The sequence below is a fragment of the Rhinolophus sinicus genome, chromosome 17 (genome assembly GCF_057876585.1).
Source record: "Rhinolophus sinicus isolate RSI-liver-muscle chromosome 17, RSI-T2T, whole genome shotgun sequence".
Taxonomy (NCBI): Eukaryota; Metazoa; Chordata; class Mammalia; order Chiroptera; family Rhinolophidae; genus Rhinolophus; species Rhinolophus sinicus.
Genome location: NC_142517.1, coordinates 172,033,920 through 172,178,098, shown reverse-complemented (window position 1 = coordinate 172,178,098; position 144,179 = coordinate 172,033,920). Strand labels below are relative to the sequence as shown.

The window sequence follows — 144,179 nt, the reverse complement described above, 5'->3', positions numbered from 1 at the left end:
AGAAGCAAGTAAATATGCTGTCATTGAGTTAAAACCTTCACAGTGGGGAAGGGGTTAAGAAAGAAAAGAAACCCTTTACTGACTCAGTATTACATGTAAGCTACCATGGCACTATGGCAGATCCTACAGGGCCTTCAAGAATGAAGTGTTTGTCAGGACTCTTTCAACTGCAAGTAATAATAATCCAACTCACATTAACTAAACCAAAAAGAGAATGGATTGTTTCATGTAACCAGGAAGCCCAGGGTTGGCTCTGGTTTCAAACACAACACAATTTCCAGGAAATGTAGCTGTCCCCCATCTCTGCTTCCCTCCCTCTTTTTCCCTCTCTTCTTTTTCCAGCTCTGCTTCTTTCTTTGTTTAGTCTTACCCTCTCCTACTGCTTCAGGCTCCCAGTTAACCAGGGAAAATACTTACCTACAATCTAAAGCTGTGTTCTTATTTAGCAATCCCATCCTAGCTGAAAAAGCTGCCCTCTTCCCAAATCAGTATTACCAACTCCAGGCAATGATTCTTATTGGCTATGTTTATAATAATTGCTCACCCCTGACCCAATCACTGTGTTCCGAGGAATGAGATATTATGATTGGCCATACCTAGATCAGGTGATCACTCTGTGATGAGGATGTGGCATAGCACTGCAGTAGATAGGATGTTCTTAACCATTCAGGATGGAGGAAGGGTGGTTCTGCAAAAAAGGGGATGCAGCAAGGCATACAACACACACACACACACACAGATATACACACACAGATATACACATGATATATGACCACTGTGGATTAATAAGTAACATGTCTTGTCCTCAAGTTTTTCCCATATAAATCTTAGTACACATGTACAGGGAGAAATATCCACATATGTGCCACAAATTTTAAGTCTCCGTGTTAATCTGTTACCTCAATTATAAAACATTTAAATGTCCTCCCATTGTTTCTTACTGTTATGTAAATCTAGTTTTGTTAGTTTTAAACTGTGAAAATTATTTAATCATTGTCATAATATTTTTGCAGTCAAAATGCAATGTTGGCTTAAAACTTGTTGTCTGTATAATAAATTATAAATTATCTTTAGATATTGTGAAAATTGTCAATCTAACAAGCCATTTCCTCAGTTAACATTAGTTTTTTGGCTGTGATGGTTTGAAAATTGTTTCTTGGTTTCAGCACACTTTGGTTGCTACTATATTTAGAGATCGTTTATTTTAGCTTGGTCATAAAAACTTATCACTATATTCATAGGAATTTTATTGGCTAGAAAGCATAATTTGTGTTATTTTCTATACATGTTGTCTTGGTATATAGAAATTGAAAAATCTGATGTTTGCATCACATTTTTTACTGTCTCATATGCAATAGAGTGAAATCCAAGCTTTTGTTGGGTTAAGCCACTGAGATTTGTGAGTTAATTTGATTCTGTAATATATCTTAGCCAATCCTGACAAATACAGATGTCTTAAATTACATAATTTATAAACAAAAAGATTCTCACCATAATTATGTAAATATCATATACTTTCCCTTATTACAATATGTATAATTTATATTCTAGGCAAAAGCACATATATTTGTGTGACTTTCCTAAGAGTAAGCCAATTCCACCTTTTTATCAAGAGAAAGGGGTGGGGGAAACATCATAATTTGGTGAATATCGAGAGTCTTCAAGTCCTAAAGGCCTGGGAGGATCTTCTCTGCCAACTATCTGTAGATACCTAGACTTTTTTTCTTACTCTTTATTTCAGAAACTAAAGTTTCACAAACAGCTCCTGAAAAGGGAGATTTCTCAGTAGAAGTTATGGTACTATACCAGAAATTGGGGTTTTTACCACAAGTGATTTCACTTTCACTGTGGCAAAGAAAATGCAAGTTGACCTCGCCTTTGAAAATGCAAGTTGGTCCTGGGAGATAGCAATTGTTGAGGGGCTTCTGGTTCCCATCATCTCCTGAGCGCAAAAGAGAACCACGTGAAGACTAAGTTTGACTTTTCATCTACCACCGAGAAGCAGCCATCTCTGAAACTAAAATAACACTTGTCTGGTAATTAATCTTTCTCTTCAATTAAATAACATTTCCTTCGTGCTTTTAACTCATTGGTTTTCAAATATTTCTTCACAGCGGAACTCTCTCTCTTCTGATGGCATGTTAGCAGAATTCACATATATAAGACAGATAAAAGCAAGACCCAGAAATTCCATGGGTCACCATCCAGCACAAACAAAGCTAAGGCTTTAAACTAGGGGTGCCAAAACTGTGGCCCGTGGGCCAACTGCGGCCCGTGCGCCAACTGCAGTCCGCAATCCATTGTTAATTGGCCTGCAGCAAATTCCAAAAATATATTTAGTTTACTTAAATAAACCAGGTGAGGCAATACGTACTTCACCTCGAGTGAGTGGGCCGGCTGTTTGTGTATTTTACTCCATATAGCCCTTGGTAAAAAACGTTGAAAAAAGTTTTGACACCCCTGCTTTAAACACTTCAAGCCAGCTTAGTTTTGTAATGTACCTGTCGTGGGGATAATGAGGGTGCACACGTAAGTAAGACTCCAAGACTCCTTGTTTCTCTCAAGCAGATTCACCTTCATCGTTCTCAGTGGTTCCAGAATATTTACTGGCAGGCAGTTCATGTTGTTCTACACGCCAATAAACCTCCCTGAGCATCTCCCTTCCCTAGTCTCCTGTCTCCTCCTTTCACAGTGCTCAAAAAGTCCACACTTTTTGCACCTGCCTCAACTCTGCTGCATTTTTTGTACCTAAACCTCTTCAAGAGTTTAGCCCACATCAAAGTCATTCAAAATCTCCCAGCAAATCTGGTTTCTCCAGGAGGTCTATGCTATTACTGCTCCCCCAATTTATATATATATATATATATATATATATATATATATATATATATATATATATAATCTTTTCACACAAACATTAAAAACAAAGCTTCTGTCTGTACCTGAATACTGCATGTGGGGATGCAGACATGAACTGCACAACTCCAGGAGCACCACTAGCAGGTATGATGCACTATTATTATGTGGCCACTTGCTCAGGCCTGCGCTGCACTGAAGGAAATCTCGCTAGGGTGTGTTCCTCAAAGGGTGGTCTGAGGACTACCTCCATCTGGAGTACTTGTGTGACGCCCAAGCCACACCTACTAAATCAGAATTTCTGGGGTGGGACCTGGGATCTTCTTTCTTAACTATTTCCTTTAGGGGAGTTTTAGTTACCTATTGCTACGTAAAATCCCTTTCCTGGTCCCCCAATCGTAGTGGCTTAAAGCAATGATTTATAATTTCTCATGATTCTATGTGGCTTGACTAGCAGTTTCTCCTGGGCTCACTCAGGCAGCATCATTCTGGTGAAGGTATGGCTAGACTGGAAGGTCCAAAATGACCTCATTCGTGTATTTGTCAGCCGGTGCTGGCTGTCTGTGGAGTGCTTCAGTTCTCCCTTTAGTGACTTCTCATCTTCTGCTCAGCTTCTGAAACCAGGAGTGACTTCCTTACATGGCATTCTCAAGGCAGTGTTCCAAGAAGGCAAAAGTGGACGTTGCAAGCTCTCCTGGGACCTAGGCTTTACTTGCACGTCATCATTTCTGCTACATTCTATTGGTCAAAGCAAGTTACAAGGTCAGGCCAGGTTCAAAGTATGGGAAAATAGACTCCATTTCTTGATAGACTCAGCTGTAAAGCATTTGTATGTAAACATACCATATAATACACACACCATAGTGTATTGCTAAGTATATATATTAGGTACTTAATACTTTGAGCTTTTATCATCATGTCTCAGGGATTGTAGTTAAGAAACTTCTGGAGTATGCTATTTGTGGGCTTTGCTTTTAAATAGAAGTTTCTTCCTATATTTGCTAGAAACAAGTTGGTTTGTTTTCAGGTCCTGAAACTAGGATTGTCAATATCATAACTCATTACATATAAGGATCCAACCTCAGCAGAAAAGATTCAGAAGCTGACAAAAAGACTGGGTAGCTACACCTCCATTTTCAATTTACTCAAAAGTAACTATGGAATTATTTAAGAAAAAATCATTTATATATATATGGTAGGATTGCATAGTTTTCACAACTATTTTATTCATATTTTTTCTGATCAAAATTTTTTCAAACTAAAAAAAAGTCAGAATTGGCAAATGTAAGTTTACTTTCCTCTTCCAACATAGCTGATCCTTTAGTGATTTGATAACAGCAAGAGGTCTTATTTAAAAAAAGTAAAACGGTGGGGTAGAATAAAGGGGGATTAAAAATCAATCTGAGGAGTTAGGTACAGATTAGAAAATTAAACAATCATTCCAGGAAGAAGGACTGAGATACCAGATTTGCCTATAGTTACAAAGCCTGTTGTGAGTCAGTGACAAAGGTAGGGTGGCCATTCAATCCACACCCATATCTCTGCTCCAAGAATTTCCCACTTTATTTGCAGACTACATGCAATATCTGAGAAAATAGATCTAAAATGTATACTTGGAAAGTGGCCTCTGAGGAGGCTTAAAACAGCAATAATACTTAAAAATAATAGGTTCTGAGTGCAATAGTGGAACAAACCATGAAAATGTCTTTGTAATCAACTAACAGAAAACATGTGATTACAAGCCCTTAAATTTGCCTGCTGCCTCAAGTTAGTGTTTTAAATATATTGTACTCTATTTAACATTTGCCTTGGAAATTTTTTTCTTTTGCTTTAGACGGAAGGAAATTTTTGCCAAGTTTTATGTCTTCCTTAGTCAGCAAGTAAATTTCCCATTACTCTCCCGTTGGGTGAGTCACCAGCACTGCTTAGGGGAGTCACAGAGTCCTGGTTGTCTGGACAGGATGAGAAACAACATTACAGTCAATCAGTCTAGACAACTTAGGGGGCAGAGACTTGGCCATTTATGGTATCATTTCCCCTTTTTTACTGGGAGAGCCTAGAGAGCAAAGAGACACTCCTGGGAATATACGTAAGATTACCAGATTTAGCAAATAAAAACACAGGATGCCCGGTTAAATTTGGATTTCAGATAAACAATGAATATTTTTTTTTTTAGTATATGTATGTTTCATGCAATATTTGTGACATACTTTTACTTAAAAAAAAATTATCATTTACCTGAAATTTACATTTAACTAGGCATTCTATATTATCTGGCAACACTACATGTACGGATCTCACTTCATATTATCCACCTTTGATTACGCCTCAGGATGTCAGAGATGAAAGTCAGTTTTCCTGAGGACAAAAGTGGAGCTATTTTTTTCATCTTGTATTAATCATGTAATTACTGCCTAACATCAGAGAAATAAAAAATTACCAATGACAAGAATTCTTTAGAGCAGTACTTCCCAGATTTTAATATGCATAGAAGCCACATGGGGATCTTGGCAAAATTCAGATTCTAATTCAGCAGCAGGAGGCAGGGCCTGACATTCTGCATTAGCTGACAGCAATGCTGTAGGTCCTGGACCACACTTTTCAGTAACAAGGCTTTCAATAGTTCTCAAACTTTGCTGCATATTCGAATCACCTGGGGAGCTTTTAAATTCCCTGATGCACAAGCTGCCATCCATCCAAATTAAATCTGAATTTGCTGGGGGTGGCAGCTAGGAGAGAGTCGTTTTAAAAGCTCCTCAGGTGCTCCCAGTGTGCGGTCTATGTTGAGAATCGCTGTCTTTGATGAATCCACTTTGGCGTTGGTTAATGTTTATTATCACCTGGCTTGGAGGCAAAATTCTTTAAAAAACAAACTTGGCATGGTGGTTATTACACATTAACTGTAATCTTGAGACACTGACTGTGAAGGATTGCCACCACAGTCTTTTCAATGTGTCCACTTTCAGTTATGCTTTCTAAGCAATCGAGAAAAGCAATAGGTTTTCTTATTTTAACTGTTAGATTACTAAATTAATTTTCCAAATTTGGAAAATTTTATATTTGTAACACACATTTTTTCCATGAGTCTAAAATAATTTACTTCTCCTAACGTTTCTAATGGAAACCAAACAGCCACCATCTCAGAGTCAGTCTGTCTTGGAAAAGACTGGAATTTATCATCTGTTACTCTTTTGTGAGGCTTGGCTAGAGTCAAGGAATGTGACTTAAGGAAAAAAATTAAATCTTTAAGTTTTTGTTGTTTTTCAAATAAAGACATGTCAACGAATAAAAGTATGCCTTCAAAGCTACTGGTAAGAATACAGCATGCATATTAACACATGCTTACACAAAACAGACAGATGCTAACATAAAATTAGCTGTGGGAAACTTCTACAAAAGACTTGTTTCTTAACTAAAAACTTTGCTCTTTTTTCTTCTAATTTTATTACTTTAGTGTCATCCATTTTTATGCCACCTTCCTTAAATCACAATATTTTCTGCAAAATTGTTTACCTTGAAGAATGGATTTTAGGTTTCTTATATTTTCCACTGGAGTGCTATCCCACAGAATTTTTTTCTTTCTTTCTATTTATCCTTTTTTTTTTTTTTGTCCACTTCATTCATCTCTCTCTCATTCATGCCAGCGTACACCCTCCATCACTACTCAATTCCCTACCTTGTGACCAAACATTCCAGAGTCTGTGACTAGATATTATACTTGACTTGCCTCCCTCACTAACTCCAGCAGTAGTTACCGTGCCCTGGGAAAGAACTTTAAGAAGCCCACACATGCCGCTGACACTGGGTGGCCCCATCAGCCAGTTGAAAGGCTGCTAACCTGTGGCTCAAGAGGTACAAGACCATTAAAGGGCAACAGAAATCTCCCATGATGACAAGGAAGTTAACCTGAGCTGTCCTGCATACAAAGCAGCCGCTTAATAATGTTTTGTTCTAAACAATGGTAGTTTATTCTTCCTGCCATGAAAGGCTTATACACATTTTCCTAAAACTTAGCCCAAACTATAGCAGTGCATTGTACAATATGATAACAAAGCAGTCGCTAAGCTAAGCTGTGTTTTTAGATGTAATAGACCATTAAATCTTTGCAACCACCCCAACAAGTATTATTGCTATTCACATTCTAAAGATGAAAATACTAGGCAGCCTGTTTGCTCAGTGGTTAGAGCAAGGTGCTCATAACACCAAGGTCAGTGGTTCAATTCCCACATGGGCTGGTAAGAAACAATGGCTTGAACTTGGATCTGAGCCACCAGTGGGAGGCTGGTTGTCTCAGTGGTTAGAGCTCAGTGCTCATAACACCAAGGTCACCAGTTCAATTCCCACATGGGCCAGTGAGCTGCGCCCTCCACAACTAGATTGAAAACAATGACTTGACCTGGAGCTGAGCTGCTCCCTCCACAACTAGATTGAAAACGACTTGACATGAAGCTGATGGGTCCTGGAAGAACACACTGTTCCCCAATATTCTCCAATAAAAAATAAATGAAAAAAAAAGATGAAAAAACTGAAGCTTAGAGAATAGTAACTTGCCCATGATAACACAGATAAATGGGTAGTCAAGTCAGGATATGAACCTCAACAAATCAAATCCAATTAGAGGCGAAACCCTGCATACAGCTTAACTACCACATGTTTGAATGTATCCAAGGCCTCTACTGCATAATACACTACCTCTTATAGTTCTTACAGGGAATAACAGGATCCTGAAGGACTTCAATTTTATATATTAATGATAGTAAATGCAATAAGAGTAGTAGTTTTCTACAAACAGAACCAGTGCTTAAATAGGTTATTTGAGGATTTCTGGTCAAGATGGTGGAGTAGGTAAATGCTGCGTTTATCTACTCTCAGACCGTATCAAAAATATAACTAAACTACAGAACAACCATCACGTAGAATGTCCTGAAGTCTAGCTGAACTGAAGCCCTACAACTACCGTGTTTCTCCGAAAATAAGACCTAGCCGGACCATCAGCTCTAATGCATCTTTTGGAGCAAAAATTAATATAAGACCCAGTTTTATATTATATTATGCTGGGTCTTTTATTAATTTTTGCTCCAAAAGATGCATTAGAGCTGATGGTCCGGATAGGTCTTATTTTCAGGGAAATACAGTAAAGACATACAGAAGAAACCACCTCAAGACAGGTAAAGGGGTGGAGACATGGAATGGGCTGGTCACACACCTGCAAGTGACCATTAAAAGTCAGGAGGGATGTGTTGGCTGCAGAGGTTCTCCCCCCACTCTGGAGAAGTGAGGGGTCCTAGCCTCACACCAGGCTCCCCAGAGCTGGAGAGAGAAGTCCCCATAACTTCTGGCTGTGGAAACCAGTGGAGATTGTGGCTGAGTGAGCCGGAGGAAGGCTACAATTCTAGGTATTCTTCTTAAAGGGTCCATGCATGGAGTTACTCTCTGAGGTACTCATTTGTTCTGAGCTCCAGCACTGCGACAGCAGCTCAAACGGCACCAGGTTCATACAGGGAGGAACTGAAGTATCTGGCTTAAATGCGAGGGCTAGAGGGGTAGCTTTCTCTTGGATGGAGGAGCAGGTGGAAACCATTGTTTCTTTGTTGAGCCCTCCCTCCTCTTGGCATGCAGACGCAGGCAGCCATATCTGAGTCTCCATCAACCTGGCTAACACCTTTCATCTGCCCTGCCCTACTGATTCCCTGAGATCCCACCCCACCCAACATTTGGGCACACTCAAGCTGCTTCCAGTGCCTCTTCCGTACAAACAGCCTGTATTGGCTCATGGTAGAGATTCCTAAAATCTCTCATTGAGAGATTCCTAAAATTTCTCAAAGGTTCACAAAACCCAAACTAGCAGCATCTGGCTTTGGCATGTCCCATACCTTTTGTGGAGCAGCTCTAAGCCTGGCATTAATGACAGTGGCACTAGCCACTGGTTTTGGTTGACGGCTGAGCCTCCTGAGGCACCTCTAAGCACAGCTCAAGTGGCAGCCATCTGTGGATTGCTTGGTGGCTCATGCCAGGTGGCCCAGGGCAGGACACAGGCTGTGGCTGAACTTGGCCTGTGGTGGGGCCCCTCCCAGGGAGCCCTGGGAACCGGCATACCCAGAGGCTAGCTTTGGACCAAGCCACAGCATCACCCAGCCACCTCCATAGATGACACATCTAAAGGGCATACTGGCCAGGCACCAGAGCCCTGCTAAAGCAAATTCTGCTCTGTAGGGTCAGCCCCTACACAACAGCTACTCCACTGTAGACAAAGCCAGTCCTCAAACCAATCAGCCCAAGGGTGAATCCCTCCTACTGACGTGCAAACAGCAACCAAGGCTCAACTACAATAGGACATACCTGGAGCACCCAGCTCTGGTGACAAGGGAGACAGTGCTACTAGGCCCCACAGGACACCTACTACATAAGGCCATTCTACTAAAAGTCAAGTTCAGATTGGGCTAATTTGTGTTAATATCTCCACTGATATTTGCTAATAATCCTTTTTAACAAAGGACAGGCCTTGGACTGGGGATCTTTAATAGACAACTGTACCTACTGACAATTTAGTAACATCGTGTTATATTCATTTCTAAGGCTACCTTCTATTTATGGCGAATGATTCTGTTTTGTATTGCTTTGTTTTCCATTTATGGCAGGACTATATATCCTCTTAAAACAAAATTTAAATACATTTTTTTAAAAAGTACATAGTAGAGTTGATATGCAGATTTGTCAAAAATCATGCACTTTAGAACTTCAGTGGCAAAAATCTAGAATACTTTAAATAAATCAACAAGAAAAAAACCCTGCTGTCTTATTTCCACTAGCTGCATGAAAATGTTCGAATTAAGGAAGAAATGTAAAGTCCAATTCTAAAGAAAACAGAATGTTTACTGCTTTTGAATTTCTCTAGGCTCTAGATTTGAGGGTTCTAGACTATGGGAAAATTAATTATTCCTCATTCCCTGACATGAGGCTGTACTGTATCGTAGAGCTCTTGACTTACTTTCAGAGGCTGAAGTTTGGATCCAAACTGTGTTACTTAACATGGTACTAACTAACCTTACGGAGGTCCTATTATCTTCCTTGAATTTAGTTTCTCCATCAATTAATGAAGGATTAAATTGTTTCTTATAGTCTGTTAGTCTATGGATCTACACTCAATGTACTCTCAGCGGTCTGTGCATTTGTCTTTCTTCCAAAGTGCTTATGTAGGTGAAGCTTTATATATAGGTCTGTACAGGTAACTTATGTTCTTTGAGAGAATATATGCAATGTTAATGCTTTATTTTGTACAGCGTCAGCTTTTCTTATCAAAAGTTGCTAGACTTAAAGGCTCAGCAGAGAGGGCACTATTACAAGTCAGCGGCCTGTTACAACCTGATATTATTCTGGGGTAAAAATGAGGCTTCCTCTTCCTTTACACCATTCAAAGAAAGTAGCCTGAATTCCAAGAATGCCTGTGGCGTTCACCAAACACTACACTTTCCTGTGTTTGTTTGTTTTTACACTGGGTGCAAAGTACAATTAGCTATCACTGGTCACTGGAATAGAATGTAATTATGGCCTGAATTGATGACTAAACTACCTTCTCTTGTTGAGTGACTAAGTGCAGGAAAACACCTTTTCAGAGGTGCTTATCTGCATGATCAACTCAGCACTGTTGCTAGAATGAACAGATGTACCGATTTCAGTTAGTGCCCTTAAATCTTGAAAGTTCTGGATGCCTGATAAAAATTAAAATCAAACTACACACTGAAAAGACAAAAGCAGACAACGTAAGACCAGTCCGTGTTAGCTGTATAACTTCACTTAAACCCCTACTTGCATGATTCAGATTTTAATCAACACCTTTCCAAAAGTTCTAGCATCTTTGCAGGAGAGGAGACACAATGTGCCCTGTAATCAGGCAGTCAGAAAGAAGGATATGTCATGTCCATTTCATTACAGCTTACCACCTGGCATCAACTACATAATTTATAATTTTAGTAATATGCTCCCTCTAAGGAGATTTTGCCCAATAAAAAGAGTGAGGTTTCCCTTTGGAATTCATTGGCTTAGATAATATCCTTCTTCGCATTCACTAACATTTTGAGCACTTTATGCAAGAGGTGGCCTGGAAAGTGTGGGAAGAACAGCATGAGACCTTAACAGCAGCGATGTCCTGGGAATGAAGAGATAAATGCCTGCAAAATCATGCTAATCTATGAGAAAGGCAAAATAATGAGTTTTTCATTAACAATAACCTTTATAGGCCCTTGTACTGGAAACTATATTACTTGAAAACAATGGTGTATTTGTTAAAGGTCCAGTACAACAAACCTCCTCCAAAAAGTCTGATATAACAAACCTAGCTCCAGTAGCTGGATGTGACACAGGGCAATCGTGTTTCTGTGATTTGGTTATTGCCAGTCCTCCAGAACAATACACGTGAACAAACTGCCATTTTTTGGGTTGGAGTAATTGTCTATAAATCGCTTGTTTGTCAGGATTGGTAGAATAGTTAGGAAGTAGAGAGATAAATGGAGCAGAATCTGAAATGTTCAAACCAATAAATACCCAACTCCCTTCTTAAATACCATGTCTGCGGCTCAATGTCCCATCTCCACTCAGAGATCTCACCCAGACTCCTCCCCAACTCATCCAAATAACCACATAAGACAAATGGCGAACAGTTCAGAAGCTAAAAGGAAAATAGATGAGTTGTGCTATTCATTGTTAAAGCCGCTGATGGATCTGTTCACGTGTGATTTCTAAAAATTGCCCCGTTGACCTTACCAATGTCAAGACCTTTTTTGTTGTAACTTGTTAATTCCCTAAGAAAAGCAAGGATTTACTTTTGTTTTACCTCAAGCCCCCATGTGATTTTTAGCAATATGCCTGCTCTAAAGAGATTTTGCCAAGTCAAAAGAGTGAGGTTTCCCTGTGGAATTCATTAGCTTAGATTTTGATCTGTAGGGAGCTAGTGTGTCTTGATGTTTAGAACATAGTGTGGGATAGATAAAGGCACATTTTGAGCTCCAGTTGTCATTTTTTAGCTGAGTGACATCAAGCAAGTTACTTAACCTCTCAATACATTTTTCTTTTCCAGTTATTCTATCTGGTCTTTTTTGAAATCTACCTGTTCCTTTTATTGTAATTTGCTTTCTTTTCTTATGTTTTCTCCTTTCATGTTATTTTGAAAATACTTATTTTGTAGCCTATTTCATATTATTCTGTTTTCTCAAGTTCATGGAGGTGTTAATCTCTCCACTTACAGTATCTGCTGAGTCCTGCTCATGACAAAATATTTCTTCATGTATCTTAGGATTCATCAGGGGTTTCTTTTGCTGTGGACATTTCCCGTGGCTTTATTTATGGAAGTACTCCTCTTACTGGTCTCTCATTTGTTCCTACCAGGCATCACTGACCATCACTGGACCAGAATCAAACTGTCCAGGCAGAGATAAGTTACCTTGAGTTCTGGGGGCCCATGGGCAGACTTTTTTCTAGATCTCCTTTAACTGAGGGTGGGGACCTTTGGGGGGGTGGTCTTGGATATCTGCATATGCAATACAGGGATGATGACAGCATGTGCCCCGTAGGGTTTTGGTAAAGATTAAATGAGATAAGATTTAAAGTGCTTAGGGATGTGCCAGGTGTAACTGCTGCTCTAGCTCCAGCCATCATGTGATACTGTGATTTATAGTAAGAAATACATGTTTGGTCTTCATCCTGGTTTCTGGCACAGAGCTCCTGAAACCCTTGGAATTTCCTAAGTGATCTGGGCAATAACGGTGTCTTTTGTTATTCATAGAAAGCACCTTTCAACCACACCTGAGTTTATATTAATGAGATGGCTTTTGGAAAGTACCTAATGATGGGGGCTGGTTGCCATTCAGTGCTGGGGGAGTGGCTCACCCGGGGAGGGTGTGGAAGCTCCTTCCCACATACTCCTACCTTGCCCTGTGCATCATTCAATCTGGCTGTTCCTGAGTTATAATAATCCTTTTATAATGAACTGGGAATCTAGTAAGTGCATTGTTTTCCGAGTTCTGTAAAGACACTCTAGCAAATTAATTGAACCCAAGGAGAGGGTTTTGGGAACCTCTGACTCATAGCTGTCTGTCAGAAGCACAGGTGCTGGTAACCTGGAATTGCAGACTGGTGTCTGAAGGGGGGTTAGGGGGGCAGTCTTGTGGGACTGAACGTTTAATCTGTAGGATCTGATGCTATGTCCAGGTAGATAGTGTCAGTTAACTTTTAGGACACCCAACTGGTATTGCAGAAGCTTGGTGTGTGGAAAACCCATGTATCTGGCGCGTCGGAAGTGTAGAGTGTTCTGAATGTAAGCAAAGTATTGAGCCTAGAGAGTCACCACAAAAGAGAAATAGGAATGTTTTTTTTTTTTTTTTTTTTCTCCTTTAGATACTGTATCTATAATCTAGCTAGCAGCAAAGAGAAGGAGATACGAAAGAAAAAGAGGCAACATCCCACACTAGTTAGCTTTTCAGGAAGTTTCCTGAAAGCGGCCATACAATATTCCGCATATATCTAATTTGTCAGAACTTAGTCACATGCCCACACCTAGCTTCCAAAGAGGCTGACAAATACAGTGTTTTTAGCTAGGCTCATTAATAAATAAAATCAAGATTCTAGTGTGAAAGAAGAAAGGACCAGTGGATACTGGCTAGGCAGGTGGCAGTTTTTGCCATATCTATACAGTGTGATCACAACTATATAATTTTAAAGTAGAATAAGGCCTGGGGAATGAGACAGACGTAAAGACATATACATTTTGATTGGGACCCCAGGTTGGAGAATGAGTCAGAGCTTGGGAAAGGGTGAGGAGGGGCTGGCTTAGACAGTATGTGTGGGTGGGCTGTGGTGGAGTGTAGAGGACTTAAAGGGTGGAGAGTGGAGAATAAAAAAGAGAATAATGGGGCCGGCCCGGTGGCTCAGGCGGTTGGAGCTCCATGCTCCTAACTCCGAAGGCTGCTGGTTCCATTCCCACATGGGCCAGTGGGCTCTCAACCACAAGGTTGCTGGTTCAACTCCTCGAATCCCCTAAGGGGTGGTGAGCTGTGCCTCCTGCAACTAGCAATGGCAACTGGACCTGGAGCTGAGCTGCGCCCTCCACAACTAAGACTGAAAGGACAACAACTTGAAGCTGAACGGCACCCTCCACATCTAAGATTGAAAGGACAACAACTTGACTTGGAAGAAAGTCTTAGAAGTACACACTGTTCCCCAATAAAAAAGAATAAAAATAAATAAAAAATTATAGGGAAAAAAAAAGAGAATAATGAAGGGGTGGGTCTCAAGCAAATGTGGGGACTAAAGGGCTGAAGAAATGTTTTCCAAATACATATCTTTTTTGTTTCTTTCTCTATTGCCTAGTCTCCCTCACTGGGCCACTTCTCCAAACATAGGCTCTCACAGATGTGATCACCCGTCTCTCTTTTGAAACACATACCTCAAGTGTAAATTAACAATTACTTGTGTAATATATAGATTGATAGTGCAAACTCCATTAAGGAAGGCACACTGACCTTTTTTGCAACGATTATATCCTCATGCCTGGCATGGTGCCTGGTACATAATAAACAAGCAACAAATATCTGTTTCATTAATGAAATGAATATGTAGGGGACACACTGATAGGAAAAGAATGCTGATGGAATACATAACAAGACAACATTTCTGGAATGGGTCTTGTCCAAGATAAAAGATACGTGAATTTGTGAGGCATCACTTCGTTGCAGGATAGTATTTGCTATGAGCCATTGCAAATTGTTAAGACATCAGTTTCCTTGTAATTGTACATCATCATTCTGTTCTTTACCGCCCTAAATAGATCTTACATATATTCTTTTATTTTATCTCTACATAACTGAATCATCTGGTTTCTGCCTGACCCCGGGCTCCTTTTCCCCTGCCCCTACCCAGTCCTGTGAAACAGAAATTATCAGTATCTGACCAGAGTACATCAAAGCATTGCCAAGATTCACAGGAATATGCAATATTCCTTTCCGCTTTGTGATACTGCTGCTTATTGGTTGTGTGACCTTGGGAAATTTATTCAACTGACCTATGCCTCCATTTCCTGATCTGGAAAGTGGAAATAATACTAAACCCACAGGTTGTTGAAAGGATTATATCAGGTAATCTACTTAAAGCTCTCAACAGTGACTGTCTCTTAATGTGTATTCAACACATGTCAACAATTATTACTTGCTTACAAGAACAGGGTGGCAGCAGATGATGCCCACATTTTCCATGGGTAGGCAAAACCCTTCCTCAAGGACGGCAGCACAAAAGAACTGCTGAGGAAGGACTGCGGCAATAGTGACAGTGAGAAAGGAGAGGGTGGAGGCTGGGAGAGGGTTTTTCAGGGCCCCACAGCCAGCAAGTTGCAGTACCATGAGGGGGAAAGGTGGGAGAGGGTGATACAGTTCCACCCAGACTGGCTCTTGGGACACGTCCAGGGTCAAGTAGGTGGCAGAGAAAATTTGACTTGAGAGGGAGCAACAGCTCTGGCTGCAGCCATGTGAGTCATGGGTTCTAGAGACAAAATAGTACTGACTCAATGGATTTGAGGGAAAGGGAGTTTCCTTCAGGACTAGCTCCAGAATCAGCCACTGTTTGTCTATATACCACTCTAACAAGTTGTGTTAGGCAAAAACAAAAGGCAACAAAACTCTCAAATGCAAACTCGCGCAAGGAAGGAATTGGCGGGATCCCAAAACTGAAAAATCCAAGGGCAGGAAGTCTGGCTTCTGTCTGTCCTCTAACTTGACTCTAATCTTCCTATGAGGATCCATGCACAGGCTTGACTCTAAGGCTCCTCGTGGTGACCAGAGAGCTGCAGCAGCCCTGGCTTCACAACCTTTTGGGTTTGAATCCAGTAGGAAAGAAGGAGTCTGCCACCTTGATGAGTCCACTAAAGTCTGAGAGTCTCATTAGCATGACTGACTTGCTTCTGAATTAGTAACAGACACCATGTAAAATGATGCTCTGGCGATGTCTGGGGCACATCTCACCGTCCAGAGCTGAACGTGGAACTACCTGCATAGGAACCACACGGATAGAGTGAGGGGGGGGCCAATCCCCAAACATAAATTGTGTGCTCTTACCAGAAGCAGCGTAATTAGATATTGGGCAGCAAGAAAAAATGTTTACTGCACTTCCCACTAATCTTGCCATGTGTTGTAGGCACTGTTGAGACGCTACTGTATTATACACAGTAGGAATCCCGAGAAAACATACCCTTGCCTTGGCATTAGGTGTGAAATTCCCTTGGGGGTAAAAGGTACCAGTAATTGTTCCATGCTCCAGTTTAGACAGCCTTGGCTTTACTGGGCTATCCTATTCATTAGCATATATAATTCAGGATATATATATATATATATATATATATATATATATATATATATGTGTGTGTGTGTGTGTGTGTGTATATTTCTTCTATATATATATCTTGTCTCCTCATTATATTTGCAAGCTGGTAGAAGGCAGGATTCTAGCTGGGTGCCCTACATAATGTCAGTATTAATAAATGACTTTGTTCAATGATTCATTCACATAAGGGCTCTGTTTCCAGTCAGATCTGACACAGTCAGAAGCATTTGAGCTTCTGTTGGCTTCAAAATAGGAATTATAATTCTTTTTGGCAAGTGTGAAATCATTGTAACTCATGTCCTTTAGAAACGCATTTTGAACAACATCCTGCTGACTGGAAAGATGTATACCATCCCTCAACAGAGCAATTACTCATTCAACACAGTGTTTTAAATGGAAACAAAAGTTCAAGTCATTAATTTTGATCATTTACTAGTCCTTTTGTAGCAGATAGGCCCACACTATTATTCTTTTAAACACAGACAATTTTTCTAGGGTAGAACAGTTAATTTCTTTCCATTTGTATTGTAACTAAGGTGTAAATTCATCAATTTAAGGGTTGAGAAGTATCCATTTAAATCTGAGGCTCTGAACTTGAACTCTGATCCTGGGGGTAGGAGTGCGTGTGTGTCTGAGACAGAGCGAGACAGAGGAAGACAGAGAATGATGGAAAAGACTAATTGTCTGGGGACATGGTGTTCAGGGAGATACAAGAAAGTGCCAAAAAGCAAAGTCAGAGTCCAACCAAGATATGAATCTAAGAGGAGTAAGAAATGAGGATGAAGTCAGGCAAGCAGTAGTAGGAAGTGATGATGATAATAACATCTGTATAGCACTTACCATGATGTAAGGTCTACTTAGTGCTTCACACAGGACTGTGTCCTCTCCTCTAGTCTGGGCTACAGGTTTTATGAGGGTAGGGACTATGTTTATTCTATGTAGGGCCCTTGCTTAGTAAATATTGTTGAACACTAATGACACTGGATTTGCCAAAACAAAGCAAGTGGGATAAGGCATGGAGGCTCACGGGACACAGACACGTTCCCTGAGCAGCTAAGTGAAATTGCTGACACCTCCTATGGGTTGTCCGAGGCCTTGGCTGTGGTTGAAGAGGGGCTGTTCAAATGTATTAAGTCATATCAGACTCGACGCAGATTTTGTCCACTTTCCAAAGATAAAATACTTTTCATTAAAATAGCCAACAACAGCCGAATGACAGTGGCACTATAAAAATCCATGTTTATTGCTCTCAGCACTTTATCCTGCTTTCCCTCCTTACTCTACCCTCAAGCATCCCAGGGTATTCTGGGACTTCTGAAGTGGATGCACTTATATCTCTGCTTGCAGTAATGCTGGCAGGAGTTAGTTATCTGATGTTAGGCTTGTGTGGGGGTATCTTTCTGGAGTTTGTATTGGTAGCAGCATAGGAGGCAGCTGTCCTCAGTAACTGAGTGCTGTGTATATTTACTTCTTTTCATAACATATTGCTCTTAACTAGTGCTAACTCAGCATGTCCCAAGAGGTTAATTATTTTAGTCTGCCAAGCCTGCATTTAATGGCAAGGAATTTTTTCATTCCCATTCTAATGCCTTTGTGCTACACAGCCTCTATCATATTTTCTTATGAAAGCAAAGTGTCTTAGTAGTACACTGAGCCTTTTAAAGGAAAAACAACAACACATGCATGGGTTGGAAAGTGGGAGTGAGGGAGGAGAGAAGGCATCTCTAGACAGGAGACTTTCTCACTTAAATATACATTTTACGGTAGAAAAACAAGTCAATGAAAAATAGAACTGGAGGATGCCTTTTGCTGTTTGCAGAAGACCATCTAGATTCTGGAAAGCAATCTGGGGTGTTATTAGTGATCCAAAACCATATAGTGGTTTGATCACACAGTAACACACAGTAACATTCTTCATTTCCAGCTGTCAAACCAATAATAACCTATTGTGACAAAGAGAAACTTTGAGTTATTAAATTGCTGGGGGTGGAGAAGTGGGGTGTGAGGGGGAGGTTTAAATGGCACAGCAATATGAAAAGGGTCATTAATATTTTTCACTTTATAAATAGTTGGTTTCTAGAGGGAGACTATTTGAATCCCAGCTCTACTATTTACTGGTTGTGTGAACTTGGATGGATTTTTAAATCTCTCTGTATCCTAGTTTCTTTATAAAGTGGAGATAATATTAGGAGATGTTCCATAGAGTTATTGAGAGGATAAGCCAGTTAATACAATGAAAAAGCTTGGAACAATGCCCTAACTTGTAAAATTTAGTATATATTGCCACCAGCGCTGTAATTATTATTGCATTCATGTACATTTCTAAATTCCTCTATATTAAATCACTTTTCTTCTATTCCTTGTTCTATGAATCCAGCTGAGTGTTAGTTGAAGACAGACTGTCCTTTTAGATTTCATCATCTATATCAAGGCTAACCCTCAGGTTTCCATGTGGAGGGACTTCAGGTACACTAATACCTCAGCTCTGCCCTGTTCCTCACTTCTCTGCCTGAAGGGTTTGGGAGAAGGACCTGGGCTGTGTGGTCAGAGGTGTTTGGGATTAAAGTATGGCTGTTAGGATGACATGCACAGAGAACCCTGAGGGGTTACAGGAATAAGGGTCAGCTGATGAACCTTCCTAGGTGTTTACTTATGGCAGATGGCAGGAAGGAGAGAGGGCAGAAAAGGACACATAAGGAAAGCTTAGTGACCCAGAAGTAAAATGATACTAGTCACCGTCCCAAGGAAGGAGAAAATTGCAGGAAGGAGGGGAATGTTCAACATTGCTAAATGGTACATAAAGGTTTGAGAAAAAATTGTAGGCTTTGCCAGTTATGGGGTTATCGGTGACCTTGAGAGAACAGTTTAGAAGGAGAATCAAGGGTGAAATCCAGATTCTGAGGAACTGAGGGTCAAGTGGGCGTAATGGAAGCAATGATGGTAGCCTACTTTTTAAAGATGTTTTCCAAAGAAGAGAAGAAAAAACAGGACAGTAGCCGAGGCTCAGTAGTAAGGTCAAGGGAAAGATCTTTATAAGGAGGTAGAATCTTTGTAGGAATTCAAACAGGGAAAGCAAATGAAAACACCATCAAGAGAGGTCCTTGGTGGAATAAAAAGCTGGAGGAAATAGGGAAGAACGGGAACAGAGAGGCTAGGTTGGGCTTTATACAGTCATAGATGTACACCTTTCTTGGAGGCAAGGGTAAAGCAAAGGAGTGGGCAAATTAAAATTATCAAGAGATATTGAAATAGAGCAAATAGAATTGCATGAAGTCTCCATCAGATATCATGAAGCTTACTGGTAAACAAGAAAAGTGACTACTATATTCTTAGAGATTTCCAGGAGTGGGGTGGGAACTGAAAACAAAAGGAACCATATGGAAGAGCTGCTGTAGAAAGTTGACTATAGCTGAATACAATAATTTCTGGGCAGTAAGGAGAGCTTAGCTGGAATTAGACACTGACAATAGATCTACTCTACTGACCTTCCCTAGAAATGTCGACGTCCAGGGACTAGGAGCAGAGAATGCATATTATGCATTATATGAAGCGTGATAATGCTGAAGCTGGAAGGAGAGAAGATAAAAACGGCAAGGGATGCGGTGTGGTGATTAATGTGTATTACTGACACGGTTTGGTATATTACTGACAAAATAAATGAACCCAGAAAAGAGAAGATACATTAAAAAAAGAGTTCAAGACACAAATGTATACCATTAGGATTAAAAACAAGTTAAGTGATCAGGAAGAAATAGATGAACTTGTAGTTGAGGTGAGAATGTGTATTTTCAGTGGTCAAGATCTTAGAAGTGGAACAACATCAAGTGAAACGAAGTCTAGGGCGGCCTTGTCAGGGGGCGGCCTAGTGAGTGGAGCTCTGCTTCGGGAAGTCCAGAAAGCACTGAGGAAAGGTTGTGTAGGAATCAGATCCAGCGGGCCCGTCAGAGTGGCCTGGCACCAAGCCCCAGTTCTATCGCTCTCCAATTAGGTGAGCCTGTGCAAGTTACTAAACCTTTCCACATATTTTCTCATCTGTAAAATGGAGGTCATATTAGTTCCCAACTTTTAGAGTTGTCGTGGGGACTAAAAATGTGATAATATGTGTAAAATATCTCACATTTGATACCTAATAAGGGCCAAAGTATAGTTTTTGTTAATATTTAGTGTTAGCTTTAAGTATTTTCATGAATCATACCTGTCTATCCTTGCAAGGATGACAGGGTTTAAGGTGGAGAGGAAGACTGTATGTAGATGGAGTACTGAAGTCAATGAAGATGAGATCAGGTTTTAGAGGTTAGTGGATGATTGGGTAAGGACGGTTAGAAAGCTTAACTAAAGATGCCTTCAATAATAGACATTGACTATCTCAAAACAAGAAACCCCCAGATAGAACGGCTCCAACGTTTAGTACCATTGGCTTAATGACGTTCTGAAAGACTCAAGATTCTTTCTTTGCTTGTTGGCTTGTTCTCTTAGGCTATTTCTCATCATGGCCTCAATATCGTGGCCGCAGTTTCAAGTATCCTTAAGCACTGAGTTTGAGGGATCCTTAGCAGATCTCTCTAGCATGTGAGGGGATTTGTACCTATTGATTTCAGTGTCAAAATCAAAATTTTGATAAAATCAAAATTTTAAATATTTGCTTATTTTGCAAATGAAAATGTATCTTATTGCTCTTTCAGTGTGCATTTTCCTGGTTACAAATTAAACTGACAATCTTTTCAAATGTTTGTGGATCATTTGCATTTAGTTTTCTATGAGTTGCTTGTTCATAACTTTTGATTGCTTTTCTATTGAATTGTTCAAGTTTCCTTTTTGTAGAAATTCTTCATATAGTCTGGATACTAATTTTTTCATTGCTATCTACGTCTATCCGTTGTCTTTTACCTTTCTTGAAGATGTCTATTGTAGGAAACAATTTTTCATTTTCACAGAACTTTTTACACTCTTTGGTTCTTAGGCTGTCTTACTGACAGTAACAAGTCGTTTGATCTCCAGGGTCAACTATAGGAAGCCCTTTACACAGTTCCATAAAGGATAAGGAGAGAAAGACTCAACTGCTCAGATACATTTCAAGTCCTAAGTCTGAAACCATGACTGAAATGTCCAGGAGCCATTCCTAAAAGACTTTCTGGCAACTTGGATTTTAACTGGGTGAAGGATCTTATTATCTTGCTGAGACAGGATAGTAACCTATTAACACATTAACAATGATTATGTTCTCTGATTAAATGTTTTTGCCATTCATTTTCATTGAAGAAAATGAGATGTACTGGTAAAGAATGTTGGAAACACAGCACATGGGCCCTGATTTTGAAGAACTTTTGCGGAGGTCTTTGGGTAGCAATGAAGGAAGGAGCTTCAGGGCAAATTTTCTCTTTGTCAGGAAGGAAGAAAGGAGAAAGACAAAAACAGAATACTCTCAAACATACTTTGGATTATTTTCTCCCCTTAGCCTAGAGTTTTCAGTCCGGTAATATTTGGGCTACTTGCTTAGCTCAATATCAAAATGTGATAGTTTTCCATTGAAATTACATGCTGCTTTGATTATTCCTTTATTAAAGCAAGCTTAAATAAGCAGTTCTATTGCTTTGAGTCAATAGATCTTTTCAAACACTCCTCAGCAGAGTCCTATGATAAAGTCATTTGAGATTGAAAATGAGGGGATTAAAAAGAAAGTGGCATAAAAGCCTCGTATTTTGCCATGTGTTAAGTTGGGAGAATTTGTTCAATCCTTGAAAGTAGTTTTTGGTCTTTGAGAGAAAAATATTTAAAGAAAGCCGATGTTGATGAGTCATATTTAAGCTCTTATATAGTTTGAAACACTTTTTATATGTATGTGACGTTGTTGTCTGGAAGGTGGCTGGCTAAAGTCCTTGAATAAAAAACCCTAATGGATGACTTTTCCTGTGTTGTCAATACCAAAGAAGTTGGAGTAAATAATCTGTAAGAACTCTCCCAACTTTTGTATTCTATACTTTTTTTATGAGCTTTGTGCTCTTTTTGCTTTTGCCCAGTCACGTAGCTACTAGATGATAAAGCCTCCAAACCCTTTTATCCTCTGGCTACTTCTTTAAGCCACTATCAGGCCATTCACAATGAAGGACTTACAAGAAGGCGAAAACTCTCAAAGTGTGAGAATGGGAGCCATATTTATTCATTGTTTAATAAATAGTTACAGATTGTTTACCATGTATTAGACTGACCACAAGTGGACAGACCAAATAATCATGAGCATGATTACAGCTCAAGATAAGTGCTGTGACGTTTCCCCAGTAACAAAGGATGGAAGACCTGACTGAGGCATCAAAAAGAAAGGCTTCTCTCTGGAAGAATCGACCGCTGAGCTGAGATCTGAAGGAGGAAGAAGGGTTACAAAGTGAAAGAGGAGGTAGGCTGACTGTAGTAAGAGCATTTCAGGCAGAACAACAAGCTCACAGGGGCCCTGCAGCAGGAAGGAGCAGTGTGTTCAGGAAACTTGGAGGAAAGGAGATGTATCCCTAAGGGAGTTAGGAGGAAACGGACTGCACTGGTAATGATTTGGAAAACTGGAGACAGTTCCCCTCAGATTCCTTGCTACTCCCTTCCTCTCTCACAGCAGATAACAAACACTTCAGGTAGGCATTGTTTTCAGCACTTTACACATACTAATAACTCTAATTCAATGATAACTCAATGAGTATGTAGTAGAATCTATAAACTCATGATCCTACCTGAAATCTCTGCTTTGCCTTTTTCTGCCCCTCATATACTGAGCTATCCGTAAGAGAGCAGGCAGCTTTGTAGGGACAAGCCCAGGATTATTTGAGAAAGAAAGGGGAACAAAAAGGAGAGGGGTATTCAAATGTGTTTTGGTCACGCTGAGTCTCAAATCCAATCATGTGTTGTTTATTTAATTATGGTATATAATATTTATCGAGTGCATATTATGTCAAGTACTGTTCTAAACATTTTATGTACTAGCTTACTGAATCTTCACACCTAACCCTATTATGAGGCCTATTTTACAAATGAGCAAAGCAAGAGACATCTTCAAGGATGTACATACAGATAATTGTAGTTAAGGGAGGTGGGAGCTGACCCCGGGCAATCTTTGCTCTCAGCAGCCACACTCTTAAGAACTAGACATCACTTGCTTATTGGTATGACTGCCAAATGCCTTGTTAACTCCTAAAACCATTCACTTCTTCTTTCTCTAACAGACTCACTTATGATACCTTAAGAAAGAAAAGCCCCCTCGTAACAAACATAATATATAGTCACTGAATTAACAGGAAAATAGAGAAACTCTGATGGAGCTCTCTAAGGACAACTACTGAAACTGCCTTTTATTAAAAAAATAAGAGTATAGAAGTAATTTTGCCGCCAACGGACACAGAACACTTAAGATATGCAGCAAGCTGCCGTGTAACTCTAGATTCCTGAAACTGGTAGTATGAAAAACAGCTCTCAGGCTGCTTTTGAGCAGGGATTATAATCAGTCCTAAACCACTAAAGTAATTATAGAAGAAAAAAGAAAGATTATTTTCAACGAAGTTGCAGAATTTCTCTGATTTGCATTAATTATTGTCACTTTCTTGGCATGCGTTTCTCCTTTCATGACTGAACTATATGAGAGATCATGTGTTTCAAGTTTGCCTCATTCTCATTTGGACTGAAATCAAATTCCAGTGTTCTTTTGGATGAAGGGGTTTCCCTGAAGTTCAACGGAGTTTCCTCCCCTTTTTGTGAGACCTAAAGAAACAGGATTTCAGTTCCTCACTCATCACTTTAATCACTCCGTTGTGTATACCTTCAGCTTTCTTGCTACTTTCTGCCTCCATCTCACTCTGTTAGCAGATAATAAAGCACTTCTACCATCTTTTCTATGTGTCAACCACTGTTCTAAGCCCTATATACCTATTTAATCAACTCCAGGCCCCTCCAGCTATCCTGTCCCACCTAGGGGGTAGGAGAAAAAAACTGAGAAGTATTTGTGAAGTTCACACCTCAGAGGCACAGGCTCACTAAAAGACTGAGACCTACTCAGAGAACTCAGAATGCTTTCCCTTCTCCCCCCACACCTCACCACCACCTTACTAATGGCCTATTTATGGAGTTCCTTTTACCCAGTATATCATATCCAGCTATCACAAAATAACTTAAAAAGCCTACTAAAATGCAAAAAATACAGTCTGAAGAGATAGCAAACATCAGAACTGGACTCAGATATCACAAGATGTTGGAATTATCAGATCAGGAATTTAAAACAACTATGATTAATATGCTAAGAGCTGTAATAAAGTAGATGGCATGCAAGAATAGTTGGGCAATGTCAGCAGAAATGTGGAAAGTCTAACAAAGAATGAAAAAGGAATACTAGAGTTTAAAAAGCACTGTAACAGAAATGAAGAATGTCTTTGATGGGCTTATTGCTAGACTGGGCACAGCTTAGAAAAGAATCTCTGAACTTGAGGACATCTTAGTAGAAACCACCAAAACTGAAAAGCAAACAAACAAACAAAAAAGTCTGAAAATCACAACAACAACCCAGAACAGAATATCCAAGAACCGTGGGACAACTATAAAAGCTGTAAAATACACATAATAGAAATACCTGCAGGACAAGAAAGAAAAATGAAAGCGGGAACATCATCACAACAAACCCCATGGACATTTAAAGGATAATCACACCCTTCACAAAATTTAACTCAGAATGGACCATAGACCAAAATGCAAAATTATAAAACTCTTTGAAGATAACATAGAATAAAACCTAGATGACCTTGGGTATGGAGATGACTTTTTACACCAAATCCATGAATGAAAGAATTTGATAAGGTAGGCTTCATTACAACTAAGGACTTATATTCTGCAAAAGACAATGTCAAGAGAGGTTGAAGACAAGCTTCAAAGTGGGAGAAAAATATTTGCAAAAAAAAAAACATGTGATAAAGGACTGTTCTCCAAAATATACAAAAAAACTCTTAAAACTCAACAATAAGAAAACCGAAAACTGCATTAAAAATGAGCCAAAGACCTCAACAGACACTCTATCAAAGAAAATATACAGAAGGCAAATAAGCATATGAAAAGATGTTCAACATCATATGTCACTAGGGAACTGCAAATTAAAATAACAGTGAGATACCACTACACACCTATTAGAATGGACAAAATCCAAAATAACAACAATACTAAATGCTGCTGAGGATGATGGAATGCTTAGGAACTGTCATTGCTAGTGAAAATGCAAAATGGTACAGCCACATTGGAAGACAGTTTAGCAACGTTTTATAAAACTAAACATAAGGTACAGCAATTGCAATACTTGGTATTTACTCAAATGAGTGTTCAAAAGTTATGGCCACACCAAAACTTGCACATAAAGATGTTTATAGCAGTTTTTATTCGTAATTGCCGAAACGTGGAAGGAACCAAAATGTCTTTCAGCAGGTGAATGGATAAAGTATGTTAATTCCAGACAACGGAATATTATTCAGTGCCCAAGAGAAATGAGTTATCAAGTCATGAGCCATGAAAAGACATTGAGGATCCTTAAATATTAAGTGAAAGAAGCCTGAAGAGGCTACTTACTATACGTTTCAAACTATATTTCATTCTAGAAAAGGCAAAACGAGGAAGACAATAAAAAGATCAGTTGTTGTGGGGGTGGGAATATGAATGGGCAGAGCACAGAGGATGTTTAGAGAATTGATTCTGGAGAAAGCAAAACTATAGAGAAAGTAAAAGTATCAGTAGTTGGGGAAGGAGGGGTTATAGGCAGAGCACAGAGAATTTCTAGAGCAGTGAAACTACTCTGTATGATACCATCATGGTGGATACAAGTCATTCATTATACACTTGTCAAAACCCATAGAATGTGCACCACCGAGAGTTAATTGTAATATAAACTATGGACTTTGGGTGATAATGGCATGTCAATACACTTTTATTGATTGTAATAAATGTACCACTCTGGTGTGGAATTTTGATACTAGGGGAGCTGTACCTATGTGTGTGCTCACAGGGGTACATGGGAAATCTCTATACCTTCTGCTGAAATTTTCTGTGAACTGAAACTGCTCTAAAATATAAAGTCCATTTAAAAACAAAACAAAAACAAAAAACAAAACCAAAGAACCTGCCTGGACCTCACATTCCCTTCCAGCTGCCACCTCATTTCTCTGTTCCCTTTTAGAGAAAAAAAATTCCTCAAAAGAATTGCCTGTGCTCACTATCTCTAGTTCCCCTCTTCTCATTTCTCTTGAATCCATTCCCACCAGCCTTCTGCCCTCACTGTTCCACTGAAATGTGGTCAATTCTCAGTCTTCACTATACATGAAATATGAGCAGCTTTTGACACAGTGATCACTTCATCTTTCTTGATATTTTCTTCACTTGGTTCTGGGACAACCCTTTTTAATGTTCTCCCCTGCCCTATGGACCACTCCTTCTTGATCTTTCGTGCTGGTTTCCCCTCATGTCTCTAAGTGCTAATCATGGCAGTGCACTGGGCTCAGTGTTTGGTCTTATTTTCTGTGTCTACACACTCCCCTTCTTGGTGATCTCATTCAGACTCAAGGTTTTACACACTATCGACAACTGGGGATGCATCCATTCAAAATACCCAGTTTATGGAGTTGCGGTAAGGATTAAATGAGAGAATACATACAAGGTACTTAAAACTGAGTCTGGAACAAAGTACACTATGTAACCAGTTGTAAACTTATTAGCTGTCTAATAGGCATCACAAACATCACATAGTCAACACCAAACTGTCAGTTTTTCTACTTTAGGTTCCCCTACCTGCAGCCTTGTCTAACATCCTTAACCCTTTGACTCCTATCATATTCCCCAGCTAGTCTGAGAAAATCCTGGTGGTCCTACCTTCAAAATAGATTCGGATTCTAAATCTTCATCACTATATCCTTGTTCAAGGTACAATCATCTTCCACCTGCTCTACTGCAGATTTGCTGATTACTCTCCCCTGCTTTCTCTAACTTCCCCTAGGTCTAGGTCAACACAGCAACCAGAGTGATCCTTTGGAAATCTAGTCAGATCGTATCACTCCTTTGTTTAAATCTGTCTTACTGAGGGCAAAAGCCAATACAAGCAGTGGCCTACAAGGCCCTAGATTAATTGGCCTTTGCTCTTTCTCTGATTCTCTCTGGTTCTCTGTGTGGTTCAATTTAGCACACTAGCCTCCTTGCTATTTCTTGAATATTCCAAATATACTCCTTCCTTCATTACTCTTGCATGTGATTTCTCTCTGCCTGGAATGTCCTTGCCCGGATGATGTGCTCACATGTCTCCGCTCACCCCTTCTTGCCTGCTTCAGTATCTCTTTCAAAGAATTTTCCTCTCCTGCATCATCAGAGCCACTAGGGGGAGGACCTCACCTGTAGATTAAGTCAAAACTTCAAAACCAGGTTCTTGATGACACCCTTTGAGCATCTAGGTTAAGGCTTGCTTAATGACAGATCTACCCTTAGACTGTTATATGAGGCAATCACGCCCGTTAGAGTTTATTACAGTATCTGGCAAATAAGTTGGAAGGCATGTACATGAAAAATATCATTAGCATATTTAATCATAATTTATTATTGTCCTTATTTCATAGAATTGTATAATGATGAGGATTAGCAGAAAAAAGTTGTAACTTGTGTAAATAAAGGATGGAGAAACGTATTGCTTAATGTTTTCTTCCAGAGACCTTATTAGTTGTAACACCATGAATTGGAGGGAAAGGGGAAGGCGCCAAAGGGAAGGTTGCTGACAGTGATAAACTGTCAGGCTTTGTGCTAAGAGCTTCACATGCATTTTCTTCAAAACTCAGCACCCCCAGGGCAAATCTTTTTCTCCACATTTTACAGATGAGGGGAAGATTCAGGATTTGTGACTAGGGCTGTGTTACTCCAAAACCTATCCTCTTGCCATTTTCACCATACTGAGTTTAGTCTTTAAATCTTTGTACAATAAATAAGTCCTGTTTATTGAGTCAGTGACTGAAGCCAGAAACCAAGTGGAAAAAAGGATTCTTTTCAGTCTGTAAATGTCAAGGGTGATAATATGTATTTGTGTTCCTACCACTGAACTTCATTACCATCAGCACTTTTATGGAATTAAAGAATAAAATGTTCCTGCACATAGAAACAATATTCTACCTATTTCCTGGACCTCATTCTATGACAGAGAATATGAATCAACTATAAGTATAATACATTAGCTCATCTGTTCTTACCAAATGCAGTGACACTTAATATCTAGGCTAAGTGTTGGTTTAGGAGTCCCCTGAACTTGCGTTTTAGTGAGCAAAGTAATTTTTAATAGTATGTCTCTAAGAAATGATGATTATTCATGTCTGCATTGTGATTTAAAATGTATCACATTAGAAACACGGCAAAAAATAATTTGATATTTCTCCTGAGAGAGATTAAACTACAGTAAATAATCTGGTTAATTCACTCAAGTGAACATTATTTATTAAGAGCCTATTGGTGCTTTGAACTCTGCTGGATACTATGTACAAAGAGAGCATGGTGTACTCAAACTAGCCCATAGCCTCAAGAAATCCTTGAGGGACCTTTCTTCTTTTGTGAGTTCCCAGGCAATGCAAAAGCTATTTAGGATGAGCTATATCCCGGGCACAAAACAGGCATCTAAGCTGGCTGGCTCACCTCCTTCACTGAACGAACAGGGAGAACTGAAATAAGGGCAGGGTATTCTTTCTCAGTCCTTTGCATAACCAGCCTACATTTAATCCTTTAAATGTCTTCTAAATGACTCTGTCTTGCACATTATTTTTATTGCTATTCTTTGAATTTATACCAAAATACTTTACAGATTCCCAGTATTAAGATACTAAGAAATAGATACAAAAATTTTCTGAAGGGTTTTTATTGGGTCAGCTGCCCTACCAAAGTTTATTGTTGATATTCTAGCTAGACTAGTTTGATACCCACTTTTCTTTTTTGATTCAATGTTCAGTTCATTTGTTGCCGATGATGACCTCATCCCCATTAACATTTTGTGCTGTAAAAATTAAAACAGTATTTTAATCTATATAACATTGTTTCTTTCTGCTCTCTCAAGACTTTACAAATAGCATTCACTCTCCCTTTGGGGCCACCAGTGTGTTATCATACTTTCCTTGCATATAACAAGGAAGTTGTTCATGGTGTTATATCATACAGTTAACAGATTCCAAGAAAAAGTTTATTCAAGTCCAAATCAGCCACACCTTTCAATACACATATACAGCAGTGTCTGTACATGGGTGGGAAAATATTTGGCAAACAAGACTATAATACAGCTGGGGTAGGAGGAAGGATGACACACTGGCTATGAATTTTTACTTCTGAAGCCAAGAGGGCCCTTATGCTTGCACTTCTGTGCTCTCCAATCCCATCTGGGCTTCTGAGGGCCCAGATTCAAGAAACCCTTACTAGCACGGAGAGCCATACCTTGCTTGTATGGTTTCTGCAGGTTGTGTGAGGCATCTATGATTGGCATGAGTGTGTTAAGACATGAGGTAATTTTCAGGGACCCAAAGAAGCAAGAAATCATGTCTACTAGGTAATTTTATTTTTTCTTCTTCATCCAGTTATGGGATATACAACTTTTGTCAGTTTGTGGTCTGTGCATAATAAATGGGGGAAAAGGATGGAGGAGTGTTGAGAGAGAAACATTTCTTCTGTTCAAATGTGGGACTCCAAAACATATTTCTAGTAACACCTTCAAGTTTAATAGGAGATATTAAGCTTCAACATGTCATTTTGTTATTTTTCAGAAATAAAAAAACTTAAGGTAACAGTTGAAAGTTGATAGAAATTAACTTGAAATTGGAAACAGACTTTTTTTCCATTTTAATGTTGAACATATGAAATAATTCAAGAATACATTTTGCCTATTAATACTGGATATGCATAACTTAATTGTTTCAAAATTTCCATTTAAGTTAGATAGTATTATTTCTTTTTCTGGGTTATCTAATTCAGTAAATGTAAGACAATTTGGTCAATGCAGTTAAATCAAATTTAATTAATGCTCCATAAAAGAGCTAATGTCTATCAAATTATAAGCATATAAGCATAGGCTGAGACATTAATAACAGCTATGTTTGAAAATTATTGTTGAGTGATTCATTAAGAATCAGAGGAAGTTGGGCTGGGTGGGATGTGCAAGTAAGGGGGAAAATCCACCTTCTGAAGATCAAAATCTGGCCCTTTTTGATGGCATAACAGCCAATAGAAGCAATTTGGCAACCCTTTGGATCTGACGCCATCGACTGCTAAAGAAGATCACCATCTCTGGTGACACTCAGGACTCAGTGGGCAGCTATGTTCCCACTTTAAGTTCCACTTAAAGAAGCAGGAACTGATTAGCTCTTTGCTGTGTGGGCTCTGGAACCATCTCCAAAATGAGCCTCACTATAGTCTTTCCCTGCAAAAGCCACCTTCATGCCTCAGGACTTCAAATCTCACTTTCCAGCCTAATCTAAAGGCCAGAAGTTCCAATTTCTTTAAGTAATTAAAAGCCTTAGGAGAACCCAAGAATTTGGTCCTTTTGGAAAGAATTCCAAGCCTATAATATTCCTTTCCTTTTAGGAATGTTACTTAACTATGAAAGCTTGCTTTTGGATTTTTAGGATACTGAATCTTAATTATAGTTTCTTTATGACTAGAATGTTTTCAACCATGAAATCAGAAATCTTTCATGACTCTCCTCTCTTCATGTTCAATTATACTGAACTATGAGCCCTACGTGTTCACACTTCTGTACTGCTGTGCTTCAAGATTTACTTAAAGCCTTATTATAAGAAGGTATCTGTGAGATACCTCCTTGATCCTCCCTGTTTGAGTTAGGTGACCCTTTCATATGCTTTCCCAGCACATGTGCATATCTGGTATTATACTGTATTAAAACCATCCATTCATTTTTCCACCTTCGCCAATAGACTGGGGTCTTGTGGAGACAGGTGTTTTTTGGTTTTGTTTTTTAATTTAACCTATGTTATCCCAACACCTACCATAAGTGCTTGCACATAGTAGTTGTACAAGTGTTTGCAGAATAAATGAAAAAGTTGAGATGCTTAACAAAGAAACAAAAATGTGGGGATTTGCTACTTTTTTCCCTCCATGTTTGACTGAATTAAAGTTGTTGCTAAGTAGACACAGCACCCATATGGTCAGTTTCTATATGGATCTTTTCTATAACAATTTCAGTAAATTACTCTGTAGCAACAAGTTCACCATGTGAAACAAGGATGTTAGCTTCACAGAGTTAACATTATGTGTAACGACGGCACATTATTAATGGAAGTTTTGATCATTCTAATTAAAATGCTCTAGTAATAAGGACTATTGTAAGGATAATGTTACAATGAGAAAGAAATTAGTAGATTCAGGAACAGAATGAATGGATTTATTAGATGGTTAAGCTTTACTTTAGGAATTCACTGGAATCACTGCACAATCATTTGGGTCCCAAGGTTCAGTATACATTCTGAATGGATATGCTGTGTCTTAGCCCAATTAATTCATATTGCAGATCCATTGCCCACAAGTGAATAGTTGAATAGATTGAGATATTTGTCTAATTAAATCATAGTGACGTTGATTTTTCTATTGGTAAACAACAACCCCATAGTATATTAGCTAAGGTTAAGAATAAAGAACTATTTATAAAGTAATGTCCTTATGACTGACTGAGACTTGCTCCTGCTCTGATACTTACTGGCTATTTGACCTTGGGATATTTTCTTAACCTCTCTGAGACTCATTTATCTTTTATATAACACGGGGATAATAGTACTCAGCTCCCAGGGTTGTGAGGAATACATGAGATGAGCACGATGCCTGGGACATAGTAACTGCTCAGTAAATATGAAGTGCTATCATCATCATCATCATCATCATCATCATCATCATCACTTCTACATAGGAATGTTATTCCTCCTCAATTCTATAGAGTTTGAAGCCCAAGTAAAGAAAAATCAAATCTAAATATAATAATTAACAAACTCAAATAGGTAAAAAAAGAATTAAAAAAAAATCCTTTAAAATACTTTCATTTTAAGTCTCCAGTAATTAATTCTATTATCTTCAGCTTAAATAAAATGTATTTATAATATAAACCTAAATATTTTATTTATATACATGCCATGTAAATATTTTAGGAATTTAGGCACAGTCTCATGGAAAGGAAACTTTTTTCTGCTACTCAACCTATTAAAATGTTGTGAATATAGTTTTTAAGACAATAAAATACTACACTATACTAATGACTAAAAAAAAAAAAAAATCCCAGTATAACGGAGAAAAAATATTAACTGGGTAAATAAGTTGTAGAATTTGGATGGGTTTTATTTTTTTATACTTTCTATATTGTCCATATTTTCTACAATAAACATTTTACTTTTAAGACATTTATTTTTAGATGGGAAAGCTATTCATCTTGTCTATCATATACATGCATATACACAAACACACACACATAGCTGGGTTTTTTTTTTTTTGGATTTTAGAATACACAATCCTCATAAAAATGACAGAAACAAAACAGACATGTATAATAAAGTAAACTCAACGTCAGAAAATCAATCAATGTGATACAGCACATTAACAGAATGAAACACAAAAACTGACTAACAATTTCAGTTGATGCAAAAAAAGCATTTGACAAAATTCAATACCCTTTCATGATAAAACCACTCAACAAATGAGAAATGAAGGAAGATATCTCAACATAATAAAATTCATATATAAAAAAACCACAGTTAACATCATACTCAAAGGTGAAAGACTGAACAATTTTTCTCTAAGGTCAAGAACAATGCAAGGATGCCCACTCTTTCCAACATAATATTGGAAGTCTAGCCAGAGCAATTAGACAAGAAAAAGAAATAAAAGGCATCCAAATTGAAAGGGAAGAAGTAAAATTATCTCTGTTGGCACATGACATGATTTTATATATAGACAACCCTAAATATTCCCCCCATAAAAAAACCGATTAAAATAATTTCAGTAAAGCTGCAAGACACAAAATCAGCACACAAAACTTAGTTGCATTTCTATACACTAATAATGAGCAATCTGAAGAGAAAATTAAGACAATCACATTTACTAAAGAAACAGAAAGGATAAAATCTTAGGAATCAACTAAGAATACACTTATACACTGAAAACTAAAAAAAAAAAAAAATTGCTAAAATGAATAATGGAAAAAGATACAAATAAATTCAACATTTTAAAAATATTAAGTCTTCCAACCCATGGAAAACTTAGTATCGTTAAAATGTCCATACTACCCAAACAATCTGAAGAGTCAGGAAATTCTCATCAAAATCCCAGTAACATTCTTGGCAGAAATATAAAAATAATTCCTAAAATTTATTTGGAATTTCAAGGGACCCTGAGTAGCTAAAACAATCTAGAAGAACCAAGCTGGAGGCCTCAAATCTCCTGATTTCAAAACATACTACAAAGCAACATTAATCAAGATGGTGGGATACAGGCATAAAGACAGATACATAGACCAATGAAATGGAATAGAGAGCCCAGGAATAAACCCTTGTGTATATGGCCAAACAATTTTTGACTAGGATGCCAAGACTACACAATAGGGAAAGGACAGTCTCTTCAACAATGGTGTTAGAAAACATACCAAAAATGAAGCTGGACAGTTATTTTGAGTAAAAAAACAATTAACTCAAAATGGAGGAAAGGTTAAATATAAGGCCTAAAACTATAATTCCTACAAGAAAACATAGGAGAAAACCTTTAGAACAATAGATTTGGCAATAATTTCTTGAAATAACACCAAAAATACAGGCAACAAAAGCAAAAATAGACTAGTGGGACTATATCAGATTTAAAAATTTTGCACATCAAAGGAAACAATCAACAAAGGGAAAAGGCAACCTATGGAATGAGAAAATATTTGCAAATCATCTATCTGCTAAGGGGATAATATCCAGAATATATAAGAAACTTCTATAACTCAACAACAACAAAAATAACTAACTCAAATAGTGGACACAGGACTTGAATAAACAATTCTCCAAAGAAAACATATAGATGATGAACAAGCATATGAAAAGATGCTCAACATCACTAATAACCGGAGAAATGCAAATCAAAACCACAATGAGATACCACCTCACACCCATTCAGATGGCCACAACCAAAAGAACAGAAAATAACAAGTGTTGAAAAGGATGCGATGAAATTGAAACACTTGTACACCCTTGGTGAGAATGTAAAATGGTGCGGCCACTACGGAAAACAGCATGGAGTTTCCTTAAAAAATTAAAAATAGAATTACTATATGATCCAGCAATCCTACTTCTGGGTATACATCCAAAAGAATTCAAAGCAGGATCTCAAAGAGGTATTTGCACATCCATGTTCATTGTGGCATTATTCACAAGAGCCAAGAGATGGAAGCAACCTAAAAGTCCATTGACAGATGAATGCATAAAGAAAATGTGGTATATACGTTCAATGGAATATTACGCAGCCTTTAAAAAGAAGCATATCTTGTTACATGCTACAACATCGGTGAACCTGGAGGACATTATGCAAGTGAAATGAGCCAGTCACAAAAAGACAAATGCTGTATGATCCCACTCATGTGAAGTATCTAAAGTAGTCATCACAGAAAGTAGAAAGATGGTTGCCTAGGACTTAGGGCAGGGGGAGGAAGAAAAGGGGAATTAGTGTTTAAGGATATCATCTTTCAGTTTTACAAGATGAAAAAGTTCTACAGATCTGTTGCATAACAATGTAAGTACACTTAACACTACTGAACGGTTACACTTAAAAATGGTTAAAGTGATGAACAGAATCTGTTTTTTTGGCTACAAAAAAAGAAAAAAAAATTGGAAGTCAAGGGTCTCTGTAATTACATTCACTCCCTACTACAAACATAGTTAATACATAAATACCATTATTACAAAGACAACTACTGTTAACAGGTGTATAGCTCCAAGACCTTTTTAAAAATATACTTATATACAGGACAACCAAGATGGCGCAGGAGGTAAATGCTGTGTTTACCTTCTTTCTCTCGTGACCACATCAAAATTACAACTAATCTACAAAACCACCATTATTGAGAATTGCCTAAAATCAAGCTGAACTGAAACCCGTCAACTAAGGGCGTGCAGAAGCCACCTCCAGACTGGTAGGAAGGTCAGAGACACTGAATGGGCTGTTCCCACACCCGTATGTGACCACTAAAGATCGGGAGGGCTATTTCGGCTGTGGGGGTCCCTCCCATCCCCTAAACGAGCAAGAGATACCAGCTCCACCCCCGCCCAGGGTTCTAGTGCTGGGGAGAGAAGTCCCCATAATTTTTGGTTTTCACATTATAGGGGTACCAGAAGGAACAATATCAAGTGTACCAACACTCGCATTATAGGGGTACCAGAAAGAGAAGAGAGAGAGGAAGGAATTGAAAACCTATTTAAAGAAATAAGGACAGAAAACTTCCCTAATCCAGTGAAGGAAATGGACATACAAGCCCAGGAAGCACAGAGAGTCCCAAACAAGATAAACCCAAAGAGGCCCACACTACGACACATCATAATTAAAATGCCAAAGTTTAAATACAAAAAGAGAATCTCAAAAGCAGGAAGAGAAAAGCAGTTAGTTACCTATAAGGGAGCCCCCATAAGACTATCAGCTGATTTCTCAACAGGAACTTTGCAGGCAAGAAGGGAGTGGCAGGAAATAGTCCAAGTGATATTCCAAATAGGGCCAAGACTACTTTATCCAGCAAGGCTGTCATTTAGAATTGAAGGACAGATAAAGAGCTTCCCAGACAAGAAAAAGCTGAAGGAGTTCATCACCACCAAACCAGTATTACAAGGACTCTTAGAGAGACTTCTTTAAGATGGGAGGAGGGTTAAGGACCGGTGAAGGGGAAGGGATTAAGAACAAACTGGGTGTTATACAGTAGTCATGGGGATGTAGGTTATAACATAAAGAATATAGTCAACAATATTGTAATAACTAGGTATGGTGCCAAATAGGTACTAGATCTATCAGGGTGATAAATGAGAATGGGGTTGGGGTCAAGGTGAAAAAGGTGAAGGTATTAAGAAATATAAATTAATATTTAATATAGTATGGGGAATATACTCAGCAATGTTGTGAAGATCATGTAAGGTGCCAGATGGGCACTGGACTTACCAAGGGGATCACATCATAGATGGTGTAGATGCCTGACCGATGCCCTATACACCTGAAGAGCTGAAGTAGAATAATATTGAATGTCAACTATAACTAAATATATACCATGTTTTACTGAAAATAAGACCTAGCAGGATAATCAGCTCTAATGCGTCTTTTGGAGCAAAAATTAATATAAGACCCGGTATTATATTCCATTAATTATATTATATATTACTATATGTTATATTAGTCCGGTTATGTTATAGTAAAATAAGACTGGGTCTTATACTAATTTTTGCTCCAAAAGACACATTAAAGCTGATTGTCCAGCTAAGTCTTATTTTCGGGGAAACATGGTAGGTATATATAGTCACAGGATGTGGAGCACAACATAGGGAAGATAGTTGATGGTATTGTAACAGCTATATACGATGCCAGAGGGGTAATAGCTTGGGGGGTGGGTTATTACTTTATGAGGGGTTTAAACGTCATTAATATGTATACACACACACACTCTACACTCATACATACTTTTCAATAGAATTGTCATACTTGCCGTTTTTCTTTTTTAATACTCAACAGAATATCATGGTCATCTTTCCACGTCTGTACATCAAAAAATTGACTTCATTCTTTGAAACAGCTGCATAGTAATTCACTGTCAGTTACTTGACCAAAAAATGGTAATGTTGCCAAGAACATGGATAGACCCTGAGGGCATTATGCTAAGTGAAATAAGTCAGAGAAAGACAAACTGTATGATCTCACTTATATGTGGAATCTAAAACAATAATTCATAGAAAAAGAGATCAGACTGACAGATCTACAGATTTGCAGTGATTAACAGAGGTGGGAGATGGGGGGGGGTTGGGAAAATTGGAGGAAGGTGGTCAAAAAGTACAAACTTCCACTTGTAAGATATAAGTAAGTACTGGGGACGTAATACAACATTGAGTATAGTTAACACTGCTGTATGGTATATTTGAGAGTTAAGAGAATAGATCCTAAGAGTTCTCATCAAAAGGCAAAACATTTTTTCTTTTTTGGGGGGATATCTATGAGATGATAAATGGTTAACTTTGTAATTATTTCACAGTATATGAAAGTCATTATGCTGTACACCTTAAACTACCATGTTTCCCTGAAAATAAGACCTAACCGGAAAATAAGCCCTAGCATAATTTTTCAGGAAGACATCCCCTGAACATAAGCCCTAATGAGTCTTTTGGAGCAAAACTTAATACAAGACCCGGTCTTATATTCGGGAAGCATGGTAATACAGTGCTATATGTCAATTATATCTCAATAAAACTAAGAAAAATAAAATGATAACATGTAGGAGGGAAGCTGGGACCAGAACAAAGAAGACTGAAGATCATGCCTCAATGTTTAGATTCTATTTGGTAGGTAATTTAGAGCCATTGAAGAATTATGAATATGAAAACCCTCATGATTAAAACAATGCTTTAGGAAGGTAAGTTTGGTAGTGCTTAGGATGAATTAGTTACGGGAAGAAAAGGAACTAAGTTAGACTAATTAGAGTACAGTGACTACATGGCCAGGTTGTGCCAAGGGGAGTCTCAATGTATACCAGTTGTCCTAGTGTAAGTATTAAAGAGCCTTCTTTACTCTTCAGAATGCCCCTTTCACACTCAAAAATGTCTGTTTGGGAGGGAAATGAGACTAAATATGAAGGTAGATGAGAGCATGAGTAATACAGGATAGTGGCAGTGTGAATAGAAAAGGACGGTGGATGTGAAAGAAATCTTGTGGTAGAATAATCTATATGAAATTTGTAGTTCAAGTGGAGGGATAATAAAACCTCAATAACTTGGAAAAAAATATAGGAAAAAAAGGAAGAAAAGATTTAGAGAATGATGATGACTTTAGTTTGGAATCTCATGTACTGGCAGGATTCCACCTTGAGCTGTGCGGTAGCTTATTGGAAATGTGAGGCTGGAGATACAGTTGCCCATATGGAAGTGATTACTGAAATCATGAAAGCGAATGAGATTGCCAAGGAATAGAGAATAATCAAAGATAGCAAAGAGGCCGGGAGGGAGGACCTTGAAGAAGACCTATTTCAAAAAACTCTCAAATTGGAAATACTAAATGAAGTTAATAGTTAATAGGTATTTCCATAACTACTTAATCATTTTGAGCCCAGTCATAATTACCAACCACCCACGTGAATGCTGAGTTTGAAAGTAGCTGGTCAGAAAACCAAAGGGCAACTTCGCAAACTATTTCCTGCTTGTTGTCATTTCATATTTTCATCAACATTCTTCTTGTGAATATGAACTCCTGAGTGTTGTGTTATAAACACATTCTAGGCCAGGACTAGAATGACTGATACAAGGCAAACACAGCAGTTAAATGCTGGGGACCACCTAAGTGTCTACATTCTTTGTCATTCGCTTTCCTGTTCACTAATATGTGTATAAAAATAATGTTATTGTTTCCTACATAACTTGCCATAGACTGTCAAGTTAATGGTCATTCCACAATTATCAGTGATGACATTAAGACTAAAACAGAATCAAGGTCTATATTACAGTGCACTCAGAACTGCATATGAGTAGTATATTGACAAATCTCTTCATGTTCACATGTGAAAGCCCATGACACTGTTTTGTTTATGAAGATATAAATATGACCCAGGAAAGACCAGGCACACCTTAAAATTACTGTATGACACTGATATACATATATAAAGGCATTTGAACTTAATTTCAAGCCTGCCTTGATGAATGAGGAAAAAAAGTGTATTTAAAATGTTTACATTTTGTAAGGCAAATTCACATTCTTTTGCCCTTAAAAGAAAGCCATATGAAAGCACTTCGAATGTAAAACTTCACAGCAGGAGTACGGGCATGCTTTTTAAGTGTGTCTCTTTTTTTGAAAAAAACTTTGATGTTTCACTAAGTAATAACATACGTAATTCACTACAAGTCTACCTGAAAAAGTGATTTTCCAATTATTTAGCTGTATTTTCCTTCATTTAACAAAATTCACCTTTTGGAGCAAAAACAGTTTTAAAGTAGACCACACATTTTTCCATATATCTGAAAACAAATGGTATGGTACAGCCCAGTAGAAATTATTTTAAATTTATGGAGGAGAAAACAGAGCAGGATAATGAATCTTTTCAAGCAATTTCAATACATTCCAAACCTTAACCTACTGTCAGAAAGACCTACTGCAGCAACTCTGGTAGACTCTGAAAAGTAGACAATGTGTTTTTAATACCTGCTTGGAAGAGAAACATATACGTATCCAGTTAGGAATTCAGATTCTTTGCCAATATTGTGAAATTAATTCAGGCAATATGGGACTCTGCAATATGCAAAGTTTATTACTCATCGATGCAAACAATTTTTCCAGATGGGCAGTGGGCCTTTCGAATGTGAAACTGATAATTTTTTATATGGTCACCACGGTAAGCTTGTTCCTCATGGTAAAGCACATTCAGTAATAAGTTGTAAACTGTCAATAAATGGCTAGACTCTAGCTAGACTCTATGTTGCTTGACATTATAAAGTCTCATCTTTGTTTTTGTTTTTTTTAAATGGAGTATAATATTCATGTCATTAAAAAAATTCTGTAAACTGTTTTTGGCAATATGTTTAGTAAAGAATAGCCTATGCAGCTGCTGAGCAGTTTTCTCTTTCCCAGGATGACTATACAGCTAAATAAATGATGACGTCAATGATATGTTCTGAGGTTGAGACAAAATAAACTATCTCTTGTATGTTCCTTGAATTTCTAGAACCTAATTTTTAAAGTTGAGATCTTGAAAAGGTGTTCAAGATTTTGTTATCATGTCAAGTGTTTTCCCCATTTTTAGGGTGGTGTTAACTTCAGTCTTCATCATCAATATAAAGGAGAGTAAATGAACCAAGAAAACAAGTGGTCAAGTGTGTCCAAACATTTCTTAAGCTTTAAGATCCAATTTAAAGCAACAGCTTTTAATCTAAACATATGGAAATAAAAACAAGACATAAAGATATATTTGTATCTTCTCTGAGAAGGTCATCCACTGACTATTTTAGGTTCTATAAAGTTCTATAGTTTTCAATAATTTGTTAGTAGTTATTGTGGCTTTTACATAAACAGCCTTGGGAAAAAGAAAGCAGTAATTTGGGAAAATCTCTTTGGTTTCATAGAATCACTTTAAACACAGATACATCTTTTTAACAGGGAATCCAAGGAACTATGTACTATAACAAGATCCTTCTTTCAGCCACTCAATAGACCCCTTTATTAATTTTCTCTGATGTTCTTGAGATTAATTTGTTATACCTATTTTCATGAGATTTTAATATTTCATACTATATTCACATAGAGTTTCTAACTCAAAAGCTTAACCATTAAAAAAAGAATCTTAATAGGGAAAATGAGATTATTCTTTCTGAATATGAACATTTTTAATATCAGCAAAGATATTTCTGTCAAGTAGATTTTTATGAGTAGTACTGATTAAAAACATAAGCTGCCTTGCTTAACATAAAGATCTGTGGTGAATAATTAACTTGGGGTTTGGCACTCTGTGAGCGAACCCCCACATTTATACCACATTTTGTACAGAAAATTCATCAGCAGGTTTCAGTCAATATTTCCGACATCAAAGAAGTATTGCAAACTAAATTTAGACCTAACTTCTACTTCTGACCAAGATGGCACAATGGATCACATTTGCATCCTGCTCGAAACAATTAAAAATTCAAACGCAACATATAAAACAATGGTTTTAAAGACAGTATCAGGCAATAGGCAGTGATCCCAAAGAGATGGTAAACAAAGGTGAGCCCCATGCTAGCTTCCAGCTTACTGCCTGGACTTTCCAGGCCACAGGGCAGGAAAGGGAAACCCAGTTGGAGATAAGAGTCTAGGGAGGCCAAAGCAGCTATAATTTGCAGTCGAGTCGAGTGCCAGAGACAAGAGATCCACACACACAGAGAACTCTAGAGATATACAGCGTCTTCAACTGAGTACTACTGACAAGCCTGTACATGTCAGGTAACAGCCCAAGAACGGAGGACAAAAAAACCCCAACACACACACACACACACACACACACACACACACACCCCAAAAGTTTTAGAAAATAATACTAGAAGCTCACAACAGGGCCAAAACACTTCCTGTGTTCACCAATCAGAGAGGAAAATCTCATAATTCATAGGGCATTTGGAACAGCAGTCAAAAAGGTTTTGCCTAATTTGTGAGGAAAATTAGACCAAGACTAAATCTGTTCCCAAGTATTTCAACTGCATACAAAACAAAGCTCAAGAATATTTACAAAAGTACAATATCCATCATTCAACAAGGTAAAGTTCAAAATGTGTACCAAAAATCATCAGGCAAAACAAGCAGGAAAATACCTGCTAATGGAAAAGAATAAAATTAAATTAAGCATTGCTCAGAGTCACTTAAAAGTCAGGAGGCTATTAAGGAAGTGGGGTCTATGCACATCTTGTGCCTCAGTTCTTAAAGCTGCTATTAGGTTGCTAAACCTCTTACTAAACCCAGCTCAAGTCCTGAAGCCATAAACATCCTGGATTCAAAAACATACCATAATAACTGCTACATGTACATTTATGGACTTTACTTCTTTCAGCATTCGCCTTCTTCATTTGCATACCAGAATTTACCAATCCCTGTTAACCCAGCCAGGATCCTTCATCTGCATGAAATAATTACATTTTGTAGTTTTTGCCTTTGTAAACCCTGCCTTTCTTTGCTCTCTCCAGAGCACAGTTTGGGTTGCTACCTGAAACTGTCTCTTGAATTGTAACCTTTTTGCTCAAACAAATGTTTCCTGTTCTTTAGTACTGATTGAACCTCTTCATTGTTTAACAAACCCATGAGGAAAAAATCAATTGAAACTGAGAAAGTATAGTTAACAAGTGAAAGGAAATAAAATGAAATCACAAAATATTCAATCGAAAAACGAGGTAGTAAAAGAAAAAAGGATGCAAATAATAAATAGAACAAACAGAAAACAACAGCAAGATGGCAGACTTTAACACGATCATATGAATAATCACATTACATGTAAATGGTCTAAACACACCAATTAAAAGGCAGAGTTTATTAGATTGGATTAAAAAAGCAAGACCCAACTATATGCTGCCTAAAACAAATCCACCTTAAATATAAAGACATAAATAGCCTAAATATAAAAAAATGGAAAAAGCTATGCAATGCTAGCACTTATCAGTAAGGATACAAAAGGACTGAAAATCACTATTTACTAATATGACCTAATAAACATTTATGGAACATTCCAACCAACAACAGCAGAAATGCACATGGGACATTCACAAAATGAACCATGTTATGACCATAAAACAAGTCTCAATCAATAATTGATTTGCAACAAAGGTGCACAGGCAATTCAGTGCAGTCCTATCAACAAATGATGTTGAAACAATTAGACTGTTCACCATATACAAAAAAGTGAACTTTTATTCATACTTTCAACTATATAAAAAAATTAACCCCAAATGGATAATAGACTTAATTAAAACTGACCACATCAAGTGTTAGAGGATGTGGAGCAACTTGAGCTCCTATAAACTGCTGGTGGAGATATAAAATGGTATCACAACTTTGGAAAACATTGTGAAAATTTCTTAAAAAGTTAGCATTTGAACCAGACATTCCATTTTTATGTATTTACCCAAAAGAAATGAAACGTTATGTTAATACAAAGACTTGTACATGAATGTTTATAAAAGCCGCAAACTGAAAATAACCCCAAAGTCCATCAACAGGTGAATGGATAAACAAATTGTGTTATAGTTATACAAAGGAATACTACTTACCGACAAAAAGGAATGCATTATTGATACCTGCAATGACATGGATAAATCTCCAAATAATTATGCTGAAAGTAAAAAACAAAACAACAACAAAAAAACAGTACATATTGTGTGATTCTATTTAAGTAAAATTATAAAAAATCTAAGGTGATGAGTGCTTGTTTGGGGGGGAAGGATCACAAAGGACATGAGGAAACTTTTGGTGCAGATGAATATGTACATTATATCTTGATTGTGATTATGGTTTCACAGGTACATACATTTGCCAAACATCAAATTGTATACTTTAAATATGTGTAGTTTATTGTCTCAATTATCTCAATAAAGCTGTTTAAAAAGATTAGTAAAGATCTATGAAAAACCATTTAGTTATTTTTTGAAACTAATATGGTTTACTTTTATTTACTTATTTAAATTTATTTTTTATATTAGTTTCAGGTGTACAAAACAATGATTAGACATTTACACTCCTCACTAAGTGACAACATGCTCCCCCCCAAGTCATTGTATATAGTTATTATAATACTACTGACTATTCCCTATGCTGTAGTTTGCATCCAGGTATGATATATACATATATATATATAGACATATGTATATATACGTATGTGTGTGTGTATACATATATGTATATGTATATATGGTCACGGGATGTAAAACCATTTAGTTTTAGTGTGTGTGTATATGTGTATATATATATACACACACACAGATACACATATACACACATATATATGTGTGTGTGTGTGTGTATATATATATATATATATATATATATATATATATACACACACACATACATACATGGTCACGGGATGTAAAACCATTTAGTTTTATCAGAGAAATTAATTCAGACATTTCTATCAATTTACCGCTTTACAATTGGTCTTACTTTACACTTTTAAGTAACTTACTATATAAGCTAATATTCTGAAATATAAATCTCATTTAAAACTGTGGCAAAAAATCTCTATGTAAAAGCCATTGCACAGCAAATTCCTAAATATTGTTCTATTTCTCATAGGACTCATTCTCAGTTCTACAAGCAAGTATGATAACTTACATCAATGCAATTAAATCAGATATAAAAATGTCAGTACAAGAATAAACCTGTTAGCAGCCTAAGTTTGTTGTCAAAACCTCCGAAATCCTATTGGCTCAATATAATCCTCTTCTACACTTTTATTGTTTGCCTCTGGACAAGTTCTGACAGTAAATTTTTCGTTTGATCTTTTGATCTTCAACTATCAAAGGGAAGAAAAGATAAAAAAAGATGGACAGGCTTTTAAACTGTTAGCACCATGTAATTTTGTTCAGGAAGAATGAGAAGCAATATCTCACATTATACATGTAAGAAACACTGAAACCTAAAAAGAAATATCTGTACTTATTTTCATTTTTTTCACTTCAAATAAACTGGTAGAATTCTGGACAGTATATAAAGCTTCTGTTACATTTGATTGGTGCTATTAAAAACTATGTAGTAACTTATTGAAGCTTAAGATGATTGTCCTTATTTTATCAGTTATCTCTCTTAATTTTAATATGGTATCTGGCTAAACTTAGGAAAACTTTCCTTCAGGAAAACTTAAATTGCGATTTTGCTGTTTCTACTCCCTGAATGGCATTGCGGGGAGGGTGGTAAATATTTACCACTGTCTCTAGGTCCTCATACTAACTAGTTTCTTTTAAATAAAATTTCCAGAAATGATTTGAAAACTATCTTTTGAAGACTTAAATACTCCGCAAACACTTAAAAAATACTGTTTTGAAGAAAAGATAGATGTTTTTCTGAACATAATAAAAACATATCCGAAAGTGCACTTTCATAGCACTTCCAGTTTTCCATGAAAAATTTTAGGGTGCTTCAACTACAAAGCATTTTGGTGTGGCTATTTTACTATCCTGAAATTCATTTCTTCGAACACTCAATTATTTCCAAACATCAATAGAATACTATCTGGTATTCTCTCTTCAACAAATGTTCATCTTATTTCATCTTGTATTTCTTTGAATAACTGTGCTTACATAAACTGTGTACGTGTGTGGGGGACAGATATGGAGACATCTGAACAAGGTGCACTTCTTTTAATTTTGAGAATTTTCTTTATCATAATTTATCCCTCAGTAGAGAGAGCTGATTGAAATTGCCAAATGTCTCTGGTGATGTCCCCAGATGTGAAATGTCGGGGAATGGGAACTGTGCTCTCTATTTAAAGTGTTTAACTTGAATTACTGAATTTCATTAAGAGAATGTATCAGATGGACTTGACTTCAACATGCTCATTCACATTAATTAAGACTTTTTCAAAGCTAGTTATAGAGTCCTTCATTTAAAGAGCTTTCTTCCTTTTGTACTTTTATGTAAAGCATGAAAAGTACATTTATGTTCTGCACAGATGAAACCTTTAGATCTTGTGCAAATGAATTATAAAGAGAACTGATCACAAACTGTTTCACTCGTCCTTGCATTCCTATCCTTTTAAAGAATATTATTTTTGGGCAGTAGCACACTGTATATGTACAGAGGTCAGTGATTACCATGTCATAAGACTATTGTCCCTATGAATGCCTTCCCAGACTTCTAAATATTGTCTTCTTAAAGACAACTCACCTGTGCTGATACTTCTGTCACTTCTAATGATTTTTTTTATAAAGGGTATCAACTTTCATCCTTCATACAGTTTTGACTTTTATAGATATCAGCAATCAGAAACCATCTGTATAATAAATCTACAAATTAAATAATCTTTTTAGTTATCTCTAATATTGAATGATTAATAATTAAAAGTAATTCTTTTCTGCCAAAAATTATCCAGGGAGAGAACCGGGGTTGGGGGCTGTCAAGAAATGGGTAGGGTCTCCTATATATAAGCCATTCTATACATCTAAGGGTTCCTGAAGGCTGCATATTAAACAGCTGAGGCTTTTAACCTCCCCATTAGAAGACTGCTCTGGGGAAAACAATGAAAAAGACCTGTCAGGTAACTTAAAAATGGCAATGACTAGCTCAAACTAGGTTATATAATAAATCTCAGTCCTACTTTTTTTATTGAAGTAGACTGAAACTATTAGTGATGAATTTTCCCCCCTACAGGGGTGGAAAATAGCTCTGGAGGATAAAAGTTAATTATTTACCTTTTCTTCTATTATGGGTAATCAGTGGGAGAGGTGTAGTAATAACTAATAGTTCTTAGCACATTAGAAGAAAATGGTCTGTGGAGTGAACCACCAACGTGGTTGGTTAATTCACTTGTACGTATATAATGTATATAATTTTGAGTAAGTGACAGGTGGTTTAGTTATGCATATCTCCACAAATTAACTGGTTTCTCATGTTAATCACGTTAATTCACAAAATTATCCAAAGGATTTAGTTACTAAAGGCTGTACTTTCTTTATCTATTCAATACTGAATAAAAATTCAAATATGAACATTTTGACTAATGTAGTGGATTCTCCTTTCTCCCATTAAACTTTTCTAAATTTAAGTGAAATATTTACAATATATAGTTAACCCTTGAACACAAGTTTGGACTGAGTCCACTTATTTGTGGGGGAAAAAAATCCATGTGTAAGTGGACCTGTACAGTTCAAACACATGTTGTTCAAGGGTCAACTGTATTTTCAATCTGTGGTTGGGAATCCGCGTATGCGGAGGGCCAAAAGTTGTTACGCAGATTTTTAACTGGGGTCGGGGGGTTGTTGGACCTAACCCCCGTGTTCTTCAAGGGCCAACTGTATACACTAATGCACAATCATGAAATGATCCATGCAATTAGTGTGTTATTGTACACTATATTTCTAACATGAGGGGTTTCAGTCACTGAAACACTTTATATATTCTTTGATACATTTATACACATGCTGTAAAGTTATAAAGATTACTCAAATAATTACCATTTAAATATGGTAACAGCATCACAAAATTCTTAAAAAAATTATGTACAATAGCAAAAGTGGTACTGATGACCTTTGTCAGCCACTGACAGAATAGAGTACCCTAAGACTTAGATGAAAATATTTTAAAGGATTCACAGACAGAAACACAGTTACATATGTGGAACGAAACTGATACACATTCCTTTGAAAATACTGGTATACCCTAAAGATTAACTGCCAAAAAAGGGGGTAAGTATTCATTCTCTTTTTAATTACAGCATGATGCTAACTAGACAGGGCTAAGGAAACTAAGTCCTGGTGCTTAAGTCTCTAAGGACCAGTTTATTTTACATAAATACGTCTGTTTGAAACACAGATCAACTGTCACAGAAATGTCTGTCTTTGGGGACCACATAAGATAACCACCTTTGAGTAAAAAATGACCATCAAAGTGTTTTCACAAAGGACATTTTTATAAAAAAAACACACAAAAATATCTAAATAATCAATGATAATTTGAATACAAAATGACTGAGAAGTTTGCCAATAGTCTGATTGAGAAGACATTCCTATTAATGGTTAGGTAATACTATTTCAGTTTCATAGCCTTACATAATTGTGATTTTCCCCTTCTGAAATGTATACTCAAATGAGGCAGAGAATAAGTCTTAAGCTAAGCCATACAGTCCATGATATCTACAGTGTCTAATACAAATGTCTTATTCGTGAAAAAACACACAAATCTGTTAACTGAATGAATGAAAACTAATTTTTGTCTCTCTTTGTGTATTAACAGAAAGAAATTATCAATAAAAGGATAAATATACAACATTAAAACGGGGGGTAATAAAAATGCATTTTGTACTAATGCTTCATTCAAGTTGGGTTCTAAATATGTTATGAAATTTCATAGATGTCACTAAACTCTAGAGTTCAAACACTGTGAATTTGTAATTTCTACCTCTGTAATTTTTATTAATTGAGAAACAAGGTGTTATCTTTATTCAGAAAACATTACTATTACCAGTAGGATACACATAAAAAATACAAAAACCCAAAACACATGATTTTGGTAGTCTATCCTCTCACCTTGAGATACATTCATTGCAACATGTGTATGAGTTCACATAGTTATCAGTTCAACAGTGTGTTAAGTATCTGGAAGCATTAACATAATAGTATCATATGTATCAGAATCACAACTTAATATATAGTACTATGTAGTCTGTGATCTTGAAAGTTCTTTTTATACAAAGTTCACTGCCTAGAATACGGATAGAACTCATACAATACCATAAATTATCTGTATGAACTTCTGTCACAAACTCCATCTGTCCACTTTGTGTTTTAAAACCTGAGGATGGATGTGTTGCTTTCTTAATGATCCACTATACCTAAATGTTCGATCCAGCAGTTTCATTCCTCTCATATTCTAAATCACTTAATGGTTAGTTGACTAATTCAAATATTAAAAATATATGGTACGATTATACAATTTTATATCAGTCCATCTATGGTGGGCTTACAGTATCATACAAGTTATTTGTGCAAAAACAAGGAAAAATTTGTAACTCTACTATTTTGAACTAGAACGATTTTGGCAAACATGGGATCATTACAAGCTGTAATTGTTACTGAGTATAATATAAAAAGTCCAGGTTGATGTTATCTAGATATTAAGGAGAGAATGAAAAGTTCTTACGTTTAGGGAAATTATCTCATTTTACAGACTATAAGAAAGTTAAGTGAAAGCCTCCTGTGGAAGGCTTACATTTAAGTTTCTAAATTTCTAAACCAGAAACGTTTTACAACAAAATTAAGTTACGTAAGTGAAATTAGATTACGAGATCTACTTATGTTAACAATGGGAATTACATGAAAGAGCAATTTGTAAGGAAAAACTATTTAAAATTAAAGTTATGTATAAATGGGTTTAAAAAAAGAAGAGCCAAGTTCAGATTCACCCTACTAATAGGAGGTAACTACTGTGAACAATACATAAATTATACCTACTGGCCTCTGAAATGTACTATGTTACTTTAGAAGTAACTATGTACTAAAGTACTATGTTTTAAAGTACTATGTTACTTTAAAACACAATTTTATCTTTTGATTTATTTCAGATTAAAATACTTTCGCGTTCTGAGCATACATTGTATTTGTAATAAAATAAAATTAAGGGCAAGATAGATGAAGGCCAATGTAAATTTAAAGAAGTGTAGGGATTAAAAAGTAACCTCCACACTGCAGCATTTTCCCTTTGACTCACTTATTAAAGAAAACTTGGTTTTTAAAATCACCTGTTTTCTGTAAGGTAGTAATATTTTAAATTAAACAACTAAAAGCCTTTAGCATACTTTTGTTTACATGGGCCTACCTTATATACATTTTAAAAAAAAACAACTTAAGGTCTAAAGTAAATGGATTCTAACTTTTATGAGATAATTCTTGGGAAAAATTTTCAATGGTTTCAGAAATAGATAAAAAAGATTGCTTGGGTTATAGCTTAGAAAGATTTAAGCTCTTTAGATTATTTTAAATGTTTCATGATTAAAAATGCACTAAATAACATTTAAAACCTTTTATATAAAAAAAATAGAACAATCTTTCATAGATAAAAACTTTAAAACTTAAGCTGTCTTTTTATATACAAAGTATTTAAGTAATTTCATTGTAAATGGGAAGTAAACTTGGGTCATGATCTACATTTGAAAAATGCCAATGATAGTACTTGGACTGAACAGCTAAGAAGTCAATTTCTTTATTGACTTTGATGTTATCATTTAAAAAGATTCACAATCACGTTTTCTTAGGCTCTATAATTCTGAAGCACTTTAAATTTCATGTGCAAAGAAACTAAGACTCAAAGATTTAAAAATCATGCAACTCTCTGAGGCAGAAATGAGATTAGGACCCAAGACACTTGACATTTTAGTGCTATTATTATATATTAGCTGCCTTAAAGTCAATTTATGTTTGCAAATAACAGAAGAAGCACTGTATTAATATTTGGAAATACACTTACATTAAAAAACAATAAAAAGGTATAACTAGTGCTATATATGTCACTAGCAAATCATGCCCACTTTAAATGTATTACTCAAATATTTCAGTGTATTTCAATGTCAAAGGCCTCAGCTCAGTTTTCTGGTGGATTTGTTCACACTTTCAAATACAAACTTCAGTATGTACTTTTGTAACACCATGGATCACCACAATGATGCTTCAGTAGTATTTGCTTTAACTGTAGGTGATATTTAATTAGGTTGATGACCTACCAATTCAAGAATAATTCTTTCATATAACATCACCTATATTGTCTCTTTTCTAGGCTAAGTATTAGTGTTAATATATTGTTAATACTCTATAGTTCTGTAATCGAGTATTAAGAGAACTCTTTAAAATGTCTGTGCTTTCTGTGATAGTTAACTGTAACAATAGTTCAAATTCTCAAGCTAGAAATGCTAAGAAAACTTTCACAGAAAACTTAAAAAAAAAAAAATAAGGCCCATATTTGAATTTTAATGTATGATGGTCTTTATTTACAACTTTACTGGCAAAAAAGAGGGAAAAGTTTAAAACAGATTAACATGGCATTGCAGCTGATCCTGCCAGATTAAAGAAGTTTCATTTTAAATGTCCATCTAATTGTTCAAAAAGATACAATACTGAATCTGCATATGCAGTTTCCTTTATGAAGTACAGCACTCATATTTTAGGCAGCCTTTTAAACATATAAATACAAAAGAAATAAAATCATTCATTAAAAACTGAATTAAATAAAGGGTACTTTAAATTTAAATTTATGTTTTTCTTGTAACAACACATGCCCAATGAAAATCAAAAGCTGGAAAAGCAGTTACACTTCCTACTTGAGTGGACAGTTACACAATCAATCATTTTCTGCAATGACCATTATATTTTCAATTTATCATGAACTACTCTGAACTTACTATGAGATGTAGCCAAAGTCAGAAGACAAGACGTAGGGAGAATATTCCTTTTTTGAAGGAGAGTGAGCCCTCCAGAATATCAGCATGGGAAATAAACATCCTGTTGAAGAATTCTAGGTGGAAAAAAATTAATGTAGTCAATTTCAACTCATGCTGAGCCAGCTTAATTTTTTTCATTGACTTGCTTGGTGTCATTCTTCTAAATCAAGTGTGTTTAATTCTTCTTCTAGTTCATCCAAATCTTCCCCAGTAAAAAGATTTTCATCAACAGGAACAGCATCGATGGCTCCATTTTCTTGTCCCTCCCCTTCGCTGTCCTCTTCTAAATCACTTCTTTCACCATTTTCAGCCCTACCTCCGGAAGCTTCACTTAATTTGTTTTCTAAAAATAAAAACTGAAATCAGTAAGGCCTAGAAACAGAAAACACTATTTCATTAGTAACTGACAGACACAGTCTGATACCGCATGTGCTCTTTTACTTTTCCTACGAACTCTGGAACCGTTTATACGATTCCTTCTCTAATTGCAACCAAAGAATTATTTCTCATTTACCCTCTTTGATTTTTCTAAAACTCTTCTCTTAATTTTTCTCTGTCCTCAGTGTCTTTCCCAAGCTTTTCCTTTTCACTACTCTAAAACACTGATGCTGTGTGCTCTAGAATGTTTCATCCTATGTATTGCATGTCGGTGAATTCATTCATTCAGCTGGCAATACAGATGACTTTCAAACCTTCTCCTCCTGCAAAATGTTGCCACAGTACCATAGACAATGCCACTCTTAATAACCAAAACATCTCAACTACATGAGATCCTAAACTGAACTCATTAGCTACACCTCCAACTGATTTTTGCCCCCTTCTAGTCTCAGTTAATGGCTTCAATAGCCTCCCAGCCACCCACTCTACAGCCTCTACTACTCACTAATTTTATATACAGTCAAACCACACATTTATGTGAAACCCAGTCTGGTACCTATAGGCATCTAAGTTTGCCAAGCCTAGTCTAAACCCCATTAGACAGCTGCCTACTTCTTAGAATTACACAAAAGTTAGCACACTTACCATCCTTTTCTGAAGTATATGTGCTGAATCTCTCAAGACTGGCCACAGTAATACCTGTCTCATCCACATCTCTAGGGATGTACAGGCTTAAGTCTATGTCATTTACACTCACTGAATCATCAACCTTTAAAAATACATGGAAAAGAAAAGTTTTTACTAATTAGAACAGTTTTCATAAGTTACCTGCCTTTTATCTCTGATATTTATCTCAATGAAACAAAATTATTGCTAGTGCCAGTTAAAACAAATGACTGACTACTGCCAAAATTCATTTCTATAAACTTCTTTAAAAAAATAGCAATGCCATATTTGAAGCTGCTTCTTCTGACATCACACTTTACATACACAATACAATATTCTTATTTTTCAACTCCAATATGGAAGTCAAAATTTTATAACCACACAAAAAGTAAACAGTCAGCTATGTGTAATTACTAGGTTTGCTTACAACCAAATGATTCTGCTGCTGTCTCCTGCTTCCTACTCTGTACTTTTTAGTGTCTCTGTCCCACGTTTTTAATTTTTTTAGTATAAAACATTAAATGAAAAGCCTTTTCTTTTGGAGGGAGAATAAAACACATACTTATTATAGATAATATAACTAAGTGCTTAACTGTATACCAGGCACTGCTCTGAGTACTATAAAGAACTATATATAAGTATGAACTGATTAATTCATTTAATTTTTACAAGTACCTGTGATGTAAGGATTATCCTTATGTCCACATTACAGATGCAGGTGGAGGTGTAGAGTACAGGTAATTTCTCAGGTTAGAGTCAGGATTTGAACGAGGCCTCTGAGTTGGCACTCAACCCTGATGCTCTATTGTCACTCTATCCTCTTTCTCAATGCACATGAGGACATGAGGCCAAAGGTTCCCCTTACCTCATCACCACCTGTCCCCTGGGTATAACGGGTGTCATCTGCTTCCTCATCATCATCATCAACCAGTTCAGGCCGGAATTCAAACACCTCACGACCACTGATCTATTCAGATACACAAATATATCAAGTAAGGACAAAATTCAAACACTTCTTGATCACTGATTTTAGACATGCACATTAAATAAGGATAACTTCTTGCATGACACAGAAATTATAAAATGAAAGAAAGAATAAAGAAGCATTTGGGACATACCACTAATGCTTTCCCTGCTTTGAAGTCTGCTTTTCTTCTTTCCATATCTTGCTCAAGTTTATCAATCTTTTCTTGTCTTTTCCTTTTCTTCCAGGCAAGAAAAGATTCTAGAGTAATTTTGGTAACATTTGGACCTAGGGCAGAACGCTGCAAAGATAAAAAAGTTAATGTTTTTCCCCAAGTCAACTATAATAGTATTTAATGGGTTTCTCTTAATGCAATTAAGTCCTTGCTTGTGAGTATTATGAGGACATTAAATTTAGAATAACCTGATTTATTTTTTTTTTACATGGCAATGAGCAAAGCGAACGTCCAGAGATTACCAACATTTCTAAACACAATAAAATATATTATTCTGAACTAGATTTCTTTTCAAAATTGAAGGTGAGTAAAACTTCTCATGAGAAATTATTTTAATGTAAGTTAACTGCTGAAAACAATAAATATGAAAAGCACCATGATGATATCCAAGTTTCACTAGTGTTTCTCAGCAAATGAGAGAAAAAAGTACAAAAACAAAACACTACATGCTCCTCAGGCCCAATAATTGAGTAATACATATATAGAAAAATAATACTTGCTGAATATCTGCCAGGTATTCATTTTTAATGCTTTATACACATATGCTAACACATTAATCTTCACAAATAAGTAAACAGAGGGTGATGGGAAATCTACCAAAGTTTAACAACTAATATGTGGTAGAACTAGAATACAAACAATCCTGAACATACTTGACTCCAAAGTCTACATTTTCCATTACAGTATATTACTGCCAGCATGAGACACCAAATAGTATGTCCATTTAAGAACAAATATATATAATCCCAACTTTAGACATTTACACAACATATTTAGATTATGCAGGAAATAGCAAAATGGAAATAGTTTGAAATGTACAACCCTAAATCTAGTATTTTCAATAATCTCAATATTTTTGTGTCACACCCACAAGCCCTATCTGCTAACTCAGTGACCCTATCTGCCAACTCGTAGAATAAAATTCTTTTGTGCTGTGCCAGAGAGGAGCACCTAAAGATGTTCTTCAAAGAGACTTATTCTCCTTGAGTCTAGGGATAATAATAAAACATACCACTGCAAGACTGTAGTAGAGTTGTTTCCTTCCATACAATGTTAATGATTAATACAATGGTGAAAAAATGAAACATCAGAGAAAAAAACACCTAAAACCTCAAGTTCAACCAATTTGAATATTAACTAAGCATTTAAATGAACTGATATACTAGTATATCAACTATATGGAAATAATTTATTTGATTAGCCTGTGGCCAGTACTTAAAAAAACTGTTTAATAATCGTAAATTTAATGTCTTAATTGGCTAATGATTAGGGCTAAGTTTACATTTTACACATACAAAAACATTTTTTAAAAAGTAAGGCAACTTTGGGAAAAGATCATTATTTTTTCCCTTTCATAACATGTTACTGCCCCCAAGTGGTAAATATTAAAATTTCACAAAAAATACTGCTTTAGTTTTTTTTTTTTTTTTATGGTATGAAAAAAATAATAGTTACCTCTCTTTCAATGAGATCTTCTAATGAAATTTCATCTTCTTTCTCTTCTTTCTTTTTATCTTTTTTCAACACAAATCCAGGAGGAAGTGCATGACGATACATGCAAATATCACCTCCTCCAGGGCACACCCAAAACCAGCCATATTTGTTGTTTTCAATAGCATCAAGGAAATGCTTGCACACCTATAGAGATAATATTATTCACAAGTAATGGCTCAGTGTAGTCCATTTTCAAGGTAAAACCATTTTCAAGGTTCCATAAATGCTTAAGTATATGGAACAAATACATTTCACTCAATCCTTAGGCTAACCATTCTGTACAGAGCACCCTTTGTGCAGAAATGTATTAATACATATAAATCAAATCTTAAAATACTTAATGCAAATGTAAATTCCCATGAGAGGATCTATATAAAATTTGTTTTCATCATTGTTCTAAATTCTGAATTATACAAAAAGGACTTGCCTCAGGTTAGCCTTTGTAAATATAACCTAGAAGTCTGATTTTTAAGTAAGAGAAACTATAAATGATTTTGTTTAGGTTTGATCTTTGCTAAAAACTAATCACATGCAGTAATGATATAAACAGTATTCAAATTACCTGAAATTACAGGCAATTTCTTACATCTAAGAATGGAGCAAGGTATAAAAGGATAGTAACCCTTCAAAACATGAATGGGTGCCAGATGCAATTGTATTGAAGCCTCAGGTAATAAACTTTGCAAATAAAAAGAAAAAAATTACTAATAAACAATATTCTTTTTGTGAAGAAATACAACAGATTTAAAACTAGTATTAGAATTTGTCTAGCACAGGCGAAGTATTTCTCTGTAACTGCATTACATATAAATATTGTGACCACAAATGCAGGGTCTGAGAAATAAGGCGCCAACTTTTAAAAGCACATTTCCTGGAATATTAGAGTCACTACCGACCAAAAACTCATTTTGCTATTAACATGTAACAGTATTTTCACCCGTGATTTAAAACGTCTCCCCACCATTAAAATAGAATAAACTGATTAAGTGGGTTAGTTTAACAGTTCTCCCTCTATTCACTCTGCACAAAAAAAATAAGAAAAGAATTCTTATCTGAATATGTGATTGTGTTCATACACATTTGAGAAAGTAAGATTACCTCAGAAAATGGCATTCGAAGTACTTCAGTCACATGTTTTTCAAAGGGTATTTTTGAACAAGAATCTAATTTTGTATAACTTACACTTCTAAATTCCAAAAAATGTCAATGCACCTTATCTTTATGAAAAGATCCAGTAGCTTAAAGACTAATCCAATACAAAATAGCAGCAAACACTTTGCCACATAATTGTGATAAATACCACTCAATTCAAGAAAAGGACATACTATTTGAGTTTTTGGTTTTTTCTTTTCCGCCTCACCGTGCTTCTTGTTCACCACTTCTTCCAGTTTTTTCTCGTCCCAATTATCCATAGTATCTAAATAAAAAAAGAAATGAAGACTAAACATTGTATCTCCAGTTCACAGAACACATTGTAGATCTCCTTAGACAGGAAAGCTATACGACTCAACACTATTTTTTAAAATACCAAAGGTAGGAATAACAGTGTTGTGAGATTATTCACTAAAATCCTAAACAATTTAGGCAAATGAGAGGTGGCATTATAAGAAAGAGTCAGAGACAAATCCAAAATAAGTGACTGATTTTTAAACATCTTCATTTATGGCATAATGCAGTAAACTCGGATTATGAAAAACAAATGTTCTTTACAAACATAGTCCCACTGAGAGTGAAATATTCTTCAAGTTACTAAATATCTTAGTAACAACAAACCAAAAGTAAAAGACATTTATCATTATGAAAATGTTTTCTTAAAAGTACCTTTTTCAAGTTCTTCATCTCTTGCATCAATGTAAACGCTTCGCTTTTCACCCTTTCTCTCCAGAGTCAGGTCATGAGAGAACTTACACTTATCTCCTTTAGTACACTGTCCTTGCTTGAAGAATGCACATACCACGGATTTGGGATCTGCACCTACATCAAATGGCATATAATATTTGTATTTCAATCTGCCAGATCATAAAGTATGCTTCTCTCTGTGATAAAATTACTTTGGGTTAACTTGTTATTTTCCTGATATGAAAGGAAAATACTACTTACGGGTATTAGAACATTTCTTTTCAAGTTCTTTCTATAGCATTTTATATCTATTTTTGTTTTTGATTCTTACCATAAAAGGGGACAGGAGATATGAAACCAAACAAACACATAAGTTATTTCATAGTAACTTGTCTAGTTGGCAGTTAATGAGGCAGGAGGCAAAAGAGAAATATAAACGCAGATATAATGTTAAGAATTTGGGAGTTACAGTTTATATGACCGTAGGTTTGTCTTGGCTACTACCAAAGCTTAGGTTTTATAAATCAACCAGTAGTAGACTGTCTAAATCTTTAATTTTGCCTTAAGTAGGAAGCTAATGGCTAGAGTTAGACACAGCTGTCCACACATATATAGAGGAATCATAAGAAAGTCATTGATATAGATTATTTTGACAAAGGGAGTATCATTTTCATAGCAGATACAATTTGCTTATGAGCTAAAGAAAATATACATCAAATTTAAGAGTTTTTAAAGATGAATCAGTTGATAAAAATAATGCTTCTAAAATTTAAAGTTTACCTTTACTTATTTTTTGAGCAGCAACTACAGGTTTGAACAGCTCATTTAGCTCTTGCAATTCTTTCTTCTTATCATCTTTCTTCAATTTCTTTTCAGCTTCACTTTGTGCTACCTGTAATATTCCCAGATATAATATAAAAATTTGATTTCGTATAATCAAATTGCTTTCATTATACAATAATATATGTAACACTAACGTAAAAAAGATATTTGCATATTTATATGTATACAGTCCTTACCTCAGTGTCAGTTTTACAATGGCCTTTCAGTATACATTAAATTGTGTGGTTAAACCATAAAACAAAACTGCTAAATATTGTAGCAGTTACTTTAAAAAAAAAGTCTATAAATGATACCATGCCAAGTTAAAAGCATATTCAAAAGCTTATAGCGATAAGCATTTATTAAGCATTTGCTACATGCCCAGCATTTTTAGCAAAATAATTCTCACCTAGGATTTTCTTCTTGTAACAACCCACTCCCCAGAAATACGTGGGTGCACTTTGAAGACCAGAGATGCAAACATCCTGAAATGTGCAGTCTCACACAATAAAGAATTGTACCACCAAAAATACCTGTGTAGTAGCCTTGTGGAAAAACACTGGGCCAAATCAATGTGGGAGATTAAACAAAACAAACATGACATATGACATAGGTCCAGGCACACAATTTACATACCTAATATGATTAGAGGATTCATCCAAATATTTATATGTCGGATCCTAAGTTAGATGACAGGGAATACAAAGATGAAAAGACAAAGATGCTTATTTAAAGAAACTCAGAATCTAGTGGGAAGATAGACATGTCAACAACTATAACATAATACACATGCTCAGGGAACAAGAAACTCCTATATGCCTAAGAAAATTAGATTGACCTAATACTTTATGGATGAATTGTTCTGATACACAAGAAAAGGGATACAGAGAGCCAGGCAATGAAAAGATACAAAGACCAAAAGGAACAAGGTACAAGAAACATCAATGAGAAGTTTGGACTGCATCATTAGGGGACAGAATAAGACTCAAGGGTTTAAAAGTCAGCCAGTGACACAATCAGATTGTTTTTTATAAAGATTACGATGGCAACTTTGTGAAGGGTGGACTAGAAGGAGCCCAAGAATGAAGGCAAAGACAATTAGGAGGCTGACAACTGCTGTAGGCAACAAAATGCAAGAGCTTAAAATAGGCATTAGTAGCAAGGATAGAGAAACGAGAGGGAGAGCTCTTATAGAGGCAGACTGGATAGGACTAATTGACTGAACCTGAGGTGCAAGGGAGAGGGAGGGGTCTAGGAGGATTATCATAGGTATGCTTAGTGCTGTTAAACAAGACAGGGAATACAGGAAGAACAGGTTTCAGGGTAGAAGGTGGAGATGAGCTTGGTTTTAGACATACTGAATAGGAGATGCTTATAGAGCATCAGGGTGGAGCACAGAAGACAGCTGAGCATGGATCTTGACTCCTAGAGACAGGGTCTGTTTTGAGACAAAGATATTAAAAATAGCAGCTTACAGATAATTAAAGGCTTGGTGGGTGTATATGAGATTACTCAAGGACAGCATAAAAAGTGACAAAAGCAGAAGATAGTTCCCTGAAGAACAGCAATATTAAATGAGCCAACAGGACCTAAAAAGCCCATTAAAGGAACCAAGATATATCAAAGAAATAAGTAGAAATCTGGGACAAAAAAGTATTCAAGGAAGAAGAAATTTTAAGAAGGGAATGGCCAAATCCTATTAATAAGGTTAAAGACTTTCCAAATCCTGACTTCGATCGTGTGGTAGATGTGTTTAAACAGAAAAATGAGGGAAAATTTCTTTTTCAGTTTTAGTAAAAGTATCATTTGCTCATTAGGCCCATCTCAAACATCTGTGGGGTCCAGAGCAAGAGTACAATGGAGACCTACAGAACATTTTGGTAAACATTTATGCTAGAAATCAAACTAATGTTAAATAAAACATGGTTTGATTGACAAATATACCTCATGACCTGGAAGAACAGGTTGAAATTTAAAACGCTCAGGGGTTCCATGGAGTTCCACACTGCGCATGGCAGTAAAGCAAGAGTCCACCCCAGCTCCTTTTTTTCCCATACAGAGTTTCATCCCACCACGTGTGCAGGGAAGTGGAAGGTGCGGAGGAGGACGTGGTATGGATCCAGGCTCTCTCCACACTCCTAGCACACATCCTCCCCCTTGACTACTTCAGGCTTATTTGCAGTGCACTGTACTCTCAGACGGACGTGGGGTACCATCACATCTGCAGGCCCTGAGCTATTGTGGGAGGCGTGGTGCACAATCTGGGTGAGCATACATCCTTGGCCTCAATGACTCCCTGCCTGTGTGGAGAGGTACGTCTGGAGGTGACAGAGTGGAGAGTCAACCTGTACAGCAGAAGGACTAGGAAGGGGCACTTTGGCCCAACTTTAACAGCAGGACTGCTGCTCATTTCTAGTGTTAAATATGGTGGTTAGGTACCTCACGTTTGCAGATAAAAGCCCAAATATCTAAGAAATCATAAAAAAGACAATACTGAATGTACTACCAAACCTAACACCATCACACATTTATTTTATGGCTTTCTCAGGTCTACAATATCTCAAATTACCAGTTAACATACTTCGCACTAGAAGAAAAAACAGGAGGAGGGGGAAAAGGATTGAATAAGGGAAGAAAGTGATTTCTTCTTACACCTATATTTACATTACATTCTCATTTAACCACCATAGGAACCCTGCAAGGATAACTGCCCTTCCACTATACAGATAAAGTGTCACTAAATAATTTAAGGTCATGTAACAAACAAGTCAGGGGGATTCACACCCAAGTTGATCTGACCCCAAGGCCTGAGCACACATTTGTACTAAAATGGGTGTGGGAGGATCAATAGTTTCTGGTTCTACAATCAAGCTGCGTATAAGAGAAAGAAAAGTGTTGGAGGCACTAATTTGTAGACAGCATGTGTGAGAGAAATTTGTTTCAGATAGGGGTTAACAATCTCACAAACATATATCCTGATATTCTCAGATGAAAAAAAAAAAAGTGTTTCCAAAAGTTAAGGAAAAGGAGATAGTGTGGTGAAAAAAGTACTTTTTAAAATAAAGATCTGAGTCTATAAAATTCAAGAAAGTAAAAAATCTAGAGAACTTGAAGAAAACAGAACTAAACTTTTTAATGATTTGCCAATGAATAAAATAATTTCAAAATTCATATGGAAAAATGCCTAAGAAAAGCCAAGGAAAATAGAAAAGAAGTAACATTTGGGGGAAAGGACTTGCCTTAATAGCTAACAAAATATGTGACTATAATCAAAATCAATGTGATACTGATTTTGAAGGGTAGGTAATATATAGAATAAAGAATCCAGAAATAGATCCTAACATATCTGATACTTTAATATACGTCAACAGCAGTACTTCACTTCCGTGGGATAAATGATGCTGGTACTAAGTGGATATTCATTTGAAAGAAAATAAACTTAAGTGACATGTACATTTTTATGAAAAATTATAGACTGAAAATAATTAGCAAAAGTCTAGGAAAAACACAAATCCAGTGGCAGGGAGACTTTTTAATCATATAAAAGAAAAGCTAAACATCTGATAATACAAAATCTAAAAATTGTTGTACAGCAAAATGTAACAGAAACATCACAAATTATCTATAATGCATACAAAAGGTGTCTCATAAATTGACAAGAGAAAGAAAAAGCAAAGAATTTGAATAGGCAAGTCAGAGAAGTACAAACTCAAATAGCCAACAAGCTTATGAAATGATGCTCAAACTCACCAGTAGTGAGGGAAACAAAGTGAAAATGAGGTATTACTTTATACTTGTCAGATTGGAGAACATTAAAAAGAACTGTAGTACCTGTAACTCATGCACTGAAAACAAAAATATGAAGTATTACAACCCCTATGGAAAGTGATCAGGCTTATTTATTAAAACTAGAAATCCATTTCCCTTGATCTAGAAATGTGCCACCAGACAATTTATACCACAAAAAGCACAAATGTATGTAAGATACATGTAGAAGGATGTTTCCTGTAGTATCATTCTTAGAGTCAGAAAACTAAAAACAAAGGGATCACTTTTAAACAGTGAAATGGGCAGATACAGTACATCCACATGGTAGAACAGTATGCGACCATTAGACTAAATTAGGAGCTATATCAAGATGTCTGGAGAAATATCATCTAAGAGGTACTGCTGAGTAACACAGGTAAGATACAGAGAAGAGTAGGATTTCAATTTGAAATACAGTTATAGTACCAAATATTTTTCATATGTAACATGTTGTATTACATCCATATGAAGAAAATGGAGAAATTTAAGTGATTTACCTGACGTGGATTTTGTTGACCAAATTTAACTTGATGAGTGACAGCCTTGATAAACTTCTGTTGCTTTGCTCCTTTCTTATTCTTTAGACCAAAAGTTTTGTCCTAAGTGAGAAAGAGTATAAAAATATCTTAGTAATTTATATTAATTTCTTATCAGTATTTTTCAGTCCTATCTAAACATCATTTTTTCATTTACTCATTGGTAAGAATATAATTTTTTACTATGCTATACACTGACAGTGAAAACACTAAAACATCAAATCAAAGCAATATATGATCTCAAAACATCAACCAGGAATCTTTAAAATTCAATACATATTTACAACTATCAAAATTAACCCTGTTACTCTATGATGCTTCTTCTAGTGTGTTTTGGAACATCAGTTCGGAATGCCGAATTGTTATAGCACGATAAGAAGTCCTAGTCAAATAAATGCTTGGTTAACAGTGTTTTTTAATTTTAAGCACAAGATATCTTAGAGCCTTTACCAGAAGGGTACAGTAGGCAGCAATTCTAAATCTTATTGTACCTCAGAATGCATTTTTCTTGGAGTATGAGGGATTATGCACTACTGAACACAGTTTAGGGAAAACTGCCTAAGAAGATACATTAAGTTTTGGACTGGTTTTTTGGGTAGAGTTATCCTCTCAAAACAATTAAATTTAAACAATTCAAACTATTAAAAAGTGTACATTCCTAGCTGTTGCTAAAATGGAAATATTAAAATTGAAGTATACATAACTAGAAAGTTATTTAAATTTGGAATATTAATATATAATTTGGGAAAGCTATTACTGTAATAGTTATCACTTATGGAATGCTGATTATTTACAAGGCACTAATCGTGATCTCTAGCTAGCTATTCTTATATATTAAGTATGCAGTATGAAAAACATTTAGAAGTCATCACACACACATGAGTGTTTGGGGGCTATAGTGGGTTAAACAGCCTCTCCCCAAAATTCAAGTCTACTTGGAACCTCAGAATGTTAGCTATCTAGAAATAGGCCTTTGCAGATATAATAACATAAACTAAGGTCACACTGGATTAGGGTGGGCCCTACATCCAATGACTGGTATTTTTATAAGAGAAGAGGACACACAGAGAGAGAATGCAATTTGAAACAGGCAGAGACTGGGGTGACACAGCTATATACCAAGGAATGCCAAGGATTGCCAGAAGCTACTAGAAACCAGGAAGTCAAGGAAAGATCTTCCTTAGGGCCTTCAGGGGGAGCATGGCGCTGCCTACACCTTGATTTCAGACATTCAGCCTCCATATCTGAGAGAGAACAAATTTCTATTGTTTTAAATCACCCAGTTTGTGGTATTTTACCATGGCAGGCCTGGGAAACTAAACTAATACTAAGGCTTGACTAGTGGGGCTTCACCCTAAGGTGAATGGGGAGCAAGGATGTCAGGAAACCACCAATACTGGTATCTGAAGTCTTTTTTCTATCTTGTCTGTTTCTCTGGAGAAGGATCCTCCAGCTGGGAGAGCAATAAACCTGTTTAAAGGACTAGAGGAGAGAGTGGGTGGGACAGAGTGTCTCTTGGCTTATTGCACAGACTCCTTAGTGGCCATTTTCAGGCTCACATTTTAACCACCTCTCACTACCTCCTTTGGGCCTAGAGCTCCAGAAGCAGAGAGGCCTCTTGATTTGTCCCCTCCTCTCCTGTTTCTTGTAAGGGTGATCATCTGGCTAAATGGTGGTAGTTAAGAACTATTATCTACTCCCATTATTGAATTTTTCCAGAATTCTGCAGAACAAATCTACTTGCTTCTCAATGGCACAGTGCTAGGTAGGCACTCACACCTGAGCACTCTGCTCTACTAAGCCAGATACCAACTCATCCATCCACTAACAACCTTCATATACTGAGGTTCAAAATTAAAGATGCCTCCTAATTTCAAGATGGAATTAATATTTCTTATTCTCTTGTTTACAGATGGGTTTCAGAAAGGAAGAAGAGGCAAAAAGGTCTTTACTTTTGAAAGTAACCTGAGACCATCTGAGAGACATTTAATCTGAAATAAAGTAGCTATTTTAAAGCCTTCATTTTGGTATTACTTCTAAGGAAAGGGACAGAGTAACAAGAAGTATTATAGGTACAGAATACCTACCGTGTTTCCCCGAAAATAAGACCTAGCTGGACAATCAGTTCTAAAGCGTCTTTTGGAGCAAAAATTAATGTAAGACCCGGTCTTATATTATGTTAGATAAGACCGGGTCTTATGTTAGAAAAGACCCGGTTTTATATTATAGTAAAATAAGCCCAGGTATACCTACGTGGATAAGCTGCAAATGGAAAACAGTATTGAAAGGATTAGTACTTGAAAAGTCAACACAACATAATTTTACAGCATCTCAAAACCAATACATAGATCTTTCAAAGTTCTTAAGATCACAGAATTTAAGAGGGTTTTAGTTCTAAAAGGTTATTTCTCATTGGGAAGTATCTCTTCATTCATATCTATATCCATCTATATACCAAAACTTGAATTCTCCCTACTTAAACGCCTATCTCATGTTTTAATATCCTATCGTATTACAAATTCTACACGAATTTTCTATAGCCTAAGAATATTTAAAAAAAGGTAGGAGGCACATACAAGTTGAAATTCTCTGCAATGAATTTTTTGTGGTTGCATTCCCTTGTTTTTATAGAGAAGAAAGTTTAACACTCAATCCAATTAGAAGATAGTCAAGGGTAATGTGACATATGGAGGGAGGGGAATCACATGCAGCAACCAGGCGTGAAAGGCCATACTTTCCTTTTACAAAGTGAACTCTTATGAGGGTGGAGGGGAGAACTCTAGATAAAAAATACTACCAGGATCAAAATGCAACAGCATCTGCATATACCTCACCAGAGAAGAGTTCAACCTATGCCCCATATTTAACTATAAAGAAGCAAACTATGAATAAAGACCAAACAGAAAAGTAGATACTAATATATGAAGACTTAGGAATGAAAAAAGTCCCATAAGGGGACCTAGAAAGCTAGAAAAGAAAGTGCTCGTAACAACAGTAGAGGTGTTATCAGCTCCAGATCACAGAAGAAAAACAGGTTTTCAAGGTTTAATTACACTCACTGCTTTAGCACACAACCAATCTAAAGAGATAAATGAGTTGTGAAGTCTTTAACTAGTTTAGAGCTCAGAAATTACTTTTTTTCAGATAGAGGACACTTATTTATCTAGCAGTTACTAAACATAAACTCCTGAATATATATTTTATTGAATCCTCTTAACAATCCCATAAAATACTTAATATACTATTATCTTACTCTGTAAATGCGGAAAACGAAATTCAGAAATGTTTAGTTGTTTTGAAGTAACACAGTTATAAGGGGCAGGCTGTATACGTAGTGTAATGATTTCAGAGTATAAGCTCTGCCTAAATTTTAATCCCAAATGGAACTGGGCAAATTACCTTCTTTGCCAGTTTTCTTATTTGTAAAGTGGGTATCACACTAACCTCTTAGGATTGTGAAAGTTAAAAGATTCACCAGAGAGACAGTACAAGTACAGAACAGTGGTTAACAGAAAGGACTCTGGAGCCAGATTTCCTGAGTTTGAATCCTGGCTCTGATACTTGCCATTTTAGTAACTTTAGGTAAGTTATTTAACCACTGTGCCCATTTCCTCAACTGTATAAAGAGTAATACTTAGCCCACTGAGAGAATTAAAGGAGCTATGTAAAGTTATCACTTATAGATGGCTTGTTTCTCTTCTTTATAATTCCCCAAAACCCCAAGAATTGCGTCTGGCTTGGCTCAGTCAATGTTAACTATTAAGTGACACAGATGACATCTGAACCAAGGTACACTGGACTCTAAGCAAAGTCCTTGTTCTTTCCACCATGAAAATCTACTTCCCAGAGAAACCTAGTTAGATTATTGGGTCCGTTGGTACACAACAAGCTTTCTGAATGCCACATGTAGATCTAGGATACCAACAACACCTCTTGAAAAACAGGACGGTTTGCAATTTGGAATACTTCAAAAGGGCTTCCTCCCTTTTTCTTTAGATTAGTATAGACCGTTACCTAAAGATTAACCTGGATTTGGGGGAAGATATGAGGTTAGGTTATAAGGAATGAACCGTGTATGTGTTTCAGACTTGGGAATACAAAGGAGTTCAGAAAACAGCTAATTCTAAGAAAAGGATGGCCCCCTAAGGCTCCAAGAACTTTAACATTCAGTGAATTCCAGATTTCATTTAAAACTTACTCTTTCTGTGCCCCACCCCTCAGTGTAATCCTGCTTCTTTTACAGGCCAGCCTCCACTCCATAAGATGTTTGAAAAAAGGAAGGGACAGGAGGGCAGGTCAATACTGAATAGTGCTCCAAGAAACCTGGGGTCTACCTTTTGGGACACTAGGATAAGCAGAGCCTAGCACTGTTTTACTTCATTAGTTTCCCCCCGCCAAATGCACCGTCGAATGTATTTTTGTTGTCCATCCAGGCTGAATGGATACTGCAGCTAGTTAATCCAGTTTCAAGAAATCAACAGTTGACCTAGGCTGAAGTTTTTCATTGCCAGCAATCATTTCTCTTTCTCCATCCTATACACCCCTGGGTCATATTTCCATAGGTGTCTATGTATTGCTAATTCCTTGCAGCTACAAGTTCTCAGCTGGACATCTTCTACTTGTTTGCCCTAAACCCAAAGATTATTTGCCCCTACCATAATCAAACTTTCTATTTCTCAAAGGTGACTTCAGTTTATTAAAATTTAGCTGTAAGTAAAGCAAATGGTACATGCCATTCGGGACAACCATGTGACTGTCTAACAGAACCATAACCCTTTTTGATATATTCATTTCAGAAAGAAAATAGCTATTAATACAAATGAATTCAAGAAATTTTGGGGAGTTTAAAGAGGGAAAAAAATGCAGACAATATAAAGAAATTATTTCAAGAGACAGAAAATAAACACTGTATAGACAGTGCAGGTCGGTCTGATTATTTCTCTTTACTTACAATATTGATAAATAACAGCTACCACTTATTGAACACGAACCCTATGTCACTATTTACATGTCATCTCTTTAACCCAGTTCTGTAATACAGGAATTAGCTCCATTTTGCTAATGAGAAACTGTAGTTCAGATAGGTCATGTAACATGCCTAAAACTAGTGTTTGAGATTTTAATTTGAAATGTGGGACTGAAACCCAGGTCTGACCCCAAAGCGGGTGCTTCTTTCATTAATTTATGTTGTTTCTCTTGCCTCTTTTTACTCCTTCTTTACTTCTCAAAAGCTACATGTTGTTTTTCTATAGTGGGTGCCTATGGTGGTGGCAGTGGAAGCAATAGAGGTACAGAAGAGGGGACAGGTAGGTAGGGCTATCACTTATTTTAAAGTCTATTCAAAAGTGCTGCTTAAAAACATATGTTCTACATAATTACAATTTTGACCAACTTAAAATTTCAGGTACTATTTCTGTAAAATCTCTCACAATTAACTGGACTCTGGAATAAGTATTAGTCTTACAAGTCAAAATAGACGATAAAGAAACACTTTTTGACAAAAATTATGATAGAGATCAATAACCAGTATGAACCCGGTTTCAATTATGTTCATTTATCAGTTTGTCATAAAATATATTTAACTTTTAAGTACCTTGCAACAGCCATTGAGACATGCTAGGGCTTAGGGAAATTTTTTTAACATGTCACTGCAGTATTTAATAAAGTGGAATATATTGTTTTCTCACCAGGCTGGATAACAGAATATTCTCTATAAATCTCGCTTTACAACAAATGATGCAACTCACCACTACAATTCACAATACTGTTGTACCTCTCCAGTGGTGGCAGACATCCATGCAGGACATTTGAGTCTGCAAACCTTACTACCATTAAACTAACAAAAAAAAAGCATTCATCATGTATGTTAAATGTGGGGGGAAAAATACAGGCTTAATTTCACCACTCAGGATCTTTTCTGTCAGCTAAAGAAGGAAACTATCTTATTTTGCATTTTTCTTCGGTGAAGAAACTAACATTGCTTTCTCCTCAGGTTAAAAAGAGCCATAATATATCTATCATTTTTAGTTGACGGATACTACAAATAACTTTCATATATAATTCCTTTAAACAAAAAATACCAGTCCTACTAATTAAAAGTAAAACAAATAATGTACAACATAATATAGTCAATAATATTGTGATAGCATTGTACAATGTCAGATGGTTCTAGACTTATCTTATGGTGATAACTTTTTTAGGTATATAAATGTTGAATAACTATGGCATACACCTGAAACATAATACTGTTTGTTAGTTATAGCTCAATAAAAATCTTAAAAAATAAAAAATAAAAAAAAAAGCATCTTTAAAAATATCCTTAAAAAAGTAAATCTTTAAGAAAAAAAGTAAAACAAATAATTGAATATAAAGTAGTCCACCTTATCTGTGGTTGGTTACTGTTTTCAGTTACCCGCAGTCAACTGCTGTCTGAAAATATTAAATAGAAAATTCCAGAAATAAACAACTTATTAACTTTTAAATTGTGTGCAGTTCTGAGAAGCACAATGAAATCTCTCACCATCCCACTTGGGATGTTAATCATCCCTTCGTGCAGCATATCCATGGTGTATATGCCATCTGCCAGTCACTTAGTAGCCATCCAGGTTATCAGATTATCAGAGGGGAGAGACCACATTCACATGTTTTATTACAGTATGTTGTTATAATTGTCTATTTTATTATCATTGTTGCATAAAATATACTTTAAATAGTCATGTAAAATTTAATTTCACATCTATATGGGAGTTTTACTTTGCATCATGGTCAGTAAAGGCAATTCAAGCTCAGTAAAGGAAAATGACAAAATGTCATCCCCAATATCCTTGGTTTACGTAGCACTGAATGCCATTAGATCACCATCCCCAGAGATCTACCTATGTGCCAGAACCCAGATTGTTCAAAAACGTGATACTAGCAGACACAGGTATTAAGGTGGCAATCATGATGTTTTTCAACTTCTGGCTAGCTACTTCATGACAGTTCTAAATAGAACAAATTGGCAATAAGAATAAAGGTGCTGCTTCAGAGTTGGAACTTAACCAAACTTACTAGAAATCTTCATTAGCATGCTAATTAAATCAAATCAGCACACTTTATTAAGAACAACAATCAGTTACAGAAATAAACGTCTCATTTCAAAACACCCCACATGCATTTTGGTTACATCCCAATAAAAAGTAACTACTCCATAAAATGCTGTCCATTATTCAGATACACTTTATGCAGGAAAATGGTCATGACTTTTCCCAGTTACAACCAAAGCACACTAAGAACTATTTATTTTGAGACGGAATCAAGGGAAAAAATACTTCGGTGGGGGCTATTTGATTCGTTTATAGGATCTCAAATACAGTTCACTCGCTTAAGGAAACTCATTAACACAGTCGTTGAAAGACAAATAGAAAACATTTAAGGTCAATTACGTTCCTTGGCCACTAAAGAGCTATATTCTCAATGCATTAAACGAATATATCTACTGGTATGTACATACTATATAGATACATATAAACAGATTCGGGTATAGCACTTAACACAGCTAGTGACTCTGAAACCTAATCTTTTAAAGCGTTATTCGTTTTAACTTAATTCAGAATGTACGTAGCAAGCTCCATGTAGAAGACCGTGGACTGCCACCTGAGAGAAGCTTCCACTCTTTAAGGAACTTGGAACAGTTTAGAGATAAACCGAAAAATCCATGAAGTAGTAATTTGTTGGCTCCAAGAAGTAACTACTACTCCTACCTGATGGGTAAAGTAAAAAGGAACACAAAGGCTCGTCATGAGTCGGCCTTTCTGAAAGAGACTGGCCCGAGCCCGTTCGGCGTGTTTTTTAAAACACAAACCCAGAAACGTCTACAATTTTGAGGACTAGTGAAGGATAAAACCCTGTGGCAGGCACCGGGCGGAGAGTGGGTTGTCGTCCCGCACCGGGGTCGATGAAGGCAAGCGTGTGAGAGAAGCAAAGGCTGGGTGCGGGGGCGCCAGCAGCGTCACTATAGCGATGAGACGCAGAGAGCGTCATCAGGGGGCTGGAAAAGGGGCTGTGGGCCACACAGAGCCAAACGGAAGGACACATGGCTCCGGACAACGCGAGCATGGGCCGGGGGGCGGGGAACCGGGAGGCTGCTTCCCTGAGGGCTCGCGGCGTGAGTGGGGGAGGGGACTGGTACTCACTTCAATAATCTTCTCCTTCTTTTTCTGCTCCGCCTTTTTGCTGCCCCCGGCCTGCGCCTGTTTCTTGGGGGGCATCGCGGAGACAGGTGGCACCGGCCAGACTTAAGCGCAGCTGGACACCGTCAGGGTATCTGTCCCTGCGGCAGGAAAAGGAGGAAGACGCGGGCCGCCGTCGCTGCCGCACCGCACGGAAAACTAGGCGCTCACTCACCGCTGAAACGCGGCCTTTACGACAGGTCGGTGCCGCATAGCATTGTGGGTAGTGAGGAACAGCGCCCGGAAACGTTGCTGCGCGTGCGCGTCTGCCGCGGAGTACCGCGAGCTGGCAGTGGCGGGATGTGGGAAAGTGACTACGCGTAACAGGTGATGTCGCTGACTTACCTGTCCCTTTCTAGGTTGCGGCAAGCCTGAAGATGAATGTGCGAGAGAGAGTTGGGTCCTCCCTCCGTGTTCTCTTTCGCTGGCCACTCTTTTGTCCATTTTCGCCTCTGGAGGAGGCTTGTCTACCGGCTGGTTTAATGGTGCCCTGTACCATCCCTATCCTGGTGACCACCGAGTAGCCGCAGCAACTCAGAGCTGCTTGAAGGGCCAGGGTACCCAGTACCTACCTACCTTCTGCCCTAGTGGGACAGGGCCGGCCGGCGGGCAAGTGCGCGTGCTTCAGTTCCTGTGAAGGTTTATGAAGAAATTGAAAAGTTTCCTTTTTTTTTTGAAGAGCGCCAGGGATGGCCGCCCAGAGAAGGAGGCACTTGAACTTCTTTGACGTACTACATTTACCAATTTTCAGATTTCCGGGAAGTGCCTAAATGATTACTGAAAGCCCCTTTATAGTGTGAGGTTAACCAAACCTAGTTTGACGGTGGGGATCATAGCTCAACAGCTTTTATTAAGTGTTTGATAAGTCCAGAAACTACTTGGAACATTACACGCATTATTTCGTTTAGTTATAGCGACGTTGAAGTAGGAGGTGTTAACTGTTCACATTTTATAGATGACACGCAGAAAGGAAGAAACGCCCAAGGTTATGTTAAAGGCTGAACCAGGGATTCCAAGGTCTAAATGCCTACCACTAACATTACAAAAGTCGATCCTGTTTGAAAAGGTATTTGAGGAATGAATGGGACCCACTAATATTTGTACAAGCCAAAATACTATCTTTTAAAAATGTACAGTACTTGGGTGTTACTTTTGTTCCATGATTATTGTTTAAACTGTTTCTGTTAGGAAGCATTGTGGAGCCAAGAATCATCTTTCAAGAGTTTTTAAATCTGTTTCATTAATTTGCATAAGGAGAAGGGTGTAAGACCCTTTAATTAGTACAATTGATTATTTGCTTAGTAACTTTTTACATAGGGTGCCAAAGAATTCCAAGTATGTATGTGTGTGTGTATATACATATATATGTATACATATCAATATATCTTTAAATCCATATCTGTACCTGTGTTCATATCTTTATCTGAACTTTACTTCATCTGGGCTCCTACCCCAGGTTGATGGACTCTCCTATCTTTTACTTACTTCCTTTTTAAGAAGCTTTTGTTGTTTTGTACTTGTTCTTGTCAGAGGACAGAGAGACTGAGCCAGGTGCCTCTTTCCTCAGTATTATAATCGGATTTTGGGGGAATCCTCTCCTTTACGATTTCCTGTAGGGGTGAAATGTTTTTGCCTTCACTTGCTCTTGTGAAGTGAAGTGCCCCCAAAGATACACTTTGGGCTTCTTCTTTTTAAAATTTTATTGGTGATCATGCTTATGAAACCGATGAATTGTAAATAACAACTTTGGGGAAATTACAAAGAATCTAGAATCTTGTAATAGTGACCCCAGGTTGATAGTTCTTAACTCCTTTCTACCTCTGACCTTTGCTTTTGCTTCTGGCCTGAAGTTGTGATATAAGTAGAGAAAAAAGATCCTTCCTTGCCTCAAGTGGAAAATACACATTTCTAAAAATAGTACCTGCTCTGATACTCCTCTCCCCTCAGTCATTTCTTCATAGATTAGCAAGTCTAACTCATTGAATTCAGTTTTCTGAACCGAGGTAATTGCTTGTTTGTGGTAATCAATAGCAAATGGAAGCAAGATTAGGAATTCTATACCCTCTACTCCTTTATAATTCAAACTAAGCTTCCAAAAAAAAAAAAATGTTTAAAGGTGTAGTGCAGGAGTTACAAATTCAGATGGCCCAGAAAGCAGAGATATAAACTTAGGTTTCAGGATGAGTGAATTACATTATACTCCCCATTTTAGGCCAACTTGTCCTATCACCAACCTCTACACCCTGAGATAAATGTTTGTTAAAAGAGCTCCAAAAAACAAAACAAAACAAAACAAAAAGAAAACAATGAAAAGCCAAACCACCTTGATTGATTTGATAGGCTGTGGAATTACTGCCTTGGATTTAGTCCATTCCCATAACTACATCTTTAGAAAACATCAGAATATATTTCTTGGACCTGAGTCACTAGGCAATAGGAGATTTGGTACTGAAGTAGAAATTCTTTTTTTGCTACTCAGAATCCAAAGGTCCTTCCTGACTGTAGTTAACAATACTGTATGGTATACTGGAAAGTTGCTAAAAGCAGATCTTAAAATTTCTCTCTCTCTCTCTCTCTCTCTCTCTCTCTCTCTCTCTCTCTCTCACACACACACACACACACACACACACACTCACACACACACAGTAACTATATGAGGTGGTGAATGTTTAACTTTATTGTAATCATTTTACAATATATGTGTATATATATGTCACATCACATTGTACATCTTTAACACAACATTATGTGTTAATTATATCTCAATAAAGCTGGAAAAAAAAAAGAAAAAAAGAGAGGGATCTAAGACTCAAAACCAAAAAAGAGGCCCTGCAGTGTGTGTAGGAAAAATTGCCCATTATGTTAAAATTCCCATTTTAAAAGCTCAAGGAGCAAGTTTCTTTCTTTCATTTCACAGAACCAGATCCTAGATACACAAATTAGGGTTGGGCTGGCAGATTCTTCCTGCCATCTCTACCAATGCCTGAAGCTTTCAATCTCAAGGGAATGAGAAAACTCAGGAAGACTTCAGGAGTTCTTCAGCACGTTAGAAGAAGACATGTATTACAAGTCCAGTGCAGTCCCTAGTTGCAGCATCTGCACTAGACTTTAATTACATTGTTTGCTATTATCTCTTGCTGCTTTTGTTTTCCTTGCCTGATTTTCAAGGTTTCCTAAGATTCTGGATTTCCTAAGATTTCCAGGATTTCTTAGATTCTGTAAGCAATATTTCCAATAAATTATTCTTGTACGTTAGTTATGCTTGATTTTAGTTGTTTGCAACTAAGGACTCTGTTATTAGATGAGTTGTGTCCCCTCCCCCCAAATTCATTTGTTGAAGCACTAATATCCAGTACCTCAGAATGTGACTATATTAGGAGATAGGGCCTTTAGAGAGGTGATTAAGTTAAAATGAAGCTGTTAGGGTGACCTCTAATCCAGTCTAACTGGTATCCTTGTAAGAAAAAATTTGTACACTCAAACAGACATTAGAGATACCTGTGCACAAAGGAAATACCACGACACAGCAAGACACAGCAAGAAAGTAGCCATATGCAAGCCAAGGAGAAAGGCCTCAGAAGAAACCCCCCGACCCTGTCCTTAATCTTAGACTTCTAGCCTCCAGAACTGTAAGAATATAAATTTCTATTGCGTTGATGTAAGAACATCTAAACCTGGAGAGAATTTTTATAAAAATTAATTTGAGTCAAGCAGAGGATATGCCTAGAAGTAAAATCTCAACAGACTGAGAAAAATGCTTCTCAGAATGGCTGTTTGCAGCTTATTTTATGCTTTTGGAATTAAGGAGGAAGCATTAAGGAGATTACAATAAAGTGGGATAAAGCCAGGTGGGGATTGGAATACAGGGTATTTAACAAGATTATGTGCTCTCTTGAGGGTGGTTTTTATTATGAGGGGTCTGAAAAGAGGCATTTCAAAGGTGTGTTAATCTAGGTGCACAAAAACAATAGACAGGTTTTGCTTAAGGCAAAAATAAACCTTTTACTAAAAAAGTTACAGGCCTGAGGTGTTACTGCCCACCATGATCTGTCCAGCTAAGAATTTGTGATCAGATCCCCCTGTGAGGTTACTTGCCATAGAACCCTGTTTTCATCCACAATTATTTAAGTTAGTCAGTAATATTGTTATGGTAGCCCCTGCAAATTAATACAGAGCCTGACAAAGGACCAAACTACACTGTGGGTGTCGCTATTATGGTAAGCAGAGGCAAGACTACTAGTTTATCTAAATAAATTCTTGTTACAAAAACAAGATTAATCTGTCAATGTAAGTTGCTGATCCATTTTATGGGTTGAGGCAGTATACACTAGAAAGTATTTTGATTTAAATATTGAATGCTTCAAAATGCTTGTGACATGTAGGCAGTTTCCTTTAAAATTTTGTCATTTTTTTTCTCTCCAAAATAATAAACTTACAAAAGATTTGCCAGTGTTTCAATAGAGCATGTAAAAACTCTTGTAACTTGTCAGTTTGAGTTTCAATTCTGTAATCCTTTACTGACATAAAATTTTCTTAAATGGGTGACTTACATGGGTGACTTATCTGTTTCTATTTGAAATATTGCTTGGTGCTATTATGATAATAGTTATTATGGCATTTGTCAGAAAATCAAGATGTACAATTTCCAAATATTTTTTGCTTCATTGAAGATAAAATGATTTTCCGTGATTCCCATCAATCATGTCATATCCCTAGTAATAGCTTTGAATTCAATACAAAGGATTCCATGCTTTCTTCAACCCAATAATGTCTGCTTTTCATATTATGTTATTTTAGTTTATATTCCCCGTTTTAGGCAAACTTGTCTTATCCCCCACCTCCACACCCCACCTACCACTCTCTACTGCCTTGGAGCTTTTCATAAATAGTCTACATATATAACCCCAAACAAAAACTAGTCTTCCTTCTATCTAGATACCATGAATAGAAACTTTGGTGAATCATCTTTGATTTCTCCTCCAACCTCCAAATCCAATCAAATCCTAATGACTCCACCTCTTAAGTTTCTTTCAAATTATGCCCTTCCTACCTCACTACTTAATTTTAGTGACACATCTCTTGCTTGGGTTATTGTAAGAACCTCTTGTTCTCAATTTCAAGCTTTCTCCCTCACACTTGTCTTTTTAAAATTAGTAGGTTGCTAACATTTATTTAGTTAGCAGATCATCAAACAAAGGAGCAAGGAAGAAACAAGCAGAAATGGATAAAACATTTCATGTGACTAAAACATATTTTATATACATTCCAAATAATGTGGGACTATTTATGTAAAATGTAGTCTTAAATCAAGTTAAAAGCTTAATTTTGCTGTTATGAAAGCTAATTTCATATTTCTTTTCTATGATAGTTTAAAAGATCAGATTTTGGAGTCAGAAATATGTGAGTTAAAAATCATTGCTTCTACTTTTGTAAGTGACTTTAGGCAAATTGCTGAATACCTCTAAGCTTTAGTTTCCTTGTATGTAAAAGAGAAATAATTATACTGTTTGTAGCTCATAGGGAAGAATGCAATGATATAATGCATATAAATCATTCAGAGTGGCACATGGTAAGCATATAATTAGTTTATATTACTATATAATCCAGGTCATACTGTAGAGAAGTAAAGAACTCAGTGTTGACTCAATAATTTCTAAAGAAACACTCCAAGAAATATTAAGAATGTAAAATCGGGAGATTGGCTGACCAGATAAGGGAGCTGAGGGGGGAAAAGTCAGAAAGTAGGAGAGGACTTTCAGGTGTTAAGCAAGGGTAAGTGATCAGTGATGCTGCTATGTAGGTCACACTGGCAATGTATGATGTGTGGGCAAGGAAGGAAGTAATAGATCCAGTCTGGGCTGTTGAATTTAGGGTGCTAGCGGGACATCCATGTGGAGAAATTCAATGGCATGTGGATATTTGACTTGGAAATTAAGGATAGACTTTGGAACATATGGTGTCAATGAGAATGGACAACTTTGAGGATGCTTATGAAAAGCAATATATATATATATACATATATATATATATATATATATATATGTATATATATGAATGTGGGGATCATTTAAAAGACAAATACAGAAAAAGCAGCTTAGGGAGAAAGGTGAGAAGAGACAACTGTGATGGATACGGGGAAGAAAGAACCTTTCTGGTAGAGTAATTTCGACTGGAATTGGCTTAAAAATGTGGCTACTCATTCAGAGTGATTATATTTACTGTGTTTAGGGTATGGTTGCCCTTGTTCCCTCTTTGGGATATATTCTCTCAGACGTCTACATAGCTGGCTCATTATTTTCCCAGAGGTCTCAAATGCCAATCCCTCCAAATGGCTATCCCTGGCTATTATGATATCTGAAGGGCCTTGATCGCCCACTCTGAGTCAATTTGTCTCATTAGTCTCTTCATTAATAGCATTTACCACAATTTGTAATTACTTTGTGTTTCTTTTATGTCCTAATTGGGCGTCTCTTGCCCCAGAATATAAGCTTCATGGGAGTAGGATTCTGACTCTCTTGAATACCTAGCATTAGTACCTAGCACCTAGCACATCATTGCATTAATACCTAGCACCTAGCACAACCTGTCTCTTAGAAACAACTCAATAAATGTGTTTTGAAACATGTATGATGGCTGAGAACTAAGTTGAAAGCTGAGAGTTCTTTCCCATTTACTCTGTAAGAGTAGATTTAGTTTTGATATTTTGGTATTTATGTTTTGAAGATGAATTTAATAAAAGTCTTTGTGCCAAGGTGCTATGAGCACCCAGATCCATCTGGGGAATTTTCCAGTAATGGGTGTGTGCTATATGTCACTAAATGCCATGATTCCACAATAAAAAGACAAAATTAATAGAGTAGACTCTGAGGATAAATGTCTTTAATTAGGTGTATGGACACATTTGTGGGCTTCTTTTCTTCCAGTTCTGATGACACCTCAGCTACTTATTAAGGAATGTGTGTTGTAATGGTGGGTTTGTAATGGTGTGTTGGCATTTCAGTGAATGGGAAATTAGCAATATGGAGAAGGGTATAAATGTTGGTAAAATATTTACTTGTGCTCTGGGCTTGAAATGACATTTTGTCATCTTCAGTGATGCATGTTTGCAACATAAAATTAGAAAAGATTCCAAAAATTCTGCAAGAGGCAGGCAAGTCTCTTCCTGCAATAGGTTATTCTGGAATTCCTGGAGTGGACAAGTAGTATCACTAGCAGTCATATTTTCTAAAATAAAAAAGTGAGAAACATAGTCTGACAAATTTATTCATGTTCTTATGAGGACATTTAGACACAACATTTGAAATTGAAACAGTCCTAAAAACATCTACGACTTATAGGTGACAAATACATGCCCTCAGTAAATGCAAGACGATGTGGAACCATAGTAGATAGAAGTGACTTTTATCTCGGGAAGTCAGCGACAGGGACTTAAAGGAAGTGCTGTTTGAACTTGGAATATATAGGAGTTTACCAAACAGGGTAACGAGGAGTGTAGTGGATATTCTAGGCAGAGAAATAGCATGTGCAAATATATGACTGTGTGAAAGTACATGACATTTTGGGGGAATAACAATAATTTGGTGAAGATGTGTTGAGACAGTGACAAGAGATGAAGCTAAAAACAGGATCAGATTTTAAAGGGCTTTATATATCATTTTAAAGGACTCAGGATTTAAACTGAAGTTATTAGTGAACCATTCAAGGTTTTTATAGAGATATATGATTCAGATATATGTTTTAGTCAAGATACATCTGACAAAAGATAAATTAGAAAGAGTAGAGACTAGATCTAGAGATCAATTATGAGGCTACCGCAGTAGTCTTAGAGAGAAATGATGACAACCTGTAAAAAGATAGTGATGATGGAAAGAGGAAATAAATTGAGAATTATTTAGGAGGTATAAGCAATAAGGATAAATCTATGTCAAAGGATACGAGAGGTGAAGAAGAGAGGTAGGAATTGAATATGATTTTATGTTTTCTATCTTGGGCAACTGTGTTGAAGATACAGAAGAAAGATTCAATTGGGAACACGGAAAGAGGAAAACAGGAATTTGATTTTGAGTAGGCTGAGTTGGCTTTCTAGGTGATGTATGACAGGCAGTTTAAAATACAAATGTGGGTTTTGGAAGAGAGGTGAGGACTAGAATAATGAATCTCAATAATTTGAAATTCAATATAGATGATTATATTCAACAATGTAGATGGCACTAGGAACTATGGGAGTAGTTGAGATCACCCAGGGAGAGTGAATAAAGTGAGCTGGTAAGAGGACTGGGGTAGGACCCCCTAAGTGATGATAACATTCAAGGAATGAAATGTAGAAATCTGTGGTAATACACAAATATGTCTACAAATTACCTGATGCTCTTCAAGAAGGAAAGCCTAATTCCTCTCTTCTTGAGTGTTGGGCTGAACTTAGTGGCTTACATCCAACAAACAGAATTAAAGTTAAAGTGGCAGTGAACAATTTCAGAGACTAGGGAATAAGATGTATCACAGCTTTTCCATCTGTCTCTCTCTACTTGATCTGGGGGAAGTTATCTGCCATGTGAAAACACTCAGACCGACTATGAAGAGACCCATGTAGTGAGGAACTGAGGCTTCTAGCAAACAGCCGGTGAGGAACTGAGACATTTGTAAGAAGGTAGAGAGGAACTAAGGCCTTCTGCCAACAGCCATGTGGGGGAACGATCATGGAGGGGGATACTCCTGCCCCATTCTGGCCTTTAGATGACTGTAGCTCCAGGCAATGTCTAGGTCGCAACCTCATCAGAGACCCTGAGCCAGAGCACCTCTGTCCTCCAACCCCAAGCTACTCCTGAGTTTCTGACCAACAGATATTTTGACATAATCTTTGTTGTTTCGAGACACTAAATTTTAGAGTAATTTGTTACACAGTAATAGAAAACTAATACAAAGATATTTTAAAGACAAGGAGTTAGAGAGGTAGAAGGGAAACAAGGAGAGTAACGTTGAAAAAAAATCAGAGTTTTTGGGGGAGGAATTGTGTCAGATGCTATAGATAATAGTACTATAATTGAAAAAGGCCATTGGTTCTGCTTAGGAGGGCAACTGGTGATCTAAATGAGATCAATCTTATTAGAGCTGATAGCAACAAAAGCCACATTATCATGTGTACAAAAATTTTTAAAAAAAGTTAAAAAAAGTCAAATAGTGGGAATAGTAAATGTAAGTGACTCTGGTAGTAAAAGAAGTGAAAATAGATTGAGGGAATGACAAAAATAAGGAGAGTTATGTTCAAGATACTGGGAAAGCTTGAATGTGTTTCTAGCTTCAGAGATCAAAGATAGCCTAGATGCAGAAATTATTAGTGAGTTAATGAAGCAAAATCAAGGAGGGTGAATAAGATTCAATAAAGAACATAGGAAGAGATTCTTTGGGAAAGTGGAGAAAGTCTCTGTGAAATAAGAGGAAGTGAAATATGAGTGGACACAAATACAGGACACAAATATTTGGAGGTAGACATAAGAACAGGTGAATTTCAGTTTTTCTTTTCCACTGTTTTTTTTTTGAAGTGGTCATTGGCTGAAAGGAAGGGGAGAGCAGAGTAGATAAGCAGATAACTTATGAACTCACTGGGAAGCATTCTGTGCCCATTCCAAATTAGTCTTTCCCTTCTTAATCTATCCCTTTTTCCGCAATTCACCTTTTTTCTCCAGCTTATTTATCTCAGTCCTGCTGGAGAAAATCATGTTAATTAGTCTTTTTGATGTGTTTAAAATTAATTCTTACCTTTGTGTTTTTGCAGGGAAAGGATTTTTTATTTTTTTTAAAGAGGAATATTCTTTTAGAGGAAGAAAATGTCAGTTGCTTTGAGGCCTACAGAGCAGAGTGGAAGAAGTGACATGTTGATTCACTATCAGTTGTCTGAGCCCAATTGTCTGTGCTCCTACTAGATTCATAGTTTATTTTCTAACTTACCTGTAGGTTGTTTTTTGTTGTTGTTGTTGTTGTTTTATTTTATTTTTTTTAAACCAACTACAAAAACTCACAAGTAAATTGGAGGGAGGATTGGAATATATTCATTCAAATGTCAGGTGCAAACAAAACTCACAGACATACAGAGAAAATGGTAGCTCAGTAAATGGCCTCCTTTTCGTATTATGAGGCAAAGGTAGCACACACAGCTCTGAAGAAGCCATTGTGTAAAAGACAGCAAAGAAAATGCAGCAAACCTTATTTCATGTCTTTGATCAAGTTAATTTCCTAAGGAAATGCAACATATCCTTTAAATGGAATAAATTTCATATTAAGAAATCAGGGAAATTTTCCTGACATTGCCATGTGAATCCAATATATAATTTAAGTTTCATTTCCATATGTCAAGACTAAAAGTCAAAAATAACTTTTTCGGTCAGTTAAACAGAAAGTAGGTTTTTTATAAATTGCTATAATCTGAAAATTACACTTAGTGACTGTGGTCTGATAGCCTTGCATGAACAGCCAGAAGAATTGTATAGTGGTTTAAACATTTCCATAGTAACGTATGTTACCTAATATGAGCTCACAAAAAAAATCTGGTTTTAAATAAAGATAAAGTTATAATTTCCAGTTTTCAAATGAAAAAATTTAGGCTTATATAAAATATGTTAGTTGTCTAGAGTCACTTATTAACTAGAAGAACCAGAAACCCTCTTTCTATTTCAAGCCCAGGCTTTAAGTAATTAGGTAGTACAGATTTTACTGCTGTTTGGTTTTAGTTAGTTCAACCAATATTAACTAAGTGTCTTTTTTGGCACTGTGCTTTTATCTTGATGACACTGTGTTTTTAAAAAGTGATTATATTTGCTCAAATTTTCATTTTGTGGTTTTAAATTAACTTGGGGAATAATGTATGTCTCTGTTCATAAAGTTTAGTTTTTTACAAAACCCTTGTTTTTGTGTATTGAATTAACTTGGCAGTCAATTTTTCTGATTTGAGATATTAAATTCCTTAATACTGAAAAAAATGATCACTTTTACTATGTAGAAACTGTGATTCACCATTTTACCAAAGGGGTTGAGGAGTATTTTTCCTTTTTATTTGTATGGTCAAAATCTTTATTACATAAACAATTCCTAAAATTATTACCCCTTTCAGTAAGCTTTTTACAATTACCTGATTTTTTTGTCCACGCTCATCTCTGAAAAGCACTTTAAGACTACACATGCAGTCATCTTATCAATTAAACATTGTCTTTCCTTACTTTACCTCCATGGATCTTGAGTCTTGCGTCTTTGCTTTTTCTCCATACGCTTTTTTTTTTTTTTCCTGAAAAGATCCTATTCTCTCTTATGCTTTTATCTAACTGGCTTGAAAATAATTACATGCAGACTTCTTGGTTTGGTTTTTGGAAGCAGCAGCTTCACCTGAATCAGTGCCATGTACCAGTCTTAATGTGCACAAGCTTTATGATCTAGCTCAAATGGCAGTTACTCAGTGAAGCCTTCTCAAACCGTTATTTATTTATTATAGTGCCATATAATTTGTTTTGTATCTCCATTATAGATATTGTATACTATCTATTTACCTAGTTATGTCCCTCGCCGGATCCATTTCTCAAGGGTAGGGCCTATCATGTCAATAGTCACAAATGCTTCTTCTTCTCTCCTCAGTATGGTGATGGGCACAAAAACGTTCAATAAATATTCACTGAATAAATAAATGAGCGTTGAACAGCTCTTCCCTTCTGTATTAGTTCTCAATGGCAGCATAATGAATTATCCCAAAGCTCACAGTGGCTTAACACAACAAGCATCTATCATCTCACACTTTCTGTCAGTCAGAAGTCTAGGCTTGGCTTACTGGGTACTCGGCTGCAGTCAAGGGGTTGCCAGGGCTGTAATCTTACTTGAAGGCTCAACTAGGGAGGGATCTACTTCCAAGCTCACTGAAATAGTTGTTGACAGGATTCATATCCTTGCGGGCTGTTCAATTGAGTGCCTGAGTTTCTCACAGACTGTGGGGTAGAAACCTCTCTCAGATCCTTACAAGGTGGGCCTCTGCACTGGACAGCCACAGAATGAAAGCCGGTTTCTACCAGAATAAGGAAGTGAGAGAGGAAGAAAGGACAAGCAAGTTGGATGCCAAAGACTTGTTTGTAAACTAATCTCAGAAGTGATAGCCTGCCATTTTTTGCTGGAACTATGGGTCAAGACTATGCTATGTATTTCAGGAATTCAAGGCAGCAAAATGAAAGGTCTCTGATGCCAGAAAAACTTCTGAAACGTTAGGAGTTCTGTTTAGAGATCCCAGCTTCGGTATGAGCTCATTAGGATTGAATAACATGGGTTTGAACTGTGTGGGTCCACTTATACTAAGATTGTTTTTCAATAGATAACAGTAAATGTATTTTTTTCTTCCTTATGATTTTCTTAATAACATTTTCTTTTATCTAGTTGACTTTATTGTGAGTATACAGTACGTAATACATATAACATACAAAACATGATGTTAATAGACCGCTTACATCATCTGTAAGGTTTCCGGTCAACAGTAGGCTACAAGGAGTTAAGTTTTGGGAGAGTCAAAAGTTACATGTGGATTTTCAAGTGTTTGTGTGTGGGGGGAGGCAGTGGTGGGCATCTCTTCCCCCCTGCATTGTTCAAATTCAACTGTATTCTCCTGGTGAAGCAAATCGCTCAGTGCAGCACACGTTGAAGGGGAGGGGATTACATAAGGGCATGGATACCAGGACAGGGATTCTGGGCTCATTGTGGATCATTTTAGAAAGTACCTACCACACAATCTGTATTGATTAAGAAATAATTTCAAAGACTAATGTGTGGAATGACTCGCATTCCCTCTACTAAATAAGCATTTATTTTTGTTTTTACACATTAACCAAGATTAAAAAATGCTAAAAAAAGAATTCTTATATACAAGAAAATACACTATTATATTTGGAATGAAGTTAGGAGTAAAAATTACATGAGTTAATTGGTATTACAAAGGGATATAAAATAGATTATTTATGGTGCCTTCTTCCTATGGCACTATAGGAAGTCCTACTGTTCTTCACAGTAAGGCAAAAATAAAAGTTTAATCAGTAAGAATGAATGTGCTTCCAAAATAAGAGTTAACTTTGGATTTGAAGGATTCTATTGATTTGGCTTTAGGAACCCAAGTCAGGATTATATCTAAGTATTGGGGTGTACTTTAGTTTAAAACGAATGCTTCTTAAGTTGTTGACAAATAGATAGCAATTGCCAATAAACTTGGCTGAGATAGGCTTGAACAATAGCTAAGCTCATAGAAAGATAATAACTAAGATAAACATAGGGGTCACAAATTGTTCACTGTAAAAAATGCTTTCTATATTATATAATTATCAAAATAAATGTCACCAGTAATGAAAAGTGAAGCTAACCAAAACACCTCAAGGGTACTACTCATGACTTCCAGTGTGGAAAACCTGAACATAGCTTTAATTTTTTTTCTTAAGAACTATATCCTTTTTTTTTTTTTTCACCTCTTCTCACTTTTTTCTTCTATAATCTACAACATCAACTTTACCTACAGTGAAGTCACATCTTTAGCAGTTTCTTAAATACTTGTCAAAGAAGTTCTGGCTTTGAGGTCTTAGAAAATGACAGTGGTTTAGTCACTGTGGGAGTTGGAGGGGCAGGAGACAGAAACAGTTGGAACCTCATGCCTAGTCTTCCCTCCCTCTCCCTCTTCCCCATTGGTTCAGCCAGCTGAAACATCAGCTAACTGCAGAGGGATAGGAAGTTTACTATTAGTGTAATTCAAGTTTGTCTTAAATGTTTTAAGTTAGTGTATTTTCTTGCCATTCTAAGATTAGATATGCCATGTCGAATAAGGCATGGCCCCTGTTTTTAGTATAATGGTGGATATAGATGTGAAGTAGTTACTATATGACATGGCAAATTCTGCAACAAGTCTGCAAAGTGTTCTGAAATTATAGGGCTAAGAACAACGAACTCTTTCTTAGAGTGACCAGGAATGTAATATGATATAAAAGTAGGTCTTACTGCATTTTGAAAATGTGTTGATATAGTAAAAAGTAAATTAAGAAACAAAGACTTCTTCCAAAAATCAGAAGCAAAAATTTAAAGATAGTGAGAAAACAAACCCATTGGCCTAATACCAGGAGGTATTAGTGAGACATAACAAGAATAGGTTATAACAGGATAGGTCGCTCCCGTATTATAATAATATGCAAATAGCAGAAAGTAAGACCTGGGTCTAATACTACAATTCTAAGGAAAGTGGTCAAGAGAGGAAACAAAGGGAGAAGGAGTTTTTATTTTTTGTGTATGTATATCCAAGCCTGTGTACCGGAGAACTTTTTTACAAACTCAAAGCTTCACTCACTGACTCTGATGAAATCAGTGTAGATTATAAATCACAAAATTGCCACACAGTGTTGCCACACTTGTTCTCCTAGTTGGCCTCTCTGAATAAAAGAAACCTTTAAGCAAAAGCAAAAGCCATCCAGTAAGTCAACAGAAGGTAATGGGAAATGTTCACAAGAGGTGACATTTTCCAGGCATGCAAGCAATAGAATATTTATTTCAAGAAAAGCAAAGTGTATCTGCAAAGGTTCAAGAGCATAGATACCGTGTTTCCCCGAAAATAAGACCTAGCCAGACCATCAGCTCTAATGCGTCTTTTGGAGCTAAAATTAATATAAGACCTAGTATTACATTACATTACATGATATTATAAGACCCGGACTTATAGTATAAAATAAGACCAAGTCTTATATTAATTTTTGCTCCAAAAGACACATTAGAACTGATGGTCCAGCTAGGTCTTATTTTTGGGGAAACATGGTAACTCATGATGAGTTTGATGAATGACAGCCACCATTTTCGGAATCACTGGTAAGGGCAGGACACATCTCTTTGTGTGCCACTATTCTTTGAGCTAATCAACTTGAGGAACTATGGATCAAGACTATGCTATATATTTCAGGAATTCAAGGCAGCAGAGTGAAAGGTCTCTGATGCCAGATAAACTTTTAAATCATTAGGAGTTCTGTTTAGAGGTCCCAGTTTCGGTATGAGCTCATTAGGATTGGATTCACAATTCTCCCTGAACTCTGTATTTCCCTTCACTAACACCCATTTTCTTCACCATTAGAAGTCCAGGGACCTGAAGTGCTAAACAGCACAAAATGAAGAAAAAAGAATGTATCATTACTTTAAATTTTAAAAAGTTCTGTGCTGGGGCTATGATTTACATCGTAGCACAGGTCTAGTGAGAGGTTTCTATCAGGCTTTATAGAATTTCCTTGTATTTCTGTTTCCATTGTGTATGCTATGATAAAGTGCACGCTACAATAAAGTTATAAACTATATGCTATAATATGATTTTCACTGCTGATTTTGATTTCTTATGATGAATATGTCTTAGGTGAAAAGAGAAAAAACACCTTACAAACAGTAGTATTATAACACAAAATGTAAAGAAAAAAAAAATGGCTTGAAGGCATATTGTATTAGTTTTCTATTGTTATATAATAAATTATTACAAACTTTGTAGTATAACACAACAATATTTACTATCTTGCAGTTTCCGTGGGCCAGGAGACCAGGCACAGCTTAGCTAGGTCTTCTATCTCAGGGTCTCAGAAGACTGCAATGAAACTGTCAGACAGAGCTGTATCTCAGACAGATGAGTATCTGAGGTTGGGTCCTCTTCCAGGCTCACTGGTTGTTGGCTGAATCTGAGTTCTCCTAGCTGAAGATCTGAGGCCTTAGCCATTCTGTGCTACATGGCTCTCTCCATACCATGGCAGTTTGCTTCTAAGCCAACAGGATACTTTCTACTGCTGATTTGCGTCTCTTAAGGGCTCCTCTAATTAGGGCCATCTTTATCCAGAATATCTTCCTTTTGAGAAACTAACATCAAATAATTAAGGACCTTAATTACATGTGCAAAACCCCTTCATTTTTGCCATATAGTGTACTCTAATGAAGGAAACGATATAGCATCATATTTGAAAGTCCTGCTCACACTCAAGGGTGGGGACTTATACAAGAATGTGGATCATTGGCAGTCATCTTAAAATTCTGCCTACCACATATAGTAATCTTAAGTTACAAATATTCTTCCTATTTTCACAAATGAGCTGAGAAATTTTATACCTTTATAATATCTGAGGCTTAGATGCTATCACAGAACTATCTAATAGAAATACAATCCAAGCCACTTGTGTAACTTAAAATTTTTTAGCAGCCACGTAAGAAGTAGATAGAAACAAGTGACATTCAATTTAATAACATATTTTATTTAACCAGGATATTATCATTTGAACATGTAATCGATATGGAACATGATTAGTGAGATGTAATGCATTTCTTTTTCATAGTAACTATTTGAACACCCCATCTCAATTTGGGTTAGTCAATTGCAGGTGCTCAATAGCCACAGATGGCTAGTGGCTGCTGTATTGGAAGCGTATGGCTGTTACTTGCATTTTCAAATAATGTCCACCGGGTGTCACAATGAGCTTACAACTCTAAGCCAGAGGCAGGAACCAATTTGTCTGTCTTAGTTAACCATTGTTGGGATTCTATTTGTATTCACCTATGTTTTACTTCTCATGTATTTGGACTTCTACTTGAGGTTTTTGCCTACATAATTAAGACATCAAATGATATGAACTTTAGTACTTAAACAAATGAGTTTGAATTCAAAATGATTCTATATCAGACCCACCATTCCTTAATTTTTCTGTATTCTTATCCTAGGTGATCTTCTTGGTGAGAGCAAATAATTATGAATTGCATACACATGCAATACTTAACAATATAATAGAAATTACTTTAAAGTTAGATAATTTCAAATATGCAAGCAATTTTTGCAAACTCAGAAGCCAGTAAGTGGTATTCTTTTTACCTTCTCAAATTGTTTAATAGAATACATTAAATGCAGAAAACCAAAGTTTTAACAAAAAATGAAAAAATGTTTTCTTTTTTTAATTTTATTGGGGAATATTGGGGAACAGTGTGTTTCTCCAGGGCCCATCAGCTCCAAGTCGTTGTCTTTCAATCTAGTTGTGGAGGGCACAGCTTAGCTCCAAGTCCAGTTGCTGTTTTCAATCTTTAGTTGCAGGGGGCACAGCCCACCATCCCATGCAGGAATTGAACTGGCAACCTTGTTGTTGAGAACTTGCGCTCTAAGCAACTAATCCATCCGGCCGCCCTGAAAAAATGTTCTTTTATTTTCATACCAGTATTACAATTTACTAATTGCCGATAAAAAGTTCTACTTTGCACATACACAGTGAACCCAGCGGAATTATACTGTTTGAGCTTATTAACACGTATTACTTTGAAAAGTAGAATTGCTTAAGAATTTTCATTTAGTTATTTGCAGGTTGTTATAGCATTCCTTTTTAAATGAGAAACTGTTTTTGTTGTAATATTCTGTTGTTTTGATTTTTTAATTTTTATAGGCCTGTACTTTAAATGTCTAGGTAAACATCTCAAACACTTTCTCTTTTAAGAAACTCATTAATTTATAAAATATTAAAAAATATATAAACAAATGCCATACAGAAGAAATCGTGAGTGGTGAGAAGATTGAAATGTGAGTTTTCATCACTAACTTTTATAAAAAGAATATAGTTTCCCTGTACTGTAGTTTTATACCAATAATTAGCCTTCTCTTTGTCCTATTAGTTTCAATTATATTATGTCCATAAAATATAAGTAAACATGATTCTAATTATTATTATATATTACATATTATACAAAAAAATTATCTCTTGAGGATTCACATTATCAGCTAGCTTCAGAAGCGTTGGCATTGTATTAACTCCTTTATTAAGGAGAGACGTGACTAGCGGTGTAGCCATAATTATATTAGAAGATGGAAGAATCACAAAGTGGAAGTGTGCAAGTACTATTTTAAATAAAAACATAAAGTTTAAAGTTAGAATAATGTAAACTTTTTTTTTGTCCCTTTTTGGATAAACTTCTTTTTTAACACATCTAGGACAATTTACCCATATACAAAAATGCTTTATAAGCAAGCTTTTTAGTGAAACAATCAAGTACATGCAAATAATATTACAACTTTCTTATTTCTTTCTTTAAGATATTATAGCAATATTAAGGACTGAAGGCCTAATTTGTGTTTTTTGAAAGCACAATGCTCAGACAGTCCAAGAGATGGCAGCCAACACCTTTTGTAAAATAAATGAATTATATGGATATATTACATGGTAATTTTCACATGATTTCTTTATTTTAATAACATCAGCACTGAAGCAATCATTACAAGGATAAAAACTACTGAAATTCTAAATGTGGATATCTTATTGTGTAAGTGTGCTTTAAAGAGATTCTTCAGAGTATTTTACAAGGCAAACTGAATAGGTTTCTCTTTCTCCCTTTCCCCCCTGCTTCAGAGAGTGATTTCTGCCAGAATATTAACCTAGAATTACCTATATAGCAGTAGAATTAAAGAATAGAATGTAATATTAATGAATATTTCAGATGTACTAAAAATTAAACATGTAAAATAGTAATAATATCATCTAGAAAGTATGTCAGAACTGATAGTTGAGGTTGTTGTTTTTTTAATAACATACTTAATATTAAATTCGTAATTATGTCAGGTGGGAGAGATTCTTCATAAAGCAAGAAGAGAGGACCAATACAATTAAGACTGCTTAAGTATTTGTTTAAAGGAGCTATTTTAAACTGTATATATTACTTTGTGTAACATTAAGCAGTTTTTGTTATGGGATTCTACAGAGTAAGGAAAGGCATTACCTTGGTTTTGGTCATTAATCAATTACAGCTATGGATCTAGGAAACAACTTCCCTGAGTTTCAAAATTCAAATAAGAAACCCTTGATATCAGTGGTGTTTTTTTTAAATATTGCCCAACAAATTACCACAAACTTAGTGGCTTAAAAAGCAATACCCATTTATTAGCTCACAGTTCTGTGGGTCAAAAGTCTGGGCATAGCTCAAATTAGTTCTCAGTCCAAGGTGTTAGCTGTGTTCTCATCTGGAGCTCACATGGTTGTGGCAAGATTCAGTTCTTTGTGGTTGTTTGACTGAGATCCCCCTTTCCTCGCTGATAGTCACCGAGGGTCTGCTCTCAACTCTGAAAGGCCACTGAAATTTCTTGCTCTGTGCTCAAAGCCAGCGGTAGAGAATCTCCCTCACACAAATTCCTCTAATACTTTGAATCTCTTTTGCCCGGAAGAACCTGGTTCCTTTTTAGCGATTACCTGATTAGGCCAGACTCACTGAGGGTAATTTATTTATCATCATGTCAACTGACTTGGGACCTTAATTATATCTACAAAATGCCTTCCCACTAATACCTAGATTACTGTTTGATGAAACAATTGAGAGAAGGGATGTGTGTACACCAGGGGCTGGGAATCTTAATGGCCATTTTAGAATTTTGCTGACCAGAATGGACAGTATTTATTGTGCTTAGAAACACCATCTTACCTAGAAAATACATAGAACTTTTCACTTTGGAGTGCTTAATTCAGTTAGCGAGGGTCTTTGATTTATTAGGTGCCAAATGCACCACTTATTTCTTAAGTAAATTTATTTACACAAATAACTCATCAAAGAAAAGACTGATAACAAAGTTGTGGGAACAACCCATAGAAATTACTTACTGAATAGGAAAGCTGAGGCTTTGAGATCCCGTATCTTCCAAATAACCAGCTTTATTTTTTGGTAACACTTCCAATCTATTGGGAATCTATTTAAAAAACAAACAAAAATTTTCCCCAATACTTCTGTTCCGTGGCCAGATTTGGGAAAAATTGTCCCAGAGAAACTACCTTGTTCAAGGACCCGTTCTTAGAGGCACAGCCACACCTAAAACTTTGCTTTCTAGATGTTCATGTCTAATTCTTCTCACACTGCCTTCCATGCCTGATCTCCCATCAGTGGAGGCAGATAAGGGAAACACAAAGTCCAACCCTTGAAAAATTGCTATAAACAGATACTGCAGGGCTAGTAAACTGGCTTCGGTGTATTTTAACTGGAGACGTTCTGAACTAGGCCTCTGTATCCGCTATCCATTACTGCAATAACGCTGTGAAATAAGTAATCACAAAACCTCGGTGACAGAAAAATCCACTTTATTTTTACTCATGAATTTGTAGGTAGGCTGGTCTGGTCTGCTGATCAGGCTTGGCTTGACTGATATCACTGGGCTCATCATGATCCTGTGGCCAGTGGGGTGTCCACTGGGGACTAGTTGGCTTACCGTGGCCTTATCTGGGATGACTCAGCTCAGTTTCTCATGGTCTCTCATCCTAGTCAAGGCTTATTCTCATGGTGATGGCAGGATTCCAAGAGATAGTGGACATGCACAAGAACTCTTGGATCTTAGGCTTGAAACTGGCATGTTATCACTTCTGTCACCTGTTAATTGGCCAAGGCTTTAAAGGTTGGGGAAAATAAACTTCATTTCTTAGTGAGAACTGTAAAGTCATGTTGAAAAGTGTGTGGATACTCTTTGTAATCAATCTATCACAAATGGCATAGCCTATATTTACTATCATTTTAGTTCCTAAAAGACAAACACTATGGGAAACAGTATGGAGGGTTCTCAAAAAATTAAAAATGTGATCCAGCAACCCCACTACTGAATATATATCCAAAGTACACACAATCACTATGTTGAAGAGATATGTATATTCCTATGTTCATTGCAGCATTATTTGATATATATATATGTATATCCGTTTGATATATATATATTATTCCATTTGCTATATATATCATATATATATATATATAAAATTCAGCCTTAAAATAGAAGAAAATTTTGCCATTTGTGATGTTGTAGATGAAACTGGAGGGCAATGTGCTAAGTGATACAAACCATATACAGAAATGAATTATGTGTGGTATCACTTACATGAGGAATATATAGTCAAACTCACAGAAATAGAGAGTAGGATGGTGATTGCTAGGGCCTGAGGGATGGGGAAATAGGGAGAGGCTATTAAAAAAGCATGAACTTTATAACTGAAAAATTTGCTAAGAGAGTGGAACTTAAGTGTTCTCACGTACACAAAAAATAGGTAAATATGTGAGGTGATTAATATGTTAACTAACTCAATGGTGGGAATCCTTTCACAATGTATGTTTGTAAATTATACCTCAATAGAGCTGAGTAAAAAGATTTAGCTCATAACACTCCTCTCTTCACCTTTGCTTTTTCTAATATTAAAATATTTTTTTGTCTTTTTAGTTATTTTATACTTTTAAATATCATCAATTTTTCATCATTGTTTTTAGAAGGATACTATTGATAAGAATCTAATTAAAATATTTTACAGTGTATATCATCTATGTTGTTACCTGCCATATGTTAATTAAATTCGTATAAGCACTTCATTTGATCTTTATTACAACTCTAGAAGGTATTTGTAACTTAATTTTTACAGATGTAGAAATAAGATCAGAGATAATAAGTAACTCTTAAAGTCACTCATGTAATAAGTGGTAAAGCATTTTCTAAAGCCCTTGAAACTAATTCATAGTTAATTCATTTTGAATATATTATTCTTTATCATACCCATTTCTGCATCTACAAGAAATCAAAATCTGTAAAAGCAGGTTTTCTGATAAATTCTTGCCACATTTTGCTCACAATCTCTCTATCAAAAGGTCAAAAGAGATGACAGGGAATCGTTATTCTGTAGTTAATTTTAAATAGGAAAAGATTGATTGCTGATGTGGAATGGATGTGCCACTTGGGAGAAAGAGTTTATGGGACACTGAATATAGTATAGACTAGACAGTGGATTTTAGAAAATTTCAAAAACTTTAAAAAAAAAAAAAGATAGGCATGAAACCATGGTTGGATACTTAAATGGAAATGTGGCTAGAGATGGTTGGGAAATTTCAAATTAAATGCAGAATATACAATGTATTCTACTGATAATAAATAGGGAGCTGCAATGGAAGAAACCAGTGTGAATAAAATGCTGAAGGGAGACGTTAAAGGCTACATATAGAAGATGGGAAGAAAATAAATACCACGAGTGGAATGGTCTTACAACAGTGGTAAGTATGATGACTAAGTTCATAATAGATTTACTTTTTAAAATATGCTACAAATAATTTTCAAAATGAAACATTTGGGGGCAAGAAAAAGCAAAAGGAAAATGAAATAGGGACAGGCTTGTTGTTTGTAGCTCTTGGTATAGTGTTCACAGATGTTAGGAAAAAGCCCAACTACCAATGGGTATTTGCTTCCATTTTACCTATTAAAATGGGATGGTCTTTAAATTGTGAAGTAAACATAAGAAATTGGTAAGAAGAAATTAAAAGGATAGTCACTTCAATGAATTCATTTCTTTGGGTTGTTTACATTATATTTTTTAAAAATACAACCATATAATTTCACTGATATGTTTGTGTAAAACTGAAAACAACAAAGGTACAAGACAAACAAATGAAGACACAAAAACTCATAGACACAGACAATAGTTTAGTGGTTACTAGAGGGTAAGAGGGAAGGAGGGTGGTAGATGAGGGTAAGGGGGATCAAATATATGGTGATGGAAGGAGAACTGACACTGGGTGGTGAACACACAATGCGATATATAGATGATGTAATACAGAATTGTACACCTGAAACCTATGTCACTTTACTAACAATTGTCACCCCAGTAAACTTTAATAAAAAAAAAACCATGAATACTACCTTTAATATATATGATCAGAGAACTGTCAGACAAACAAACAAAAACTCATAGACACAGACAACAGTTTAGTGGTTACCAGAGGGTAATAAGGAAAGGGGGTGATAGAACAAGGTAAAGGGGGTCAAATTTATGGTGATGGAAGGAGAATTGACTTTGGGTGGTGAACATACAATGCAATAAATAGATGATGTATTATAGAATTGTTCACTTGAAACCTATTTAATTTTACTAACCAATGTTACCCCAATAAATTTAATAAATGTAAATAAAATAAAATAAAACATAAAAACTGTCAGAAACTTTTGAGGACTCCTGAAGAACAGAGAAGTAACAAAAGCCTAGAGGTAAGCAACTTTGATTTTTAAGATAAGCAACTAGAGAAAAACAGTTTTCATTTTCACGAAGGGAGAAAGTGATCCTAGAAATTACAGTCTGAAAATGGATTCTGAGTAAATGTTGAAGAAACTGTTAAACAAGTCATGAAGAAAAAGTATTATTTGTGCCCAAATCAATTCATGCCAAGTTAGTCTTTCTTTTGTCCCTCTAACTCACTTTTCCATGTAGAAAAAGATGGTCCACGATGCAGAATGCATAGTGAGGTATAAGTAAAAGGATCCTGACAAAGTCAAAACTGGTCTCTCCAATACTGGAAAAAACAGAAGTAACATGATAACTGTAAGGTTTTGATTGTATGTAAACATATGACAACAATAATAATCTTCAAGTTTAATTTGGATGTACCCTAATGATCATATATTCTTATCATGGAGTCTTTTCAAAGGAGAGCAGGTATTTAACAATCAATGGTATTTCTGTTTTGGTCTTATGTTGATTTACTTATTCCACCGACCTTTACTAAATTTTATTTCCTATGTGCCAGACTGTGCTACATGCTTGGGATACAAAGATAAATAGAGCCCCAAACCTTGGAAGTTTCAATGTCTAGTAGTGGAAATAAAAACAAAGAATTACGGCAATATTATAAGTGTTATTGTATAATAATACAATTAATACACTATATTAGTAAAATATTTATACAATAGGTATTATAATGAAACTGTAAGGGACAATGAATATAGAAGAGGCAATAATTAAATTTGCCTTGATAACTCAGGGATTTTTGAAAAGAAAATTTCAAAATGTTCAGGAAAAAAATAGGCATGAAACCATGTGGGAATATTTATATTGAGTCTTAAAGTATAAATGGTAAAAGGAAAAATTGCATAAAATTGCAGGAAAAAGGACTGACCTGTGAAAAGTGACAACTTGAGACAGAATTGAGTCCTCCAGGCCCTGACAAGTTGCTTAATGTTGCTAGAAAATAATGTCCACGTAAAGGGGAAAGGGTGATGAGAGTTGTGGCTGGAGAGCAGGTACCAACCAAGAAGGAACATGTGACATTAAGTGAGTTAATGAGTTGTTGGACTGGAGAAATAATGATGATAAAATAGGATTACTGTCTTTGAGGTAAGCTACTAGAAGGGATTTGTGTGCAAAGGATCTTTTTTTTTTTTTTTTTTTTTTAAGAAATAAGCTATTAAAGAATTTTAAGTAGAAGAAAAACACCCTTTGATTTCTTTTATAGAAACATCACTTAGCAGAAAATAGTTTGGGTTACAGGAGGCCAAGATGGGAGGTAGGAAGGCTACTGAACTTTATAGGAGATGAGTTGAACTAAAGCACTGGAAGGCAAATAAAAAACCAGGGAGGCTGAATTTACTTTGGAAGATCCACCGGTTTTATTAACTCATTGGAAATGATATATGATGGAGAGGAAGGGGTTTAAGGTAACTTCTAGGTTTCTGGTTCAAGTGACCAGCTAGATGGTGATGCTATAGGTAGGATACATACAAGAAGATATTACTTTGGGAATAAAATAAAGAATTTATTTTTAAAATGTTGAATTTGAGGTACTAGGTGGGAAACTCAGAAGGAGCTGTTCAATGTTGAAAATATGGGTCTGGAACTGAGTATAGACTTGGTAATGCTCCTTGTGTAAGTGGTTTGAAACCTGAAACATTCCCCTCCACAGAGACCCTGTAGAGTGGTATAAAAATTAAAGTTAGAATCAAGGTAAGTGTCTCCATTTGTTTAGCAATAATACTCTAAAGCCTAATATAAATGTTTTAAATATGTATGTTGTATTTTGGATCTGTACCTCTTTTTCTTTAATATGGAGTTACCTACTTTAAATAGTAAAAAAGTCAATTTGAAAAAAGTATCTATATGTGAATAACATAATCTTTGTGTTAAGACATTTTGTAACTATAAATTAAAAATGCATTCTGAAACAAACTTTTTGGATAAAAATAGTCACATAAACTTTATTTTTCTTAATCTGATTAAAGGGTATGTTATTGTAGTCTTGAAGTCTTAATATCTAAGCAGTATTGTACAGAATTTTGTAAGGCATAAAATATTTTTAAGAGTAGTATTTCAAATTATTTTTACATAATACATTTAGAATTTTATTTAACAAATAACAGCACATTAGTAAATAGTATAACTGGTAGATAACAAACTGCATTTATTTCCTCCTTAAAGATTCCTGTTTCCCTACACGCTGAGTTAAATAAATGCTTATACTCCAGCTTCCATACAACCCTGAATATTATTTTATTATAGCACTTATTACATTGAAATGCTCTCTTTACATGTCTATCACCAAACATCCCTCTTCTCCCCCAACCACCACCCTGGATTAGGAGATATTACAGAGCAGTAGTACTCAAATCTTTCTGCCTTCAACCATAGTAAGAAATAAATTTTGTGTGAGTCATGCATAAAACTGAAATTAAATTTCATGGAGCAATATTTATATTTACTATGGGAAATGTGCTCTGATATTTTCCATTCCATTTCATGTCTTTAGAAGTGTTGGTGCCAACCAATATATTGATTTAACAAATCTCTAATTGGTTTCAAGCTGTGGTTTGAAAAAAAATTACTCTAAGTCATGTCTTCCTTATGCTCATATCTCTGGTATTTAGCATAGGATCTGGTATTGTTGGTTGAATATAGAACTATGGAATTATTTTTGATAGTACTGCAGATGTAAATTCCAATATAAAAAAAAAAAGATTCTTCTGTGCTCAGCATAAGATTTTCTAAATTCATATTTTAAGAAGTAGCATATGCCACGAGCCATGAATTATGTTAAAAATAAAAGGCTTATTGCCTTGCGTTTATGTGATTCTACTAATACCAGTGTGACTCATCCACATGCATCCAGGGGTAACATACTGACAAATTCTCAATTAATACAAGCATTTCTGAGCTGCTAGTAAGCAGCTCCAGTGTATTAAAAGCTTTATCATTTTCAACATGGAAGGGGTGTAAAAACTAAATGATTAGAGTATATAAGGGAGCTCAGATTTTTATTTAATATTACTTAAATGTGAGGAAAAGTTGTGCATTTTAAATGACTACCCAGAGTTAAACTAATAAATCAAGAAAAAATTATCCTTTCTCAATATAAATTAAGTCTTAAAAAACCGAGGGAAATGTTGAATAAATAAAAAACATAAGTACTTGTATTTGTATTCATAGTGTTTTTATGAACTTGAGTATACATAAGTAAATGAATAATTTAAGAATCATAATATAGACATTTACATTTACATATGCTTTTTATTGCCATCTCCCTCACTCTTTTCTCTCTTTCACTGCTAAATTTCTAACTTTAACCTGCTTCAGTCAGGCTTTGTCCCAGTTATACCACTGAAAATGCTTTTGCTTCACTCACCAATTATCTCATCCTTGCCCATTTCAAAGGACACTTTAGGACCTTATCTCTCTTGCCAAATCTGTTTTATTGAATTTCATTGAATTTCAAACTAAAACAAACAAACAAACAAAAATCCACTGTGGTCAGTTTTGAAATTTCTTCTTCCCTAGCTTCTTGTGACATTATTCTTTTCTAGTTTTCATTCTACTTTTTATTGGCTGTTTCTCCATTTTCTCTTCAGGCTCCCCCCACTTGCACCTTCAGTGTTTGTATCTACTCTCATTTTAAATAGTCTTCATGGGAAATATCATCCAGCTTCAAATATTGCTGGAAGTCGTATGACTTCTAAATCTATGTCATCAGCCAAAATATTTCTTCTGAAATGCAGACTAATGCCTTTATCAAACTGCCTCCTAAATATAATTCCTATTGAGGTATCCTAGAGTCTCATCAAACTCGACAGATATGAATGAGAATTATCTCCCTCTCTTTGCCCCTCACTCCAAGTTGAGCAAATCTGCTGCTTCTATATATATTCCACTTTAGCTGTTATAGATTTTCCCTCTTTTACTTCCCCTTCCATTCCAACTAGGCCTGGGCAAATTTTACTAGATATTAAATATTTCTTGAATATCTCCACATCTTTATCCCTACGTCACCCATATCAGCTAGTGTGGTCAGAAAATCAGGTATCATTTTAGGTGGAAGGTATTTGATACAGAAAATGAGACACAACACTGTTGAAAGTCTGAGAGAAGGAAGATCAGAAGAAAGTGTTTCTGGTATTTAGAAAACCCATAAATGCAGGAATCACAGGGAAGTTAATGCCAATGATCTCCACTTTCTGCAGTGCTGAAGAAAGTGATCAGAGCTGTGCCGTCATTGTAGCAGACCTTGGCTTATCTTGAACATGCCCTAAAACTTTATAGGGTCAACTTTTGTACATTCAGAAGCTGTGCCTGTCTGTATGAGGGCTTTATCTGGCCGCAGGACCATACTGCCTGTGGAGTAGGCCATAAGGGTGGGGGAAGGACTGCCTCAGGCAGCCCTCAACCACTGAGGGTCAGCAAGTTCCTTGCCTTCAGTGGAACAACTCTGAAATATGTTCTGTGAGTACATAGTGCCTCAGAGGGTCTTCAGCAGGCCTGAGCCCTACTTGACTGCAGTTGTAATCCGCATCTCAATGTCCTCTTACTGACTTTCCTCCTTCACTATTTTATTTCTCCACTCTTTTCTCTTGCTTCTGGATCAACTCCAAAACAAGCTATTTGCATTCAAAGACTTACTCATGGTCTAAAACATATTTTTACACATTGTTTTTGGAAGGGAATAATACTTTTCTTTCTTTTCAATCTTCCACATTTTATGAAAGTGCCTCACTTTGACAGAATTTGAACCAGAACTTTGCTTGCAAGGTGTGTGGGAAATGTAGGTTTTAGACTCTTAGTATTTGTGGTACTGAGGGAATATTTGTTTAGAAAAGCAAGGATGATGTTGACTATCTTTGATCACACGTTCATGATACTAATAATGTGTGTGTGTGTATCAGCCATAAAAAAGAATGAAATCTTACCATTAGCGACAACATGGATGGACCCAGAGGGTATTATGCTAAGTGAATAAATCAGGCAGAGAAAGATAAATACCATATGATCTCACTTTGTGTGGAATGTAAACAATAAAATAATCAAAAAAACTAAAACTGAAATAGACTCATAGATACAGAGAATAAACTGATGGTTTCCAAATGGAAGAGTAGTGGGGGCTGCGTGAAAAAGGTCAGGGGTTAAGAAGTACAAATTGATAGTTACAAAATAGTCACAGGGATGTAAAGTATAGGATAGGGAATATCATTAACATTGTAATAACTATAGTGCCAGTTGGGTACTAGACTAATTGGGGGGAATCACTTCATAAATTATATAAATGTCTAACCACTATGATGTACACCTGAAACTAATATAAAATAATATTGAATGTCAAATATAATTGAAAAATTAAAAAAATATATATAATGTGTATTATATTCTTTTGGTCCTTACATATTATTCTGTTGAGTATCAACACACACTATCTGGCACAGTTCACACCATCCAAATTTGAATTATACACATTTAGATAATAGCAGCTATACCATGCAGCATAATGCAACTACCTGTTATATATAAAAAATGTACTCACTATCTCCCCTAAAAGGGAAGACACCAAGTATTTCTTATAGTAGATGTTAATTTTTCTTCTAGCTTACTCACAATCTCATCAGTGTATTCTGTAAACTAAATATGCTAAATTGAAACACCCCATTTTGTTAGCAGTTAATCCTTAAAAAGGCCTACAAGATGGTAGAAGAGGGTAAAGGGGGTCAAATATATGGTGATGGAAGGAGAACTGACTGGGTTGTGAACATATAATGAAACATATAGATGATGTATTATAGAATTGTACACTTGATACCTACGTAGTTTTGTTGAACATTGTCACCCAATAAATTTTAATTAATAAAAATAAAGGATGCAAAATAAAAAAGGCCTACAAGGTTTTGCATATTCTCTTCCTAACCCAATTTTCCATTCTTATCACACACTGTGCCCTCCTTCTCACTGCATATTCCAGCCATATAGGCCTTTGTTGACTCTACTGTGTACCCCACAAACTAGCTCCCACTACATTGTATATGTTTTTCCTGATGTTTTGGATGAATGTAACCATCTTCTTCTTCTGATTAACTCACACTTATCTTTCAGATTTTAACTCAAGGGTTATTTCCTTAAAAGGTCTCCTCTGACCTTGTGATTAAGCCAAAGTCTCTCTGTGTGTGTGTGTGTGTGTGTACACACACACACACACACACACATACATACATGTATACATAAAAAATGTATATAATTTCATAGAGTTTATATTTCCTGTTTATTTGTAATTATTTGATTAATCATTGATATGTTTCCCCAGTTAGAGTGGTGGTGCCATGATGGCATGATTATTTATTTTTGCTTCTTTTTGCTCACCTTTATACCACTAGCACCTACTATGGTGTCTAGCACATGTAAGGGCCTCAAAATAATTTTTTTTTTTATGAATGTAGAAGATTGCTTATGAAATGAATAATAAAGATTACTCAAATTTGTATCATAAACTTTATCATGTTATTATTACATGTTATAGTCTTCTTAGAATTCTTTGTTTTCCCCGAGCAATGTTTGTTAGTTTAATTCTCAGTAATTTCAGGAAGGATACTTTTATAAATTCATCATCTCTTATTTGTGATTTCTCAATTGCTACTATTCGTGATTTTAAATTAAAAATCTCCATATGTTGACGTCATTTTATCAATTATTTATCAGTTTGGAGATGATCATATAATCCAATAGTATACAGCAATGCATACTTTCATCAACAATATTGTAGTGTTATAGACTTTAAGGCACAGAGGGATTCAACTTTAAAATAGCTCATTTGTATCTCTCTTGCTAAAGAAAGTTAATACATAGTGGTCCCAGAAATTGTTAGTCAAGAGTCAGAAAGCTTGGTTGTGGATCATGTTCCAGTTAAATTGGCCTCATTCAGAATATTTGAGAACTATTTCAGTTTGAGAATTTAAGTTTTGTCTCATTCATCGGTGTATTTCCAAAACCAAGTATAAGTCTGGGCATTTACTAACTATGTCAGATTTAAAAACCAGGTGGAAAAACAAGAAAAAGGAAAAAGAAGAGTCTGGTTGAAGTTCATGGATTTGTACACATTGTGAATCTTACTTGGCTTATGTAGTGCTCTCAATTTTTTTTTGCTGAATCAGCAGTTGAAAATGCAAAGGTTATATACCACCAGATGGGTATTTATAAATGGATACAGTTTCTCCAAATTTCCAGTTTTTCATGGAAATGTGCCCTTCGTTTGGTGATCAGTGTAGTACCCAAAGTCTTAGAATATAGATAAGAAACTGGGGGAGGGGTAACATCAGCGAGGGAAATGGACAAGCCAGCACTCAACGCACTAACTACTGCCTTATAAGGCATTACCTTGCTTCACTCTCAAGTTCTAGTTCTTCTGTGTCAGGCCAGACTATAGCATATTGTGCTTTGCTTTAAAATTCATACAAAGTGTAGCTTATATGACTGACTGGATCTGGGCAGAGTTTTGTGTAATTTAAATAATTAGGTAAAGGGTACTTCAGAAACACGTGACAAATATCTATCATAATTTCAGCATGGTGCCGGGTTGAAAATACAAATATTGGTGAAACAGTTCTATTGAAACTTAACACAATTTTTCTTTGCCAATAGAATGTCATGGGGGTCAAAAATAATCTTTGTTTTTTACTTCTTTTTAGTTTTAAATGTTCTATATTGCCTGTTCTTTTGGAATACAAGAAAATCGATCAAGATATACTGTTGGTTATTTTTTTTCCAACTGGATCAAATTTTAAGATGTTATATTTAAAGTAGGAGAAAATTGACATTTGTAGCTAGCCCTTGTGACCCTTCAAAAATGGTTGGATCTAGAAGTGGAAGTGAATGTTTCAACAACCTCCGATAAATCATTTATTTAAAAATTTCCCACTGAAGAAAATACCTGAGTAGCCATTACACACAACATTTTGTATTTGAGGCTGTACACACAGTAAAGAGAATGCAGAGAATGTCTTTGCATTCTTGAGGTCAAAGATTTCTTAGACAAGACACAGAAAGCACAAACCTTAAAAGAATGAGATGACAAATTAGATTTCATAAAAATTGAAAACTGCTGCTTATCAAGAAGACACCATTAAGAAAATTAATAAACACTCATAGATTTGAGAAAATATGTACAACACTTAGATTTAAAAAGGGTTTTAATCAGAATATATAAATAAATCCTAAAACCCATTAATAGCATTTCTGTTTAGATCTATCATCCTTCTCAAATTAATTTTTGAGTATTGTGAAAAAGATACTTGAAGTTAGTTGTTTGTTTTGTTTTTTTCATGTGGCTATCTAGTTGTTCCAAAACTTTTTGTTGAAATGACTCCTTTCCCCATTGAATTACTTTGATAGGTTTGTAAAAATCAATTGAACATATGACTGTCTGTTTCTGGAATCTCTATTCTATTTCATTGTTCTATTTTTCTATTCTTAAGCCAACACCACAGTGTCTTGGTTACAGTAAATTTTTATAGCATTTCTGGTACTGATTAACTTTTTTTTAAAAAGATTTTTATTACAAATATAGCTAATATACAATGTTATATTAGTTTCAGGGTTACACCATAGCTATTCAACATTTACATACCTAAAGAAGTGATCACCATGATAAGTTCAACAACCATCTGACACAATGCTATGCTGCATTATTACAATATTCCCATTGCTGTGTATTACATCCCCCATGACCTATTTGTTTTATACCTGGAAATTTGGACCTCTTATTCCCCTTCACATTCCCCCCTTTTCCAATTTTTCAATTACAGTTGACACTCAATATTACTTTATATTAGTTTTAGGTGTACAGCATAGTGGTTAGACATTTCTGTAAGTTAAGAAATGATCGCCTGACTGCTCTAGTACCCACTTGACATCATACATAGTTATCGCCATATCATTGACTATGTTCCTTATGCTTTACATCACCATGATTATTTCGTAACTGCCAATTTGTACTTCTTAATTCCTTCATCCTTTTCACCATGCCTCCAATCCCCTTCCATCTATCACCCCAACAAATCTAGTACTCATTTGACACCATATAGTTATTACATTATTGACTATTCCTTATTGCTATACCCTACATCCCCATAACTACTTTGTAGCAACCAATTTGTACTTCTTAACCATTCCCCTTTTTTCGCAAACAGCCCCAATACACATCCCATCTGGCAAACATCAAAATATTTTCTGTATCCATGAATCTGTTTTTGTTTATTTTGTTCTTTAGATTCCATATGTAAGCAAAATCACATTTCATCTGTCTTTCTCTATCTGACATATTCCACTCAGCACAGTACTCTCTAGGTCCATCCATGCCACCACAGATGGCAAGAACCTATTCCCTTCCATGGCCTAGCAATATTCCATTGTATACACCACCACCTCTTTATCCATTCTTCCATTGATAGACACTCAGGCTGCCTCCACATCTTGGCCATTATAAACTATGCTGCAATGAACGTATGGATGCATATGTCCTCTCGATTTTGGGTTTCTTTGGATAAATACTCAGAAGTGGATTATTGGGTCCTTCTTTGTCTCTTATTATAGCTTTAATTTTAAAGTTTAATTTGTCTGGTATAAGTATTGCTACCCCAGCTTTTTCTGTTTTTTTCTTTTCCATTTTCATGAAACATTTTTCCCTATCCGTTTACTTTCTGTCTGTCTGTGTCTTTCAATCTGAAGTGTTTCTCTTGTAGGCAGCATATGTAAGGGTTTTGTTTTCTTATCCATTCAGCCACCCTGTGTCTTTTGATTGGAGTATTTCATCCATTTACATTAAAAGTAAATGTTGATAAGTATGTAGCTATTGTCATTTTATTATTCATAATTTTGATCTTTTTTTTTTTTTTCCCCATCTTAAGTCCCTCTAACATTCCTTGTATTACTAGTTTGGTGGTAGTGAAGTCTTTTAGCTTCTTCTTGTCTGGGAAGCTTTTTATCTGTCCTTTGATTTTAAATGATAGCCTTGCTGGGTAGAGTAGTCTTGATAATAGACTCTTGCTTTTCATGATTTTGAATGTATTGTGCCAAATCCCTTCGGACTGCAAAATTTCTGTTGAGAAATCAGCTGAAAATCTTATAGGAGCTCCCTTATAAGTTATTAGTTGCCGTTCTTTTGCTGCTTTTAGGATTCTCTTTTTGTTTTTATCCTTTGCCATTCTAATTATAATGTGCCTTGGTGTGGGCCCATTTGGGTTCATCTTGTTTGGAACTCTCAGCACTTCTTGGAGTTGTATGTGTATTTCCTTCTCCGGGTTAGGAAAGTCTTTATTCCTTCAAATAGTGATTCAATGATTCAATCCCTTGCTGTCTTCTCCTTTTGGCACTCCTATGATGCGAATGTTGTTATGCATGATGTTGTCCCAGAGGTCTGTTAAAGTAGCCTCATTGTTTTGGATTCTTTTTGCTGTTCCCATTGGGTGTTTTATGCTACTTTGTGTTCCAAATTGCTATTTGATCCTCTGCTTCATCTAGTCTGCTGGTGATTACTTCTCGTGCATTCTTCGTTTCAGTTACTGTATTCTTCACTTTTGCCTGGTATTTTTTATGGTTATGTCCTTTTTAATGTTTACTTTCTCTTTGTTGAAGTTTTCACTAAGTTCCTTGAGCATATGGATTTTGCACTGGTTAAATATGGATTTAACACTAGTTAAATCCATATAACCAGTGTTTTGAAATCTGTCTCTGGTAGGTTGCTTGCCTCCATTTTGTTTAGTTCTTTTTCTGGATTTTTCTCCTGTTCTGTCATTTAGGATATATTTCTTTGTTTCCTCATTTTGCCTGCCTCTCTATTTGTTTCGATCTATTAGGTAGATATTCTAAGTCTCCCAGTCTTGGCCAAGTGGCCTTATGTGGTAGGTGCCCTGTGAGGCCCTGGCACAGTCTCACTCGTCACCTCCTCCAGGTGCTCCAGGAGTGTCCCTTGTATGGATTGTGTGTGCCTTTCTGTTATAGTTGAGCCTTGAATGCTATTGGTACATCAATCAGTAGAATTGACCCTCAAGCTGATTAGCTATGGGTTTGGCCACATCTGCAGCTTACAGGCTGCTGTGCATGGGGCTTACCCCACAAAGTGGGATTTGCCTCAATGGACTCTGGTGCCTGTTGAGACCACCCTTTGGGTGTGCAGCTTGTGGGGCTAATTGGGCAGTGCTCTGCTGTAGTCTGAAGCCAACCTCCAAATATGTTGGTTCTGGGGCCTGTTGGAAGGGGATCTGGTGCAGGCCCATGTCACCCACTGCCTGTGACTGGCCATGGACTACCTGGTAGGAGCTACAGAATGATCCACAGTTGTTTGCTATCTTTGCTAAACCTGGAGGCGTGAAGGAGAGGCCACACTATAAACTGAGGACGTCTTCCCCCAGTACCAGGCTTGGGGTAGCTCTGCAAAAAGTCAGGACACCTTGAGGCCTGAAGTTACCTGCCAGCTCCTTTAAGATTCAGCTGCTGATAGAGCCTTGTGCGGTATGCAAGTTGGATGAGGCAGGATTTCAGGGAGTCACTAGAGTGGGAAGAGTTGTAGTCACCAGGTTAGTGTAGATTCTGGTTTGGTGCCAGTACTGAGCCTGTAGCTACTCAGCACATTGTGGCCAGTCATGGCCCACCTGTGGCCTGTGGACTCTGACAGTTTTCCAAGCTAGTGTAATGTGGGTGGGGCTGGCTACTTGTGGAGGAAGTGCCTCCAGCATTGGGTAGGGTGGGTTCCTAGTGAGTCAGCAGGGTGGAACATCAAAGCTCACCAGGCCAATCAGATTCAGATTTAGCCTATAGGGGCAGACTCAACACAGGAGAAGACCCCTTCACAGGGAAAATAGTGACTGCACTCATTCTGAAGCCACACAACTTAGTTTACTCCTCCATATGCGCCTGACTCCCCATGAGTCACTGTCCCTCTGCCAGAGCCCAGGATTAGTGCCTGCAAGTGAGAAAGTCTGTGTGGGGGTCCCTTAAGAGGACCTCTAGTTTTCCCCCAGTCTTCCGTCCCACCTGGATGGTCAGAATCTCCACTTTTTTCACAGACAGATGTTGTGGGTTCTCCTCTTCCTGGCACCAGCATTCTGGGCTGGGGAGCCTGGTATGTGGTTATGGGGCTGGGGTCCCTTGCTCCTCTGGGGGGAGCCTCCATGGCCAAGATATCCCTCTGACTCTCAACCACCACATGGAGGATTGGGCCTGTTTCCCATCTCTGCCCCTCCCACCAGTCTTGACGTGGCTTCTTTATATCCTTAGTTAAAAAAACTTCTGTTCAGCTAGACTTCAGATGGTTCTGCAGGTTGACTGTTCTATAATTTAGTTGTAACTTTAATGTGTTCATGGAAGGAAGCAGGTACAGTGTTTATCTACTCAGCCATCTTGGATCTTTGATTACAGTAACTTTTATAGAAAGATTTGAAATGAGGTAATGTGAATCCTCCCACTTTGTTTTTATTTTTCAAGATTATTTGGGCTATTCTGCATCTTTTTCACTCCCATATGAAGTTTACAAACAGCTTTGTCAATTTCTACAAAAAGAAGACTTCCGGGCTCTACCTGGCCTCCCCATCTTTGTGCTGTGGTTTAGAAAATACCTCCAAACCAAAGGCTGGGTGATTGTAGGAATCATCTCATTGGTTTCCTTTCTCTAATGGATTATAGTTCTGTGCTACCTGTCATCAAAAATCTAACATTTGATGATCCATATATTTTGGTTAGTTTTATATATAGTTGTTTAAAGCAGGATAGTTAATCCCGTACCAGTTACTCGGTTAATGTTACAAGCAGAAATTTTAGATATAATTTTAACCTAGAATTCAGCACAAAATATAGGAGAATATTATGTGGGAAATATGGCCATTTCTATTTTCTAATTACAACAGTGCAGAAATGTAGATTAGAGCATAAGGCATAACACTATAGAAACAGAAGTTTAAAAAATCAAGTGAACTTCTTAGTTAAATAAGCATATTGTTTTGCACAATTAGGTTTTTAATTTTTTGTTTGCTAACCATTTGAATAGGTTAAGTCAGTTAAATAATTTCTCTTTAATTTGATTAATTAATTAGAGGTAAACAATTTACTCTTTTGAAAAATTTTGGAAATGAGTGAGATTTTTGACTAAAAGTTTACTTTGAATCTGCTTTACATAAATGCTCTATTTTTTCTTCTGTTGTGTTTAACACCAATGACAACAGGCAAATTATTTAAGGAATCCACCAGTTTGAGAATGTAGTAGATGGGCAAGCAGGATTACAATTTGCACTTTACTTATGTAAACATGGGGAAAATCCTCCACTTGGGACAGAAATTTAATTCATTTTGAAGCCGTGAAATTAGATATTTCTTATATATCTATTAAAATTCTGTAATTTTAAAGAGAAGTATGTAGAGTGCTTTGGAATTTGCCCTACTAAAGTTTTTATGACATTAGTTCAATCAACAATTGAATATACTTAATGGTGTCAGACCCACATTTACAAACACAAACACAGAGTTATGATGAGCTAGCAAACGTTAAGACACTGGTTAAAATGGCAAATGATTTGACTTGAAGATGGTAAAAAAGGTGTTTAATGTTTCCTAAAGACATGGTAGTGTGGTCAACTTAGGGAAATGAAGAAAGTAAGATATATTAGGATAACTAGACAAAATATAATTATATATCCAGTTATTAGATAATCCAAATCTTTCTATAGGCCACAGAAATTCTACGTTGAAATTCTAATCATCATTTTATAGTTTTGATAGTCGAATACGGAATCTATTCAAGTGTCAGTGTTCAGGCATTAGGGCTTTTCTTTTCTCCCCTAAGTCCCATATAGTATTAAAAAATATTGAAAACTTTTTTTCTTTCATCACTTGCTTATATAATTCTGTGTTCCTTTTCATCCAAGTGTTCCAGTAAGGCAATGGAAATGGGGAAAGAAGGAAAAATGGGTTGAGGAGACAATTTGGAAGAAAATAAATAGGAACTTGTGACCAATTTAATGTTGAGAGTAGGAATGAGAAAGAAATAGAAGAGATAGTACATTCAAACTTTCATTAATTCATTCATTTATTTAACAAACATTGATTGAATTCCTAGTATGTCTCATTTAGCAGGCCCAAGAACTGGGAATAAAAGACAAGGTTTCTTTCCCTAGGAATGTCACCGTCTAAGAGAGGAGATAAAAAATATATCCGATGAACTACAACACAATGTAATACATGATGTTTTAATACTTTATTACTGCTATACTTAATGTACCGAAGGAAGATAGATGAGTGAAAAACTAATTATAGTTGGGGAGAGCATCTGTGAAGATGCCAGAGAAGAGACCATGTTAATCCCAAATATTAAAAAAATGATCTCTCGAGGGAGAGACATGTGGCAAAATGGGTTTGGGCAGAGAAAGGGAGTAAACAAAGGTAAAATTGTGGAATGCAAGTCCTGGTTGGAAAAGAGAAATCGTTTGTTATGAGTTAATTTAAGGAATATGTTCGTGGAGTAGTAGGGGATGAACCTAAAAAGCTAAATTGTGACTGGGTTGCAAGACGTTTAATAAGCAAAGATTTTTGAATTGTATTTTATAGGCCACTGACAATCATTAGAGCTTTTAAAAAGGAGAGCAACAGGAACAATTTATATGTTCATTAGATAACTCTGGAGGTAGAATAGATTGGGGAGAATTATTCAATAATATAGGTAAGGTGGTGGGACAAGAAATGATGGGGAAATGGGGGAAGCATGGGATATATTTAAGAGACAATTTGAAAAATAGAGTAAATAGAACCTGGTGACTTAACTACATGGCTCAGGGGTTAGGGAGACGAGATCAGGGAATGTGACTGAATGGAGAGTGAAACTATGAACTGAAGTAAAAGATATATGGAAGAGAAGCAGGTTTGTGCTCGTATTGAGTTTGACTTTGTTTGCAAGGCATTTGGATGGAAATTTTTAGTGGACTAGAAGAAGCACAGTTCTGAAGCTCAAAAGTGAGATTTGGGCTGAAGATAGAGGTTTGAAAATCATATTTATATTAGTGTTTATGAAAGTCCGGAAGAAAATCAGGCTGCCCAGGGAGAAATTATAACATAAAAAAGAGAAGAGGGATGGGGATTGGTATGTTGAGAAAAGAAATAGTTAACAGGTTAGCAGAAGAAGAGAAGTCAGCAAAAGAGATGGAAAGTCATTCAAGGCAGGCAGTGAATAAAGAAAGATTAATGTCATGAAATTTAGTAGAGGAACACTCAGCAATGTCACAACATGCATCAGAGACTTAAAGAAAGGGAATATGGAGAAAGACTATTGGACTTGGGAATTAGGAGATTGTGGTGATTTTTTAAGAACAATACCTATTATATGATTGGTACAAACCATACTGCAGTAGGTTGAGTTGTGAATGGGAGGGGAGAAAAATGAGGCAGGGGAGAAATCAGACAATAGCTTAAAGGACATTTAGGGGAGAGGCAGGAAGAAGAAAACTCAGTCTTTTGTAAAAATATGCTGTAGAAATTCTAACTTTTATTCTTAATTCTTTTACTGAAAAAATAAATTGGTGAAATAAGGGTCTACACAGAGATCTATGCAAGCTGGGGCGCCTGGATGCTCAAAAGTCACCCAAAGTAGTTATGAAAATATTTAAGTTATTTTTCAACATCAGAGCTATGTCAAATTGCATATTTATCTGAGATAAACTTACTTAGTAACTAAATGTTAAAAATTATTTTTAAAGTTGAAATTTCAGCGGAGCATTCAAAGTTTTATCTATAGGGAAAATAATTATTATGCATTAAGTGCAGAACATTTGGTAAGCAAAATCTTTAAACTGATTTTTTTTTTCTTCTCCTCCTACATGCTGCTCAACCCCCAATCTACATGGAATGGATTATAGGTTGGATTTTTATAAGTTTGCAGAAAGTCAAAGTAAGAATGTAAGCCACTTGTCTCTAATGAAGAAGGGATTTATTGCTTAAAAAATAGACAAAACATTTTGTACAACAGCAATACTATACCTAACAGGGACTCTGTAAACATACTGTTTTGTTCCGTTTTCTCGTTGTATAATGATGGCTCATTCTCATAGGGCAGTCAACAGAGAAAAATTAGAGGCTGAAGTTCTGCTATTTTGGATTTGACCTAAGAATCTAGAGTACTTTGTTAAAAGTTATCTATTACTCCATAAATGATTAACTATAGTGGCTTAAAATAACAACAAACCTTTATTATGTCACACACTTCTATGGGGCAGGAATTCTAGGGCAGCTTAGCTGGTTGGTTCTGGCTTGGCTTTTTCTCATGAGGTTGCAGTTACATGCCAGCAAGGGCTGTAGTAATCTGAAGACTTGCCTGGGGCTGGAGGCCACTTTTCCAAGATGGTTCATTCACATGGTTGACTAGTGGGAGTGGGAAATCGACAGAAGGCTTCAGTTCCTTACCCTGAGGACCTCTTCATAGAGCTATTTGAGTTTCCCCAGTGCATGGTGACCAGCTCCCCCAGAGTGAGTGATCCAAGAGAAAGAAGGCTTTTGTGACCAGGCCTTAGAAGTCACACTGTGGTTTCTACAATATTCTGTTGATATCACAGTCCAATCCCATCCACTGTGGCAAGGGAATACACAGGAGTATGAATTCCAGGGGTGAGATTCATTGGGGACCACCCTGGAGCCTGGCTCCCACATATTTATCATGGAGATGTTAAACTCTGTTTCTTCCTATGAGTCAGTTTTATAGTTCTAGCACAAAGTCAGGGTTGCTGCTCACAATAGCAACGACTCTTCATTGCACTGGCCTACTCACACATGCAAAATAAATGTCTCTGTAACCTCTAGCAAGTGAAAAGGGTACATGGAATTAGCTATTGTCTGGATTTCAAGCAACAGGAAGAATGGGAATTGTTGCTGTCATTGCAGCAAATCTTATTAACCCTAGAGAGTGAAGGGAGTGGGAAAGAGGTTCATTTTAAGTATCATCCAAATAACAGGAGTGTCTACAGGGGAAAATACATACTGCTCTGCTCTTTTGATGAGATAACTCTCATGGGCTAAAAGTCTGGATTGGTACAAAGGGCAACTTTCCACAGCAAAGGGCAGGGTGAAGGGTGTCATTCTAGGCTTTTAAAATGTGTACAACGTAGACAATTAAGTTCGCAAACTTGTTGCAATGATGTTGCTAACCTTGTTTTGGTATCAGAAGGATTATTCATTATGAATTTGTACCAACTGGACAAACAATTAGTCAAGGTTACTATTTGAAGTGCATGAAAAAATTAATCGACCTGAACTTTTCGCCAACAATTCATGGCTCTTGCATCATGACAATGTACCAGCTCACACGGCACTAACTGTGAGGGAATTTTTAGCCAGTAAACAACTATTGGAACACCCTCCCTACTCACCGAGTTTGGCCCCCAATGACTTCTTTCTTTACCCAAAGATAAAGGAAATATTGAAAGTAAGACATTTTGATGACATTCAGGACATCAAGGGTAATATGATGACAGCTCTGATGGCCATTCCAGAAAAAGAGTTCCAAAATTGCTTTGAACGGTGGACTAGGTGTTGGTGTTGGTGCATGGCTTCCCAAAGGGAGTACTTTGAAGGTGACTGTAGTGATATTCGGCAATGAGGTATTTAGCACTTTTTTCTAGGATGAGTTCGCTGACTTAATTGGCAGACATTGTATGTGTGTTTATACATGTGTTTATTTGAAACATTCCTTTCTGATTATGATAGTGGCAAAACCTAGGAAACAAGTGCTATATAGTGTTCACTCTTCTCTCTTCCTCTCCTAACATACATATGTCATCTGTTTAACATTATTTGGAGATCGTTATCTATACCTGCATTTATATATACATATATGTATCCTCTCTCTACATGCTCTTAAATTCTCACTTGGGAATACCTCTTGGACACTAAAACATTCTAAGAGAGAAATGATGAAACATATTTTTAAAATATTTATTTTTAAGTGTCAAGTAGATCCAATGTTCTAGAGACATCTCTCAATAATTACACATGAAACTAACTGAATGATTGAGATGATCCTGCAATAAAAGTATTAACAGGTTTTTGCCACATTTAAATGTGTGTTGTCCAGATACTTTCAGGCATAACTGTGGTGCTGTTGGGATCTTATTCTCAATTGGCAATGTGCTACAATTAGTTTGTAAGTAAGCGTTTAATTGATTTGAGGATTATTCCTATGTTTAGTATATGGATGAGACTGACAGATACCTCTTGTCCAGAATAATATTTTAATGTAAATTTCATATGACAGAGTGTTCTGTGGCACCAAATGTTGTTCTTCATTATTTTCCGCAAGGGAACATAATTATATTTCTACCAGTAAAATTATTTTACATTTTTCATAAGAGTTTGTTTGCTGTACGTCAGTGAAACTGAAAAGAGACTTTACTGGTATATTGTAAAAATATTTCACCTTTCAGTGTTTCCACAGAGAAATTACCAAATGAAGCAATGTTAATGGAGACTACTTTAGACAATGAAGTTCAAACTATATCTATATACCTTTTTCAACAATCATTAATGTCATTATGATAATCACAATGGTTTATTAAGGATGGATTTTTTTTAAATGATGTTGTGCGAAGAGACTGGATTAAGACAGAAAAACATGGAGTTCGGTGCTAAATTTGTTGTTTATTAGATAAATGTGATCTTCAGTAAGTCACTTAATGTCTTTATTTTCAGTTCCATCATGTGTATCTTGGGGTTAATAAAACACATTTTGTAATCTTGTTGTGAGAATTAAATAAGCTAATGTATGAAATAATTCTAGTATAGACTCTAGAAATATTAGGAATTTAGTAAATATTCATTTTAATTTCTAAACTTTCTCCCAGTTGCGAAGTGTATTAGGTAATGGGTAAATCTAAGAAAATATGTTGCAACAAGAAAAAATTTTTGTGTAATTGTGTGCCGAGATATTTTAGCTGTGCAATTTTGCCAATGCATGTGGTTTGCTTAGGACTAAGGAGTATCTGTACACAAAAGTTTAGTGTGTGTGACTTCTTGACCAATTTTATTGTAAGAATTCCTTATTTTAGGGAAAATCATTATATAAAACATTAGATATAAAGTAGAGGCCAAATGGTGGATAGCATAATAATAATAGTAAAAAAAAAAAATTCTGAATGCCTTTATATAAGACATGAGATTTGTAATTCTCTTTAGCTCCCAACATTCTCTGTTGTCCCAGTGGCCAGCTGCCCTCCCTGACATTACCTGGGTGGTTCCTGTAAATATTTGTCTATTGGTCATGATTTCAAGCATGGAAAAAAGTCTCCATCCTAAGGATGTATTATTAGGCAATACAATTTCCCTTTCCTGAAGTATGAGTGGAATGTGGAAATTGCCTACTAGAGAGTCAGCAACAGTAATACAAACTCAGATACTCGTGTTTATCCACTATTTTAAAAAGCAAAAGAACCAGTAACAGCAGTAAAAATAATACCTAATTATATCAAAACAGAAAAAAACAGAACAAATCAACTTTGACCTAAATAGAAAAAAATGATCTTTCTTTTTTAGCTTCAGTACGGTAGCCTACTTCCTAAAGCTCTTCCATCAGCAGTATTACTTTCACCATGGCCAAGTAACATAACTATACTCTAATAAATCAGGAATATTAAAAAAATCTTAGAAATCAACAGTTTCAACTCCAGTTCTTCTGAAAACTGATAGTTTTCTGTTGAATTCTTACTGTCAGTTTTGGAGATTATACCTTCAGTAGCAGGGCTAGCTATTCTTAAATGTTTTCTTTCCCTTCCATTTGAAAATAATACATGCTCCAAATGCTTTGATTACTTATTGCACTTTCCATTACACATTTAACAAAAAATAATGTTATTATAGTATATACCTACACATGAACTTAAAATTCAGGTTTTGTTTATTTGTTTTGAAAAATTGGCTTATATTACTTATTCTCATCATTTAATTTATAGTTAATATTGACCCAAGGATAAACGTGACATAATTGGAGGATGTCCTGAAAAAATAATGTTAGGCATTATATCTAATCTCCTAGTGCTCCCCAGGATTTGTTTTCAAGCTTATTTTAATGTACTTAATTTTTTTTAAATTTTGCCTTTTTATTTTCTTATGTTTACCTTCAAAAAGGTAAGAAGATGGAGTGTGTATGATAAAGTGAGGGGAATCCAGGTGCTTCAGTAATATAAAGGGCATTAGAGTCCACTAACTTAAAAACAACTTCATAATTTGGGATCAAATAGGATAAAGTTTAAAAGTGCTGACAAGTTATCTAATTATCAGAGTTATGAAACAGCAGGTACCAGAGCAGTTCTAGAGATTCATTTATGTTGACACTTTTAGGACACTGGGGAGAAAGTGTGACTGTCAGTTATTTCATTTTGTTACTTTTGTAAAAGATCTGCTGATTTTATTTTTTGTGCAGCTTCGGAATCATTCCAAGTTTTCCCTGGCTCCAAACATTCCCCTCGCATCATGCAATCACGTCCAACTACACCATTTCCGTTATTTTCTATTTATGTGATTCCCCCCCCCCCCCCACAAGGTATTTCAGGCTTTCTTATCTCATTAATCAGTAAAAACATTCATATACAAACATGAAATAATTTTATTCCTTCATTTACCCAAAACCTGTGTGTTGAACATTCCTCTATTTTCTGAAGCAGGCACTGGGGATGCAAAGTGCAATAAATATGGTCCACAGACAATTAAATGTTCAAGGCGAGAATTTCTGATGATGAGTAAAGTGATAAGGAATTGCAGTAGGAGGCACTCATATCACCTAGGACAGTAGTTCTCAACTTTAGCTGCACATTAGATTCCCCTGGGGAGGTGCTACAAATCCCTATACCCAGGCGGCACCCTAGACCAATTAAGCCAGAATCTTTGGGGGGTGGGGCCCGGGCCTCAGTTTTATTTTTATAGCTTTCCAAGTGATTCTAATGTGTAGCCAAGTTTGAGAACTATAGGTCTGGCTATTTGGAGATGGGGTCGCAGAAGAGTTGAGACTTGAGCTTATTTAGATATATAAAGAAATGTGGGTTGTCACAATAGGAAGAAAGGACATCTTTTGAAGAGGCAAAGGAATATGAAATAACATGACAGATTTGCAAAACTCACAAGCTGTTCAGTATGGCAGAAGGGAAGATGGTGAATGGACTGTTCTAAGGTTTCAGGGAGAGGCAGATAGAGAACTAATCACAAAGGACCTTGACCTAAAGGATAAGGACTTTGACATTATCGTTTCCAATAAAAATGTTTGTCATAGTCAATGACAAACTGGGCATAGGAAAGGGAGAGTGAATTTAGAATGGAGTAGAAGAACAAAGACAGAAGACTAGAAGTGGATGTGATGAGGAAGAAAATAATAAACCAGGATGGGTAGTCTAGCACCCTCTGGAAGGAGCCAGTAGTTCAAATGATCAAACGCAGAGGGGTTTGTTAAGGCAAAGGGGAAGAAAAAGTTTTGATTAATGTAGTTCAGCTTTGATATTTAGTGTTGAAACCAGACTTAGAATTAATGTTTCGAGGCAATTATTACCTCTTGTGGACTTTCATGGTATGGATCAGGGGAATAATGCTTAGGAAAGGGGGTGGAAGGAATCAGGTAAGGTGGTCTGTGTACTCTGTCTGTTGGTTCGAAGAATCAGAACTAAGCTACTTCAGAAAAGGAGAATCAGAGACCTGGGCTGAGCAGCAGGTAGTAGTTTGGTTGCTGCTTAATGCTTACTTCAATACCCAAGGATTGAAATCCCCACTTTCCACACTTCTCTGCTCCTCCTTATCTTGCCTTCTCCTCTTATTTCTTGCACCTAAGTCTGAGTTTGGGGAGGGACCATTCACCTATTTCTAAACCTAACATTATTGCGGAATAAACTCCTAACACAGTGTTGGTTAAACAAGACTTTCTCTGATTCAGGAAGTGGATGTGGCTGAGCCTGTAAGAAACAGGCGAGTGTTACCTAAAGATGGAGGTATATACAGAGATTGATAGTGATAGATTCTCACTAACCCACTTATATTAGGGGATTTCATAAAGAGACCTCTGGCTTGCATTTTCACAAGGGCATCTCTTTTATATGGGATATAGTTTTTAGCTACAATGCAGAGATAATCAATGAGCCATAGAGGATTGTATACAGACCATACCCTCAGGTTGATTTGCATGGAACTAAATGGGGAGAGTTAGTTGATTAGACACAGACAGGTTTTAGTAAATACACTAGCACTCAGAACATTACTTTATTTTTCGGTTTTACCAGCTAGTGTAGGGCCTTCTTGTATCTATAACCATGTACCCTGTTATACCACTTGTTACAATGGGCCCACTCTCAGCTCTTATTTGAAACAACACTTCTACCTGTATACTGGTTTCTACCCTGTTAAAAGACTTTGGTTCTACAATTATCCCCTTCTCTTCTTTATTAAAAATTTACTTTTCCCTGCTGGGCCATTGCCAACAACATGTCTGCCATCTTTAAAATAACCCTCCATGACCTCACATTCCCCTCCAGGTACCACTCTTATTTTTCTTATCCTTGTTATCTTAACCCATTTATTATCTCAATTTTTCTTAGCCCTTTCAAGAGGTGTTACCTATTCACTCTTTCTACTTTTTTACCTCAACTTTCTCCTGAACACACTCCAACAAGATTTTCATTTTCTCCATTCCCATGAATGGTTAAGGTCATTAATGGCTTTCAAACTGTCAAAATCAATGGCCAAATCTCATTTCTTACCTTACCTGACTTTATCAGCATCATTTGGCAACAATTAGTCCTCATATCTTGAATACTCTCTTTCTTTGACTTAGGGTACTATTTCCTTTTGGTTTTACCCACACCTCACTGGTCACACCTTCTCAATCTCCCTTGTTTTTATTTCCTCTTCTTGACTTCTCTATTGTCCCTCATTCTTTCTCTAGTTAGGACCATTCCCCAGGTCGTCTCATCCAGTCCCATGACTTTGATTTCCATCAATGCACTGACTCATATTTATATTTCTATGCATTCTTATGAGTTCTAGACTCATTTAGCAAACTGTCTTTTTCAAATTCTCCACTTGGAATTGAAATAGATATCTTATGCCTCAAACAGAAGTTCTACATCCAAACCTATTTCTTCTTTCCCTCAACTCAATAGTTGAATTAGAATTCTTGCAATTGACAGGACTTAAGTGATTTTTCTCTTGACTACTTATCCCCTTCTCTTATTAGTAACAACACTTCTATCTGTATACTGGTTTCTACCCTGTTAAAAGATTTTGGTTCTAAAACCTACCCGGTTAAAAGATAGGTCTAAGTCTTTAACCTATACTTTTGCTACTCTTTATCTTTATTCACTATATTAACCATATAGATCTCCTTGCTGTTTCTGAACATGCCAGGCATATGCCCACCTCAGTCAGGGCTTTTGCACTTGCTGCTCCCACTCCCTGGAATGTGTTTACCCCAGATATTTGTGAGACTCACTCCCTTCATTCAGATGTCTGCTCCAATGTCACCTCTTCAGAAAAGCTTTTCTCTTCATCCTAAAAGTAAAAGCTTTCATACATAATTCTGTATTCCATTCCTGTTTTTAATTTGAAGAACGTATCACTGCCTGACACTGTATTATTTGTCTATTTACTCTTCGCCTGTCTTACTGACCAGAAGAAAAGCTCAAATTGGGCAGGGATTTTTGTCTGAATTGTTTCTGGCTTTATCATCAGCATCTAGAATAGTGTCTACTACATAGAAAGTAGCTTAGTAAATATTTGTTAACTGACTGATCAAATCAATGAACCAGCTGTTAATGAAATTAGATTCTCCTGAGGTAAAAATGATCATTTTGTCAGAATGATCTGATATAGTTTCTTGATTATTAGAAAACTTTTAAACTATGATATGAGAAAGTCATTATTTTTAGACTTGCACCTAGAATTGTATTTGATGTGCCCTCTTAAGTAAATTTCTAAGCAATGTGGAAAATTGTTCTTTATCTTGTTCTAATAATTAATCTGGTGATTAAAATCAAATCGGAAACATGAATTTCCTTTTGTTTTCTCAGAGTTTGACTTCGTAATAGACCCAATGGTTTTTCTCCTCCTCCTTCCTTTTTCATCATCATAATGATACATAAAATACAAAGCAGAGGATAGGAGCAATTTGTTAGACTCTAATGACGCAGTCTGTGTTCTACATCAATCGATAGGTTTTAAATGGAACACAAGATGAGCTGTATTCCTCCAAAACTGACTAATACATTGAGCTAATCTGAGAAAAATGATTTGGCACACACTGTAAAGGTTAGCTGACAAAGCAGATGGTGGAAACCTTTTTTTCATATTAAGATGTCACTTTTAAAATTAATGCTATACATAATAAAATTCTGAGTTTGGGGGCTTATCTTTTTCATGAAAATCTGTAACCTGAGCCATTTATTTCTACAACTGTAAACATAAATGGCGTGGCACATAATATGTTAATAATCAGTAATGGCCTTTTGAGCAAATGCTCATGCATCAATAGCCTTTGAGAAATGTGTTAATTCTGTGTGTTCCCTGAAAAGTAGAAAGGTGAGAAGGAGAACTAAAAGCATGAAAGTAAGCAAAAGTTAGAAAGTAATAAATATATTTACAATAGGAAAACAATGACTTGTTATGTTGTATTTACATTTCTATAGTTTGTATTTTCAGATTTATAAGGGTAAAATTTAATTTCCAAATTAAAAAGCAGACACTGAGTAATGTAATATAAAATTGATTTCATTCATCAGCTTAACTGGGAAGCATTAGAGCTGCCACATTGATGTATAGCATCTAATCAAAAGAAAAGCACCCGATTGCTGGTTTCAATGGCTCATATGATAATAAATCCTCCATCCATGCTAGAATTCTTTGATGTTCCTAAGCAACAGTAGGACTCCAGTGACTTCATTACGACCATGTTAATGTGTTTTCTTTTTTTTATTTTTTCTCAAGGGTAGTTTGAGAAGCAAACTATAACTATTACGAATACTGGAATTACAGGAAAAAAATCCCAAGTATCATATTATTTTGATATTATAAATAGTTCTATGTATAACAACAAAGTAGATGAGGTTTACAATAATATCTGGGGCTTAGGGGCTCTTTTGGTAAAGTAATTCATGAGCTTTCTAAACTCAGGCTGGGGACATATTTGTAATTTACTTCACTTCTTGTAATTCATTTCAGGCTGGAAAGACTCTCAGGTTACACTTGCAAGTAATAACTTGTGATATGTTTGTGATGATGGTGATGACTCTATATATTAAAATTGCAACTCTCATGATATTTACACTGGATCTGGCACTGATAACTACCTAGGGAATGGTTACTGCCTGCTTATAAAAACAATTCCTATGATTTAACAGTTGATATCCATTTCAAAAATCCAATCTTAAAACATCAATACCTGTGCAAAGCTCCTTATTTTCTAGTGATAAAACCCACAAATAGTAAAATATAATTTAGTTTAAATACCAACCAAGTAACGAGAGAATTTAGAAACATCAGAACTCCTACATTCATGTGAGCATTATCATCTTCAACGGTGTTGTATTAGTAGTTTGGATACTTATTTGAACAGTGTATTAGGATTCTCCAGAGTAAAAGAACCAATAGGATATATATATATTTATTAATTATATATGTATATACATGTATGATTTATTATAAAGAATTGGCTCAGGCGCCTGTGAAGGCTGAGAAGTCTCAAGATTTGCAGTTGGCAAGCTGGACACCAGGAAAGCTGATGTGTAGTTCCAGTCTGAGTCTGAAGGCTTGAAAACCCAAATTATTAATATTTTCTTGTTATGGTTTTAGGTAACCACAGAGGCAAGAAGTGACTGATTATACAATGATTAAATAATATTTGTCAACAATTTTTGTATAATTATTTTCAGTGTGTATATTTCCAGTTATTGATATTTAAAATGAGCATACAATAACAGTTATGCATTTGTTTCTAGATAAAATGGCCAATTTCTAGACTGTAATAATGAAAAGTTATTTAAGAAAAATTTAATAATAGATAGCTAGGAAAATTGTGGAATCAAGTTTAAGTTAGAATGCATTTCTCTAATCTTCCAATTCTATTTCTTTCTTTTCTCCCTTACCCACTATAAATGATAGTTTTTAATAAATAAATATTTTAGTGATATTTGCTAACCCTTGGTAGCTTTAGTTTATATGACCCTGAGCTTGCTCATGGGAGAAGTATTATATCTTACAGTGCCTGTCTGGAAGGGGCCAGAGTTCTCTACTGTACATCAGACTTGTTCTGTGAGCTGTTCTAGAGCTTCGAGCCCTTGAAGAATCTATGTCTTTTCCTTGAACATATTAACCAGCATGGCTATTCGCTAAACAGCAGGAGAAGCATTCTACTTTTTAAATGTAAAATGTCAAAAGAAATTAAGAGACATAAGAGGGAAAAAATGACAAAGGTACCTAGAATTAGTTAGTAGTACCAGTAGTTTTCTTCATGACCCTGGAGGTCTTAATATGTAGTATGGCAATACTATATATGTCAATACATCTATATTTGTTAATTGGTTGAAAATAATTTTATAGTTCAAATTGAAGGAAAATAAGGACAGAACTTAGAGATATAAATGAAATCTGAAAAAAAGGGTAGAGTGAAAGTTCTAGAGAATGATTACTAATTAAAATACTTAAGGAACTCTACACTACTAATTTGCGTATATGCATATATATGTGTGTATATGTTTGGGGGTGTATAACTTTATACACTTGTATGAAAGTGCTTTTACTCTTCTCTGCTTAATTTTAAAATGTTATTATGTTCACACAAAGGTGATAAATAATAAAAGCACATTTTTATTTTAATGATTAATCAATTTTTTGTTACTACAGTAACAGTTAGGACCTGATCCTCTAAGTATGGTTTGTGGCTCAGCCCCATGACCATCACCTGGGAACTTGAAAACAATGTAAAATCTCAAGCTTCACCCAAGACCTACCGAATTCGAGCCTTTCTCTTAAGATCTCCTTAACAAGACCCTCATATGGGCTATATGTATGTTCAAGTTTGACAAGTGCTCTTTAGGACATTTAACCTGGCAATGCTGAGGAGGATGGTGAGGAGACACATTGGGGAGCGTTAGCAACAGTCCAGGGGAGTGATACTGGAGGCCTGAATAGCATAGTGACAGTGTGAAAAAGGACTGGTGAGAGTTACAAGTTTCTGGGGAGATGCAAAAAATAATTCTCATGTCTAGGGGCTACTTTCAAATATGCTTTTACAGTAGATCTGAGGTGAAGCCTAGGTATGAGCATTTTTTAAAAGCTCCCCTGATGATTCTAAAGTGCAGCCAAGGTTGAGAACCACTATTCTATAAATTGCAAGCTTTAAAATAAGCTATATGAGGCCTGACAACTAAGTTTGCAAACTTATTTCAACGATGTTGCTAACCTTTTTTGATATCAGAGGGATTATTTATTATGAATTTGTACCAACTGGACAAACAGTTAACCAAGTTTACTATTTGGAAGTGCTGAAAAGGCTGCGTGAAAAAGTTACACGACCTGAACTTTTCACCAACAATTCATGGCTCTCGCATCACGACAACGCACCAGCTCACATGGCACTGTCTGTGAGGGAGTTTTTAGCCAGTAAACAAGTAACTGTATTGGAACACCCTCCCTACTCACTTGATCTGGCCTCCAATGACTTCTTTCTTTGCCTGAAGATAAAGAAAATATTGAAAGGAAGACATTTTGATGACATTCAGGACAATAAGGTTAATAAGATGACAGCTCTAATAGCCATTCCAGAAAGAGTTCCAAAATTACTTTGAAGGGTGGACTAGGCACTGATGTCAGAGCATAGCTTCCCAAGGGGAGTACTTCAAAGGTGACCATGGTGATATTTAACAATAAGGTATCTAGCACTTTTTCTAGATGAGTTCACAAACTTAATTATCAGACCTCGTGTATCTAATATTTGTAAAGCAGAGTAAAAGTAAGGATGTGACATAGTAGTAACACAAAAGTGAATTAGCTTCTTACTTATATAAAACCCACTATTTATTTACAAACTTTGACTTAGATTTTATTATTTTAAAACAATTTGTTTTTACTCACTTAGATCTTAAAATATCAAATACAGTTTGTCTTTAGATTTTCATTGTATGGAATTTTTGTTCATGCTTTCAACCTGTCATGCCTGAAATCAACGTTCTTAAATATATTGCCTGATTAAAAAAAATCTAATCACAGATAATAAATTGTTGCCTTTTGGGAATCATAAGGCACGAATATTATGTATCTAATTTTGCAATTCAAACTTCTTGTTAAGAGACAAACATTTCATTAAAAAGTGAATAGAATGTAAGAAATATACTCAGGCAACTGATTAATGTAGTGTCAAATAATTTCAATACAAAAGTATTTTCTTGCTCTTTTTGTCATAAATTTATTATGAATTATCAATGTTTCTCGATATTAATATTGGGGCTTAGTATTATTATCTTCTTTAAATATTCTGCTGCACATTTCTCAAACCCAATTAGTGTATACCAGCAAGCATTTTGGCTGGCATTACTCGGGATTTGTTTGTTGGCTACACATTCAGAATTTGTTGGCTATTATTTTCACAGGGCATAATTGTTCACAAAGGATATTAACGATATCAAGTAGTTTTCAAGCTCCAGAGCTTCAACCAATTCATTTCATTTTTCTGTTCTCTTGTTCTCAAACTCATGCTTCTTATTTATTTTGTTGTTCACAGAATAAAAAAGAGCCATTTTTTTTCCTTTGAGCACATACCATTTGTAATACACAGTGCCAGAAGCTTTACGTACAAACTATTTCTTATAATAAATTTACCAGGTTGCATTAAACTCAGGTCTGTCTGATTTCAAGCCCATGCATTTTTGACTAAATGTGTTATCTTTCCTTGTTAAATGTCACAGAGCTCAAGACAGTTGATATTTAACAATATTTAGCAGAAAAATCCCTTTGCTCTTACAAAGCATCTTTTTTGCAGTTGCCAAAGTAGTAGTATTGTAAAATCCCTTGTATTACTTTATACTTTGGGTTAAAATCCTCTAGTCTCTCATTTCCTTCTTGGTGTAAAGTCAGGAGCCTTACTGTCAGATTCCTGCCCACATTTGCACATTCTTCTTCTGTACACCCACACCTACTTTGGGCCCTGTCAAACAAATCTACTTTAGTTCTCTGAATCTGCCTGACTTCTCTTGTTCCCCTGTACATGTTGCACCATACTGTAACAGATGTTCTTAATGTCCCTTCCCATATTGCTACATGTCCAGCTTTGAGCTACTTGCACCTGAGGTAGGGAGTTTCTGGAACACTGACTACTCTGCATCGTAAGCATCTGCATCTCTCTGTTCACTGTCTGAGGGATTTCTCTGGCACCACCGAAGTTTGCCATGCACAGTGGCAACCCGGATGGGTGGGGAGAGAGCTTTGGCCAATAAGGGACAGAAATTAGTGGACAAAATGCTTCTGCTTTTCCATCTTCTACTGGGATGATTGTGAAGCATGTTTCACATGGTTCTCAGAGCGCCCACAGGGGGTTTCAGCCTCAGTGCCCATAGTGGTAACCTGTTCTTTAACACATCTATTATATTGGCCTTTCTCCTTTCTCTGTCTTACATATGCTTCCTGGAATCACCTTGAAATAAACAGCACCCAAGGTCTTGTGTCTGGGTCACCTGTTGTGGAAACCCAAACAAAGACACACTTCTAATATAGCTCATTTCATATTGCTTTAAATCTTTGTCCTTGTCTATGTCTTATACCCGATAATAAGAACCTGAGACAGTACTGGTAGGCAGAATTCTAAGATGGCTCCCAAGATTCCTGCCTCCTGGTGTACATGCTTTGAATAATCCCCCTCATCCTGAGTGTGGGCAGGACCTATGAATACAAGGAGATAGTCACTCCTTTAATTATGTTATATTATATGGCAAGATGATGATTATGTTACATTGTACACAACTCTTCCTTAGTGGACTGAAGTCAGAGATACCCCTGCTGCATCTTGAAGAAGCAAGCCACCATGAATTCTACAGATACAAGGAAATGCATTTTGCCAACAGTCAAGTGACTTTGGAAGGGGACCCTGAACCTCAGATGAGACTCCATACATGGCTATCACCTTGATTGCAACCTTGTGAGATCTGATTTCCCAGTTAAGCCATACCTTGACTCCTGACTCATGGAAATCGTGAGATAATAAATGTATGTTGTTTTAAGCCATCAAGTTTGTGATAACTTGTTGCATAGCGTAGAAAACCATTATAGACATGTATATATTCTTTTTAAATTATTATGAAATATTTCATCGTACAAAAAATATTGGAGACTAATGTAACTAGTATCCTACGTGCAGTATAAAGCTTGAACAAATATCAACATTTCCCAATATTTCAAGTATTTTTTTCCAAGAGTAAAATACTACAAATAATGTTGAAGTCTCCTTTGTAGACTTTCCTAATTCTGATTCTATCGCTTTCTCCTGAGAAGCAACACAGTATTCTGAAAATAATGTTCAGCATTCCCGTGCTTTTTTAAAACTTTATTTCACTACCTGTAAAAATAACATGTACTTTGTTTGATCTCTCCTTCTCTAAAAGAAGTGAATTAAAACTCATTAGATTTTTACTGTTGGTTTTCCTTTGTAATATTGTCTAATTTTACTTCATGGATAAGCTAACAAATATTTCGTTCGTTGCTATGAGAGAAATATTTGAACAAGGATGTGCTCCATCACACTTTGTAGTTGGGTTATGCCGTGTGGCAAATACTGCCAACTGCCTGTTAGTGGAAGTCAAGTGTGTTAATACTGTGCTGAAGTACTGAAGAAACCCTGCAGAACACTAAGCTCATCTGTTTCTTGCCTTGGCAACCAAGGGAGCTGCTTGTCATGATGATTGAGGCACAGGATGGAAACAGCCTAGATTTCTGAGTCACCACATGGATAACTGCTGATCTGCAGTCTTACGAAATTTGCATAGGACTTTGTGTGAGTGAGAAATAAGCCTTTACAGTATAAAACCAGTAGAAGTTATTATTGTAGTATAGCCTAAACTACTCTGCCTGATACAGAAGCATACGAGTTCCCATTGTTTTATACTCATGTTATTGTGTTCCTTTTGTAATGTAACCTTATTAAACCCTTTGTTTTATATTCTACTTTACATGATATTGATATTGCTATACCAGTTTACTTTTAATTAGTATGTTCCTCTGTACTTTTGATCATCCCACTATCTTCAAACCTTTGTTTTATTTAAGGCATATCTCTGGTAAGTAGGCAATAGCTGGGCATATTTTAAAAATCAGATCTAATAGTTCTCTTTTTTTAGGTGATTTAATTCATTTACATTACTGGGATTACAAATAGGTTTAGACTTATTTCTATGATTTTATTTTGTGAAATCTTTTAGTTTCAATTTTTTAAAAAAGAACTACAATTAGTTATTTGATATTGTAATCAGTAGCTCATACAATTAGTTAGCCTATTTTTTTTAAATCGTTTTCTGTATTCAGTGCTGTTTTTATTCAAGACCCTTATTCAAGAAGCTTTTCCCTCTGGGTTCACCATTCATCTTTAGGATATATATATCCTAAACTATATATATATATATATATATATATATATATATATATATATATGTATGAAACATATATATATGTTACATATATATATGTTACATATATATGTAACATATATATATGTAACATATATATGTAACATATATACATGTAGCACATATATATATGTAACTCATAAAGATGAATGGTGAACCCAGAGGGAAAAGCTCCTTGAATGTGTGTATATATATCTATATGCACATTACATATATATATATATATATATATATATATATACACACACACACACACACATATATATATATATAATTTGGTCTGTAGATAGTAAGCTCCATTAGACCCTTTTATGTCTGAAAATTTCTTTATTTTGTTTTACCTTTGAATGATAACTAGCTAGGTATAGATTCAGTTATTTTTACTCAGCAGTTTGCTGATATTATATCACTAATTTCTGATGTCTATTATTGCTGATGACAAGTTTGCTTTTAGTTGAATAGCCATTCTTTTATAGATAATTTGTCTTTTCTTTATGGCTTCTTCCAAGAGTTTTCTTTATCAAACGTTCCAAAATTATGCTGCAATATGTCTAGGAATTTTTTTTAAACTAATGTTTGAATTTAGCTTTTGGTCTGGTTTTTAATTCTTGAAAATTCTTTTCTCCCCTCAGCTTTATTGTGGAATAATTGACAAATAAAATTATAAGATATTTAAAGTGTACATTGTGATGATTTGTTATATGTATATCTTGTGAAAGGATTTCCCCTAGAGTTAAGTAACACATTCATCACCTCCTGTATTTACTGTTTTGTGTTGTTGTTTTTTTTGTGAGAACATTTAAGTTCTACTCTTAGGAAACTTCAATTACACAACACAGTGTTATCAACTATAGTTACCATGTTATACATTAGATCCTCAGAACTTATTCAAGTTGTAACTGAAAGTCCGTACCCTTCTACCAACCTCTCCTTATTTCCTCTACCCATCCCTGGAATCACTTTTCTATTCTCTGTTTCTGTGAGTTCAAAAAATACCTAACACTTGAAAATAAACAATCCACACAATCCACTACATTTAGTACATTCACAACAGTGTGTGATCACTACTTCTATCTAGTTACAAAATTCCAAAATAGAATCCTGTACCCATTAACCATTTTCTCCTCTTTCACTTCTCCCTTCAATCCCTGGCAATCATTGGTCTGTCTCTGTGGATTTAGCTATTCTGGAGATTTCATATAAATGGAATCACACCATGTGTGTCTGGCTTCTTTTACTTAGCATTATGTTTTTAAGGTTCATCCATGTTGTAGCATTTATCAGTATTCCATTCCTTTTATGTCTGAGTAGTATTCCATCGTATGTATGTATGGGCTGTTTCCACCTTTTGGCCATTGTGAATAGTGCTGCTGTGAACAAGCATGTACATGCTTTTGAGTACCTATTTTCAATTCTCTTAAATATGTACCTAGTTTATACCTAGGAAAGGAATTTTGGGGTCTGATGGTTTTTCCCCCCCAATAAACTGTTATTTTAGAATAGTTTTAGATGTACAGAAAATATGTGAGGGTTGTACAGAGGTTTCTATATACACACATTCAATTTCTATTATTAGGTTGATGCAAAACTAATTGCAGTTTTTGCAATTATTTTTAACCTTTTAAACCACAATTACGTTTGCACCAACCTAATACAAACATCCTACATTAATATGGCACATTTGTTATAATTAATAATCTAATATCAATACATTAATATAAACTACAGTTCATACTTTATTCATATTTCCTTAGGTTTTACCTAATGCTCTTATTCTGTTTCAGAATCCTACCTAGAATGACACATTAAATTTAGTCATTATGTCTCCTTAGGCTACCTTTGGCTGTGACAATTTTTTAAACTTTCCTTGATTTTGATAACCTTGGCAATCTTGTGGGGTATTGTTCAGATACTTTGTATAATGTCTCTCAATTGGCATTTGTTTGATGTTTTTCCCATGATTGGACCGGGCTTACATGTTTTGGGGAAGAAGACCACAGGGATAAAGTGCCATTTTCATCACATATCAAGAGGATATACTGTCAACATGATTATCACCTTAGCTGTTGACCTTGATGACTTGGCTGAGGCAGTGTTTGTCGGGTTTCTGAAGTTACTCTTCCCTCCCACCCCCATTCTGTACTGTATTCTTTGAAAAGAAGTCACTGGGGGTAGCCAACATTTAGAGTGAGGAGTTTTGCTCTGTCTCCTTGATGGTAGAGTATCTACATAAATTATTTGGAATAAGTCTTTATGAGTGGTTAGTGTCTTTTTATTTATTTATTCATTCATTCATTCATTCATTCATTCATTCATTAAATAGATGAATGGACTCGTAATATTCATTTTAGACTTTGGGTGATAATCCAATATTACTTCATTTATTTTATTACTCCAGTTGTTCCCATGCCCTGCACTCATTTTTATCTCAGAAATGATGAATTGAGGCATGAGTTAGGTCTCCTTCCTTGCCTTGGCTTCCAGAAATCTTAGAGCTATCTGTGACCTTGCCAAAATTGCTTAGAAATTGATGCATCTACACGCTCTACATCTTTTCTTTTAAAGATTTTGTTGGGGAAGGGGAACAGGAATTTACTGGGAACAGAGTGTACTTCTAGGACTTTTTTTCCAAGTCAAGTTGTTGTCCTTTCAGTCTTAGTTGTGGAGGGCGCAGCTCAGCTCCAGGTCCAGTTGCCGTTGCTAGTTGCAGGGGGCGCAGCCCACCATCCCTTCTGGGAGTCGAACCGGCAACCTTGTGATTGAGAGGATGCGCTCCAACAAACTGAGCCATCCGGGAGCTCAGTGGCAGCTCAGCTCAAGATGCCGTGTTCAATCTTAGTTGCAGGGGGCGGAGCCCACCATCCCTTGTGGGACTCGAGGAATTGAACTGGCAACCTTGTGGTTGAGAGCCCACTGGCCCATGTGGGAATCCAATCGGCAGCCTTCGGAATTAGGAGTATGGAGCTCTATCTAACTGGCTGAGCCACCGGGCCGGCCCTCTCTTTCTTTCTTTCTTTCTTTCTTTCTTTCTTTCTTTCTTTCTTTCTTTCTTTCTTTCTTTCTTTCTTTCTTTCTTTCTTTCTTTCTTTCTTTCAAACCACTTTATTGAGGTATTTTTTGACGTACAAAAAGCTATACATATTTAATGTATACAACTTGGATTTCGAGATAAGCATATACCTGTTAAACCACCACCACAATAAACTTATCCATCTTCCAAATGTTTCCTCCCATCCCCTTTATCTTATTTTAAAAAAATATTTATTTTCTTTTGTGGTAAGAGCACTTAACATAAGATATACTCTCAGCAAAATTTTAAGTATACAGTTTAATATTGTTAAGGGTAGGTCCTTTGTTGCATGGTAGATTTCCAGAATTTATTCATTTTGCATAACTGAAACTTTATATCCTTTGACTGACACTTCCCCATTTCTCCCCTCGCTCAGCCCCTGGTAACCACTATTCTGCTCTCTGCTTCTATGAGTTTGATAATTTTGGATTCCTCAGACATATGGATGGGATCATGCAGTATTTGTTATTCTGTGTCTGGCTTATTTTACTTACACAGGGTATGTCCTCCAGGTTCATCCATGTTGTTGCAGATGGCAGGATTTCCTTCTCTTAATGGCTGAATAAAATTACATTGTATGTATATATACTACATTTTATTTATTCACCTGTTGATGGACACTTAGATTGTTTCCATGGCTTGACTATTGTAAATAATGCTTCAATGAACATAGATATGCAGATATCTCTTTAATGTCATCTCCTTCAGATATATACTCAAAAGTGGGATTGCTAGATTATATGGTGATTCTATTTTTAATTTTTGAGGAATCTTATAGATCTCCATTTCTTTAGGGTCAGTTATTGGGGCTTTGTTTTCTTTAGTGCTGTCATGTTTACCTGATTCTTTGTGATCCTGGTATTTGTGCATTTGAGTAAGCAGTCTCTTCTTCCTGACTTTGTAGGTTCGGTTTGGCCAGAAAAGACCTTTACCAGTCAGCTCAGTTTGGTGTACTGGACAAGTCAGCTGGTACTATCTGGGGCAGGTGGGGCTGCTACCTGGATCTTTTGATGGGTGAGGACTGTTGTCTGAGGTGGGGGACAGTGGCAACCACTGGCTGGGCTCTGAGGCTGGGTGGGTCTGCTGGCTGGGCTCTGCATTTATGTGGAGCTGCTGGGTGGGCTCCCTGGTCAGGTGGGGCTGCTGGCTGTGCTAGGTTGTAAATTGAGGCTACTAGTTAGGCTCTGAAATTACCTCTGGTCGGGGCGGGGTCACAGGCTAGGCTCCTTAGCAAGGCGGTACCACTGGTTGGATCTCACAATAGGGCAGGGCAGTGAGCTGTGCTCCATCCTCACTACTGGTTGGATGGGGGCCTCAGGCTCTACTCCCTGATTGGATGGTGGCCATGCCCCACTCCCTGATTGGATGGTGGCCATAACCGGGTTCAGGTGGAACCACTGGCCTAGTTTCGCAGTTTAATGGGACTCAGGCTGTGCGCGGAGATCAGATGGGGATTCTGACTGTGTGCGGGAGTTGTGCAGCGCCACAGGCTGGGCTTCTCAGGTAGGTAAGCCATTGGCTGTGCTCCACTGATGGGCGAGGTCTCTGCCCAGGCTCGCCGGTCAAGTGGGGCCTCCAGCTGTATCCTGCAGTTGGATGGGGCTAGAGACTGTATTCTGTGGCCAGTCACGGTGGCTGTCCTAGCTTTATTGTGGGGTGTGGCACCCGCCATATTCTGCAATTGTGTGGAGTCCTTGTCTGGGCAAAGCCACAGGCTGCGTTCAGCAAGCAGGCAAGGCCCAGTGCTGGGCACTGCTGTTGGGTGCAGTTGTAGGCTGGACTCTGAGGATGCTCAGGGTCACTGTTCTGGTCCCTCGGTTAAGTGTGCTCATCAGATGGGCATGACTTAGGCTTGGCTCCCCGCCATAGTGGAATTTCTTAGGGTCAGCAATACTTGAACAGCTTAGGGGGGTGATTCTTGCTAAGGGTCTTTTCAGGAGGCTGCACTCAAGATGGCAGCAGGGGCCGCAGTCCCTGAAGGTTTGGCTGGGGTTGTGGATCTGCGGTAAAGAAGGCTCGCTCATATGGTTGTTATCAGAAGGCCTTAGTTCCTCACCGCATGCGTGGCCTTTCCACAGGGCTTCTCAGAACATGGTAGCAGACGTCCCCTAGAGCAAATGACAGAGAAGTGATGAAAGATTTTAAAAGACATTTTTTCTGTGTTTTTTTTTTTTTCTTACGTGTTTTCTCTCTTTATGCAGAGTGGTTTGCAAGTGCTCCTCCCTGGCTCCTCCATCCCAAAGGAAGGACCAGGTTTATATTAATTAGCAGGTTGGAATTCTTTTTGTTGTTGTTTTGTTATATTGAGGATATTGCAGATGAGTTACCCAGCCTCTGTCTGGCTTGACTTACTGGTAGTCAACAGGCTATCCTCATCCTCTTCCTCCTACCGTATTATCAGTGTCACATAAGCGATATGTTCAGCCCGTGGTTGGAAGCAGCTTTCTTCAGCTTCATTTTATGAATAAGAGCCTCATCTATGTCTCTGTTTTCGATCAGCAATTTTAGCTATATTATTCCACTTATGAATTAGTCATTTTCTTTGTTTGGAAAACACCTTTTCAGAATTTCTCATGACTTTTTGCTTCACCTCTTTTGAGAAGGCTTTCTTGACCCACCCATTTAAGGTAAAACACTACTCCTGTTCTCTGTCTCCCACCAAACTGTGAATTCCATGGGACAGGGACTTTGCTAAGCTTTGTATACAGCTCTATTGCCCAATGCAATGCAAGAAACTGATATGTTATGTGTACTCAATAAACACTTTTTAAAATAAATGGATGAATTAATGAAACTATGGCATTATATGTAGTAAGGTTGTATGTGCTTGGAAAGGCAGAAAGGAAGAAGGAAGGAAGTTAATATTGGTTGACAAACTGTTATGTGCCATGCAGTATACTGGGTAACTTGAATACATTATCCTATTTAATCTTCATATACCTATGAGGACAAGATCAAAGTCATACTGCTAATTAGTGACAGAGACAGATTTCAAGGTTTGAGTACAGTGAATTTATTATCAAATAACTTTAAGTACACAAGGATCAGTGATTAAGTAAGGAAACAATAAATTCTTTTGTGTTGTAAATAATATGGACTATAATTACAAGCTGTAAACATCTATTTTTCAGTTTTCAGTGTTCAACTACCAATAGATAGAATCTTGGAAATGTAGATGGCATGTGGAGCCCTTGCTGGGACAACTTTTTGCCCTCAGTTTATTTTTTTCCCCCCAGAGAACTGATCCTAGGAACCGCAAATAGCCATTCAGGGCTGAAAATTTCTTTTGATTAAATGAATTCCTGCTGCCTTGAATTTACCTTCTTTGTAATAAACAAAGAAATGGATTAGCTATCCCACCTTCTAAAAAGCCATCAAAAGTCCCAGTAGGATTCCCATTATTCTCTGAACGTTAAGACTTTAAAAGTGTAAATGTTTAAGTGTTTAGGGTTGTTAGTAATATACTTTCTTGGAAGATATATCAAAATGAAGTTGTCAGAGGTCTCTAAAAATCACTGGTGAGAAAATAATCCTCCAAAGCTGTCAGGGCCTAAGGGGACTTTTATTCAGCCTAGGGAGTTATCTTGTTGACAGGAGCTTACTAAACATTGAATAGAAGAAAACCCGTTTATAAGAAATGGGCCAGGTGGTGTATCAAATCAGTGGTTAATCTAAGCCTGGTGGAGAAGCACATTCATTGTGTTAGCTCAGTAGAATGCTCATGGGCCATATATTTTCTTTCTCATTTGTTCCAATCACAGACCAATTCAGTTCTGTGGACTGTGTATTGAAGAGTCTGTCCATGAATGTATTAAGAGAAATTGAGAAATAGTGTGCAGAAAATTTAGATTATATAATCAATTTAGGAAAATACTTAAATATAGCAAATTGTAATCAAGCCTTCTGTACTGCTCTAGGAATGTGAATATAGATTAGTTTTCTTTATGAAAATTGTGAAAACCTCAACTATATTATTTTCAGCAATCTGAGAGAGTAATTATTGAATTTGAAATTTAAAAAAATGTATAAGAAACTGAGAATATGGTAATTATTTAAATCTAAAATAATAATTGGATCTTTTGGAAAGGCAATACAAATCTTATTCGAGCATTATTCCACTAAAGAACAGCTCTATGTGGAGAAACTGTGGCCTGGAGTGAGAAGAGCACAAGTACAAGACTGAGGAGCCCTGGGTTCCAGCCCTGGTTTTCTCAAACTGTCATGATTTGATCTGAGTTAAGTAATTTTATTTTTCAGGATTCAATCTCCTTGTCTGTGAATGGGGATTTACACCAGATTTAGAGTTCAAAATTTTTTTTTGGCGGGGGGAGGGGAACAGGACTTTATTGCGGAACAGTGTGTACTCCCAGGCCTTTTTTTTTTTTTTTCCAAGTCAAGTTGTTGTCCTTTCAATCTTAGCTGTGGAGGGTGCTGTTCAGCTTCAAGTTGTTGTCCTTTCAGTCTTAGCTGTGGAGGGTGCAGCTCAGCTCCAGGTCCAGTGGCCGTTTTCTAGTTGCAGGGGGCGCTGCCCACCATCCCTTGCGGGGCTCAAGTAGTTGAACTGGCAACCTTGTGGTTGAAAGCCCACTGGCCCATGTGGGAATCGAACCAGCAGCCTTCGGAGTTAGGAGCATGGGGCTCTCACCGCCTGAGCCACTGGGCCGGCCCCGAGTTCAAGTTTTTTTAAGTTTCAGATCTTTCTTCAAAATATTTATTAAAGCATTATGTCTAAGCCTAAAATAGAAAACAAATTTAAAAAAATGGGCTGCTTTGGTTGCGGTTGGGGCAGAGTGCTAACTGAGCACTTACATTTTCCCAGTCCTAACTCACACTCCCACGTCTATGAGGGGTTTGCACCTAAGACAATGGAAATGTTTTATTTTTGGTAGATAGTTTGTAAAGTTCTTTCCCGCTCTAATGCTTTTGAGATTATGTCCTTTTAAATAATACCAAACTCTCTTTGGACCATATTTCCATTTTGAATTATGTAAAATGAGTCCTTCATTCAACAGGTATTTATTGAGCTGCTACTTTATACCATGTGTTGTTTAGGTGTTAGACATAGAGAAGTGAATGAACAAACAAGCAAACAAACAATTTTTTTTTTCAATCATGGAGCTTACACTTAGGAATGACACAATAGAAAAATAAACAAGTAAGTACATCATATACCAGATAATAAGTACCATAAAGAAAGATAAACACATGATGGGGCTAGGGCTTCTGGGATGGGTGGCTGTATTATTATTTCATATAGGGTGGTCAGGAAAGTCCTCACTGAAGACAGAACACAGAATTCAGACACTCTGAGATAGAGGCCTGCTTGGCATGTCCATAAACAAGCAAAAAGGCCAATGTGGTTTGGTTTGACTGGGCACAGGGAAGGATGATAAGAGATAAAGTGATGGAGGTCTTTGGGAGGGGGAGAATTGAGAGATGATACAGATCAGGTAAGACTTCTAGGCCATTGTAAGGGCTTTAGGTTTTATTCTAAATGAAGTGGGAAGTCATGGGAGAGTTTTGAGCAGAGAAGTAATATTATATAACTTGCGTTATAAAACAGATTGCCCTGGCTATTGGGTAGAGATAACTTTTAATAGGGCAAGTGTGGAAGAAGAGGGGTCATCAGTTCAGAGGTTAATAGAGCAACCGGGGTGAGACGTATGATGGCTTGGACTAAGGTTGTATGTAGTGCAATGGTGAAAAATTCTTGGTTTCTGGATATATTGAAAAAAAGCCAAGAGGACATATTGATGAATTGGATGTGTGGTATGTGAAAAAGAAAAGAATCAAAGATGATTCCAACTTTTTCAGCTGAGCAATTGGAATAATGGAGTTGCCACTTAGTGAGATGGGAAATCCTGCAGAGGACACATTTGGAAGTAAGAGCTATGCTTTGGGTGTATGCTTATTAGACATTCCAGTGAATGTTGAATAAATAGTTATATCTCTCTTTCTCTCTCTCTCTCTACACACACACACATACACAGTGCCAAAAAAAAAAGTATACATATTTTAAGAAAGGAAAAAACTGTATTAAAATTACACTGATGGTAACCACTTTGAGCACCTCTTGTAATTGCAGAAGTCAAACGTGACTTGTATTCTTCTTTTGTTATTGCTATATATATTGAGTGTTACAATTTTTATAGTTTTTTCCATATATATATATATATATCTTGAGTTCAGTCAAGAGCTCTGGGTTGATTGTTTATTTGAGAGCAATAAGCATATAGATCATATTTGAAGCTGTCACCTGTGGTATGAGTGTAGATTGAGCGGAAGCCAAGTACTGAGCATTCCAATGCTAAGACAGTAGAGAAGTAAGAGACAAAGGAGAATGGAAGGAATGGTTTGTAATACAGAAGTGGAATCAAGAGAAAGCACATGGAAGTCAATGAAAGAAAGGTTTTTGACAAGGAGCAAGTGATGAACTGGTTTGAATGCTGTGGATGTGTTAAGTAAGCTGAGGTCTGAGACAAGACTGAGTGAAATGATGATTAAGACTGATTGGATTGCATTCAGTAGAAAAAGTGTCAGGGAGTATAATAAATTTTTTGATGAATTTTGCTGTAAAGGTGAGCAGAGTATAGGTGATACGTGGTAACAAAAAGTTATTTATAAGATAGAATATATTACTGCATGCTTGTATGCTAATGGGGAATGATCTAGTAGAGATGGGGAAATTTGATGAAGCTGTAAAGAGGGGAGAGTTCCTAGAACAGTGCTCTTGAGTAGGTAGAGATGACATCTAGGGCACAAGTGGAAATGTCATTCTAAGACAGTGCAAGAGAAGGTGAACTATTTTGACACAGACAAGGTTTGTGTATAAGTGTGGTGATAGGAGTTTGTGGCAGTTTTCCTCTAAATGCTTCAAATATCTCAGTGAAATGGAAACCAGGTCATAATCTAGGGGTGGAGATGTTAAAGGTTTGAGGAAAGTGAAAAAGCTGTGAAATACTCACAAGAAAAGTCAAAGAAAAATGTTGGAAAATACACTATAATTGCTTGACAGCATTAAGGGTGTACTTGACGATAATGTTCTTGAATTCAATTACACTAAGAACAGCATGTTGTATTTTAGTTGAACATTCAAAGTACTTATAAATTAGAATAGAAGGACAAATATCTTTATTTTATAGCACACTTTTCACTATAATACTGGTCAAAAGCAATCTGTTATTGAACAATGACATCTCTCAGAGTTGTTCGGGTATTAATATTTCATGTAATATTTGGTGTACATCTCCCCTTATGGCTCCCACATCTTTGTACTTGGCTATCACCTCTCAAACCACAAAAAAGTTACAGAATCCTATTGTGCAAAGAAGTATACAAAGTCTAAAACTTATTTGAGGAACAAGTTCTGCTAACAAATCATTTGTCATTCCAAATAGATATATTTCAGGTTTATTTGATTTCTCTTGTAAACTAAGTTAGTCATACCAGTGAAAACAAACATTTATTTTTAGAATTTGTGTAATCTGAACAATGATGTATATGTGTGTGTGTGTGTATATATATATATATATATATATATATATATATATATATATATATATCATTGAGATATCTATATCTATCTGTCTATCTATCTATCTATCTATCTATCTATCTATCTATCTACCTACCTACCTATTCACTATGCATTTCTTGTGTTTAATTTTCCAAACAGAGTTGTAATTGGACCCCACAAATAGAGGATGGATGTCTGTGGTGGTCTGTTTGGCTTAGTCCTTGTGATAACAGTAGAGACACTTAAACTTTGATCTTCTGTTTTCAGCACATTTGAGGGAAAAAAGAAAGATCATTTTGATTTTGGCACAGAGAAAAAACTGAAAGATATCACTGGGGAAACTCATTGTCCCAAGAAATTACCTGCTATGCAACTTGGACAAATTGCCATTCAGCATCTGTCTTTGGTAATAAAGATTATACACTAAATTGGCCTCGAATAGAAGCAATAAGCACACCACATCTTGTGGTCCTATCTATTTCTCCTGCAATTAGTGTCATTGTCTCATTTTTAATGTGTCTCAATTAGTGTCATTATTTCACCTTCAAATTGGAGGAGAACATTCTAAGCTGTAGCTTTTTGATTTCCAAGCATTTGCTACCTGGAAGTGATCTTAGAATTCAACTCATATCATCTCACCTTACAAATAAGAAAACTGAAGACCAGGAAAGCACAATGATTTGTTCATGTTCACATTATTAATGGAAGTTTGAAAGTTTAAACTAGATTTCCTATACATATCTACTATATACCACTGCCATTTTAATATTAATTATAAATAAAATTTGGCAAATTAACTTGACACTTGAAAATGTTAATGGTTCTTTACCTTTAAAGAGCTTCCTCAATCAAGACAGATATTCTACTCTATTATCACAGCACTGTGGAAGCATAATTGGAGTCTGGGGGAATCTAAGCATTAACATCTGTAAGAGTGGCATTTCTAAATAAAATCTGGTTATAAGCTTCTAACTATGTTAATAATTACCATACAACATTACTACTAGAAGTATGTAAGGTTCTTTTTCTAAAGCATTTTTTTCTATTCTAGATTATAGAAGCATAAGAAGATTCATTACTGCTTTTAAAAATTGATATATAAGGATTTTGATAATAGTGGTAGTATTTCCAAAGGCGGAGAAGTATATTTCTTTATAAATAGGAAAAAAAAAGGAAAACTATTGTGAATTTCTTGATCAACTTTTATTCTATTTTTTACAGTATCACGGATATTAAAACCTTCTCATTTCAAAGGAATATTTCTTTTAAAAAAGTTTTCAAGTTTAATTTAGGTATAATTGATAAAAATTGTATGTATTTAAGATGTACAGTATGTTTTGATATAGTATACATTGTGAAATTATTACCATAATCAAGCTGATTAACATGTCCATCACCTCGCATGGTTACCTTTTTTGTGTGCGTGTATGGTGAGAACACATGATCTATTCTCTTAGCAAATTTGAAGTATACAGTACAGTGTCCTTGACTATAGTTATGATGCTGTACTTTAGATTCCCTAGAACTTAGTTCATCCTGTATTACTGAGAAGTTTATATCCTTTAACCAACAGCTCCCCGTTTCTACCATTCTACTTTCTGCTTGTATGAGTTCAACTTTTTTAGATTCTACACATAAGTGAAGTCATGCAGTATTTGTCTTTCTGCGTCTGACTTATTTCACTTAGCATAATGTCCTCTAGGTTCATCCATGCTGTTGCATGTGGCAGGTTTCCTTCTTATTTAAGGATTAATAATAATATTAATACATTGTGTGTGTGTGTAAAGAAAATATATGCCTGATTTTCTTTTTTCACCTGTCAGTGGACACTTAGGTTTTTCCATATATATTGGCTATTGTGAATAATGCTGCAATGACATGGGAGTACATTTATTTCTTCAAGATATTGATTTCATTTCCTTTGGATGTATCCCAGAGGTGAGATTGCTAGATTGTAGGATAACTTTTTTTTAAATTTATTGGGGTGACAATTGTTAGTAAAGTTACATAGATTTCAGGTGTACAATTCTGTATTACATCATCTATAAATCCCATTGTGTGTTCACCACCCAGAGTCAGTTCTCCTTCTATCACCATATATTTGATCCCTCATAAGGTAATTTTATTTTTTAATATTTTTTAGGAACATCTATACTGTTTTCTATTGTGGCTATACCAATTTACATTCCCACCAACAGACTACAAATGTTCCCTTTTCTCTATATGCATGTTAATACTTGCTATTTTTCTGTCTTTTTGACAGTAGCCATTCTAACAGGTGTGAGTGATATCTCATTGTGGTTTTGGTTTGCCTTTCTCTGATGATCAGTGATTTGAGCACCGTTTCATGAACTTGTTGGGTTAAGTTTTGTGAATGACACAATTTCTTTTTTTTGTTTAAACTGAAGTTTATTGGGGTGACAATTGTTAGTCAAGTTACATAGGTTTCAGGTGTACAATTCTGTAATGCGTCATCTGTATCTCATATTATGTGTTTACCACCCAGAGTCAGTTCTCTTTCCATCACCATGTATTGGATCCCCTTTACCCTTCTCTACCACCCCCTTCCACCTTTCCCTCTGGTAACCACTAAACTATTGTCTTTGTCTATGAGTTCTTGTTTTCATCTGTTTGTCTTGTTCTTTTGTTGTGATACAATTTCTAATAGCCTCAGATGCTATCCAGGGCCTGGTTAACTTCATTGTCCTGAATGACTTGGTAATTTTGTCACATGCAGAATGTTAGTATATCCAAGGGAAAAAAAATGACTCTTCCATTAATAACATATAGTCAATGTGCTTTGACAGTATAGTAATGGTAATTGAGGTAGGGATAGCTTTTCAATTCTCTGTACTCGTCCCTCTACTTATTAAAAGGGATTCATCCATATACACTCATTAATGATGTTTTGCTACATGGCAAAGCAATAAGCAACAACAAAAATATTTTCCTTTTCTCCAGAGATCCATTCTCACCATCTACACCAACTGCAATATCTGTTTATTGAATAAATTCAACCCTTTATGTCCCTGTCCTCTAGTCTTAAAGTCATTTACTTTCTTGGGGCAGCCTTTTTCCCCAATGGTCTTCTAAATCATACACCGCACCTGCCCAATTTCCAGGTCGTTTCTACCTTATTTGTTCATTACCTTCATTAGCACATAAATGCTTCCTTGCTTTGGTATTATCTGCTTATCATCCTAACAGTTTTCTCTTTATCCTTCACACTCTAGATATTACTAGCAGTAAGGACTGTGGAGTTCTTTTCCAGTTTACTCTCTACACTATTTGCTGATCTTATAGTAACCACCCCAAAGAATATATTATCCTGGCTGAAATGGTTAATCTCAGTGCATTGATGACTCTTCTATATAAGTTGTTTGTGCCATCACTAGAGCGACTCTTATTCTATTAGGTTGGTACAAAAATAATTGCAGTTTTTGTAATTATTTTTAGCCTTTTAAACTGCAATTACTTTTGCACCAACCTAATACCTACAGAACCATCCAACCAAAGGAAAAAAAGAGAAAACAAAAACATTACAAGAAACATAAACAAAACAGCCACAAAATAGCGTAGACTATTAGCATTGATCCATGAAGGATAATTAATATGTCCCTTCAGTTGCTGTTGAGGAATTCTTTTCCCCAGGCGTTCAAACTACATCATCCAGTGGCTACAAGATCACTTGAATTATTTTCTATCTTGTGATTATTAGGTATTGGCAACATAGTATTAAAATTAAGTAAAATTACTCTATGGAAAGAGGAGAAGTCTGGGACATAGTAGGAAGTCAATAACTGTCGAGGTTAAATATTAAATTTTTCATTTTCTAGCAGATGTGAACAAATAATTTTTACGATTTATAACTATAGCAGTTATTTTGGGATATAGTAATAATAATAGTAAAATTACCACTTATATAGTCCTCATGTCCTGGACAGAATGCTAAACAGTTTAATGTATATTATCTCTTTGGAACTTCAGACAGCTTCATGATATAGTTTTTGGTATGTCTTGTATTTGAAACCTAAGATGAATTTCATGCAGAGATCTCAAGTAAAGATACTCATTAATGTTGTAAAGAATGCTCTCAAAGCATTTCTGTTATGTGTTGGACTCTGCTTAGCCGACCTGTTATCTTCACCTGATCCTGAGAAAAAAAGAAGAGGATAAGTTAAACTTTATTTCTTGTATTCTTTACAGTTTTGTTGGTAAGAATTGAGATGATCAGGGAGAATCCTCAGGGTTTTTCCTATTCTATTAACATTTTCCTTATTTTTCCGCAAATCTGGGAGGGTTAGCCAGGAGATAACCCCACTTTGTAGTAAGGGTTGCCATGTTTATGATAAAGGGGAGAATTTTGGAGAAGGTGCTTCTGCTATGCTTTTGTCCAGTGTCAAGTATCAGAACATGCCTATAGACCTCAGTATCTTGAAGTGCACCTGTACAAATCAAATAATCAGTGTGTAGTGTCTGACCAGAGAAAGGGGCTTTTCTGTAGCTCTTCCAATAACAGTTACAATTAAACCCTCTTATATTTATTGAGCACAGAGTATTCAGTTCAACAAATATATATTGTACAAAAACTATGGAAAAAAACAGTATACAATTAAATAATTCAGATTATAAGGAGGTGATTAAATGCTATGCCTTCAGAAAAGCTTAGCATTTTATATTGGCAATGACAAATGTACAGATATCTTCAGATAGCTATTTTTGTATTATGTTTGGATTTTATGGTTTCTTTTCCTCTGTCTGAATTGATTTGGTAGGATATTACTCTGTCAGTGCTGACAGAAGTCCAGTTGATTTTATTTTATGCTTGATAAGTATCAAATTCATTGGAAGGCCAATGTCTGGCTCACCATCTTTGTGGAACATCCAGCTCTCCAAAGACATATAAAATGTATTAACTCAATTTTTTCTTTAGAAATAAATTCCTAAGTACAAAATAACTAAAGGTATACATTTGAGTACATATTTTTTTCTGAAGCTTTGTATTTGGTTGTATGTGCATACATATGTGAAGGTGTGTGTTTACGGAGTATTGTGGGATCCTGTACCAGTGGGATCAGGGTTAGATCAAGGCAAAATTGCTTTGTTGAAGAAAGGGAAAGAAATCACTTGCAGTCCTCAACCCAGGATGTTTGATTCTCTGAAATTTTCTGAAAGAAAGGATCCAGATAATACATTAATGTAATTCTAGTTTTCATTTGACTATTATCTAGTTAATCTCCTAACAAGATGTTTTGGAGATTGATACTTGAACCATATTATGCTCGAGTATAAGTTGATCTGAGCAGCCTTATTTGCTTGTAACAGAATACATAGTCCTCTGTTGAACAAGTTACTCTCAGTAACTACTAACTGAAATCACTTTGCCTTCTGACATTATGTTCTCTTTTCATGTGTATTTTAAGTAGAAATGCTTTCAATGTGGTTTTAAGGGAATGAGGTCTTGCTGTGCCTGACAACAGAAGGATAGAAAATTGTTCTAGATCTTGCGATTTCATTTGTCTTTTTACTTTAAATTACAGTTTAAACTTTTCTCTTACCTTCAGTAGCCTTTTATTAAAAGGTAGGAAAATTAAGGGTGGGAATGGATGGTTTTCTAGAGTTAATAAATGTATTCATTTGAATTTATTTCTGAGCAACTTACAAATTACTTTTAACTGCCTTTGCAGGCTTTTTTCTCTTTTTCCTCTGTGACATTTTTGTCTTTCTTCATATTGAAAAAATGCTGGAGGGAAGTTTGCTCTTGGATTTACCAGAGAATGTAGAATAGGCAGAAGTCTGTGGGTAAGTGTGAATGTGAATGTGTGTGTATGTGTTTGTGTGCATGGGAAAGGGCAACTATTTAAAATTATATAGGAATGTATATAACATCCTGAAATTGCTATCCAAGGTATATTGGTTTTCTTCTTTTAATCTGTTTTTTTTAATTTTATTTTATTAGTTTCAGGTGTACAAAGCAATGTAAAAGTACAGTTACACCTCTCACAAAGTGATAACTTCTTTTAATCTTTGAGAAAAGATTACTTTTTCTGTATCCATAGCTTGTAATATGTTAGACTTGTGGCCTTCTGCCATTTCCAAAAATCTTGAGATTCGTACCAGATTCAGAAAACATATCATAGACTACCCAGACATCCATATGCTGACCAGTAAGTCAGTCTTCAGTGACTGACAGGTGTTAATGTGTGATGTTGGACACTTTAGCAAGAAAATGATGAAGAAGGAAGAAATCTGGGAAAGGAAGATAGAAAAATGCCACATATAATGTTGCAATGGTCTGTAATTTTAGAGTGTCTAATATCATAGCTGAAGTCAAAGGCTAAGAATTCAGGACTTTTGAATGGAATCCCTGAATTTCTTTTGCTGCTGAAAGTTTGATATACTTAATTTCAGTCTAGTTATAGAATTTTTACATTAGAAAAGATAATGTATTAAAAATGACAGTTTTCAAAATAAGGAAATTGAGACCCTGAATTGCTAATTTTCTCAAGATAACTTAGCTATTTAGTAACAAACTCTTGGTTAAAAAACAGTTTTCCAGACTCCCAGTGCATAAACTTACCATTAAAATAGGTACTGAAAGTTGGATTTTTTTTCCAGATTTTTACCTGACTATAATTAATAGGGATAATAATCATGTATAATATTTGAGGTAAACTAATTTATAGTTTCTCTAATTTACAGTTTTCCTGATGAAATGTCTTCTGGCTGTTAACTTCCTCCCAGTGTTTACTCCAATTCTGAGCCAGTTCTCAATATCATTGTGACTTCTGTGTCCTATCCTTATCCTCTTTTATTGACTGCCCCCAACCCCCACTCCCCTTTTCTTTATCTAGGCAATCTCACCTTTTTTTTATAAGGAACATGAGCAAAGTTGGTTGGCTGTCAGGATTGTTACAAAGCCAATTCACCTCCCAAGTACTGCTTAGGGAGTTACCTCCTCCAATTCCTAGTGTAAGAATTCAGAGTTGCCCATAGGCAAAAGCTAATTGGATGAGAAACAGCAGGAATCAGGAAGCACTGAATTGTTTACACTGACTGGTTCCTAGGTCAGTGGCAACACTGACAGGTCTGCAGCCCTGAGATGGTCTAAGTGTACCTGGATTTGCAAACACAAATCAACCTCCCCCCTTCATTGTTCCTTCTTTTCTTTTCATGCCCTTCCCCCTGTTTTTTTACCCTTGGAACAATATGTGTCAATTCCTGGATGGTACTCAAAGTGCTGCTTGTTTTGTGCCATTATTAGGCTCCGACACCTACTTTATTATTTTACTATCATGTCAGTATAATAGGGAAGGGGTTTGGGGTCCTAGGCTACCTTGCTTAGTAACTGTGCAGTCCTTTCTCAGTGATAATTCTAATCCTGTCTGGTTTCCTTACAAATGTGTAGAAATAGTATTATGTTTCTGCTATCTTAATTGTGCAAAACAAACAAACAAAAACATCCCAAGCTATTTATTTAATTTTATCTTGAAGACATCAATTAGCATTAAATCAACTTGTTTTTTTTCCCAGTGTCTTTGTACTTTGGATCTATTTTTGATACAAGGCTGTTTTTATTCCTTAGATAATTAACCCTACTTATTTCTAAAATGTTATCTGACTAAAATATTATCTGAACCTATCTACATGTCAGATTTTTACCCTGATGATATTACTTCCAAGTTTTCTTAATGGTCTTTGCCTTATAATTTATAATTCTGGACTTTTCTAGAATTCAAGGTCATTTCAATTATTTCTGCCCTTTTTGATACATAAGGTGTTGGTGAAATAAGCCCACATATTATGCTGAATTGGGCTCCAAGTCACTGGAAATAATGAAAAATGTCAGATTTTACATTAAAAATCCTTATCAGGTTCTCCAGGAGGCTGGGTTTAAGGTGAGATATATATATATTTTTTTCCTTTCAAATTGTAACTTCCTAGAGATTAGGTTTATTTCATCTTTAGTTCCTATCTGGATGATCTGAGTTGTAAAACAGGCATACTTTGTGTATATAGTCAATTATGATCCCTGTATAGATAATTTTTCTTTGAATTATGAGTATTTATCTTCATTTGAGGTAGAAATCTATTTATTTAATGAGGACAAGACATATTTTTAAGTGTAACAGAAGGGTCTAGACCTCCTTAAGCAAGGCATACACCATATCTATCATGTGTTATGAAGTCTAAGAATGGGAAAAATAAATTGCAAAAGGAAAGTTGAAAAAAATAATGGTGAGTAAGGAAAAGTAGTAGAAGAAAAATGTAAAGTACATTTATTTATATAGGTGGTATGTGAAGATAAACAAAAAACAGTTCAGGATAATACGGAAAATACTAACAGGAAAGTTAACTGGGGCCTAAGGTGAGGGGAAGTTCATGCTCCAGTACCATGAAATAGTAATAAACAGAATAGTTTGCTGTTATATATGCTTCATCAGGCTCAAAAGTTAAAATGTCACTGCTTTATTTGAACTTGCTTGTCATGTTTTATCCAGTGATGAATTACACAATATTACCTTCATAAACAGCATATAAACTGTGGAGCTGCTTTTCTCTAGTTATTTGGAAAGATGAACAACTCTGCATGCTCTAAGATAAATGATGCTTCTAATTCCAAGGTTTTAATTGTTGATTTGTAATCACAGGTATAGATGATATAATTGTTTAATTAAGAAAGTCTCATGTTCATGAGGAAATAAGAAACTGTAGCAGTGACATACAAGCGTCAACACCAAGGGCAAAGTTTTTCATGACTGAGTTATCTTTGCGCATACAATTAAACACAGTTCATCTGCTAGGTTTTATTTAAGGGAGATAGTTTAATATACTTTTTATGTTTTTGAAAACATAG

The 144,179-nt window shown here is 36.2% G+C and overlaps 1 protein-coding gene and 1 long non-coding RNA gene across 2 annotated transcripts; one reads left to right on the top strand and one right to left on the bottom strand.

Annotated features, from left to right (window-relative positions):
* Positions 1 to 50,600: 50,600 nt before the first annotated feature.
* On the bottom strand, positions 50,601 to 70,218 carry ZC3H15 (zinc finger CCCH-type containing 15). The gene is made up of 10 exons (XM_019754502.3): positions 69,995 to 70,218; positions 61,782 to 61,883; positions 57,436 to 57,547; positions 56,638 to 56,790; positions 56,142 to 56,233; positions 54,778 to 54,960; positions 53,242 to 53,388; positions 52,989 to 53,090; positions 52,103 to 52,226; positions 50,601 to 51,422 (listed from the first exon to the last, which is right to left on the bottom strand). The coding sequence occupies exons 1-10, from the start codon at positions 70,067 to 70,069 to the stop codon at positions 51,232 to 51,234; spliced, it is 1,281 nt and encodes a 426-aa protein (XP_019610061.2). The 5' UTR covers positions 70,070 to 70,218; the 3' UTR covers positions 50,601 to 51,231.
* A 64-nt stretch (positions 70,219 to 70,282) lies between these two features.
* Positions 70,283 to 123,231, top strand: LOC141572891 (uncharacterized). Its single transcript, XR_012498415.2, has 3 exons — positions 70,283 to 70,357; positions 91,954 to 92,068; positions 123,093 to 123,231. It is a non-coding gene; the product is annotated as an uncharacterized LOC141572891 (long non-coding RNA).
* The last annotated feature ends 20,948 nt before the right edge of the window (positions 123,232 to 144,179 follow it).

What these genes read in the sequence shown, in the direction of transcription:
- ZC3H15 (XM_019754502.3), bottom strand. Translation starts at nt 70,069, where the DNA reads ATGCCCCCCAAGAAACAGGCGCAGGCCGGGGGCAGCAAAAAGGCGGAG. An exon ending in AGAAGGAGAAGATTATTGAA is followed by an intron (nt 61,884 to 69,994) that starts GTGAGTACCAGT and finishes TTTCTCACTTAG; the next exon opens with GACAAAACTTTTGGTCTAAA. An exon ending in AGATGAAGAACTTGAAAAAG is followed by an intron (nt 56,234 to 56,637) that starts GTACTTTTAAGA and finishes TTTTTTATTTAG; the next exon opens with ATACTATGGATAATTGGGAC.